Source organism: Mytilus edulis, chromosome 11, assembly GCF_963676685.1.
Source record: "Mytilus edulis chromosome 11, xbMytEdul2.2, whole genome shotgun sequence".
Classification (NCBI taxonomy): Eukaryota; Metazoa; Mollusca; class Bivalvia; order Mytilida; family Mytilidae; genus Mytilus; species Mytilus edulis.
The window spans coordinates 50961183-51105361 of NC_092354.1; the positions used below are offsets into that span (position 1 = coordinate 50961183).

A 144179-nucleotide genomic window follows, 5' to 3' on the forward strand; every position below is an offset into this window, starting at 1 on the left:
ATTGATGTTGTAATGTTTATGCCCTTTGGGGCCCATAATTGGAAAATAAAAATATCTTATAGACCTCTTTTCTTCTTCTGATATACTGTTACAGCTTCATTGCTTGAAGATTACGAACTGTTGCATGCGCGGAGTATATGATTAAAAAATATGAACAAAAATATATCTTTAAATTTGTCGAATACTTGGTGATATTTACATGTAAGAAAACAACAAGTGATTAAAAAAAAAAATGTTCATAATTTATTTTGTTTTTTTGGGGAAAAATCTCCCATTCAAAGTGAAAAAATGCCCCTATATACAGTCCGGTTTACATTTAGACCATTATTAGATTGGAAGAGTTCATCATGATGTTCTCTCAATTATAACTTGAAATGGCTAAGTTAACAGAGCTCCAAATCTGTCATTCCATGCTGAGTGAGGGGAAGGGTTTGTATACTACTTTAATCGGGATGATGTTTTTTTTTTTTTTTTTTTATTTCCCTACACATTTAATACAGGGACATATAAATATTATACATGTCTCTGTTTAATACTAGGGGGAAAATGATTTGTTTTATTGTTCTTATAAATAAAATCTACACACAAAGTGTATTACATATATATATATATATATATATTTGTAATTGTTTAATAAATTAACTAAATATCCACGAACAAAAAGAATGTTGAATGAAAAATCGGGAACTAGATAACAGTGGCGGATCCGGGGGAGTCCGGGGGTTGGAATCCCCCCTTTTTTGGCCGATCAATGCATTTGAATGGGTCAGGGAGCATAAAGTTGGAACCCCCCTCAACTCTGAGTTGGGACCCCCCTTTTTTTAAATGGCTGGATCCGATACTGGATAATCATAATTCTGAAATAAATTGAATTATGAACACGTGACAATAAGAAAGACCATTCATAAAGTAATATCTGTTGAATCCGGGCGGTCGCTACAAAGTAGCAGTAGAATCAGAGCTTATCGAGATCGGGAGATACCCATAGGCACTTAAAAAATTGTCTCTGAAAAAACATCTTAATTGGTGTTTGCAAAAGTATGAATTATTCGAAATTTCTTGTCCCATGCAAAGATTAACTTGGCCGTATTTGGCACAACTCTTTTGGAATGTTGGATCCTCATGCACTGCGCTTCAGGGGCCGTGTCAATGAAAGTATCCTAAAATATGTCCTTAGATAGGTCTTAGAACATTATTTAGGATGGTCTTAGGAGGTGTCGGAGACATATGTCTTAGGATGTAAAACAAAGCTTTCTTAGAAAATTGGGTCCTTACTACGATGGTGCTATCCTAACACATTTATTTAATTGAAAAAATTATGTAGGGAATTCAATGACATATACATTATTGTTTTTCACTATATGTGTAAAGGAAGAAAGGATGACTCCTTTATGGAAAACAATCTATGCAAAATAAAAGTTTTAACTTAATACTAGTCGATAAATTATTATACACGATAAAAAATATATCTATGAATTGCATACGACAACAAAACTAAATAGTCTCACAACTTTGTTAAATGAGATATTCGTGATAGAATTTAATGTTTGTCGGTGGGTCCACTCGATTTCATTACATGTAATGAATAAGGATTATGTAAAAGGAAGTAATTTTTCCCCCATTTAAATTAACATTGCATCGTTTGGTTAGGTGCCAAACATGTAACTCATGATGAGAGTATTTTCTAAGCAAAAAGGACAGCCCCATTTATGCTATATAAATGTATTCATGAGCGTAACGATATGACATCGTCAAACATACTTTTTGGAGATTTTGATATCCATTTCATATAGAATTGTGTTCAGAAAAGCAATGTTAGTTTATAGTAAAGCATTTCACCAAATGACTTGTCCGCAATATCTCAATGTATTTAAGAATTGAATGCTCTTTTTTGTAAATTTATTGGGGCGTAAAAGCGTTGACCGAAGTACATTTTGTATGAAGCGCGGAAGCGCTTCATACTTAAAATGTGCGCACGGTCAACGCTTTTACAACCCTATAAAGTTACAAAATAAGCATTCAATACTTATAATTACATTTTTACCTATAGGATCATGAAAACACGCCTTTTATCAAGTTTGTATTTCATTTACCTGTGCACTTTATTGTGGGACCTCGTGTCATCATGAATGAGAAGTTTTATTGAGTGATACAACTGCTTAAGGAATAACACATGATGTGCCGTTAGCCAATTAGAATAACGTATTGTAATGAAACATACATCTATTGTAATTATTTAGATATGTACATCAAATAAGTTCTAGCACACCCACACAAATGTCTTGTAGTATGCTTATTATTCCAAAAACTCAAACTAAATACTATGAACGCTTTTTTTTATATATCTAGCTGGAAGTAATTCAAATATCAAATTTGTCTACAAATTGAAAATAATGTAACACAATTGAATCTTTAACAAATATTGAATTTTTTTTATAACATTATACTAGTTTAGTATTGTCTTGTCTTAGTATTAATGAATGTGTGCCATATTTGTTGTTTTTATTTCGTTTTAGGACATCGTAACTTTTCGGACTATCCTAAGACACCTATTTATATATCCTAACTTTAGGACCAAATTTAGGATATAATTTATTTTAGGACACCTTCGTTAACCTGACTTAAGACTAAGACGTACGTACGTGTCAACAGACCATACTAAGACATGTCCTCGTCCTAGGACAGCTTCGTTGACACGGCCCCCGCTTTATATGTATTTGTTTAGCTTTTTAACTATTTTGATCTGAACGTCACGATGTAGAAGAAATGCGCGTCTGGCGTATCAAATTATAAACCTGGAATCTTTGATAACTAATATAGATATATCAAATAAGTTCAGAGAATGCAAAGATATTTCTTAATTAGAAAACAAAATTCGATATTTGATATAACAGCAAATTCCAATCAAAAGAATAACAGCCAATCTGCTTCTCAATCATGCAGTCGAATATTTAATGGCACACCCCTGCCTTGTTATTCATTCCAAATTCTAAATAGTACTGCCGTGTATATTATGTACAGAATATCATTTTGTGTTCTGATTGTTTAATGCATGTAACGTAAATTCCTTGGGATATGGGCGATCGCAACCGACTCATAACACCACACCATGCCTTCCGTGACCAACCTATCGTCCCAAACCGTGATTTGGAAATTCGTTAAATCGTACCCATATCATGATACCGTGACAATTTACGGGAAAAAAGATTAATAAGATTTTTTGAAATACAAACAATTAAAGCCTTTTCATCAAATTGATTATCCGTTCACTATTGTCAATCTGGTGTGCATTCTTCAAGAGGCAGCTGTCTAAAAAGCGCAACCTGTCGATGTAAAATAACAAATTCAGCAATATTTATTCGTCATTCTTAAAGCTGACAGATATCACAATATGTCGATTCATACGACCATAATGTTAATTTCGTGTATTTTGATAATATTTGGATTTATATTTGTATATTCTGCTCCAATTGACGGTAATGGAACGGCGGTTATTGGAACGGATGGGCAAATCGTTCCGGATATAACCGAAACAAGTGACCCAATGGACGGAACGGCTCCATTCGACGACGTGCTTGGTAAACATTTTTTGGATGATGGTGCCGTTGTAGATGAAAATGTAAAAGACCTGTTAGGAGATATAGCCACCGAGGAAGCAAATGATACCGTACCATTCCTCAATGCCAAAAATTTAACTAATGCCTTGGTGGCTGAAGCAAGAAAATTTAACTTTTCTATGAATATTTTCAACCCAACTGCTCCCGGTTATAATGCAAGTGTTGCTTTGAAACTGATAGATGTCCTCACAGAAGGCATACGTAAGTGTTTAACTGAGTGTCTACACGTTTTCAAATGCAGTATAGTAGGAATTAAATGTCAGTTTATATTTTTTTAATGATTTTTTAATGAATCACATATCTACAAATAGTTTAATGTGATTTGTCCACTCAAATATTTTTATTGCTTTACACCAATAGAACTACTCTCGTTGTCTACGTATGCACCGATACACATGAATTCCATGAAAGTTAAAATTGAAAGAAAACAATACAAATGCTTTGGTTGAGAATAATAAGGATCTCAGCCATTTTATTAAGGTACTACACTGGGTTTGTACATAAAAATAACGGGGTAACATGTATAGATCAGGATGGTATATCAACCTAATCCAACACACAATCCTACGATCATTGATCTTCTAAATATCATTCGTGGTTGTTGGAAAAGAAAAGCACAGTCAGTTTAAAAGTAACGACTCTGGTTGACCCAGCCAAGAATCGTACATGCGAGTTGAACTCTCGCAACTTTATCGATTAACACTCAAACATCAGACTACCAACCTTGATACGGTTCCAAACGTTAACGGTTAATGCATACGACCATATAATATAGAAGGAGATTGATATCTACTCTTTCAGGGGTGCACCCTCTCAACTCAATTAATCTGCACCAGGCAGTAAAAACCATGTCCAACAAGTTAATCTGTTGAGCTGTGTGGGGTGTATACGTACGCAAAAACCTTCACATTCAATGAGGAAATTACATTGTTCATGTATGTCAATCAAATAATAGAAGAGTGCAACACCATTTGCACATAAAAAGTACCCCTGTAATAACCCTATGAGATGTCTGTTCGTTTTGAGAGGTAAAACATTCCTTTTTATGTCCAACACTTCATTTATGAAAAGGACATCTACATATTAGTAGATACATTATAATTACGTAATGATTTTCGATTGCCCCCTTTATATTTTTTTTCCTTTTATCCAATTGATCCTCATATAAAGCAATTAGCACCTTTCGATTACTGAGATATATGTTGATATTTTACAAATTATACAGGAGTTCTGGCCTGTGAAGAACATAAAATAGAAGAGGTTGGATGTCCCGAGAAAGACGAAGAGAACGGCTGTCATTACCAGATATTCACTCCATTGGATGGTTATGGCGGACTTGCCTGTCGTACTCAGTGCATTGCAATGTCTTGTAAAGATGTGGTATGACAAAATTTACTTTTTCTCCTTTATCAAGTCCATACTCTTCTCTTGATTTTTATATTTGATTCCTGTTTGGATTAACACTTACACAATTCATTTTCAACAATAGGTGCCATACGTGTATTGATATAATATTTAGCAGATACAAAATGTTCCTAATTAGTCGGGTTGTATATCATTCATGAATAATGTTATTTTTTTATTTGTTTATGTAATTTTCTCTATTCTTTATATTTATTCACTCTATTATTGTCTATTCTTTATTTCCTTTTTATCTTGACTTTTTCCTATATCTTTTTTTTTTGGCCAATTTTCTTTAGTATTTGATCCATTATTCTCAATTATACTATAGCTTTGTTTGTTTCATATGTACCAAAAACTCTTTTAAAAATACGCACCAAGTACTATTTTTTTTAAATGTTGTTCTGTCAACGTATATTAATTTTGTTCCTACTAACAGGAGCTCCTCGTGAAATTTTATAATAAACAATGTCATTATATCTGTTCCCACCAGAACAAATTTCCAATACCATTTATTCCGTTATGAACATCTACAGTAATATGTATTCCATGCAGTGGAAATAATATTACAATATATGTATTCCATTTGGAACATATCATAAGAAGGAACATCTACTTCGTGAAAGTTTAAAGTGATTGGTTCACTTTGGTTTCTAATCTCCCAATAATATATCTTCTCAATTTTCTAAACTCCAAAAAATAAATTTAAATTTTCGCCATTTTAGCCAAAGGATGAGGAGGAAGAGCTGGAAGCTGAGGCAGATGGGACAGCAATCCAGGAAAACACTGTAGGTGAAACCGAGGCCGAGAAAAACCTTATTAATACCATTAATACAATGAAGTTAGAACACACAGAGCCTATAATGCTAGCGATGGCGTATCTCAAAGATCATATGAAAATGGATGGCAATGAAACAGTCGTGGACAAGTCAGTTGGTCTAGTAGAAACTGAATTGGAGGATGCAATTGACTCTTGAATTTCTTAGTCGATCGTCCAAATGTCTATGATAAAGTTGATTAAATAAACTTTGAATTGTGTTGAGTTTTTGTATTAAAAATAATTTTGTTTTAACTTTTTCGTCTTCTTAACAATTAGGAGATGTCAGTTGAGAAAACCACCTCACACACAAATATCGTGAAATCTATAGAGATCGAACATGCAGTCTCCGTAACCCTTTTTGGTTATTGAAAATATCAGTTGATGATTCATACGTTTATTGGGTTTTTTTCTGTTATGATAAAAAAAAAAAAAAGGTGGTATGATTACCAAAGAGACAACTTTTCACGAGAGACCAAATGACAGAAATCACCAACTACAGGTCCCCGTACGAATTTCAACAATGACCAAAGCCCATACCACATAGTCATCTATTAAAGGCCCCGAAATGACAAATGTAATCAATTCAAACGAGAAAACTAACATTCTAATTAATGTACAAAACAAAATGAACGAACAACAAATATAAAACTCAGTAGCAGACGACAACCACTGTATGATGGGCTTCTGACTTTGGACATGCACATGCATATATGCACAGAGTTTTGCTGGTTACAACCCTCCACTAACCTGGGACAGTGGTGGAACAGTACAAAATATAAGAACCAACTATAAAATTCAGTTGAAAAGATAGTACATTCTTTAGCACAGTAGTATCATTAGGTCAATTCTTATGGCAAACAACTAGGTCAATTCTTATAGCATAGTATTCGGTCCAATCTTATAACAAATAACTAGGTACACTACCTTAGGGCCATTTTTATAGCATAGCATTAGGTTTTTATAGCTGAACACTAGGCACTTTATTGTAAAACACCAGGTCTATTCTTAAAGAGTATAGCATTTGGTTCATTAGTATAGAATAGCATTAGGTCTATTCGTATAACAAACAACTAGATTCTTTATAGTTATAAACTAGCTCCATTCTTATAGCATAGCGTTATGTCCATTCGTATAGCAGAACGCGCAATTAATTTGTATAGCATAGGATTAGGTCCATTTTGATATCAGAACTTTACATGTAGATACATTATTATACATGAAGCAATGCACTAGGTCATTTCTTACAGCATGCCATTAGGGATATTCTTAAAATCCGAATACTATGTATATATATGTACATTATTATAGTTATAGAGGGAACTAAAAACAGCAAAAACAACATTTTATAAAAGACCAAAAGAGTGAAAAAAAATATATTTTGACAAAACGCATTTGACTAACAGGTCGAACAACTGCTGTTCTTAAACGGTGCTGACTGCCATTGACGATTGCGCCAAATAAATTGATCACATGTTTTAAAAAAACTGATCTCTATATAATTGAATACAAAGAAGAAAACAATAAACTTGCGGCAAAAATGGTAAACCACAACATGTGGTGCTAACTTTTTTACACCATATCCAGATTTCGACAATTAATGTCTCTTCAGTGATGTCAGGGATCGAAAAGTATTTGGAAGGCCATTTAATTTACCTCAATTTAGGATATACTCTTAGTTTTAAAGAGTCAAAATAGGATGAACGGATTATATAAACCGGAGGGAAAATATAATACACGCACAAACGAAATAAATATAAACAAGCCGTCTAAATTGAAAACCGCAATTCTTATACGTGTGCATGTAACAAATTTCGTTGTAGAAGGGTCTTGATACAGCATAACAGCATTTTCCAAAAGACCAAAAGAGTGAAAACATATATTTTGACAAAACGCAAACAAGTCGATAAAACTGATGTTCTTAAACCCTGCATGCTCACTGCCATTGACGATTGCTAAATAAATGGATCACAAGGTTTAACAAAATAGTTTTTGTATTAACCATTTCTTGTTTTAATGTTATCTTTACTATAAATTGAATATCTAGAACTGAATAGGGTGACATGTTGTCGCTGCACTCCTTTGTATGTATGTACTTCGAGATTCCGCCAGTATAGACGCACCCCTTGATTGACTGCAAGGGTACAGCGGATCCATGTACACTCCCTAAGGATTAATGGAGATGTGTCCTTTACAATATTAACCCACCACCAGAACAATCCCCATCCCAACACCGCCCAAGGGAGCATGTAGGACACCGGGAAGTCTGTTATTATGGTGGAGGAAGCCGAAGTACTCGGAGAGAACCACCGGGCTTCTTGGCGGGAACAGACAACCCGAAGAGATTTCAGAAGATTGATCTCCAGGTCAAGCTTGGAACAACTTTGACCTACCGAGGCCCCCGAAGTATCCAAGCTAGTTTAAACTCTGGATACCAGAGATGTGTGTGGGACGGGGTGAAAATCACCCTTCTGATGTACTGACATTTTTAGCATCCCGAGTGAGGATCGAAATCGGGACCTTCAGCACTGTAGCCATCTGTCTTAACCACTAGACTACGAACTCACATAAAAATTTTAAATATACATATGTCATAATTACATTGGCCTGAGGGTAACTTGACAATTAGAGGATCAAAGGATTTAATTAAGACAATCTAAGGCAGGTATCCCTATATTTTATTACTTTGTTGGTTTTATAAATAAAACGACGTTTTTTTTGTTAGCTTGATTTGAAGAAAAATACTTTTTCACCCTATCATATATAAGAATTGTTTTTAGAAAATGACACTTGCTCAGCTGAATCTAAGGATATTGCAAACTTTATTTCCACATCTGTACCTAGTGCTCAAATGTATATAATCCTAACCTGGAACAGTTGCGTAACAGCAAAAACATAGCAAACTGTATGTGTATATGCGAAGCTTTGGGAGGACTTAATAAGTATAAATCCGATTGTGTTCAGTGTGTATCTAGACAATATAACGTCATCCACATTCACAGCAACACTTGTGTCATGTTATACGGAATATGATCTAAATAATGATGTGCAGCGTTTTTTTAAAGCAGTTAACTTACCTACAGAAATATTATCATTTACTTTAAAGTGACATTCAACTGATTCAATCACTCTAATAAATACGTGACATTCGCACGAAACTTTATTCATTACCCCTTTCAAAACTTAATTCTCTGTTCAATTTATGGTTGGAATCCACTGTTACAAACCCTCATTCAAACCAATACAAACTTCAAGCTATAATTTCGGATATTGCAAGTCACAGACTTTTCAAGCCAGTTCGCATTGGAAAAGATGAAAGTGAGAAAAGATCTTTTCTAAATCTTTCCTTTGCCAACAAAGGTCTCGATGGCGTCAACCTAGGCAATATCCTTCATCATAAATTAGTTCAATCGAAAATACCTCCTTATTTCAAAGACCATTCTGTACCAATAATTTCTTATACCTATACCAAACCTATTGCAACTAAAATTTTCAATTACAAACGCGTTTTGCAGAATCTCGATATTGACGACTTCAAGTCTAAACCTCCTGATTGCACTTGTGCTAGTTCCCATTTCACATATAATCCTGCTGGCCACGTTATTACCGGTGACCTTAACATTGTTAATAACACTTCTCTACGAAATGTGTTATCGAAAGGTCCGAAATATCGTGAGCCTAAATCCATCAATTGGAAATACAACTTTAAAATTTTGATGGACTCAGTCGAGGATTATGCCAGGCAATGGGCTAAACGTGAAAAGGAAGACGTAGACACTCTATCCGAATGGATTAAGGCAGTGAGGTCGTTAATACAAATCAGAATTAAGAAACTGAATGGGTCCATCAATGCCCATGCTACGTCAATCTTTAAAGACCCAAATGTTGCTAAACACTTATCCGACCTCCATGATAAATATGTTGTTGTCCCCGCAGACAAAGCCCCAAATAACATCGTTTTTGTCTGTAAAAGTCACTACATTAATTGCTTGATAAACGAATTAGGTAAAGACAATTCACTTGGAAACTCAACATATACCCTCACGACACTTACCAAAGAGGAAATCCTGGATAATCATAGGTCTGTTCTTTGTTCCTTTGGTATTTCAACCAAAGATGAAGAACTGGATCTTCCATCACTGTATTGGATACCTAAACTACATAAGTGTCCTTACAAACAACGGTATATTGCTGGGTCCTCCAAGTGCTCCACGAAACCTCTTTCTAAATTATTAACATCTATTTTATCAGCAATCAAAGACGGGCTTCAAAGTTATTGTGAAACTGCCTATTCTAGAGGTGGCGTGAATCAGATGTGGATACTTAAAAATTCCAAAGATCTTTTAGAGTACATACAATCTAACTCTCTTTCATCTTGTAACAGTATTAAAACATTTGACTTTTCTACTCTTTACACAAGTATTCCACATTCCAAACTAAAAGACAAATTGAAAGAGTTGGTATTACTTTGCTTCATAAAAAAGAATGGCCAACGTAGATACAAGTATCTTGTCTTAGGGAGGGATAAATCATACTTTGTAAAGAATCACTCTGATTCAAACAAAAAATTCTCTGAAACCGATATTATCAAGATGCTTGATTTCTTGATTGACAACATATTTGTAACGTTCGGAGGACGTGTTTTTCAACAGACTGTCGGCATCCAAATGGGAAAAAACTGTGCCCCTCTACTTGCCGACTTGTTTCTTTATTATTATGAGGCTGACTACATGCAGGAACTTCTTAGGAAGAAAGATAAGAAGTTAGCAATATCCTTTAACTCTACTTTCCGCTATATAGATGACGTTCTTTCACTAAACAATTCAAAATTTGGTGACTATGTGGAACGCATCTATCCCATCGAATTGGAGATAAAGGATACTACAGATACAATTAAGTCGGCTTCATATCTTGACTTACATCTAGAAATTGACAATGAGGGTCGGTTGAAAACAAAACTTTACGACAAAAGAGATGATTTCAGCTTTCCAATTGTGAACTTTCCATTTCTAAGTAGCAACATTCCAGCAGCACCTGCATACGGGGTATATATCTCCCAATTGATACGATATTCCCGTGCTTGCATTTCCTATCATGATTTTCTTGATAGAGGGTTACTGCTCACAAGGAAGCTATTAAACCAAGAGTTCCAAATGGTGAAGTTGAAATCATCCCTTCGTAAATTTTACGGACGCCATCACGAGTTGGTTGACCGTTATGGAATAACCGTTTCACAAATGATATCGGATATGTTCCTTACGTCGTAACTACAATCCCCTTCCCTTTCATGAATGTTACCTACCGAATTAGACTATTTACCGGATTTGTAATCACATAAGCAACACGACGGGTGCCACATGTGGAGCAGGATCTGCTTACCCTTCCGGAGCACCTGAGATCACCCCTAGTTTTTGGTGGGGTTCGTGTTGTTTATTCTTTAGTTTTCTATGTTGTGTCATGTGTACTATTGTTTTTCTGTTTATCTTTTTCATTTTTAGCCATGGCGTTGTCAGTTTGTTTTAGATTTATGAGTAGATTGTCCCTTTGGTATCTTTCGTCCCTCTTTTAAATCATTCAATCACTATAATGTCTTGATCAATATGTAAATATTATTATTGTACAAACATTGTTTAATACATGCAAAATCTTCGATAAGAAGAAAATAAAGTTCATATATATTCCAACTTTTACATTGTTTTTTGATAGGGTACTCCAGATACTAAATCTACCTGCAGTTATCCATATTATATTATAACCTATAACCTTGACATGAAAAATGTGAAACAATTCAAACGTGAAAACAAAATGCCTTCCCTACTTAATAGAGATATAAAAACAAACATGGTAGACATGAACCAACAGTTCAACCTCTGAAATACAGGCTCCTCACTAGGACCTGAGGCATATGTTTTTTAACTTAATTTAACATAATATTGAAATAAATTTTTATGGTTAACTTTGTTTCTTAGATACAATAAGCATGATCAGCAATAATTCAACTATATTTAATGCATAGATTAATTGTAAGGTGAATAGGTTTGTCTGGCAGGGTTCATCTGACCTTGACCTAATTTTCATGGTTTGATGGCCAATGTTGCAGTTTCCTGATAAGTTTATTTCATAGAAACTTATAAACAATAAGTCAACTTTATTTGGTGTATGGAATGATTGTAAGCCGGAGTACATGTATTTCTGGTTTGGTTTATCTGACCTTGACCTCTTTTCTTTGATCAAGTAAAGTTTATTTGATGCTTGCAGTAAAACTTTCTATCTATGCCAATCAACATACAATCATTATTTTGTCAGTAAAGAATGCGAGAAATTTCAGCCTGTGCACTCTTGTTCTCATTATTGAAGGTCGTTCATTTGACTTCATTTGAACTTTGGGAAATTTGTCTTATTGGCAATCAATATTCTACATCTCAATAATTAAAGAACTTCATTCTATATATGTGGAAGGGTGAAATTTAAATGGTTTGTATGTATATAGTTTCAGAATTGTACTTTGATCTATATGATGTTATGTTTTTCTGTATAATAAAATATCCATTGGAACATATTTATTGGATTTGTTTACTTATTTACAGAATAGAATCTTATGTCAATAATAAAAGAATAAAGCATGCTGTTTTGTTTATCTTTATATGCTAATTAAGGTGATGACCTGAGTTCTGGGTATGTGAACCCTTTAAATGCCTATTCATAGTACTGATGGTTAGTATTGGTCACTTTGTCTACTCTCATTGGTCAGTTAAATCACATGTATATGTGTGGATGGAAATCTCTTTGTTCTTTGAAAGTATTCTTTTGGTTTTACTCAGTATGAAGGCAGACATTTTGAACTATATACACTAATTCATATTCTGATGTCCATTTGAGTAATTATATTTAGCCACTTTGTTACTTTGTCATCATATTATTCATTAAGGTATTTATGGTTACTCACATATATTTAATTGTCATTTAATTAATAATTCTAGTGTATTTGAAATGAGTGATTGATTGACTGACGGATAATACAGCTAAATTGAGTAAATGGTTAAAAACTTTAAAAAGTATTAAAAACGTTTACGAGTTAATATTTAAAACCATAAGATATTAATATAAACTATCTGAGTAGTATTTTTCATTAAACTAGTAAATATAAACTAAAAGTAAAGTTTCATGTACAAAATGTGTATTAGTGTAATTGTGCATTTTTGTGGCACACTAGTTATATTCCTTATTTTATATTCAGGAGTTACTATCATGATGATGTATTGTTGATTCCATCCCATGAGGGGATATTGTGTTTGACCTTCGTATCTAAGTGTGAGGTAAGCATTGAGTTGGGTTTTATATGTTTTGCTATCAATGCTTATTATTTTATTTGTTTATGCTTATTTTTAATTGCTTTGCTTTTGCTTAACATTAGCTATTTAGTTTGTTTCGTGTAGAATCTAGTTTTGCATGTAATTATATTTTTAAGACATTATAATAATTGAATAGTTTGTAAATCAATAAGCGACTTAATTCAATCCACCATTTTCTACATTAGAAAATGCCTGTACCAAGCAGGGGCGGATCCAGCCATTTTAAAAAGGGGGGGTTCCCAACCCAGAGTAAAGGGGGGGTTCCAGCTATATGCTCCCATTCAAATGCATTGATCGGCCAAAAAAAAGGGGGGTTCCAACCCCCCGGAACCCCCCTCTGGATCCGCGCCTGCCAAGTCAGGAATATGACAGTTGTTATCCATTCGTTTGATGTGTTTGGACTTTTGATTTTGCCTTTTGATTTTGGATTTTCCTTTATGAATTTTCCTCGGAGTTCAGTATTTTTGTGTTTTTACTTTTTAGATTACATTGATATTTTGTTAGAATAACAAAATAAGAGAAAGATGAAGAAATTGTATTATTTATTTTAATTGGAAATTCATTGAGTTCATATTGTTCTCATGTTATTATTCCTGAACCATTGGTTATAATTTTATATTTTATTACAGGGTCTTTTGGTCTTTTGTTTACAACCTTTTTCGTTAACATAATAAAACAGAATCCAAAACCTGAGGAGTGTTTTATTTGTGTTTTAAAGCCAAGAAAACCACTCGACTAATATAATCTGTCAGCTGAATTTTTCACTTATTATGAGTAATAGGATAACTATATTTGGTATATAGTATCTTTATTCATCTAATCTTGACTGCATTCCATAGATCAGCGATTGCAGTTAACTTTTCTCAAGTGTCCAAAAAGGCCCTTATGGTTATTTAAAGTTAACACCTGATATATTAAAAAAAGACACAACAAACTTCAGTGAATACACATTTATTACAAGCCCTTAGGGCACATGATTACCTAGGGTTACACCAGTAAACAATCTGCTGTACACAGTTCTATAAATATTCATGACAAAAAACATGCATACATAAAAATAAAAATACCCATAATTCCAACTTCAAAGATGACTCTGAGTCATCAAATGTTTATGATTAGGCACAATTCACTGTGTGCATGACAAAATAAAGCAACTGACAATGACATAATATACCTGACATAAATGACCTGATTTACTGAAAATTTGTTAGACTTAAAGGGGTAGACCTTGATTCAGGGAGATAACTCTTTAAATCAGTGATGCGATTGTAAAAGTAAAGTTTCATCAATGCATTTAAAGCACTTTCCTGAAACAGATTAGAAATAATCTGTGTAACCTAGAAGCTTAGAATATATTTATTAAAATGCTTGACACAAAGGTGTTGATGAAATTAAAGAGTTATTTCTCTTAACCTAGGTCTACCTCCTTAATCAATGAAAATGTTTTCACAACTTTTCGACTTTTTGAAACACCAGAGTTTTTTTACAGTCCTGAAAACACATTAACTGTTGATCGTCATCTTTAATGGATAACAATGGTATACATACTCTTATATAGAAATAAGGATTTGTATAGTGAGCTCAATAAAATTTGTTACATGGATTTGGATGGGGTTAACTGTATAGAGAATGGATTTAGATTAGAGAAACCCAAAAAAGATGAATAATGGAGGAAAAGAAATAAAGCAAAAAAAATGATTAGATGCTGCAATGAAAATAGAGAAAAGTAGGCCAAAAGATAAAGATTGGAGGAAATACCAAAAATATAAAGCATAGAGAAAATGAGATACTTAAATTTAAAGAATAGAGGAAAATGACAAAAAAATAAGGATTACAGAAATGAAAATCATCCAATACAGACTGACCTCATCCAATACAGACAGACCTCATCCAATACAGACCCTTTTTTGGATGAAATTTTAATGAAAGCAACTCAAGCACCAACCATTCATCATTTGTGGGGTTGGGCATTTTCAAAAATAAATTATTCAGTATCTAAATTATTTTGAGATAAAAATAAAATACTTTCAGAAAGGAAGTTAAATTTTATTGAAAATAAGTAAGTAAACAAAATAGCAGGGCCTACTGGCCAATGGCCTCTTAAATTTGGTGTGGGACACTAAAATTTCTGTTTTCTTGTACAGGACTATATATATTGCCTATCAAAATTTCAGCTGTGGGTTACCATGCCAAAATTTTAACTCCAATCCAGTAGTCCTGTTATATGAGCCTTCATTGGTCCATATCATTTGCATTTTTTTTTTTTTTTTTAAATTGATATTTTCATTTTCTATCAAAGCTGAACCATCATTATAAGACTAAAGTCGAGGACACAAGAGGGTCAGAATAAAGAATAATAAAAAAATAATGAATATAGATAAATAAGGAAATTTATAAAGAAAAGAGAATAAAAGATTGCATCAGTATTAGGAATAACTGCTGAAAATAAAGAAATTAGCTAATACAAAACTGATAAGAGAAATAAAGGATGTAAATAAAAAAATAATTACAGAAAATTTTAGTTGTTAAATCATTTTCTTGATAATTTAACAGAATAAGCTTTATTTTTTTAATTTTTAAAGATAAAGAGAAATGCTAAAAAAATTCAGAAGTTAAGATACCCCATCCATACCCTCATGCAAATTAATAAATGACTATGGATGTTATGTGATGACAGTTGCTGACATTGAGGTGAGCCTAACATTAATTACCACTTTGTGTGCATCATTTAATTATTGGGAAATATTAAAAATACTTAAGACATTTTTGAAAGGTAAGCCTCTTGAACCTGCAAAGCACATGGTAAATATAAAAATTCAAAAATTATTAGGAATTTTCTCAACTATTTGAGTTTTGATCCTTAAAAATAAGATAGATGTTTTCTGAACATGTTTTGAAATGAATGGATGAACACATGCTTCAATGATAGCCAATATGTGAATAAAAGAAAGATTTGAAAAAAAATACTAGCCAATATGTGAATAAAAGAAAGATTTGAAAACAAATTTCTAGCCAATATGTGAATAAAAAGAAAGATTTGAAATACAAATTACTCATGTCACAGAAAAAAATATTGTATTAGCTAAATTACTCATGGCACAGAAAAAAATAAAAGAAAGGTTAAAAAAAAATATATTTACGACTAAAACAAAGATTTGAAGAAAAAAAAATACTCATGTCACATAAAGAAAGAATAATTTGAAAAAAAAGTATTACTCAATTCACATAAAGAATAAAAGAAATATTTAAAAAAGAGAATTACTCATGTCACATAAAAAAAGAAAGATTTGAAAAAAACAGAACTACTGATGTCACATAAATACACTATATATCAATACATGAAATAAGTACAACCTAAAATAAAATATGCCATCATTAGTCATAAGAATAAAGAAAGAAAAATCTATATAAAACAAATGATAAAGGTAGTTAACTCTTCCTATTACAAAGGGAGGTAACTGTCCCAATTAAAAAGGTAGTTAACTCTTCCTATTACAAAGGGAGCTAACTGTCCCAATTACAAAGGGAGTAAACTCTTACTATTACAAAGGGAGCTAACTATTAAAATCAATTTATATGACCATGTTTACAAATATCTTGATGAGATGAGGCAGCACTTGACAAGGTAGTCTCCGTTGATATTCTCCCTGAGACGAAGAGGTTACCATGACACAGAGGTAGTTGACTGGAGGTAACTATGGTTACCAAATTTCGAAAGTCAATTTTGACATACAATTATTTTAAATTTTCTAAATGTTAAATTTAAATAAATTAATATGAAGCAATGCAGCTGATTTTCACACATAATAAATAAATTGTTTAATTTACATTAAGTTGTTGGTAGAAGAATCCTTAAAATTCTTGAGGCTAGTGATATAAGGCAGACTTTTTGTTGTTGTGACATTTCATATGAGATTAAGTGAAATTTAGCCTGGATTAGATTCAGACGAAGGGCACAACCTTCATCCCCTCCCCGAAAAATTAAAACAAAAATGATTTGTTGTGGGTCAAAATATGGTCATTTAACTTTTTAGTTCCTAGGAATGCCCCCTAAGATCAAATCCTGAATCCACGCCTGTTGGCTGAGGTTTGATAATAGTTTAGGAAAGATATATGATAAGGTGGCACAAAAATTCATAAGCATGCCTTTCTCTAATATTTAGTATCCATAAATTACTACTGTTTATAATCGTCATGGGACTGCTTACAATTTGAAAATTAGACGTTAGTGAAAGAAACAATTTGTGAATCTTTCTCTTTGCATTTTTGTGAATGATTTAAATATTAACTGAGTGAAAACAAATTGGTTATATCTTTATGTCTTATGTATTCAGAACTTTTTTTTTTATTTATTAAGTCACTGACAGATATTTTTTTCTTAAATTATGTGTTGCTTTAATTTAATAAGAATGCAGATTGTTATGTACATCATCAAAATAAGAACATATTTTCTTGAAATACCTGAAACTCAGATAATTATAAAACTATAATTTTAATACAAGATTTTTTGTGAGGGGATTTTTTTTCTTCAAATTTTGATCTCAAAATATCTGTAAATTTGACTATGTACTAAGATTAAAATCAGGGACAAGAAAACATGACTATATTCCTCTTCATTTAATATCATTTAAACATTTCAAGGTCATTGGGTCAGCTCCTATTTTATAGTTTGACTAATGTGATATTTCAAGGTCAAAGGATCAGCTTTAATTTAGCTAAACTGAAGTGAAGTTTCAAGGTCATTTAGTCAGCTTTTATCTAGTTTAATTTATCTGCAAGGTCAAAGGATCAGCTGAAATTATTTGATACATAAAGTCAAAAGGTGAGCATATATATTCGATATTTCAAGTTAAAAGGTGAAAACTCTGTTAGTTTTATGGATCTGAAATTTCAAGGTCAGAGTGTAAACTTGATTAGTGTTATAAAATAGATATATTCATGTCAAGGGTCAGCTTTTGTTAATTTTAAATGACCAGATCTTCATTTTGTGATTCATGGAACATAAAAGGGGCAATTAATATACAGTGCAATTTGCAGAGGCAATTTAAAGTCAGGTTTTTTAAAAGTGGAATTCTTAATGGTATTAAATAATTCAATCTTAGCAGTATAAAGAATGATGGTAATTTACTACCATGGTAACAAGCACACATGTGCTATATTGCAGAGGGTGGGAAAATTTAGATCAAACCAATCAAAATGTTGTATTAAGAAGGAGAAAATGTATTAAAAAACTTTAATGTCCATAAAATGACTATTTTTATGAAACTACAGCTAAAAATTGTTCAATGATGATAAAATGGAAAATGTAAATAGAATTTAACAAAATATACAGCATTTGTAAACATGAAATAAATCAGACTGAATAAAATCAAACATTCTAGCATTCCGTTTTCTGATATGTCGTGAGACATATAAATAAACAATAGCTAGTAAGAGGTATGATATTTATCAGACTTCAAATAAATTATACACCTAATGAAATCAATGACAAAAAATATATGCAACCAAATTAATTGATTTTGATAAAAACAAGGCCAAATATTTTACTGAGATATTGGAAACATGTACTTGGTGATTAATACTTTAATTTGAGGTTTTCAGCTACACCAAATAAGTTTCCATGTTAAATTAACAACAACCTGTACTTTTTTTAAAATCAAATTATAAAATCTAAAAACTAAGTTGACAAATATTTCATAAACAATACAGAAAAGAACAAAAAAACAAGTCAACTATTACAAACGAAAAATCTCCCCCCAAAATATGCATGTGTGAGAAAAAGATTGAAAAGTTTGAATCATCAGCAGATATACTTAATGTATATCTGAAAATACATACATTAAGCTCAAATACTTAAATATCTTCCTGAAATACATATAAAGTTTGATTAACATTAAATTTCTGATCAAAAGTATGAAATGTGAGACTGCAAGCTGAAACATTGCATCATCTAAGTTTTATGTGTTTGCCTGAAATTTGGTTTTTGTTAAGCTGCCATCTCAAATCTACCTCATACAAATGTGGAATATTGACACAATGTATTCAATGAAGGTAGTAAACGGGTATCTAGTGCCAAATGTCTGCAAGTTTCTATTTTAAGTGTGGGGCTATCTATTCCATTACAATGAAAATTGGAGGGGTAGAAATGGAAGTTTTATTTTTTTAGACAGGAGTTGTAGGTCATTTTTAGCAAAATTACTCCTAAAAAGTATGTTGGGTTGAAAAGTGTTTTTTTTATTCCTTCCTTCCACCCCTCATCTATTTCAATGGGATAGCCCACACATGCTTTTGTGCAACAATAGAAATCTCCCTTTCAAGCCAATTCATTCATAGTTGTGTCTCTATTCTTATTTAAATTTCATATGTGCACATACCTCCCTTTTACAACCCTCTTCAATATACAACATAGGTTAGGCTGATTGTTTCCAAACTTGCATCATAAAGGGAGATAACTCTCATCATTAAGGGAGGTAACTTGTATCAAAAGGGGAGATAACAGGACTATATTTCTAATCATTTACGATATTTCCTGACAAAAGTAAATACTTGTGATTTCATAGAAAAATGAAAATTTCTGTCATTATAATAAAATAAATATATATCTGAAAGAAATAAGTTTCCTGTGGTAAATGACCCGACCATAAATCTAATTCAAAATGTGGATTTATGTGAAACTAACATGGAAAATTGCAAGTGACCTTCATTTGAGAGATATTCAAATACCTGAGAGAAAATATGTTTGACAATTTCAATTATAGCAGTGCAATTATATAAGTTATAGGGTGCCAAATGCAAGTTCAAACATCTGCATATATATCAAATCTGTTATGACATTGAACAAAGAATTAAATTCTACATGAAATACACAATTTCTTTAAAGTTTGCCGTAGGCAGATTGACCCTTAGAATTGAATAATCATTAAATAATTATCTTAATATATCAACAACATTATTATGATGTTCTAGGAACCAACCAACCGTAACCTTACACTCAGCAAATAGAAAAATGCAAAATTTACATAGCTCACAAAAATCAACAAAAACACAAAACATATATATTATCTAGTCTAGTCAAAATAAAGACATAAATATTAACAATTCTTCCCTGTGTAGTAACAGTAGTTGCTTAGCAACTATAAACAACAGATCTATGTCTTAATGTAATCAAAAACAGTTGTTAAGCATCCACTGCTAACAGATCTGATATTTCCATGGTTACACTTGACCCTGACCTTTGAGGTAGAGTAGAACATACGTCAGAGCAGTCCGTAACTGAGGTTGTAGCTTGTAACATTTTAGAGATTAAATCTCCACTGTCTTCAAGGTCATGGTTGCCATGACTACCCGCGATTTGTCCTGGAGGAGCACCATTAGCCTGAGAATTCTCACTTGATGTAAGCACTTTTGAGGTAGCGTTATCAATATCATTTGAATTTCCTGATGATTTTCGGTCCTCATACTTATAGCCTCTTTCTGAGTTTTTGTGAGGTAACATTGGGACATTCCCGTCCGACTGGCTATGAGTAATGTAAGAATCTTGGTGAGAATTATCGGACACCTGCTGTGAACTTTTGGATGCTATCAGAGCTGTGCGTTCGCCTACCTTCAAAATACAAAAAGTTATGAACCTGGTGATTTCACTCCAATATGTGACCATATTTTGGCCAAGTTTACAAAGAGCAAAGAATCTGACATAAAAACCATAATTGATAGAAAGATACTGCTTGCCTTGATGGCATATCTATTATTTCGATGATGGTAAAAAATTATACTTTCAAGGATATTTGATTTTGTTGCAACACCAAACTTTACCTATAAGACTATCAAAAAATGTATACATCATTGAGCATCAATTGTTGGTTCACTTTGATGACAGGTGCTAAACATGGAGCAGGATCTGCTTACCCTTCAGGAGCACATTAGATCACCCCCAGTATTTAGTGGGGTTTCGTTTGGCTCCTGAGATCACCCCCAGTATTTAGTGGGGTTTGTTTTGCTCCTGAGATCACCCCCAGTATTTAGTGGGGTTTGTTTTGCTCCTGAGATCACCCCCAGTATTTAGTGGGGTTTATTTTGCTCCTGAGATCACCCCCAGTATTTAGTGGGGTTTGTTTTGCTCCTGAGATCACCCCCAGTATTTAGTGGGGTTTGTTTTGCTCCTGAGATCACCCCCAGTATTTAGTGGGGTTTGTTTTGCTCCTGAGATCACCCCCAGTATTTAGTGGGGTTTGTTTTGCTCCTGAGATCACCCCCAGTATTTAGTGGGGTTTGTTTTGCTCCTGAGATCACCCCAGTATTTAGTGGGGTTTGTTTTGCTCCTGAGATCACCCCCAGTATTAAGTGGGGTTTGTTTTGCTCCTGAGATCACCCCCAGTATTTAGTGGGGTTTGTTTTGCTCCTGAGATCACCCCCAGTATTTAGTGGGGTTTGTTTTGCTCCTGAGATCACCCCCAGTATTTAGTGGGGTTTGTTTTGCTCCTGAGATCACCCCCAGTATTTAGTGGGGTTTGTTTTGCTCCTGAGATCACCCCCAGTATTTAGTGGGGTTTGTTTTGCTCCTGAGATCACCCCAGTATTTAGTGGGGTTTGTTTTGCTCCTGAGATCACCCCCAGTATTAAGTGGGGTTTGTTTTGCTCCTGAGATCACCCCCAGTATTTAGTGGGGTTTGTTTTGCTCCTGAGATCACCCCCAGTATTTAGTGGGGTTTGTTTTGCTCCTGAGATCACCCCCAGTATTTAGTGGGGTTTGTTTTGCTCCTGAGATCACCCCCAGTATTTAGTGGGGTTTGTTTTGCTCCTGAGATCACCCCCAGTATTAAGTGGGGTTTGTTTTGCTCCTGAGATCACCCCCAGTATTAAGTGGGGTTTGTTTTGCTCCTGAGATCACCCCCAGTATTTAGTGGGGTTTGTTTTGCTCCTGAGATCACCCCCAGTATTTAGTGGGGTTTGTTTTGCTCCTGAGATCACCCCCAGTATTTAGTGGGGTTTGTTTTGCTCCTGAGATCACCCCCAGTATTTAGTGGGGTTTGTTTTGCTCAGTCTATCTATGTTGTTATGTGTACTGGTGTTTGTCTTTTTCTTTTTAGCCATGGCGTTGTCAGTTTATTTTTTGACTTATGAGTTTGAATGTCCCTTTGGTATCCTTTACCTCTCTTATTATAAACAATCTTTCTCTCCAAATGACCGTAGATCTCCCTCTAATAACCTTCTGACGTCAAGCAACAATCACTTTTTATTTGTGACCTCAAATACTTTGAATTATGATGTCAAAGTTTAAGGGAACCTGTGAGATTTTATGTAATGATGGACAACTTTGCATACGGGTGTAAATATGTCTATTGACCACTCACCTGTCCATTTATAGGACTAGCAACGTAAGCTCTGATTTTACCATTAGGTGCTTTCCCATTACAAAGATAAATCACTCGTCCATTACCTGGGAATCTAACAGTATCATCAGGTCCCTAAAAATATAATGTTAATTCAGAAATTATTGTGTGCATTGAATACTGTGAAAGTACTTTTATTCGTGTGGAACTAATTTTTGTGGTTTTTCGTGGATGACTTTATCCACAAATTTAAGTGTCCAAAGAAATATCAGAACTGTTATTCAAATTAAAACATGAAAAGATACCCATGTAGGTTTTACTACCGATAAGATCTAGAGAATACATTGAAGATTGGCAAATCTCAAGACTACTATAATTGTAGTCTCAGGGCAAATGCACTATGAATTACAACTGCAGGCAGGATTATACCCATTTAATCTTTAAAAACCTAACTGTACAACTTTTGATCTTTTAATTCTCATAATAAATATTCTTATTATTGATAATGACAGTCAGATTTCTGGTGATGGTATGCTATGATAAAGTATTCATTTTATATCCTCATAATTCTGGCACGGAAAATAACAGTTTCATGCTGAGCTGGCTATTGATTAGAATTAATTTTACAATTCCATGTACATTTAAAGCATTTGTTTTTGAAACTGTCTTCTTTAAGTGCAATGTTAATGGATTAATTAACACCTTTAATGGTAAATTATTCGTTGATCACTTGATCTCGGTTAATTAGTGTCTACGATTATTACGGGTGCAACAATTAAAATGTTTTCTTCGCAATAGCCTTCAATCTAGCCAATTTAAAATCTGTGTTTCTAATTGCTCCAATTCTTCGCTCTATTTATTTTTATTTTTTTAGAAAACTTAAATCCACAAAATTAAAAACCCTGCAAAAATGCAACTTTTGCTCAAACCACGAAAATTGATTCCCACGAATTAAAATACTTTCAAAGTATTGCAATAATTGACTAATGGACAAAAATGAAAGATTAATAATTTAATCTCACTGACTTATAGATAACTCTCTCATCACAGTAGAGTTAGATGGGAATTTATCGGTATAAACTTTTGCCTTCTCTGCTCAAGCTGGAAAATAAATCTTGTGAAGACAACCAAAGATAATCTATAAAAATAGGCATTTACCAACCTTAGTATCAGAGAGTGCATTTTCTTGTATCATTGGCAGTCGTGAATCCTCATCAACCATGTGATAGGGTGATCTCCCATTATGGTTGCTAAGATAATGCCCAACATTTCTATCGCCAAGGCTACCATTGACTCCTTGTTGTGTCATGTACATTCTAGCATAATGCCTGTAATTAAAAAATGCAAAAGGTCAGCAAGAAAAATATGATAAAACCTTAGACACATTAAAAAGGAGTAAGTTGAGAGGAACAACACTATTGTGCTCCCTCACAACCCCCCCAAACCACCCCACATCAAAAGACAAGAAAACCAAGAAAAAAGAGCCTCTTTCACATAATAATAGATAAAATTATACAATATCATAAATGAAGTCAGAATTTCTGGAAGGTTAAATTGGGCTAAAGACAAAATTGGTAATAATTGTTTTGGCAGAATCAATGGACACTTGTCTTTAATATAAGACTGTTGACAGTTAGTGTTTGTTGTTCATGTATGTTCTTGAGGAGCCATCAAATTGACATTTGCATGTAAGTCGATTGATAGTAAATTTTTACAAGAAAACATCTTCAAAATTCTCAAAACACTCATGACTTTTAGTCAATATTTTCCCACACAAGTAGATATAGATTTACCTACCTTTGTCTAACAATGACAACAACAATACGGATGACAATACTACTGAGTCCTATGGAACAGCCTATAATAATACCAAGTCTCTGGTTGTAATATACAGAGTTACCTACCTTTGTCTAACAATGACAACAACAATACGGATGACAATACTACTGAGTCCTATGGAACAGCCTATAATAATACCAAGTCTCTGGTTGTAATATACAGAGTTACCTACCTTTGTCTAACAATGACGACTACAATACAGATGACAATACTACTGAGTCCTATGGAACAGCCTATAATAATACCAAGTCTCTGGTTGTAATATACAGAGTTACCTACCTTTGTCTAACAATGACAACAACAATACAGATGACAATACTACTGAGTCCTATGGAACAGCCTATAATAATACCAAGTCTCTGGTCCTTCAAGATACCACCATCATCTGTAAATTACAAACAAAATAACATCTATGAGAGCATTCCATCAATTTTCCTGCCTACTGTGAAACAAGCCAAATCTGAATTAATTTTTGATTTGTGAAAATATTGCAAATATGAACTGAAACTGTTTATTTTTTAGGATACTTAATGTATGTACAAGTCTTATGATGAGAAAATCACCTCAGTGGTCTTGTGGTTGCATGTTTGCCTCCAGAATCCCAGCCTTAAGTCTACCGGTAACCAAAGATTTTAAAATTGATATTTCTCAACTTCTCACGCTCAGACGGTACAGTCAGAGTCTTTTGAGTAAGGTGACATGTCTTCCTGCCAATCATTTCCTTACGATCTAACAAGTTAAAAATATGGCTCAGTATGTCCATCTTAGGCATCTAGTACAAAGCTTGTAAATTAATGATATATGTGGTAACCAGAATAAGAGAACAAACCTTCATCTTTCTTTGTGGTGATTAGGCCGCCTTGTTCACACTTGAAAGTACAAATCCAGGCTTTAAGCTCTACTGTCCTTGATGGGTGACTTTCACCTTTGTTGGTACAAGCTCTCACTTTGAAGTAGTAGTTGACTTCCTTACTGATCCCATTAATAGTGGCTTTAGTCATTGTTCCTGTTTAAATATAGTCAAATTTTAAATGGAAATTTGCATATGGCTTATCCCATTAATAGTGGATTTAGTCGTTATTCCTGTTTAAAGGACCTTTATAGCTTGCTGTCTGGGTGTTCGGTGTGAGCCAAGGCTCTGTGTTGAAGGCCGTTCCTTGACTTTTATAAATTGTTACTAGGATGAAGAGTTGTCTCATTGGCACTCATACCACATCTTCCTACATGTATTTGCATATATGGCTACACAAAAATATAAAAAAAAGTTTGAAAAAGGCAAATGACCTCCACTCTTAGATAAGTGAATGATGGTTTGACAAAGTTATTGTTGTCTAAAGGGACTTTAATCATTTTTTTTACAAATTAGGCCATTAGTTTTCTCGTTTGAATTGTTTTACATTGTCATGTCAGGGCCTTTAATAGATGACTATGCGGTATGGGCTTTGCTCATTGTTGAAGGCCGTACGGTGACCTGTAGTTGTTAATGTCTGTGTCATTTTGGTCTCTTGTGGACAGTTGTCTCATTGGCAATCATACCACATCTTCTTTTTTATATTTAAACCCAGATTATATCTAAATGTTAACTGCAGTAATAAAAAATTAAAGTCTATTTTAAAAGTAAAATACAGTAAAAATTAAATATTGTGCTAAAGTTAAAAGAAGTCATCTGTTTACAGAATTCCATGAAGGTTTTCCAAATTTTTCATCTGATACATCTTTTTTATGCATACCATTTTTCTCAAGAGACTGCCACAAGTTTTCTGGGTCCTCTTTCTGGTGGTTATACTGTATGACATAAGAGGTTATTACACCATTCTGTTTAGTCGGAGGTTCCCAATGTAGATTGACCTTGTCTTCATCGATACGCTCTATGTACAATTTCTCAGGCGGAGAGGGCACTACAAGAAACAAAATTAAGTGTACAAGATATTAAAACAGACAAAAGTATAGCATAAAATAATAAAGTTAGACAGTGAAAATAAATATTTGACCTTTATGAAGTTCGAGTCTTCCACCAAGTCCAAGGTTAAAAGTTTCATTTTCTTTTTTTATTATTGATTTTTTTCATTTCAAACCTTTTTTTTTCAAATTTCCATGGACAATTTGATGACTGATATAAATCTGGCCTTAAATGTGTGTAATAAAATTAGCATGATAATATATTGACATATTTTACTAGATTAATGCTTTGCTGATTTCCATTTTCTTTCTTAAGTCTAAGACCTTCACATCTTGTAATGGAAAACTAAAAAACAAGAATGTGTCCCCAGTACACGAATGCCCCACTCGTACTATCATTTTATATGTTCAGTGGACCGTGAAATTGGGGTAAACCCTCTAATTTGGCATTAAAATTAAAAGGATCATATCATAGGGAACATGTATACTAAGTTTGAAGTCGATTGGACTTCAACTTTATCAAAAACTACCTTGACCAAAAACTTTAACCTGAAGCGGGACAGACGAACGGACGGACGAACGAACGGAGGGACGGACGAACAAACGGAAGAACGGACGCACAGACCAGAAAACATAATGCCCCTCTACTATCGTAGGTGGGGCATAAAAACAAGTATGTGTCCCCAGTACACGAATGCCCCACTCGTACTATCATTTTCTATGTTCAATGGACCGTGAAATTGGGGTAAAAACTCTAATTTGGCATTAAAATTAGAAAGATCATATCATAGGAAACATGTGTACAAAGTTTAAAGTCGATTGGACTTTAACCTCATCAAAAACTACCTTGACCAAAAACTTTAACCTGAAGGGGGACAGACGGATGAACGAACGGACGCACAGACCAGAAAACATAATGCCCCTCTACTATCGTAGGTGGGGCATAGAAATATGGCTATGCTGAAACCTTCTAGACAAGTACAATGTATGTGTCCATATTTCATGTATGCCTCACATGATTTAACATTTTCTATGTTGAGTGGAGTGTGGAATTGATGGTCAAAACTCTTAGTTTTTGTTCGCATTAATATTAGACAGATCACATCATAGGGAACATGTGTACTAGGTTTCAAGTTGATTGGACTTCAACTTCATCAAAAACTACCTTGACCAAAACTTTTAACCTGAAGAAGCAGGACAGACAGATGAATGGAAGGATGGATGTATGAAAGATATACTGACGAATAAACAAACACATTTTCCAAAAAACATAATGCCCCAAGGTGGGGCATAAAAAAATATGGGTATGCTTAAACCAGCAGAAAAACATCTGAATTAGAACATCCTATTGCTGTTAACTATACATACCATCTTCCAGAGTTCTAACATCAACAGGATCGCTGAAGATTCCATGGTCATGTGTTGTATGGGACCTCACTCTGATACTGTAGTAAGTATACGGTTCAAGATTCTTCAGTTCATACTCTAATGCATCACTGTAATTAAAAAAAAAGCTTAAGTATGAGGTTCAAGATTTTTCAGTTCATACTCTAATGCATCACTGTAATTAAAAAAAAAGCTTAAGTATGAGGTTCAAGATTCTTCAGTTCATACTCTAATGCATCACTGTAATTAAAAAAAAAGCTTAAGTATGAGGTTCAAGATTTTTCAGTTCATACTCTAATGCATCACTGTAATTAAAAAAAAAAGCTTAAGTATGAGGTTCAAAATTTTTCAGTTCATACTCTAATGCATATCTGTAATATTTTTTTTTATAAATATAAGTTCAAAATTTTTCAGTTCATACTCTAATGCATCACAGTAATTAATCAAAGAGCAGATAGATTGCACTAAGGGATATAATTGCCATTGTTTTCATTGACACATGTATACATGTAGCTGGAAAATATTATTTTCAAAAATAATTCAACTGCACATGTAAAATGTAATTTAAGTTATCTGAATAGTTACAAAATAGCCAATCCCAGATACAAGTGTATGAAAAATGTACTTAATGTGTTTTATTTTTGTACTATCAATTCCAAGTTTACTTTCCACAGCTGTCACTAAGACTCAGAGTGAGAGAAGGTAATTCACTTCGTATCTTATCACCTATTTACCAACGTTAATTCTAGGAGGAACCCCATTCCTAACTCTTTGAATATTTAATTTCCTTTGGGTCAGTGGTCATGACTCCTTTCTGTACACATTCCTCGGTTTAAATTGCGATTGTTTTTAATATAATAAGACGTTTATTGACAGAGCAAGTTAATTTTTCTCGACATGTATTGTTGATTCAGAATTGATGAAAGTTACTTCTGGAAGGGAGACAACTCGAAACAATAATATGGAAGACTCCATTTCGTCGAAGGGGTGTTGTAGTTACACCTTTACGATGTGGACTACAATTATTTTAATTTAAATGATGTATATGATTTACAAGAGTGCACACACTGAAATGTCTCGCCTTCTTTACTAATCATTGATATTATGTTGATAGTCCTAAGTATAAAGCTTTATTACAACTGTCACGTAAACTTAACATAAACCAAGATAGCTAAACAAAGACCAATGAACCATGAAAATGAGGTCAAGGTCAGATGAACCATGCCAGGCAGACATGTACAGCTAACAAAGCTTCCATAAAACAAATATAGTTGACCTATTACTTATAGTTTAAGAAAAATAGACCAAAACACAAAAACTTACCACTGTGCAATGAACAGTGCAATTGAGGTCATGGTCAAATAAAACCTGCGGGACTGACATATAGATCATAATATATTTCCATACACCAAATATAGTTGACCTTTGGCATATAATATTAGATAAAAAGACCAAAACTTAAAAACTTAACTTTGACCACTGAACCATGAAAATGAGGTCAAGGTCAGATGACATCTGCCCTGCTAGACACGTACACCTTACAATCATTCCATACAACAAATATAGTAGACCTATTGCATAAAGTATGAGAAAAACAGACCAAAACACAAAAACTTAACTATAACCACTGAACCATGAAAATGAGGTCACGGTCAAATGACACCTGCCAGTTGGACATGTACACCTTCCATACACCAAATATACTAGCCCTATTGCTTATAGTATCTGAGATATGGACTTGACCACCAAAACTTAACTTTGTTCACTGATCCATGAAATGATGTCGAGGTCAAGTGAAAACTGTCTGACGGGCATGAGGACCTTGCAAGGTACGCACATACCAAATATAGTTATCCTATTACTTATAATAAGAGAGAATTCAACATTACAAAAATTCTGAACTTTTTTTTCAAGTGGTCACTAAACCATGAAAATGAGGTCAAGGACATTGGACATGTGACTGACGGAAATTCGTAACATGAGGCATCTATATACAAAGTATGAAGCATCCAGGTCTTTCACCTTCTAAAATATAAACCTTTTAATAAGTTAGCTAACGTGCCGTTGCTGTAGCCGCCGCCAGATCACTATCCCTATGTCCAGCTTTCTGCAACAAAAGTTGCAGGCTCGACAAAAATTATGCAACAACAATTACCCTCAATAGCAGACAGACATAGAAAGGATCTTCAAAAATTAATCAATTGAGTGGGGAATCAAGAGCAACCATTCAATCTAATACCTCTTGAAGTCAAGAAAACTATACGCCTGCACATAATTACCTTAACAAACCTTGGAGCAAGAACGTATATTAAATGTTAATTAAACGACCTAGATGGTTCTCAATTTCTTTATGGAAGTACAATATCAAATATCAGTTTATAACGGTGACATATAAGAAAAACTCCACTTCAGTTCTTATATGACAGAAATAGATTTATCGGAATTCAGAGAACTCTCGCATTTTTATCAAAACTGGGGATTTCCCTCTGACGTGTTTCTAAATTTATAAAAACACTAAATATAAATACTGCTTAATTCTGATTTTCTATGTTGTTAAAAACACGCATATAAGTCAAGGGAAATATCAATCATGAAGATTATGAAAAGAACATTATAGGAAAGTTGTTTAAGTTCAATCCCTTTGTTTGTTTTTACCTTTTAAAGCAAGACAATCATAAGAATCTGAGATGTTCCTTAATGTTTAGAATAAAACGGTTGACGTGAGGGCATGTGAAACAGGACGACAGACATCATATGTTATCCCTAGTTTTTGGTACAGTACAAACAATATAAGGAAAATTAATTTCAAATTGATTCTTTTTTTGATACGATGGTTTACCGATCCAAGCTGATATACTACAAATATTACCTCCTAGCATACATAATCTTCTGTGAATTATCCCTACGATGGAACTGAACGGTGTAAAACTTGATGTCATACTGACGTCCAGGTCTCTTCCATCGTACCATTATTTCACTGGAAGACATAATTCTAGCAATAATCTGCAGCGGAGGTGGTGGAAGTGGAGTTTCATTGGGTGGAACCGTCTGGAAAATCTCCTCCACCGTAGCCAGTGCATTGCTAGAACCATCCACTACAAACATCAGCTCGTAGAACTTCTCACTTTCTGAAAGACGGAAAATTGATAATACATTAAAATTATGTTCAGTAACTATTTTACATACATACCATTAATCTTTTGATGGGGGTGGGGGAATGACATAGATACTGTCATCTTACTAATTTTCATGGCTTTCTATTACTTTAGGGGTCCCGACTCTTATAGAGCATTTCTAAACTATCCCAAACCTAGAATCTTACCCTAACCCATACCTTACCATAACACTAGCCCTAACTATAAAACATAACTCTAGCCTAACACATCTTCTAACCTAACCATTACCATGAATGAATCCTACCCCTAAAGTATCTAATTATAGAGAGCCTCCAAGTAAAAGAAGCAGCACATTTTCTAGAGTTGAAAAATAACACAAACAAACAATATTTTTGAGTTGGAGTTATTTCCCTTTGATCGACAACTGGTGTTTCTATTTCTATGACTACCCAAATTAATTTAAGTGGAACCAGCAAGATTTATAAGAGATCAGTACTAGAGTTAAATCATACAAAGCTTTAACTAATTCAAATAGTTCAGAAAACATTATTGAAGTTTTGTAAAGTCTAGTGGTCAGCATAAGAAGTAAAATATGAAGTTGAAGTTTTCTAAAGTCTAGTGGTCCGTAGAAGTTAAATTAAGTTGGGCTTATGAAGGAATTGCTGCAACACGACATTACAGATGAATAACTATGTTTTCCAATTATAAGAACCAATAATCAATATTCTATGGCAAACCCTAATCATCTTGACAAAAAAAATCAACTACCCAATACCATTAGGTATTAATCATTGTCTTACAGTTTCACTCAAGGGGTCCAAATGAAAGAACTAACAAGCACATATGAATCACTATGAAGCCTTTCCTTTATCAAATGTAGGTATAATACATATAAACATCTGTGTTTGCTGATAACAAGCATTGCATGTACATTTCATAACATTTGGGTGATACAAACTTAAGTAAGAGAATGGAAACTAGTTTTTGGACATAACGCTGATGGCATTAAGGATGTACTTAGGTGAGGTTAGGTAAAAAATAAGAAATTAAGAAATTAAAATTGATGCTTTAAGCTGTTAGAGCATGAATTGGGATAAATATTGATATGTCATGGACTTTCTTTTCGAGATATTTGAGATTTAAAATATGGCGGGAAAAGGCTGACTCAGACTTTTAACTAATATTTGCATTGGTATTATTTGGGTCTCAAAACAAAAGAAAGAAAATCAAGAATCTTCTAAAATTTTGTTAAATGACCTTTCATGAGCTATTAAGTCTTATATGAAAAAATAAATGGGTGTTATGGGGCAAAATATTTTACATTGTATTGTATGAAAAAATACCAAGGAGTCCGAACATTTGATACAAATTCCAAAAACCTCACCTAAGTACATCCTTAAAGCTAAATTCTAAAGCAAAAAGCAAATAAAAGCTTTTTTGTTCAGTGAGTAACTCATTGTTACATTATCATTCATGTGAAGAATAGTATCTCATACTCAAATATCATTCATTTACAGTCGATTGCATTGAGTGTGTAGGAAAAGGTTATATCTTTGGTTTAGCTTGCTTGCTGGCTGAACTGTGGTTAGGTTAGGTATACTACCCTCCTTTCAAAGTAGCCTAGTCCTACAGACAAATTGATTGGTTATTGGTTGGACTAGTCTACTCGTAAAGGGGGGTAATTTACCTAACCTAATAATGACTTCACAGTTCAGCTGGCAAGAAGGCTTACCAAAGATATTATTTTTACCTACAAACTCAATGCAAACAGCTGTAAAACTATCTATAAATGAACCCTCCAGTAGTCTGAAGTGACTCTATCTACAGTGAAACCTGTTTAAACCGAACCTCTTTGGGACTTAAGATCTTGTTCAGTTTTGGCCTATTCGGTTTTGTCAGGTTCATAACACACCTAATTTGATAAGACATGGGTTACAAAATGTTTGGTTTATACAGGTTTTTGGTTTATACAGGTTTTCTGTTTATACAAGATTCGGTTTAGTCAGGTTTCACTGTATAATGTACAGTAATTACCTCATGTCTATCACCATGCAAAGCACACACACACAAAGCTTATAAAGCAGCACCTGAAAGCAGACTATGTGTTATAGGATAATGGCTCAAGCTAAAAAAAAATAAGCCACATATAAATTATAAATATGCCATGTATTGTACCTACAAAATATGGGTATAAACTCTTCAGGTACAGTGGATTCATTATTACTTGTGGGATACCAATTTTTGTGGCTTTTGTCGGTATACACCTTATCACAATAGACAATATCTGATGCCACAATGGAAAAGTAATCGTTGTATGGTGTCAAAAGTTCAAGCAGCGCAGATTCTCTGGTCAACTGGGGCAGATTTCCAAATAGTGATAAGGTGAACCACAAATTCAAATGTTCATCAATAGCAATTTTTTTTATGCTTATAAAGTTATATGCAGAAATTGACAAAACAAAGAAATCAAATATGCACCAAAAAAGTATTTTGTTAATCCATTTAAATTGGTAAAATGTAAAGTAAGTGAATCCACCGTATTTGATATTGAAAGAAATAGTTATAATTATAAGTAAAGCTAACCATAAAAAAAACTCAGCTTCAGAAATATAAAAAATAATATTTAATTTAAATAATAAAGTTTTACAGAAATAATATATGGATTAGTTAATTGGTTACACCCTTTGAAAATCTTAATCTGAATGTGTCACTAATATTAAAGCTTAGCAAATAGCAGCAACAACTATTGCCGAAGGAGGAGGAAGATTACAGAGGCTCAAGAAGGGTACATACTGAAGTTATAATATTTGCTAAGTTTGATTATTAACTTGCATTCAAAAACACATAAAAATGATTTCAAAGTCTTTCATCCTTAATCTATAAACTGAAATTTCTGACACTTAAATAGTTGAACAAACTTGACACCGAATATGGTGCACCCTTTTGGAGCCTCAAAATTATGTGAAGTCATCCAAAATATAAAGAATCATTTAATTAATGTCTTATATAAAAAAAAATTTAAACGAGTTCAAGCAGAAAAAGAAAAGCATGCATAGAAATATAATTTATAAACATATTTTCTAGTGTTGCACCATAAATTAAACATAATTAAGTAGAAGGCTGTGATGTGAATATGACCATAAATGCCAACCGTCAGTAAAAAAAAAGTTGAAAAAACCTATTAATAGTCATACATGTACTATTACCAAATTTGATAAACCAATGATTTCCTTTCATTCATTTCAATTAGATCCTTGATTGATGATCAAATGAGGCCAATTCATTAGAGGGGGAGGAGAGGACAGCAAATGAGACCAATTCATTAAAGAGGGGGGTAGGAGAGGAGAGCAAATGAGGCCAATTCATTAAAGAGGAGTAGGAGAGGATAACAAATGAGGCCAATTCATTAAAGAGGGGTAGGAGAGGATAGCAAATGAGGCCAATTCATTAAAGAGGGGGTAGGAGAGGATAGCAAATGAGGCCAATTCATTAGAGGGGGGGAGGAGAGGATAGCAAATGAGGCCAATTCATTAGAGGGGTAGGAGAGGATAGCAAATGAGGCCAATTCATTAAAGAGGGGTAGGAGAGGATAGCAAATGAGGCCAATTCATTAAAGAGGGGACAGGAGAGGATAGCAAATGAGGCCAATTCATTAAAGAGGGGACAGGAGAGGATAGCAAATGAGGCCAATTCATTAAAGAGGGGGGAAGGAGAGGATAGCAAATGAGGCCAATTCATTAAAGAGGGGGGAAGGAGAGGATAGCAAATGAGGCCAATTCATTAAAGAGGGGGAAGGAGAGGATAGCAAATGAGGCCAATTCATTAAAGAGGGGGGAAGGAGAGGATAGCAAATGAGGCCAATTCATAAAAGAGGGGGGAAGGAGAGGATAGCAAATGAGGCCAATTCATTAAAGAGGGGTAGGAGAGGATAGCAAATGAGGCCAATTCATTAAAGAGGGGGGTAGGAGAGGATAGCAAATGAGGCCAATTCATTAGAGGGGGGAGGAGAGGATAGCAAATGAGGCCAATTCATTAGAGGGGTAGGAGAGGATAGCAAATGAGGCCAATTCATTAGAGGGGTAGGAGAGGATAGCAAATGAGGCCAATTCATTAAAGAGGGGTAGGAGAGGATAGCAAATGAGGCCAATTCATTAAAGAGGGGACAGGAGAGGATAGCAAATGAGGCCAATTCATTAAAGAGGGGTAGGAGAGGATAGCAAATGAGGCCAATTCATTAGAGGGGTAGGAGAGGATAGCAAATGAGGCCAATTCATTAAAGAGGGGTAGGAGAGGATAGCAAATGAGGCCAATTCATTAGAGGGGTAGGAGAGGATAGCAAATGAGGCCAATTCATTAAAGAGGGGTAGGAGAGGATAGCAAATGAGGCCAATTCATTAAAGAGGGGTAGGAGAGGATAGCAAATGAGGCCAATTCATTAAAGAGGGGACAGGAGAGGATAGCAAATGAGGCCAATTCATTAAAGAGGGGTAGGAGAGGATAGAAAATGAGGCCAATTCATTAAAGAGGGGTAGGAGAGGATAGAAAATGAGGCCAGTTCATTAAAGAGGGGGTAGGAGAGGATAGCAAATGAGGCCAATTCATTAAAGAGGGGACAGGAGAGGGTGTCTTTGTCTATTTTCAATTGAACAATAAATCAAAAGATCTGTTTCTTCCTTAGAGAGCAGGGTTAGAACTAGCCATTTTTAAAAGGGGGAGGGGTCTCAACCCCTTATAAAAAGTTTTCTTTTCAAAAAAAAAAAAATCCCGGATCCCGAAATCCTGAGCTTAAAAACACCTGATCCCGGAGTCCCGATAAAGGTCCTATCCCCCCTCCCTAATGGTATGAGAAAATTCTTACCAAGACCACACATGACATAATTTGTCCTTTTAATATCATGTATTTCAAAAATTTGAGCAGCATCTATGTTTTGTATCTTCTTGCTGAGGTAGATCTTATAACCAATGACTGCCTGGTTGTCTGTTATGTTCCATTTAACATCAACACACGTCAGGTTCAACTGAGAAACCTGAATTTGAACTTTCACTGAAAAAAAAACAAACATAACTAATGTTATGATAATTATTTTTTTTATTTTTTTTGTGTTTTAACACCACTTATAAGCCCCGCATTTAAACTATTTCAGGCAGTCAGTTTTTATTGGTGGAGGAAGCCGGAGTGCCTGGAGAAAACCACTGACCTTCCATAAAAAAACTGACAATCCTAGTCAATTAGATTGGAGTCAAGTACACCTTTATAATAATTATGTTTATATCATAAGAAGATGACAAATATTGATAAGGAGGTCAAATAAAATAAAATTTCAATTATTATACTGATTGAAAATATCTATCCAAAAAACACTTGCTCATGCAATTTTTAATGTTATTCGATCTCTTATTTGAACCATTGCATCAGTTATCTAGCATGAGTCTAGCATGAGTCCATACATATAATACTAATTGAAGGCGATTTAGTGGGTATTCAATTAGTACAAATTTTCTATTGACATATGTGCCGATTTTGGCAAAACAATGAATTTCAAATATCCAAGAAAATGAATGAATCAACAGCATTTTGATGCCTAGAATGTCATACCTACCTTGTGGTTTTTCATTATGTTTTGGTGTTCTATGTATCAGCCAGGGCCACTGAGCATCTAACAGCTTTGGAAATCCCACTGCAGTACCTGCTAGTACTCTTACTTTATATTCTGTGTCTGCTTGGAGTTCTTAAAGAGAAAAAACAAATATTATGCATAAAATCTTCATTAGTGAGAGAAAATTAATTTGCATAAAATCTTCATTAGTGAGAAAAAATATATCCTGCATAAAATCTTCATTAGTGAGAGAAAATATATTCTTCATAAAATCTTCATTAGTGAGAGAAAATATATTCTGCATAAAATCTTCTTTAGTGAGAGAAAATATATTCTGCATAAAATCTTCTTTAATGAAAGAAAATTATTCAAAAATCTTCATTAGTGAGAGAAAATATATTCTGCATAAAATCTTCATTTGTGAGAGAAAATATATTCTGCATAAAATCTTCTTTAGTGAGAGAAAATATATTCTGCATAAAATCTTCTGTAATGAAAGAAAATTATTCTGCATAAAATCTTCTTTTGTGAGAGAAAATATATTCTGCATAAAATCTTCATTTGTGAGAGAAAATATATTCTGCATAAAATCTTCATTTGTGAGAGAAAATATATTCTGCATAAAATCTTCATTTGTGAGAGAAACTATATTCTGCATAAAATCTTCATTAGTGAGAGAAAATATATTCTGCATAAAATCTTCATTAGTGAGAGAAAATATATTCTGCATAAAATCTTTATTAGTGAGAGAAAATATATTCTGCATAAAATCTTCATTAGTGAGAGAAAATATATTCTGCATAAAATCTTCTTTAATGAAAGAAAATATATTCTGCATAAAATCTTCATTAGTGAGAGAAAATTAATTTGCATAAAATCTTTATTAGTGAGAGAAAATTAATTTGCATAAAATCTTTATTAGTGAGAGAAAATTAATTTGCATAAAATCTTCATTAGTGAGAGAAAATATATTCTGCATAAAATCTTTATTAGTGAGAGAAAATTAATCTGCATAAAATCTTCATTAGTGAGAGAAAATTAATCTGCATAAAATCTTCATTAGTGAGAGAAAATATATTCTGCATAAAATCTTTATTAGTGAGAGAAAATATATTCTGCATAAAATCTTCATTAGTGAGAGAAAATATATTCTGCATAAAATCTTTATTAGTGAGAGAAAATTAATCTGCATAAAATCTTCATTAGTGAGAGAAAATTAATTTGCATAAAATCTTCATTAGTGAGAGAAAATATATTTTGCATAAAATCTTTATTAGTGAGAGAAAATATATTCTGCATAAAATCTTCATTTGTGAGAGAAAATATATTCTGCATAAAATCTTCATTAGTGAGAGAAAATATATTCTGCATAAAATCTTCATTTGTGAGAGAAAATATATTCTGCATAAAATCTTCATTTGTGAGATAAAATATATTCTGCATAAAATCTTCATTAGTGAGAGAAAATATATTCTGCATAAAATCTTCTTTAGTGAGAGAAAAATATTCTGCATAAAATCTTCATAAGTGATTCTTAGTTAAAGTTCAATTACTAAAATTACTCAAATAAGAAAAGCAACATCCCTCTAAAATGGTGATAAAGGGACTGCTTCAATATTAACACTTGATATAATATTTTTACCTTTGAAAGTGTAACTCTGGTTAGCAGCAGACACATTCTCCATGATTTCATGACCACCATTAGACACAAAAATCTGGTACCCTGTGATAACACCATTACATTTCTCAGGAGGAACTGGATCCCATTCTACATCTATACTGTATGGTGATGAACTAGAAAGTCTCAGATTTGGAGCTGCATCAGGCACTGAATAAGAAGATAATTATTAATTGTAAAAGATCAATCGAGATATTTCATGGCTGTATGCTGCAAAACTTGAAAAATAAAACTTTTGCTGTGTCAGAAACTAAAGGACTATGGATAATGTCATTCATTGTTCATCTTACTTTGCTGAACATTATTGCTGTTTACAGTTTATCTCTATCTATAAAAATATTCAAGATATTAACAACAGCAAAATTTCCTTAAAATAACCAATCCAGGGGCAGCAACCCAACAACAGGTTGTCCAATTCATCTGAAAATTTTGGAGCAGATAGATCTTGACCTGATGAACAATTTTACCACATGTCAGATTTGCTCTAAATGCTTTTGTTTTTCAGTTATAAGCCAAAAACTGCATTTTACCCTAGCTATGTTCTATTTTTAGCCATGGCAGCCATCCTGGTTGGTTGGCCGGTTCACCGGACACATTTTTTAAACTAGATACCCCAAAAATGATTGTGGACAAGTTTGGTTTAATTTGGCACAGTAGTTTCAGAGGAGAAGATTTTTGTAAAAGTTAACAGACGACGACGGATGACGGACGCAAAGTGATGAGAAAAGCTCACATGGGCCAGGTGAGCCAAAAATGAAATAAAAAAATGGGGTCACCGTTCATTGAAGCTCACAAGCTTCCTCTGAAAGAAGCATACATTTTTGTTGAAGTCCTTTTTATCTGTTGAACTAATAGGAGAAAGAGAGGTAATATCGAAAAAAAAACAACTAAATTACATAAATCGCTTAAATTTTACAATTATTTAGCTTAAAAAAAAATATAGGTCACTGATGAGTTAAAAAAGATATTTCAATTTTAATGCCAAAAATATCATAAAGTAATAACTATTAGAGTAATAAATAAAATTTATAATGAAAAAATAAATGTTCAATTTTATGTTGAAATTTTTTTACCCACGAGCCTCCATAATCCAAAATGAAAATAATATTACGGCATTGGTTGCATTTCCATTGTGCACAATGTTTTTATCCAATCATAATGTTTTGGTGTATGCATTTGATAATATTATCCAGAATCCAAAAGATTCTAAAACGGCGAATTAATTCATACATTTAATTAATTTACAGTTTCAGAATAAATGTAATTGAAACTATTTTCAGAATCTGAAAAGGGAAGCTACTCATACTGCATTTAATTTTACTATATTTCATGTTAAAATGCCATATTTTCAATTGGCCTTATACATATTTTCGATTGGTGTTGATTTACTCTATCACATGGCTATAATAAAATTCATTTGTAAAAGACAATACTGATAGGACATTCAGTATTATAAATTAAATAACACACAGCTGAGAGGGTGATAGAGTGATTAGTGCCACGGTTGACAATGTTTTCTCAAGGTAACAATCTGCTCTATTACCTTCTCAGCTATGTGTTATTTATATTCTATTCATACCTGATTCTAATGTTTTAACAGTCACTGTATCTGACTGGGCTCCAGCGCCATTTCTACTGTAGGCTCGTATGTAAAATTTGTAATCTGTATGAGGCTTTAGATCATGTATGCATTCATTTTTCTTCAATGTAACTGCCTTCTGTGTTACTGGAAAAAATATGATATTATCAATTATGGAAGTAATTACATAAATAAAACACAGATTTTCTTGAGAAATTGTGACTGTAAACCAAATTTTTTGGGGGGTTTTAGTCCTTTTTTGCCATTTCTGAGAATGTTTGTTTTTTCATAAAAGGAAATATCTTAATTTGATAAATAAATTGGTCTCATTGGGGTCTTAGCGTGATGCGGGCTTGCTGATTTTTTGTAAGTGTGACATGTGAAAGTCATACCTGTCAACCTGTGACAATGAAAATGCAGGTCATGACTTGCATTGAAGAATCAAATCTCAGGTCATAACGCGTACAAACTTTTTCGAGTTGAATTTTAGTATTTCTGGTACATTTTCTTATAATGTATATCAAAGATACCAAAAAATCAATGCATGTTAACTTGGTTAAGTCATTTTAAATCTTATTTATTATTATTTCATTGCACTTTTTAAGATTTTTATAAATTTGTGTAACAGTCTTATGTTCTTTACTTTTTGTGATCATTAAATATTAGAATTTAGTTTTCAAACGTAATTTTAAAATGTTTGAGATTACTGGCAATGTATCCTTAAAACATTCCATCATCAAATATATATATGGAAGTGTTTAACGACCTTGACTGGCTTTTCAGCCCTCGCACGGTCGGCTCGGTGCCCGAAGACGATTGGTGAGCATTTAAATATTTTGTGCCGTGGGTCAGGAACGGGTAGCAAAGGACGCCGAATGGAGGCCGCCATCTTGGTTTTGGTGAGTTGATTTTACTTTTTGACTATTTTTGTTGTTTTCTTTACTTCACAACGGCTGCTTTCAGGGCCAGTTTGGTCAGCTTGGCAGCCCGCTAGCCTCGATGATGGAGTACTGGTAGATGAATCGTGGACGTAGTTCTAAGATGACAGGAAGCGTTATCAGGACCAAAGCCCTGAGGCAGTGAAATGTAGGTCGTATCACCCAACAGCCTAGGATACAGCCCTCGGACGTTAATCGGCATGACACTCCCCATAATAGACAATGGTTTTGGAGGCATGTTAACGCGGGTACGCCTACTACTACGTCTCTCTGTACGGCATGGATTGGTTTCTGTCATCTTAGTAGTATGTCGTTGACCATCCAGCAATAAACCCTCATCGAAGATAGCGGGTAAAGGAGAGCTGACCCAGCACGTCCGTTCAGCTGTAAGGACTGAGACGTGACTGATCTGATGAGTGATGAATGATCATCAAATTGAGAAGGAAATTAGACTATGATAAAATATAGTAATACAGTTAAAGAAAGTATAAATGTAAAAAATAATTTTCAACTTTAAAAAAAAAATTTGTATAAAGGTATAAAAATAATGAAAAGTTATTTTTCAATATGTATTTGAAATTTATATTTTTATGATTTAATCTTTTTCACCCATAAAACGTAAATATAAGGAATAATTTTGAATGGTGACAAATAAGGGGAAGTAACTCTTAGTTGAACTATGTTTGTAAAACAACAGGGCAATTTATTTACATCCTAAAGCTAAGGTAATTGGTGTTAATTAATAGTGTGTTTGACACCAAAGCTGTCAAGTGAAGCCATGCACTTAATGGGTCACTTAATTTGACAGTTTACATAGCTAGATGCTAATTACGAATTTGCCGTTATTTCAAAGGAATATTACTTGTGAAATCAATCTCAAGGCTAAGAAATACGGGTGAAATCGGGTCATTTTCGGAATGCCTGGGTTATTTCAATGACCCGGCGGGTGTCCCGGGTGATCCCTCAGAATTGTGAAAATCTCGGGTCACACCCGTAGAATACGGGTCAGTTGACAGGTATGGAAAGTAAAATAAATTATTGTGCTGTGAAAAATGGAAATGAAGTCTAATCGGGACATGTGAAATTACAAAAAAATGAGAATTGCTTACGTAAATAGTGTAAGTGGGATATGGGAATCTGACAAAACAGTAAGCGGGATTCGGGATCAGAACCCCCAAACAAATTACAATATTCATTTTTTATCTTTGGGGCAAGTAGTAAAAAAAAATTGCTTGCAGAAGTTAGTTGGTTCACAGTACTTATTCATATGAAGCTCTTTATTGAAGATGATCTAACATATTCAAGGCTATTTATATTCACGTTATGTCCCTTTACATAGGTACCCCTCATATCCCTTTACTTACCATCCTTCAGCTCTCCATAGTGAACAGTATAAGCTAGAACAGGGCAGCAGTCTGGATACTCTGATGGTGACCACTGTATACACACTTCTGTACTGGTGACACTTGTTACGGTCACATTTCCAGGAGGTTTGGGTGCATTTTCTTGAAAAACAAAAATTATAAAGGCTTTAGCTTTTTTTTCTTAAAATAAAAAGGTAATACAATTTTAGTAAACAAGGGTTGTATTGGTTTCGTGGTCCACTGATTTACAAGCAAATTTGGATTCATTGTTCTTTTCAAACGCTCAAATAAATTAGCTGCGAATATATCTCGATCTTATTCTGTAATATAACATAACAAAATATATTTTCATTATAGAGTTATTCCCCTTTACCAAATTCTTTAAGTTCAATAATTTAATCTTATTGGTCTACACATTGCCCGATTCATTTCATAAAATTACATATCATGATTTTAATGACAATAGACATCAAATAGGCTAGAATGAGTATGACATAGACGGACCACCAACATTTTAATGTTTGACTCAAGATTATCAAGTCCTCGTCCTTTTTCTTACTTTTATCCCCCCTCCCCAACAATTCAAGTCTTCATTGCCATTATACCATATATTCATAGCATGTGACACAACACAACAAAATATAAATAAACAATAACAATAAGATCATTAATCATGTTAATATACATAATACAAGTAAATATTTCAAGAGTCTTACGTCGTCAGACTGTTTTAAAAAAAAAGGATCACAGCTTATTTACCCAAAAGGGTAATCTTGAAGGAGAAAAAAATTAAAAAATGCAATCTTAATTAAATCTATAAGATTTTCATCATATAAATATTGTAAAATACCAGCTGCTCTACAAGCTCTAAGTGCTCACTCCACAAAATCTACCTACTGTGACTTGCCACAGATATTTTACATTTATCAATATCAAGAAAACCTGCCAATGAGTACAAATAAGTTCACAAACCTTTAAGTATAAATTGTATTCTAACTATTATAGATACTTGTTAAGGCGCCTCCAGGTGTGGGAGTTTCTCGCTGCATTGAAGACCTATTAGGACCTTCTGCTGTTGTCTGTTCTATGGTCGGGTTGTTGTCTCTTTGACACATTTCCCATTTCCATTCTCAATTTTATTTTTATTGTAATTGGCATATCTACACGGACATTGTTTTTGATATTTTACATTATCAACATGCAGTAAACTCGCAATCAGTACAAATAAGTTCACAAACCTTTAAGAGTAGTTTGTAATCTCGCAATTGCCATATCTACACCGACATCGTTTTTTTAATGTTTTACAATATCGATATGCAGTAAACTCAGGGGCGGATCCAGTCATTTTAAAAAGGGGGTTCCCAACCCAGGACAAAGGGGGTGGGGGCAACTATAAGTCTCCATTCAAATGCATTGATCGTCCAAAAAAGGGGGGTTCCAACCCCCGGAACCCTCCCCCTGGATCTGCCACTGAAACTAGCTATCAGTACAAATGAGTTCACAAACCTTTAAGAATGATTTGCAGTCTTGCAATTGCAATATCTACACCGACATAGTTTTTTAGTACATGCACTTGCTATCAGTACACAAAAGTTCACCAACCTTTAAGAATGATTTGCAGTCTTGCAACTGCCATGTCTACACCGACATTGTTTTTATGTTTACATGAACTTGCTATCAGTACAAAAAAGTTCACAAACCTTGAAGAATGATTTGCAGTCTTGCAATTGCCATGTCTACACCGACATCGTTTTTATGTTAACATGCACTTGCTATCAGTACACAAAAGTTCACAAACCTTTAAGAATGATTTGCAGTCTTGCAATTGCCATGTCTACACCGACATCGTTTTTGGCAATACACTGATAGTATCCTGAATCACTGGTACTACTATCTATCAACAACTCATTGTCTGGGTTTATCTATAAAAATACATCAAAAAAACTTTTACAAAATATATCATAAAATTTTACTTCTTATACTAATAAATTGTGCAATGTTTAAGAAATAACTCATGGCTCCAATGGTGAAATGTAACTTATTTTAAGACCAGATAGAGATTTTTAGCATTATGCTGCTACCACTAATTCTATCAATTCTAACACAAAAAAATCGATGCTTTTTTCCCTCCCAATGCTATATATAAGACAAGTTTAAATGTGCCAAAATTTAAAAAACTAGAGGCTCTAAAGAGCCTGTGTCGCTCATCTTGGTGAATGTGAATATTTAAAAAAGGACACGTGACAAAATTGTGTTTTGCTGATGGTGATGTGTTTGTAGATCTTACTTTACTAAACATTCTTGCTGCTTACAATTATCTCTATCTATAATTAACTTGGCCCAGTAGTTTCAGGGGAAAATGTTAGTGGAAATTTACAAATTTTATGAAAATTGTTAAAAATAGACTATAAAGGGCAATAACTCCTAAGGGGGTCAATTGACCATTTTTGTCACGTTGACTTATTTTTAGGTCTTACTTTGCTGTACATTATTGCTGTTTACAGTTTATCTCTAACTATTATATAGTATTCATGATAAAAAAAAAAAACGGCAAAATTTCCTTAAAATTACCAATTCAGGGGCAGCAACCTAACAATCGGCTATCTTATTGATCTGAAAATTCTAGGGCAGACAGATCTTCACCTGATAAACAATTTTACTTCCTGTCAAATTTGCTCTAAATGCTTTGGTTTTTGAGTTATAAGCCAAAAACTGCATTTTACCCCTATGTTCTATTTTTAGCCATGGTGGCCATCTTGGTTGGTTGGCCAGGTCACTAGACACATTTTTTAAACTAGATACCCCAATGATGATTGTGGCCAAGTTTGGTTTAATTTGGCCCAGTAGTTTCAGAGGAGAAGATTTTTCTAAAAGATTACTAAGATTTACGAAAAATGGTTAAAAATTGACTATAAAGGGCAATTACTCCTAAAGGGGTCAACTGACCATTTTGGTCATATTGACTTATTTGTAAATCTTACTTTGCTGAACATTATTGTGGTAGACTGTATTTTATAGGTTTTACAGTAATTGTGTATATTTTTATATTTAGTTTATTGTGTTGTATTCTGTAATTTTCTACTGGTTTGGGTAGTTTTGGTTTCACTGTAGTTTACTTCAAAGGTTTTCTTTTTATGCTTCAGTGGACCGCACACTTTCTTTATTTCTATTGGTCATTATATTTTGGTGCTATATTTCTTTTGTTCTTTTATGCTGGTGATCACTTTTCTATATACTGGTGGACATATTGATATGTGCTTGATATAATTCTAAGTTTGGACTTTCTTAGTTTTCTATATTCTGTATTCAGGTATATTTTAAGTAATCCTGGGATGATGTGAATTAATTTCCATATAGATAAATCAGGAGGCCTTTGCACCTCATGCGAGGGTATTTTTTTATATATTTGTTACTATCCTGAAGTTAGTCCAGAAATAAAAGGAACCACCTTCAACAAACGTATTGTGTTTTAATAAGCCCTAGAAAGTGCTACTACATTATTGATGTTTACAGTTTATCTCTATCTATAATAATATTCAAGATAATTACCAAAAACAGCAAAATTTCCTTAAAATTACCAATTCAGGGGCAGCAACCCAACAACGGGTTGTCCGATTCATCTCAATATTTCAGGGCAGATAGATGTTGACCTGATAAACAATTTTACCACATGTCAGATTTGCTCTAAATGCTTTGGTTTTTGAGTTATAAGCCAAAAACTGTATTTTACCCCTATGTTCTATTTTTAGCCATGGTGGCCATCTTGGTTGGTTGGCCAGGTCACCAGACACATTTTTCAAACTAGATACCCCAATGATGATTGTGACCAAGTTTGGTTTAATTTGACCCAGTAGTTTCAGAGGAGAAGATTTTTGTAAAAGTAAACGACGACGAACGACGCTGCCGGACGCCAAGTAAAATAAAGTGTACAAATACTTAATATATTTTACTTTACAAGATTTAATTGAAAATCATAGCCCTAAACTCTCACATAAATGTCAATTTTTTTCTCAAGTGTCATTCCCAATACAAGTGACATTTAAAATTAATTGTAATGACAAGGATGTGTAATTAATTTTATACAAAAAAAAAATTTGATTACAAAACAAAAGTAGAGTGTCATATTAGAATAATTGATACATGTAATAAATTTAATCATCTTAGCACATGTTCATTTGCATTTTGTAATACATTTCACAATATTAGTTATAAGTTTAAAAATCGTTTTCCATGATACATGAATTAACCTTCCCTTGAAAGGGATATTCCTCAATGGTCTAGGTAGGGCTATTCCAGAATTAAATGTAAGTAGAAAAGGGGGGATGGCATTGGATGACATATTTTCCCCCTAGACTGAAATACACCTCAACTCTATTTGTACTGTAAATTTTTTACGTCATAAAGAAAATATCTGACGCCACAGAAGAAAAGTGATTGATGTTTGACGTAAAAAATTCAAGCGGGACAGATGCTTCGATCAAGCGGGACAGATCTCCAAATAGCAATATGGTGTATCCATAACAATTCTAATTAAAAAATTAAATGTGTTTTCTGTGGAACCTTGTTTATAACCCCAACTTATCACTTTTTATTAACATTGGGTGAATTCAAACCTGCCTAACAATTTTTCTGGAACAGCCCTTACTAAAGAAACAAACAATAAGATCAATATGAAAGCTCAGAAAACAATATCAAACCTGCATATTTTCTAGAGATTCAATCTTTTGTCCATTTTTGTACCATGTGACTTTTGGTGTAGGAGTTCCTCCCACGGTACACTTCAAACGAAACCTCCTAGCTACAGGGTACCCCTCGCTAACTGGAGCTTCGATTATGAATGGAGGCACTGAAAATATAATATTAAATTAATAGTTTAAATATGATAGATTTTTCAATATTACAAGATAATATTTCGGGCTAGATTTGGACTTTAGTATAGACACCAATTGGTGAACTTGACCATATGTTGACCTCTTGATGTCTTTAATGATGTTGTCATGTCATTTTGAGAATTTGTGTCAGATGTTTGGACTCCTTAGGTTTTTCTCTTCGATACATGGTAAAATATTTTCCTTGTTATCAGCCACTTTATTTTTTAAAGAAGACTAAAGGGGATAAATCAGTTAAGCGTTTGTAAAAGTCAAGTTCATCAATGTTTTTTAAGCATTTACCTGAAACAGATTAAAAATAATCTATGTAACCTAGAAGCTTAGAATATGTTTTTGAAAATGGTTGACACAAACGTACTGATGATTTGAATTTGAATTGTCTCACATTGTCATTTCGGGGCCTTTTAAAGCTGATATGCGGTATGGGCTTTGCTCATTGTTGAAGGCCGTACATGTGTACATGTGACCTATAGTTGTTAATTTCTGTGTCATATTGGTCTCTTGTGGACAGTTGTCTCATTGGCAATCATACCACATCTTTTTTATATTCAATAGCTCATAAAAGATCATTTACCAAAATGTAAGCAGATTCAGGATATTTGTCTGGAAGATTTGAGACCCAAATAATGCCAATGCTAAAAATTATACAAAAGTCTTAGTATTAAACCTTTTCACACCTTTAAAAAAAAAACTTAAAAAGAAGTTTTATAACTTATTAATATTTCAAGCTTATTTTGTTCTAACTAAATCCTTTCTGATTTAGTGTTCAGCTGGGTACATCCTTAAGGTGGTACCCAACACTTTAACTAAAATTAATTTGGCTCGTTTAATTTTCTTAAAATTTTGACAAAGTATTTACTTTGACCCTTTGACAAAAATGTAAAAATTTTAGAAAATTTGAACCAACCGTTTTATCAGAAAAATTACACTGGTTATATATATAGCAGTTTGACAAATACCAATTTTGATCATTGAGAAGCTTAATATTCCTTTTACAACACAATGTAATTAAAACGTTTAGCTAACTTTACAGAGTTATCTCCCTGTAGTGTTGAGTACCACCTTAAGTAGTTATTTTTTTTTTTATGTTATGTTGCTCTCTTACTGATGTATACCTTAAAACTAAATTCCACGTCTAGATACTGGCAAATTCGCTTACACCAAGTTATATCAATAAATGCTAAGACATTTTTTGTCTAATTCCAATTTGTTATGCAATATTGGCAAAACAAAACGTATTGACATCTCATGGGAGATTTATAAAACATAGATCTCATCTACTGTCACGATTAATTTGCATGAATTAGGAAACTAAGGTTAAAATCTGACATACAAATGCAGTCCATTAATATCGAAAGAAAAAAAATCCAATTCTAAAATTTCGTAGATTTCTTATCCTGTCCAATAGATTTTGACAGCTGTGTTAAAGATGTCTGTCTCAAAGTGACCTTATTGACTTGTGCTTCAAATACAAGTTCACTGAACTATACTTTACTTTTTTTATCGATTTTCAATTTATCAATGTTTTGAGTTAGCTCATGTTGATTTAAATCAATAAATTAAGTTTAAGTTATAAATTCAAATGTTTGGATATTTTTGTATTTTGACTATCTGATTCTTTTCAGTGTTCACTTTTTTTTTTGTCACTCTTCCATTTTCGAGGTTATTATTTTAGCCTTCAGTGTATTATAATTAAGTCTAATATATAAAAAACAAGGAATTATGATCCTGTGATATCAAAGGGGTGTTTTAAAATTTATTGGGTGGGGTTGGGAGGCACTCAAATTAATCAAAAATAGCTAAGGCTCCATGTTGATAACCATGCTTTATCCTTTTAAACTTTACAAATTGTGACTTGGATAGAGAGTTGTCTCATTGGCACTCATACCACATCTTCTTATATCTATGTTTGCATTTTCCTTAAAATCTTAGGCAAAATGACAATTTTTGTTTTATAAAAGACTTATTTAAAACAGTTAATCTTATTAACTTCATTTTTTTGTAGCCTTTCATACTGGAAAATATATGGGAACTCAATTAGGAAAATATATGGGAACTCAATTAGGAAAATATATGGGAACTCAATTAGGAAAATGTGCAATAAATATGGTGTTAATGACAGCCCTTTTATAAATGTTCTGTTAAATTATTCAACAGATTATAAACATTTTGTGATCCTGGAATTATTTTTGTGCAGTATGAATGCATTGATTACTTTCAAGACATTATTCATGTCACGAACCAGAATAGAAATCAATTAGCTTATCCAATTATAGTTCAGTACACTTAAAGTAAAAGTCAATAAGGTCAATGTGAAATAGACAACCAAGACATAAATTGACAATATCTGTTGATGAAAATAAAATGCATAAAGTAAAAAAAAAAGTCATATTTTAAGTTGTTGATGGCAGCACAATGCATGTACAAATACACACCAAATTTTAAAACTAAATTGTCCTTTTTTAAACATTCTGGTAAGATACATATTTATTTTATTTTATTTTCAATGTTTTTACATTAAAAATGTCCATACCTCTGACTTTTCACAAATATTTCATGCAAATTCATGATGAAAACAAATAAACACTTAATACAATATGAAGTTTCTACAAGGTTTTTTTTTGTCCAGTGACAAATATTTCTGGCATGGTCAGGACCCAAACAAACAAATATCAATACAAAAGGTAGATAGTGCAAGATAGTTATTTAATTGTCTAGTGGCTGATATTTCATGCAGGTTCTGGAAGTGATTTAATGAATACTTTATACAACATGTAAGTTTTGCAAGTTATGGTTGACCAAAATATAGGGTCACAAATTCGATCTGCCACTGAAATACTTACCTTTGACATTAAGTTTGGTCTCAGCTACTGCATCCGGGAATCCAGGTGACGAAGCCACACATTTGTATGTCCCAGCGTCAATCTTGCCAACTTTTATAAACTTTAAGTTACTCCTGCCATTAATCTCCTTAAAGTTATCATCTAGTGTTGGATTTCCATCTATAAATAAAACAACACTTAAAATAAAACTAAATTCTTACTGTGGATACATATATTGATGATTTATAGATTGATGGATGTTTGGTGTTGAGTACCACAACTCTTGGCTTTGTTGTGGCAGCCAGTTTTTAATGTTGGAGGAAACTAGTGTACTCACAGAGGGACCACATACCTTTGCCAGGAATACTGACAATATCCTCATCATTTAAGATAGGAGTTAAACCCACCATGCAGCAACACTCAGGGTTCAGACCCCCACTCTATATTGATTGGTTCTTTCGTTTCTTGGCTATTATTACATTTGAGACAAGACTACACAATAAAAGGTAGGCCAAGCTGTAGAAGGGCAGGAAATTTGGACTGCCATTGGGAATAACAGCATATTGATAAGAGGGCTAAAATTTTGCCAAATCTAGCAGGCCTCTTATTTTGGACCCCAATAGCTGTTAATGCAAGGTTTCTTCAACATGAAAATGTCATCGACATTCTCTTTATCCATTTGCATATACATGTTTAAAATTTCTTGGTATTCAAATTTTTATGTACTGTTAGAATTAGCTGGGGAAACAACACATTTAAATAATTTGCAAATGAAAGTTTTTAGTAACTTTGATTGCAGCAAATGGTATCTTGATATCATATACATGTATATTATAATCCTTGATAAACAAGATTTTACACCACTGCCAATGGTTAGGGGAGGGTTGGAGCCTTTAAGCTACTTTAATAACACACCACATTCTCTGTAGGTTCCAGTCCAAAGTCAGTGGTTGTCGTTTGTTGATATACATATATCTTATTACTTTTTTGTTCCATTATTTTGTACATAAATCAGGCCATTCATTTTTGTTGTTTGAATTGTTAAACATTTGTCATTTTGGGGTCTTTTATAGCTAACTATGTTGTAAGGGTTTTTTTCATTGTTGTTAAAGAGAATTCACCGACCTTTCATCCATGTGACCACAGGTGATGGATTTCCGTCAGCCAGGCATTCTAATGTAACTGAGTGTTTTATGGTGGCATTTACTTCTTTAGAAATAGCCACAATCTTAGGGGGTCGTCTTTCTGTATCTGAAAGAAAGAAAGTTTAAAATTTAATATGTGTGAAATACTTGCAACTGGACATTGAGCAGGCAACAATTTTAAAATCATTCAACAAGCTTGGTGTTCATGAAAACAACTAATATTGTAAATTTGGAAATGTTACAAAGGTCTTTATTTTCAGTAAATGCATCTATAAAGATAAAATGGTGAAATTTTCCCTCATAGAAATTTGACCTTGAAGAAAGGTATACTTAGGCTCAGGCAAGGACAAGCATCATAAGGAAAACTGGAAAAAATATATTGCAAAACAGGTTTTCACAATGAAATTGCAGAACTAAATCTGTAAAAATAAAAAAAAATTGTGTCTGTGAGTCTCTATAACAAACTAAGAGCCCAAATTAGCTAAAAATGAATCATTCGCGATATCACTGAGTAAAATTGTGACAATGCTAAAGTGCAGATTATAATTAACCCTTACAGAGTACACACAACCGATAAAAAAAAAGTCAGACCATAAAACCAATACTGACAATGCTTAATGATTCTTCACTGTTTTGTCAAATGAAACCATATAATTTAACTAATATGAGATATTTAAAAACAAAAGTATATTTTGCCATAAAACCATTACCGACAATGCTTGCTGCTTCTGACTGTTTTGTCAAATGAAATTACCATATATTTTTATGAACATGAGATATTTAAAACAAAAGCATCTTTTCAGTTTTGCCTTTTATAAAACACTGCTTTACATAAAGGATAATCTGTCATTTTGTATTGATTAGGTGTCTTATAAAACATATCTACTTGAGACATTATATATAATTAGCTTTAAAAATTCCCAGGAATCTAAACTTTGGACTTTTAGAAATAACAATCCTTGTCACTTATTATTTAGTCCAATTCTGTTAATTCGTTTTTTTTTATTGGTTAAAATTTAGGTAGTTGGAGAAAAGTTATCTATTTCTTAGTACTTAATTTCTTGGTTCTATCATTGTTCTTAGCAAAGAAACTAAATATATGTACATTTTGTATTTCGTCTTGTATCTTAATTCATGGCTCCTCTTTATCCCCTGAACCCTGTGTCTTAATTGCCAGCAATGGCTGCTATAAGTGTATAAGTGTGAAGTTGATTGCCAAATATGTCTATTATCAGTATACTTAGTAATATAGGAAAACAAGAATCATGGCTGCCCCACTCGCAATATCAATTTCTATGTTCAGTGGACCGTAAAATTGGGGTAAAACTCTAATATGTCAATACAATTAGAAGATCATATCATATAGAACATGTCTACTATTAGTTTCAAATTGATTGGACCTCAACTTCATCAAAAACTACCTTTTACCTAAAGTGGTACAGAGGGATGAACAGACGGATGAACTAGCACAGACCGAAAACATCAATGTGACATAAAGAGCATACTTTTTTAGACACGTTTTCTGATTTAAACTACTGTGGATTCATTTACTTTCGTGGGTACCAATTTTCGTGGTTTGAGGAAAACTTGCATATTCGTGGATATTTAATTTCGTGGTTTTGACAAAGTATGTATATATTCCTTTAGAAAATTTGCAATTCGTTGAATATTTAAATTCGTGGTTTCCCGGTACTCACTAAATCCACAAAAATTGGTATCCAACGAATAATAATGAATCCACAGTAGGTTTGATAATTTTAGTCATTGATGTGTAACTTTCTTTAACCAGACTGAACCAATATGATGAAGCATTAGAACAGAATAGAGGATGTCTGACTTTCAATTCCTCAACAAATTGTTCAAGGCTTAATAATCACAAGAAAAGGAGCATGTCAGGCAAGCAAATGAAATGAATTAATAAAGAATATAGAAATTAAATTAAAGTATTTTAAATCTAATTTTTACAATGTGCTAACCAAAGCTTTTCAAAGGGATCTAGATCATTGCTCTTAACTTGTGTAAACTATATGCTCTGATCTGGTGTAACAGATAAAGAATATAGAAATTAAATTAAAGTACATGTAATCTAAATCTAATATTTACAATGTGCTAACCAAAGCTTTTCAAAGGGATCTAGATCATTGCTCTTAACTTGTGTAAACTATATGCTCTGATTAGGACTCTCGGTCATAAAATTTTACTCAGTACTCCGAGTACAAAATAAGTGCTCGAAACATAAAATCCAGTATTTTGATTGGTTGATTCTTGAGTCTGAGTATAGCTAAGGTACAAAAATCATGCTCAAAAGTTTTATGACCGTGAGGCCTGGTGTAACAGATAAAGAATTTGCTCCTAGAGTACCAAAAAAGACATCAAACTTTTTCCATTGATATCTATAACATTATGGCTAGACAATTTTCCAATAAAAATATGAATTTCATTGATACTCGATCCCTCTTTAAAACCTCTTGGAGCCAAAATGATCATCTAATTATCATATTAATGCACCAAGTTAATAGCAACACATGATTAACTCCTTCTTATAACCTTTTCCTATACTTAATTAATCAAATATGATTTCTTTTTTGTTTGTTCATTGTTCATATTGCTTCGGTGCATATAAGGTATTAAACAAGAATGTGTCCCAAGTACACGGATGCCCCATCCACACTATCATTTTATATGTTCAGTGAACCATGAAAATGGGGTAAGAACTCTAATTTGGCAATAAAATTAGAAAGATCATATCATAGGGAACATGTATACGAAGTTTCAAGTTCAACTTCATCAAAACTACCTTGACCAAAATCTTTAACCTGAAGCGGGACAGACGGACGAATGGATGGACGGACACACAGACGAACCAACTGACGCACAGATGAACCAACTGACGCACAGACCAGAAAACACAATGCCCATAAATGGGACATAAAAATGGCCTAATCCAGGGTCTGAGTATTTCTTTTAATCTGTCAGTGTTTTCTCCTTGATGCAGACAATTAAGAAATTCAAAAATGACCAAAACCACAACAAGTTCAATGAAGTATACATCTATACTATGTTACATTTCAATCCTCTTTAAACAAAAACAGATGTGAAATATGAGTTTTGTAGATACCGTTTTTTTCAATTATAACAACCTGAGAGTGGTCAAAGTGATGCCACCCAAATTTGTTCTTGATCTATGTTCTTGATACTGTGCAATTGAAGATTTCTTGCTATTGCGCAATACTGTGCAATTGAAAATTTCTTGCTACTGCACAATACTTAATATAATAATTTTGGACCGGATTTGGACCAACTTGAAAACTGGGCCCATAATCAAAAATCTAAGTACATGTTCAGATTCAGCATATCAAAGAAACCTAAGAATTCAATTTTTGTTAAAATCAAGCTAAGTTTAATTTTGGACACTTTGGATCTTATTTATATGTAGACCAATTTGAAAACAGGACCAACAAGAGGCTGTCACAACGACAGCAAACCGGATTTATTAACATTTATTTGTGTCCTGGCAATATCACAAGAACCATTACTGATGAATGGTGAAAGTGAAAATCGTCAATATCAAATTTGACCTCCATTTTGTCATCAGTATCAACATATTAAAATTTGAAAAGCTTAGATTGAATGGTTCATGAGTAAATGCAACAACCTGAATGGAAACACCATTTTATGATCTTTCAAGAACCATAACTCCTGAACGGTAAAAGTCAAAATCGTCATTATTGAACTTGACCTCTATTTTGTCATCAGTAACAACATATTAAAATTTCAAAAGCTTTGGTTGAATGGTTCATGAGAAAATGCACGGACACGACGGGAAAAACCATTTTCCATCTTTCAAGAACCATAACTCCTGAACGGTAAAAGTCAAAATCGTCATTATTGAACTTGACCTCCATTTTGTCATCAGTAACAGCATATTAAAATTTCGGAAGCTTTGGTAGAACAGTTCATGCATAAATGCACGGACACGACTGGAAACTCCATTTTTCAATCTTTCAAGAACCATAACTCCTGAACGATAAAAGTCAAATTCGTCATTATTGAACTTGACCTCCATTCTTTCATTAGTAACAACATATTAAAATTTGGGAAGCTTTGGTAGAACAGTTCATGCATAAATGCACGGACAACTCCATTTTTCAATCTTTCAAGAACCATAACTCCTGAACGGTAAAAGTCAAAATCGTCATTATTGAACTTGACCTTCATTTAGTTGTCAGTAACAACATATTAAAATTTTAAAAGCTTTGGTTGAACGGTTCATGAGTTAATGCACGGACAACATTTGATTGCCGCCCGCCCGCCCGCCCGCCCGACTGCCCGCCCGCCCACCCGCCCGGCCGCCCGCCGTACATCCCCAAATCAATAACCGACATTTTTGTCACAAAAATCCGGTTAAAAATTAAGAATCTGAATACACAGTTAGATTTGGCATATCAAAGAACCTCAATACTTCATTCTTTGATGAAATCAAACAAAGTTTAATTTTGGACCCTTTTGGCCCCTAATTCGTTGGGACAAAAACTCCCAAACCTTCCTTTTGAGGTAAAAAAAACCTTGTGTTAAAATTTCATAGATTTCTATTTACTTATACTAAAGTTATTGTGCAAAAACCAAGAAAATTGCTTATTTGGGCCCTTTTTGGCCCCCAATTCCTAAACTGTTGGGACCAAATCACCCCAAAATCAATCCCAACCTTCCTTTTATGGTCATAAACCTTGTGTTTAAATTTCATAGATTTCCATTTACTTTTACTAATAGTGCAAAAACCATAAGTCTTCGGACGACGACGAAGGCCCCAACGTGATACCAATATACGACCAAAATTTTTTCAATTTTTGCAGTCGTATAAAAAATTACAAAAAATCATGAATAAATCTAACTTAAAAAATAACCTAAAATCATGAATAAATCTAACTTAAGTATCAGTTTAATATGTTTTACAATCAATTTTATCATACACATCTTCTTTGTTATCATTGAATTTTAATGAATTATACAGCTAGGTGTTATACAAGTGTTACATTTCAAACCGATTGAAATACAAGATAACTAATTATCAAGCTTAAAATAGGTTGATTCTGTTGACATCGGCACAACTTTACAAACATAAATTGCTCAAAACACGACTTTTATTTGAAATTTGACGTTTTTATGTAAGCTTCTGTATTACTGATAATGATACTGTCATGTATTTTAATCTCTGTTCCAATTTTACACCAGAAGCGACTCTTAGCAGTTTTATATTTTTAAAATCTATTTCTATGTGTATTCTTAATTATATCATGATCTAGATTCTGAGGACTCATTGAACACAGTGTTGAAATGTGTGCCAATAAAACCTGTACTGATGCAGATACTGTTAAAAGTCTTTTTTAACAAAAATATTCCCAGTTTAATATTTAAAAGGACAAACACTTTCTTGCAAAGCATCTGTAAAGCAGATTTAAGGACTAAAAGATGATACACAATTGTGAATTGTGACTCAGATTCACAGATATGACATAAGTACATGTCTTGCCATAGTAAACATGGTAAAGTCCCAAGAAAAAACATTGGGATGAAGTGAAATAGTAGCTAAGGTTAAAGTTTTTGGTATAGTTTTTAAAGAAGTTGGAAGTCCAATTTATGGACATATTCCTCTGCTCAGTACTCTATCAAGCTATTTAATATAATGGACAAACGCATCATAGATATAGGAAGATGTGGTGTGAGTGCCAATGAGACAACTCTCCATCCAAATAACAATTTTAAAAAAAGTAAACCATTATAGGTCAATGTACTGCCTTCAACACAGAGCCTTGGCTCACACCGAACAACAAGCTATAAAGGGCCCCAAAATTACTAGTGTAAAACCATTCAAACAGGAAAACCAACGGTCTAATCTATATAAAAAAACGTATAAATTACATAAACAACGACAACTACTGTACATCAGATTCCTGACTTAGGACAGGTGCAAACATTTGCAGCGGGATTAAACGTTTTAATGGATCCAAACCTTCTCCCTTTTTCTGAAACAATAGCATAACATCACAACATAGAAAAACAAACGATAAAACTCAATTGGCAGGCTTAACTCAATCAAAAAACATAAATTAATACACTATGAACGAATAAATTTGATCGGCGATATCGGAATGCAAATACACAGTTAATAAATATTAGAGACAAACATTCAACGCCAAAAACCAAACAAACAAGTCCAAACAAAGCCACGGCAAGACACCACTGCGAAATATTTAACCCTTCGAAAATATTCACTTTAGAAAAAAAAAAACGGTTTTAATAATACAGGTAAATCTTGAAGTTTATACAAATGTAGTAAGAAGAAGTGAAAATTTGAAGATATTCCAAATAATCAAAGCTGGTATATAGACAAGATCCAAATAAATATAAAATAACAAAAAAGCATTATAAACAGTATCAACAGGTCGAATTAACAAGAAAATATGATTTGAGAGTACTCGCAGTTACTGACAGCTAGTTAAAAGCCAAAAACAGTTAATAATAAAAAATCATGCATCAGAGGCATCATGCCTAAATAACATATTATGTTATTTTTAGCATTGAAACCTTTAAAGTACATTAGAAACAAAACTTCTCCACTTTCAAGGTTAATTTTACGGCAAGAGATACTTATTTCAAACGATGAACAAACGCATCATGCCTAAATAACGTGTTTTCTTATTTGTAAAGCATTCAAACCTTTGAAGTACAAGAAACAATTTTTCTCCACTTTCGTAGTTAATTTTAGGACATGATATAGGAGTGCCTTGTGAATAGGTGCGTCAGCTGACCTCTCACATTCTAGACAAATTATCCTTATAAGTTCTGAGGAATTACAGATATATTAAGATCTTCATAATGGCTATTGATTATGTCTGTCTGAGAAAACACAGCCTTGACTAAGATCATCGACATAGATTCATGTACCCTAGTGTCAAGCGATGAAGTAAATACTGCCTAATGATTCCTTGTGCAAGCAAAATATTGGGATAAAATTGAATAAAATCAAGATTGAGGAATAACAATAAAATTATTTTAGAATTACAAATTAATTTGAAATATGTGTCCACACAACACTTTCACAACTTTGCCTAATCCAGTTATCACTGACACATTTCAATATTAAGCAAAAAAACTAAATCTTGGTTTAAAACTCTAATAAGGCACATATTTTTTAAAAGTTCAAATCATAAATAGCATGTGTTTTAATTTTCAGGTGGATATAACCAACCACAACTTTTGAAAATAAGTTACCATTTCTAATCAAAAACATCAACATCAGTGCTGTTTACATTTACCTGTTATAACTTTAAGTCCTGCCTGGACATGGGTGTGCTGCCTACCTTTTATAACTTAAGTCCTGGCTTGACATGGCTGTGCTGCCTCCCTGTTATAACCTTGAATCCTACCTGGACATGACACTGCTGCCTACCTGTTATAACCTTGAGTCCTGCCTGGACACGACTGTGCTGCCTACCTATTATAACTGTGAGTCCTGCCTGTTCATAACAGCTACATACCTGTTATAACCTTGGGTCCTACCTGGACACGACTGTGCTACCTACCTGTTATAACCTAGAGTCCTGCCTGGATACAACTGTGCTACCTACCTGTTATAACCATGAGTTCTATCTGGATACGACTGTGCTACCTACCTGTTATAACCATGAGTCCTGTCTGGACACGACTGTGATACCTACCTGTTATAAGCTTGAGATCTGCTTGGACACAACTGTGCTACTTACCTGTTATAACCTTGAGTCCTGCCTGGACACAACTGTGCTACCTACCTGTTATAACCTCGAGTCCTACCTGGACACGAATTTGCTTCCTACCGGTTATAACCTTGAGTCCTGCCTGGACACGACAGTGCTACCTACCTCTTATAACCTTGAGTCCTGCCTTGACACAAATGTGCTACCTACCTGTTATAACCATGAGTTCTACCTGGACAGGAATGTGCTACCTACCTGTTATAACAATGAGTCCTGCCTGGACACGACTGTGCTGCCTACCTGTTATAACCTTGAGTCCTGCCTGGACACGACTGTGCTACCTACCTGTTATAACCTTGAGTCCTGTCTGGACACGACTGTGCTGCCTACCTGTTATAACCATGAGTCCTGTCTGGACACGACTGTGCTGCCTACCTGTTATAACCTTGAGTCCTGCCTGGACATGACTGTGCTGCCTACCTGTTATAACCTTGAGTCCTGTCTGGACACGACTGTGCTGCCTACCTGTTATAACCATGAGTCCTGTCTGGACACGACTGTGCTACCTACCTGTTATAACCTTGAGTCCTGCCTGGACACGACTGTGCTACCTACCTGTTATAACCTTGTGTCCTGCCTGGACATGACTGTGCTGCCTACCTGTTATAACCTTGAGTCCTGCCTGGACACGACTGTGCTGCCTACCTGTTATAACCATGAGTCCTGTCTGGACACGACTGTGCTGCCTACCTGTTATAACCATGAGTCCTGTCTGGACACGACTGTGCTACCTACCTGTTATAACCTTGAGTCCTGCCTGGACACGACTGTGCTGCCTACCTGTTATAACCATGAGTCCTGTCTGGACATGACTGTGCTACCTACCTGTTATAACCTTGAGTCCTGCCTGGACATGACTGTGCTGCCTACCTGTTATAACCTTGAGTCCTGCCTGGACATGACTGTGCTGCCTACCTGTTATAACCTTGAGTCCTGTCTGGACACGACTGTGCTGCCTACCTGTTATAACCATGAGTCCTGTCTGGACATGACTGTGCTGCCTACCTGTTATAACCTTGAGTCCTGCCTGGACATGACTGTGCTGCCTACCTGTTATAACCATGAGTCCTGTCTGGACACGACTGTGCTGCCTACCTGTTATAACCTTGAGTCCTGCCTGGACACGACTGTGCTACCTACCTGTTATAACCTTGAGTCCTGCCTGGACACGACTGTGCTGCCTACCTGTTATAACCATGAGTCCTGTCTGGACATGACTGTGCTACCTACCTGTTATAACCTTGAGTCCTGCCTGGACATGACTGTGCTGCCTACCTGTTATAACCTTGAGTCCTGCCTGGACATGACTGTGCTGCCTACCTGTTATAACCTTGAGTCCTGTCTGGACACGACTGTGCTGCCTACCTGTTATAACCATGAGTCCTGTCTGGACATGACTGTGCTACCTACCTGTTATAACCTTGAGTCCTGCCTGGACATGACTGTGCTGCCTACCTGTTATAACCATGAGTCCTGTCTGGACATGACTGTGCTACCTACCTGTTATAACCTTGAGTCCTGCCTGGACATGACTGTGCTACCTACCTGTTATAACCTTGAGTCCTGCCTGGACACGACTGTGCTGCCTACCTGTTATAACCATGAGTCCTGTCTGGACATGACTGTGCTGCCTACCTGTTATAACCTTGAGTCCTGCCTGGACACGACTGTGCTGCCTACCTGTTATAACCTTGAGTCCTGTCTGGACATGACTGTGCTACCTACCTGTTATAACCTTGAGTCCTGCCTGGACACGACTGTGCTACCTACCTGTTATAACCTTGAGTCCTGCCTGGACACGACTGTGCTACCTACCTGTTATAACCTTGAGTCCTGCCTGGACACGACTGTGCTACCTACCTGTTATAACCTTGAGTCCTGCCTGGACACGACTGTGCTACCTACCTGTTATAACCTTGAGTCCTGCCTGGACACGACTGTGCTGCCATATCAAATCAATAGTGACTGGTACATTGTTGACTTTGTTAAAACTTTGGTATACTGAGCAGTGGAAGGAACCCGCATCAGACTCTGATATATTGTGTATCTGTAATATTCCTGAGTATAGGGTTATATACCTGAAACATATCAGTAATCATTACAACTCCTGATTGGTTAGTAGATTGTTGGTCTTTAACACCACTTTCAGTACTATTGGACATATTCTTATGGTATTGTTTATTTGTGGTGGAAGCTTAGTGTTTATAGAGAACCACCAACTTTGGCAGAAAACTGACAAACCTAGTCAATTAAGATTGGAGTTGAATACATCAGTGTTACGAGGGCTTTGAACTAACAATGAATAGGTTGACATGTCTTCCCCTGAACTGTTACACGAGCAACACAAGAGGTGCCACATGTGGAGCAGGATCTGCTTTAATAACCCTTCCAGGGCACCTGAGATCACCCCCAGTTTTTGGTTGGGTTTGTTTAGCTTAGTCTTTAGTCTTCTATTTTGTGTCTTGTGTACTACATGTATAATTTATCTGTTTTCCTTTTTATTTTTTTAGCCATTACCCGTTGTTAGTTTATTTTTCGATCTATGAGTTTGACTGTCCCTCTGGTATCTTTCGCCCCTCTTTTTACTGTGTTGTTGAGGGTTAAGTTTTGAACTACCTTGACTTCCCATGAGGGTCTTGCCTAGGTCTGTAAATTTGGGAATTAGCATGTAGAAAACAATGCTAAGCAGATTGCAAGGTCTAGTACAAACCATTGGTTTTCTCATTTGAATTATTTTATAATTTGTTGGTGGGGCTTTATTTGTATAGCTTGCTTTGTGGTATGGGTTTGGCTCTGTGTATCACATTATCAGGTAGATGTTAGATTTTAGTCTATGTTGAAGTGGTTCGTTTATAACTTTGAGATATAAACAGCAGTAAAAGTAAAAGTTCCTCTACTTTAATATATGTCAAGTGTATGTATGATTTTAATTGTGTCATAAAAAAATTAAGCCATATTGCATCTGTTTTCTTTTTCTTCATGTACCTATGTAGAACTAGCACACATTTTCAATTTAAGATCTTTAAATAAGTATGGGTGTTTTTCTTTTATCGGTTGCAGTCATTATCTAGAGACCTTTTTAGCCCTATAGAACTTAAAATACACTAATTTGCAAGGCATAAGTATCATTTTACTTTGAAGTATGTTTCCACTAGTGAGAATTTAATATATATACAAATCACACCCAATTTTTTATGGAATTTTTTTTTATGGTAAAATCATTCATATAACAAACATGTTTTATTTATAAATGTCATAATTATGTTATTATTATGACTTTTTGTTGCCCTGTAATTTTTTAGATCAATATCTATATTTCATAATAAAAAAAAAATCTTCAAATTTTTTGTTAAGTATATAAAATACTAACTTATTACCGGTAGTCAATTCTGTCACAAGATTCTGGCCATACATGGGAAGGGGTCTCATTTGGGAAGGGGTTCTGTTCCCAGATCCCACTTATTGTTTTGTCTTGCAGATTCCTCTTATCTTTTTATCATTAGTAATTTCAAGTGTCTCTACCTCCTCCTGCGCTCCCCTCCCCCTTTTTTATGCTTACCCCTAATGAGGCCCACATGGGAGTAGGAAAAAGTGGTCTCTTTTTACAGGCAGTCTTTGAATACAGCTAGATTCACACATATGTAACCAAAATGTCACAAATCTTTGAAGATGTAGCTTTTAATTACACCATATTTGTCTCATTTGCAATTACATGTACACCAAGCGCCCTATTGTATTTGTGATGCACAATAACAAATAAAATTACATAATTCTTTATGTAAAAGAAATGAACATATTTTTTTAATTTGTTTGTAAATTCCTTTCATTCCTTACAAGTTTTCTCAATATAGCTAAATTTTAGTGACACATGTTTCAAATAAAATAAATGTATATATTTTGATAAATTTTGAACATTTGAAGTTTGTGTTTTTTTTAAAGAAATTTTAATGAATTGTTGCACAAACTTAATAATGAACAGTGGTAATAAAAACTAATTTATTTCTACATGAAAAAAATTCATAGGTAAACATCAATAAGACAATGGACAAAAAAGTGAACGACATCTGGTGGCACTTTTTTCCAGCAGTTCCTTTGATCATTAAGTTACTTTATTGCTTGAAATCGATGCCTTTAATACTAAAATAGTTGGATACCAATTTTTGTTGATTTCTTGATTACTCAAGAACAATGAAATTACAAGTTTTGTATAGGAATTTCTGCTGACTTTGGAAAACCTTGAATAATAGTTTGTTTGCAATTCTATTACAAATTTGCCCCTTTATTGTCTAAGGATACTGCATAATAACTTAAATAAAATTTTAAGTACAAAGGTCAGTGGCGGATCCAGGGGGGGGGGGGTTTCTGGGGGTGCGCACCCCCCCTTTATTTTTGCCGATCAATGCATTTGTATCGGGACATATGTTTTGCACCCCCCCTTTGCCCTGGGTGCCCTGGGTTAGCACCCCCCCTTTCGAAAATCCCTGCATCCGCCCCTGAAGGTAATTTGCCTATAGTGGCTGAGGAGTTAAACATTTATGGCTTCAATATAACTTATTGAAGGGATAATTGTTTGACAGTATGAAAAATGCCTTGAATAACAAAAAGTGGCAAACCAATTCTATTTGACCGTTTGAGGCTGAGAGCAGTCGGACTTTTTATGAAAGTTTCGGTCATGACTGGAATATATGACTGTTTTGGAAGCCTTGAGTTAAAGCCCTGTACATGGCAGATTCTTTTAACTCCAACCTTTATGGAGAAAGATTGCCCAGTTTATCTGACAAAGGTCATGGTGCTTTCCAAGTACACTGTCCTCTCCTCCCTATACAAACTGACCTCTAAGAGTAATAAAAGCAGCATTAAACACCAACTACCAATCAATAATCTAGCCAAAGATAATCTGAATTTTTAAGGGTATAAAGTGAGATTTTCCATAAAAATGTTGGTGTGTTCTTTGATTTTTTTGGTCATTAAGATTTTGAAGATGCTAATTCAAAGAATACAATAATAACTAATGTAAAATGTATAATATATAACTATGTTTTGAATTAAAGATTGGACCATAATTTACTAGAGATGACAGAATAATTTCATTTAATCTTGAAGCAAAAGTTGCAGTCCAAATATTAAGTAGAATCTGATGTAATATTGTCCATTCAATTAACAAGGGTCTACATGGATGCTCTTCTTTTTTCTAATACTTAAATTTTCAGGCCATTTATATAAAAAAAAAATTGGTCCATTATTCTCTATTCTATTATTTTGGCATCCTCATGATCCTGTTATTGAACTATCCTATACTGTAAATTTAAATATAGCAACTATATGTAAGTGAGTATATTGTAATCATAAGACTTTGCATTCTTATATCATATACATATTGCAATGTCAGGAAAATATATATATATATATATCTGTATGCAGATTTTGCTGACATTGCAATAATTAATCTCACATTTTTGTCCATTTTAAAAATCACAATAATAAATTTTAAGCAATAATTTCTGAATTTACAGTATTTCTTAAGCCCTTTGTTCTGTACATTTGGCTTATAAAAAAAGCCCATAATTCTCTATTCTTTACTGAACTCTGTTGAAAATTAAAAAAAAGAAAGTCCCTAGTCAAATGGCAAAATCAAAAGCTCAAGCACATCAAACAAATTGTCATTTTCTTGACTTGGTACAGGCATTTTCCATCCAGACCCTCACAAGTCAGTGCATTTCACATTAAATGGATCCATGATTTATATATAGGACAGGGTAATTTACAAAATGAATTGTATTTGTAATTAGGTCTTTAGTATCAAGACATTTCACAATTTGTAAATTACTTTAAAATTGACAAATCAAATACAAAAGGCAAGTTCATTTAGATGCATGTGTCAAGATGTTATTTACTGATCCGCCATTTAATAAAAAGGGAGGCGTGTCAGTTGTCCAAAAAACTAGCATAAACCTCACACAACCACTATTTTGAGTCAATTATGGGCCTATCCAAGGTCAGGAACCATACCAGAAGCTGTCTTAAGTAATACCGTAATTTTTTTTTGATAGGCGGAGAACTGGGTGTTAATGGAAAAGCTTCAACTGTTTGTGTTAAATTATTCACGTCTTTTATGAACGAGAGCTTAGACTTCTGTTAATGGTTGAAATCTGTTTGCTTCTCCTCTAGATGTCTCAATTGCTTGATTTTAATTGTCATTGAGTTGTTATCTCCTTGATGTATACTCAAGATCTCTTTTAAGGGCATCAATGGCCAAGTGGTCTAAATAGTTGACAAAGAAAATATGTACTTCAATCATTGAACATGTATAATGTGTGGTTTATGTATACTAATGTTCTTTGATCTCATTGGTATGTATACATAAACCATTGTACTTGAACTTTTGTGGATTTTGTTGATATATTATTTTGTGGTTTAGTTGACAAAGAAGATATGCACTTCATTGAACATTTATATGTGTGGTTTATGTATACCAAAGAGATCAAAGAACATTCAGGCTTCTGACATCCAATTAGTTATGAATCCACAGTAACCAAACTTAAAACTTAAACATGTTTAACCCTATCACATTCTGTATGTATGTGACTGTCCCAGGTCAGGAGCCTGTAATTCAGTGGTTGTTGTTTGTTGATGTGTTAATTTTGTTTTTGTTCATTTTTTATACATAAATAGGCCTTAAGTTAATACTCATTTGAATTGTTTTACATTTGTCATTTTGGTGCCTTTTATAGCTGACTATGCAGTATGGACTTTGCTCATTGTAGAAGGCTGTACGGTGACCTATAGTTGTTAATTTCTGTGTCATTTAGTCTCCTGTGGAGACTTGTCTCATTGGCAATCATACCACATCTTTTCTTTTTCATATTTGCTGTGCTTTCCAATTTTGGCTGTATATTTTGAAATACCATCTTTAATACTAGTTCTTAAAAGGCTGCCAAGATTTTCAGAAAGCATTTTCTTATATAATCTCCAGGCAGTTTCTAGATCAATAAATCAAAGACTTTATATTATGAAAGTAAACACTATATTCATTGCAACTTTCCTTTTAACATTGTGACAGACAGAAACATTGTATCTATACAACATCTCAAATACAATTATATCCTTATGGTATTTCATCGATTTGTTAAGATAAGATGTTCTTAAAATTCTCCTGTAGAAATAGTTTGTTGGTGCGAATATATTTTATCACCATTTTAGAATATATTCCTAATTCTGGCTGTGTGTGGGTGTCATAATGGCTATTTTTAGGTCAATAAATTGACATTTCATGGAAACTGTAGTGTTTCACTCCTTGGATATTATTGTCTATAATCCGTGTCATACAAGGCATTTTTTTAGATATACATGTAGCAACTTTATATCAAATATAAATCACTTGAAGATTTTAAAATTATGAAATAGAAAGTTAAAACCGTACAAGATTTTTTAAAGGCTCCACAATAATAAAGCTAGGGCAAAGTATGAAACTGCTTTAAAAGCTAATGTTTAATTGCCAATTTATTGAACATTGCGTGTTAATAGCAGTGCAAACAAAGCCATACACATTCTAGAAAACTATCCTAACGATTTAGTTTTAACAGGGAGGAGAGTTACTAAGGGTGCCACGGGTTCAAGTTCTTTTTAAAGACAAATTTAACCCCTATACTTTCAGATATGTTTTATGATGATATTATTCAGATATGAACATAACCCCAATACTAACCCCAATACCCATATAGGTCGACTAAAACCATTGCAGTTTTAAAAATGTTCCTTGATAATTTTGTATTTTTCAGTTATTCAAAATTGTTGTACTATTTCAGTACAACATTTCACAGTTCTTAGTACTGGATTTGTACTTCAAGTTGACAGTTACATTTTTTTACTTTTGCTGTGGTTGTACATTATAGGTATAAACCTTTTTTTGCTTTTACTTTTGCTGTGGTTGTACATTATAGGTATAAACCTTTTTTTGCTTTTACTTTTGCTGTGGTTGTACATTATAGGTATAAACCTTTTTTTGCTTTTACTTTTGCTGTGGTTGTACATTATACTGGTATAAACCTGTTTTTGCTAGAAGTTAAATAGTTAAAAACTATAATAACAGTGTCAATAAAATATCTGTTCAAATTATGGCATACAAAAGAGTACTTCATATCCATTGTATATTCATGGTACATGAACAATCATTTGAAAGGACTATATACATTACTACTAAATTTTTACATGTACGTTCGTTTTTACAATACAATGCACAATTTTATAGAACTAATTAGTTACATGTGAAAGGTGAACAACACCAAAAATTTCTGTTAAATATCTTATTTTGAAAGAATTTGATTTTTATGAGCTAGAAGATGAATACAATCCTACAGATAAAAATAGATCCAGACTGATAGAAAAGTTTCCAAGTAGTATCATGACACTACTTTACAGTAAGAGTAAGTAAGTAAGTAATTTATTACCTGCCCTGTAATTCTTACAGAAAGAGTAAGTAAGTAAGTAATTCGTTTATTACCTAAGTAAGTAAGTAATTCGTTTATTACCTGCCCTGTAATTCTTACAGAAAGAGTAAGTAAGTAAGTAATTCGTTTATTACCTGCCCTGTAATTCTTACAGTGAGAGTAAGTAAGTAAGTAATTTGTTTATTACCTGCCCTATAATTCTTACCTGTTATTATGAGGTAGAGGTGAACTGTTTTTTTCCCAGACATAAAGTGGAGGAGGTATTCCATCAATCTGACATTTAAATCTGGCCACGCCCCCTAATTTAACTTCCTGGTCAGCTGGCTCAATACTGAAGGACTTAGAAATCCCTAAAAATAAAGGAAATAATCACTGGTGAGTGGTCAGCTGGCTCAATACTGAACAATTTTGAATTTAAATTCCTAAAATAAAAAAATATAATTTTATTTCAGTTAGTTATAAATTAGATTACATTATAAATAAACAGCTGTGCCACGAGCGCATGAAATACCCTTCATATTCAGTGTGAAGTTTTATGCAATAATCATAAATATTTTCTGACCTACGGCGCAACATGTGACATTACCCCCTTTTCTTTTTAACAAAAACAAAATATTGAATCAACACCAAAAAGTATACAGATTTTTACATTAATATAACTAAGAAGTGTGTAAAGTTTTAAGCAAAAATCATAAATTGTTTTTGAAATACAGTGCAACAATTGTGACCTCCCCCTTTGTTTTACAAAAAAACTCAATAGCTCTGAAATAAAATTTTGAATCAAAGTATCATAAATCGTTTTTGAGATACTGTGCGACATTTGAAAAAAAAAACACTCCTGTTTTAGTTATAAAGTCCCGTAAATCAAAAAGTTTAAATCTCATTTACACCAAAACATATACAGATCATTTGACCATGATAAGAAACAAATATTACAAGTTTCATGGAATTTGACTTTGTGGTTCTCAAGTTATGGTGCAACATGTAGACGCCAGACAGACAGACACAGGACATTTGTAAACCATAATACGTCCCGTCAAAATTTTGAAGGGCATTTAAAAAGTAACCATTTCAACCTGTCCATAGTAGCCATTGGTCAATACTTTGAGATGTCCTTAAGAGTGGACATACCATTTTGTTTTCTTTTTTAATATTACTTTGGATTTTTTATACATTTCCTCTGAGAAAAAGAAAAAGTCAATAGTTTTACAGAATCTTATGTGAAATTTGGATGGACATGGTGGGCAGATTGAAATATTGTAATATGTCCTTTTTTGTTTTGTTTTTTGTTGGTTTTTTTTTTTTTGCTGTCTCCAGGACATTATATAACATCTTCCTTTTATTCATAAACATTTTGGGCAATGAATAAACATGCCATTGTGTCACAGATCAATATACCAATAAGAATTTACTATAAAGATTATCATTAACAACAAACTTAGTATTTTGTTTTCAGAATCAATTGCATTTTTGTGTATTGCAAAGAAATTACCCATACTACTTTCTACTGTAAAGTGGTGAATAAATCATGATCTTTTATCAATATACGAACATGAATTTACAATAAAGTTAATTATTAACATTAACCTCTGCAATTTTTTTCAGGATTAAATTCATTTTTGTGTACAAGCAATGAAATTATCCATAATACTTTCTAGTGTAAAGTGGTGAATTAATCATGATCTTGAGAACACCAATTTTAGACATTGATCTGAAGTCTAAAACGTAAAATTGGTGTGAAGACCTAATTGGATTGAAAAAAATTCTGCTTGAGTAGGTTTTAGTCAATAGATCAATGTTTTGTGAAGTGGTTTATGATTAATTTCTAAAAAAATCAAATTAAAGCTGGAATTTTGTGTCTTCCCATATTAAAATGTTTGTATAAGCTGCCTTCAATAGTAGCAGTTCCATATATCACATAGTTCACAGCCTCTTTTGGGTACTGGTTTATAGGGTTTCTCATGCCTTCCTTTAACCAGTCCCAAAAAGAGGCTGTCACAATTGTCAAAGAAATCTAAGACCACCATATACAATAGATAGATTGACAATTTTTATTTTCTATATGTGTTTTTGCTAGATGTATTTCTATTTGTATCCATCTGATGTGTTAATTGAGCAATGAACTTCATGGATTTTTATTGTGCGTTCTTTTTTTGTAGTTCCATCACTGTCCAGTGTTAGGGGAAGGATTTGGATCCCTACATTCTGTATGTGCCTGCACCAAGAAGTCAGGAGCCTGTAATTCAGTGGTTGCCGTTACATATTTGTTTTTTGTTATTTTTTTATACATTAATTAGGTCGTTAATTTTCTCATTTGAATTGTTTTACATTTGACATTTCAGGTGTTTTTTTTTATAGCTGACTATGGGGTACAGGCTTTACTTATTGTTAAAGGCCATACAGTGACCTATGTTTTTTATAGCTGACTATGGGGTACAGGCTTTACTTATTGTTAAAGGCCATACAGTGACCTATGTTTTTTATAGCTGACTATGGGGTACAGGCTTTACTTATTGTTAAAGGCCATACAGTGACCTAAGTTTGTTAACTATACTGTGTCATTGGGTGTAGCTTTTGTGAAGAGTTGTTTTATTGGCAATAAAATCACATTTTCTTTTTAATATTCAACAAAGAGTTAAACCCATACTTCATAATATTATTAAAGGCCCCGAAAAGACAAATGCAAAACAATTCAAACCAATAAAACAAACACCTGATGTTTGTACAAAATAATGAACGAAAAAAACAATACAACAAACAGCAACAAACAACACTGAAGGCATTGAAGGAGGGTCAGGAATCCTAGCTAATCCAAGCATATATTAATGATAGAGGGGGGATAGGAGGGGTCCTGATATAGAAATCCCGGACTTAAAAAACGAAATCCCGAGGTCCCGAATTTAAATAAAGTAAATCCCGACGTCCCGAAATCAGAAAAAAAGGATTCACGGATCCCGAAAGGGTCAATCCAGAAATCCCGAGCTTAAAAACACCCGATCCCGGAGTCCTGATAAAGGTCCTATCCCCCCTCATGATACAAGGCTCTAGCTGCCTTTTGAAAATTCATCTTACAGAAAATTTCAAAATGAAGGTGGACGTGCACAAACACAGACCAAAAATGAAATAAACAATTGTCAAAATTATTCATATCAAATCTTATAACTGAACAACACCACTTAAAGTTGACATCAGAATAATGCGGGGAACTTTCTTCATAAATCAACACAAATAAAATTTAATATCATTTAACCAAGTTTTATGTTCAAGTATTACATCAAAGAGAAGGGTGTTTCATAAATTTTATGCAACACTTTAAAATAAATATGATTGTGTAACTTTCACACACGCTTCAACAATCGGAAATCTTCACTGACGAAATCAAACGGTACTCAATCAAGATAAAGCTCATAATTACAATCTCAAGTAATTCGTCTTTTAAATGTATCCTTCATTTGAAGCGAACTTATGTAAATTCTTATAATTTCTTTAAAAAAAAATAGGCCATTAATTTAATTCCAGTATCTTAATTAAGATGCAAATTTAGAGTCGACATGATATAAATATTGAACAATTTGAACACTGGAAAAGGCAGAAATCTTCACTGATAAAATCAAATGGTTTTCAATCAAGATAAATCGTACAATTTTAACAGTCTGCTGCAAATTGTCTTAAAAATGTGTATCCTACATTTGAACAGAACTAAATGCAAATCAATAGAATTTTAAGAAAAAAAAGTTAGCCATTAATTTAATTACATTGTAGTTTCAAAATTTTTATTTAGATTCAAATTTACAGTTGACATAATAACATAAATATTAACAAATTGGAGTAGTGAAGAAAACAGAAATCCTCACTGACGAAATCAAAGAGTACTTAATCAAGATGAATCCTGCAAATTTAACAGTCTGTTGCAAATTTCTTTCAAATATGTATCCTACATTTTAACTGAACTTACAAAAAATGTATGCAAATCAACAGAATTTCAAGAAAGAAATAAAACAATAAATTTATTTCCGCCATTTAAATCCTGATAATAATTTACAGTTCACATAATAAATGTTTTGATTTCTGAACATAATCAGATCATAAGAAAGTTTGTAACAAGTTACATAAATGCTGTACTTTTATTAGGTACATTTATCTGTTTTGAAAAAAAAAAGAACATTTTCATAAAGTAATGTTACAACATCCATTTGCAAGTTTCCTCAAGGCCTTTGTTCTTTTAACATAACAACAAGCATTAAAATCCATTAAAAATGTATGCATCTAACTGTTATGTCCCATTATATACAGCAGATTGAAATTATTAATGTTCAACTACGTTTCATTGCACTAAAACTTTCTTAAATTTGGCCGGTACTACTAGAAGGTATGGGTTTTTCTCATTGTTGAAGGCAGTATGGTTGCCTATGATTACATCCACTTCATTTGAACTTCATTCAGTGGATCTATTTTCGCTTGCTTGTCCTCCTCATTATTCCTATCACAAAATACCAAAACATGTCGGCCATTTACAGAATTTGGGGGGGTCAAAACCTTTGAACCAAATTTTAAGAATTCTGCCCCTTAAATCACCAATTTATAATTTTGAGCTAGCTTTAAGTATTACTGCATAAAAGTTGGGCAAATAAACATATGAGTTGGGTCAGATAGAAATTAACCTTATGCAAATGATTATCAATATGAATACGTCTATTAACCTATTTCTGGTTGACAAAATCTCTATGCAATTAGGTTAGCAAAATCTTTATGCAATTAGGTTAGCAAAATCTCTATGCAATTAGGTTAGCAAAATCTCTATGCAATTAGGTTAGCAAAATCTCTATGCAATTAGGTTAGAAAAATCTCTAATCAAAATCTGTAAATGTCAGGAAAATAATATAATAAAAGATTTTAACCCTATAAAATATCCTAAAAGTCATCTTTTATTTGGAATTTGAATGTTCCAAAATCAATCAAAGTATAAGTACATCTACATGTAAATATGTGTAGGCCCATAGTCAGGAATCCAGGGGGGGGGGGGGGGGGGTTATTTGGACTCATGAACTCGACTTTAACAGTCACAATTTGAACAGAACGTTGACTTTAACAGTGCTTATTTGGTTTCAGGGGGGGTTTGAACCCCCCTGGCTACGGGTATGATGTGCATTTATATAAGGTTGATTTCGATCTGAAGCAGCTAATATAATATTAACACTTACTTGCAACTTGAAGATGGACCTGTCTTGCAATAACAGTACCATACTTGTTCTTTATAAAACACTCGTAAAATCCATTATGATTTCTGTTCTTAGAATTACGATTTTTCTTTACTTGTGTGAAATATAGGGAGCCATTTTCTCTGACTTGTACCCGTCTGTCGATGACAACAGGCTGGCCATCCTTAAACCATGTGATGGTGACCGGACCAGCGTCCGGTGAGGATGAGGCAGAACAGTTCAGCAGCAGTGGACTATTCTTTTGAGCAATAACAACTGATGGTGCTGGATGGATGGTGATGCCAGGATCAAGTTCTACATTTCCTGAAAAAAACCACCATAAAATTGAGAATGGAATTTTTATTTTGTGTTTTAACGCCACTTTAGGCTTTTTGGTGGTGGCCAGTTTTTATAGGTGGAGGAAGCCGGAGTGCCTGGAGAAAACCACCGACCTTCGAGAGGAAAACAGACAATCCTAACTTAAGTCATTTAAGATTGGAGTCCAGTGCACACGCACAAGCGGGGTTCGAACTCACAAACTCAGTGTTGACTGGATTGTGATTACAGTAGTAACTACTTAGACCACTCTGCCACCTAGGCCCCCCTAATTGAGAATGGAAATGGAGAATGCGTCAAAGAGACATTTATTTTACAGTAACAATCTGATCAAAGACCAGAAAACAGCCCAAGGCCAACAATGGAAATTTACTAAATTCTGAAACATATACGTAAATTCAGAAATTATTGCAATCACAGTTTTTATTATTGTGAAAAATGCAACAGGTTCTATAATCACAATAATTTAAACTCGCTTTTTGATTATTTTTGTATAAACTATAAACAGGGTTTTCTCAATATAAAGCGAAAATTTAAATCACGTTTATAGTCTACAATGACAAAATCACAATAATAAATGCACTCAATAATTTCTGAATTTAAAGTAATTATCTTGAACATCTTGAAGTATATCTGAACAAATTTAATGCTCCTGATGGTCATAAGCTGTAACACAGCTACTTTTGCATGTGGACTTTTTCAGAACTATACATAACTTTAAAGTACTGAAAATAAAAAAATAAATAATGTAATACTATTTTTTAGTACTAAGAATGTATGGTTCTAATTTTCCTTATCATAATTTCACAGTACATTATGTAATGAATTTGAACTGCAACTTGTAAGTAACAGTTTATTACTTTAAACATGTAATACATTTAAGGAGCAAAAACTATTAGTACAAGTTCAGTGCATTTACAATCATTGCGCTCTTATTAAGTAAAATATTTCCTATCAAATTAAAGTAATTGTACTTTTATATTTTATAGTACATTATTTTGAACTATTGAAACTTGAATTTCAATTTGTAGTCAAAATCTCAAGTACTGTAAAATTATGGTACTAAATTATAAATCTAACGAAGTGCTTATGAATAGAGAATAAGTATAAGTACTAGAAAAGTACATCTCCAAAAATAGCAGTGTAATTTAGACAAGACCTGGCCATGGTCAAGTTCAATATCGGAGCGGATACGTATCTGCAAACAATATTTATGTAACAACTAGTCTAAAGCTACACGTTCAACAGTCAAAATCTACATAGCAATACGCAGCTGCTATGATATTGAACGCAGCCCTGATTTTCACAAAAAAATGTACCACTAAAATTGATCTTGAACAACTTCAGGTTACACTTAAAATCAGTTTTAGATGCAAGATATTTTCAGAAATCTAGCCACTCCCCAGGGGTAAAAATAAGAGATCTACGCATTATAATTTAAACTTTCAAGCCCAGCAGCAACTAGTAACTATACAGAGTGTCCAAATTAAGTCTTTTTCCATATATTCACCAAAACTAAAATGTATTAAAGTAAGTCAATTTGAGAACAAAGTATTACTTGAATCTGGAAATTGATAAAAAAAAAAAGATTGATGAAAACTTAACAAACTTTATATCTAAGGGCTAGGTGTGCATGGCTAAGGTTCAATCTACTTTCACTAATATTTCAGTATGAATTAACTTAAACCTACTTTAAATTATGTGAACATGAAGGCTAGTATATTAACCCTCCTAAATTGTGTTCAGTTTTCATTATAAGCAGGGGCGGATCCAGCCATTTATAAAAGGGGGGTTCCTAACCCAGGATAAAAGGGGAGGGGTTCAACTATTTATCTTCATTCAAATGCATTGATTCATTATCACTGAACTAGATATAGGAAGATGTGGTGTGAGTGCCAATGAGTCAACTCTCCATACAAATAACAATTTAAAAAGTAAACCATTATAGGTTAAAGTACGGCCTTCAACACGGAGCCTTGGCTCACACCGAACAACAAGGGCCCCAAAATTACTAGTGTAAAACCATTCAAACGGGAAAACCAACGGTCTAATCTATATAAACAAAAGGAGAAACGAGAAACACGTATATATTACATAAACAAACGACAACTACTGTACATCAGATTCCTGACTTAGGACAGGTGCAAACATTTGCAGCGGGATTAAACGTTTTAATGGATCCAAACCTTCTCCCTTTTTCTGAAACAATAGCATAACATCACAACAAAGAAAAACATACGATAAAATATGTATATATTTGTTTAGGGGCCAGCTGAAGGACGCCTCCGGGTGCGGGGATTTCTCGCTACATTGAAGACCTATTGGTGACCTTCTGCTGTTGTGGTTTTTTTTTTTCTATGGTCGGGTTGTAACATTTGTCTCTTTGACACATTCCCCATTTCCATTCTCAATTTTATTGTCAGAAAAAAGGGAGGGATTCGAACCCCAGAACCCTCCAACTGGATCCGCCACTGATCAGTTACATTTGTACCTTTGCTTATCAATTTTCCAGAATTCAAAATTGTCCTAGAATCAAATATTTCCTTGTTTTAACCCCTAGACAAGTTGGACATGTTACAACTTAATTCTATCCCTAGATACCATCCTACATGACTGCTTAGGTTGACTTTGCTTTTTTGATTTTATTATATTAGCCTCAGTTCTTAGCATTGATTAATATTTAATTGCTTTAGCGCTTAAAGTAACTGAAGGTTATAAATCCATGAAATCTATTGTAAAATGGCTGTCCATTTTTCAATGTTATAGTATAATTTTTTGATTACTGGTAAAACAATTGTTTGCTGATCAAATGAAAAAATATTTTTCTTTATTATATATTATTTCTTAAAATATGTTTTGTTTCAAAAAATGCATAAACACAGGCTATTTTGTGGTGGCCAGTTTTTATTGGTAGAGAAAGTGGCCAGAGTGTCTGGAGAAAAAACCACCAACCTTTGATAAGAAAACGGACAATCCTTGTCAATTAAGATTGGAGTCAACGTGCACCAGCACGAGCGGGTTTGAACTCACAACCTCAGTGCACTCACTGCAAAGGTTGACAGGCTAGTGATTACAGTAGTAAATACTTAAGACACTCAGCCACCGAGGCCCTCTGACACAATGAAAGATGTCACAAACCACCAATATCCAGCACCTCATCAAAAAAATAAATGTACAAACACTAGTAGACAGGCAAAATTTCATATTTCATATTTGTTTAAAAATCAAATAAAAATAGTTTTAAACTACATGCACCTAGAGTTGAAGACCCTCTTACATAAAGTCTCTAAGTGCAGGGATTTGATTAATTATGATTATTTATAAATATTTACGATATGTACACATCTCATTCAAAATTTAATAATAATGCATGTCCCTCATTCATTATCAACCTTGCATTTAAAGATTTAAATTAAAAGCTTCAAGAAAAAAAAGAAAAAACTTCAAACATACACATTATAACTAATGACAGTATAATCAATCATATCGTAATGATCAAATATTTGAGCAATAAACAATTAAATGCCATTTTAACAATTCAAAGAACTATTTACATGTATATTAGTTAGGAGATTAAAGGCTATTGAGCATAACATACCTCATGACAACTTTGTTTCCTCGTCAAATTTTAGTGCATGTGTTCTCATTTAATTTAAAGAACAATACATCTGCTTTAATGTATGTAATATTTTTTTCCAATAAAATCTAAAAATGGAGAATGTGTCCAACATTTGGTTCAGGCAAACTTAAGTTTAAGAGAATGGAAACAAAAAATTACACATTTTTTTTTATTCATTGAAGGGACATAACTCTAGAACAGCAAAAGTAACAAAATCAGATAAATTTAATGTTTTGTGGTGATAATCATAATGTGTATTAGTTTTGTAACATGTGGTTGAGGAATACTAAAGTTAAAGAAAAGAAACTAATTTTGGATTTTACGTACAGAAGGACCCGAGTTAGGGTAACACTTAAATTGCCAACTAACAGACAGAAGGCACTGACCGAAAAACATAATGACCCTTAATATATTTACATCATGTCTATAGCATTTTCTGAAATAACAATGAGGATAGAAATGCCCTTAAACGTCAGATGTCGAATGGTCATTTTCTGATCTACTAATTAAGTGTCAAAATGAGTCAAATTTTATCATGATTTGTCAGGTTTCAAATAATTATAGGTTACCGTAATTTTTGGGAAAAAAATCACTTAATTTGTCAAAATAAGTTATACATTTTATTTGCATTAACCCCCTAGGCAAGATTTTCTTACTGTTATTTGTTATAAAAGTACCCACCATCATTACGACCCTTCACCATTGTTGACACTATCAACCACAACTCTTTTTTAAAGTTTTAAAATTCAAAGATTTTAATAATAAATGCACACAGAAACAACTAAATATACAGTACTTTTAATTATTACCCGGCTATAATTTGCTTTGGCCAGTGAGAACTGTCGTAAGTTATTACTTGTCCAATATCAAGACCACAATTGTTTTGTACTAAAAAGACAAACCTTAATTTACAAATACTTCCATTCAATCCTTGTATAGAAATGACTGTTTTCAATATAACGTCTAACTTTGGACTTACAAAGGAAATCAATTAATTATTGAAAATAACTTTTCATTTTTTTAAACGCCAAAAAAAATGACAAATTGATCTTCAACATCTTTCTAATTTTGTTCTATTTTTCCATTTAGTCATGGGAAAAACATGAAGATTTGACATCATATAGGAATGACAAATGAAATGATCAAGGTTAAAATAGTAAGTCTGTATGAACCAAAAGGATATATATTCATTGACAAAAGAAATGAGGCTTATTTAGCTTCAATGTCAGACTCAGGCAGCCATTCAACAATGATAGAATCTCAGGAAAAAATAATGTATGTTTCAAATTCAAGGTTCAAATAGCAGGCATAATGTACGAGACAACAGAATATATTATGTATGAATTTTTTTTAGGATTTAAAGCTTCATGCAATGTCAGAGGCAGCCATTCAACAAGCACAGAATCACAGAAAATAAACAAACATTTATAACAGATTATTTGAGAACAATTTAGGTCGTTCCAAAATCAAGGTTGGAAAATAGCAAGTATGCATGATTGACCAAAAAATGTTTACTGTATTACCGTTAAATTTTAATGTCAGCGGTAGCCATTCAACAAGTACAGATTCTCAGAAAAAATACCAATGGTAGCAGTTTAATTAGAGAACAATTTATATTATGTTACTGTTTTCAAAAAATCATGCAGATACACATAAGGGTGCAACCATTTTGTTTTTTACATTGAATCTAAAAAATAAATGCATAGCTTAAACTCTCACTTAATGTTACAATACTACTAAAATCAAATTGGATTTAAACAGTAAAATTCAAAATTCATCCAATGCCTATGAACTTACAATGGCAAAATGTATTGAAAATGCACTCACAAGGGAGATAACTGAAAATTTTACAGAGAAAAAAATAACTGGGACGGATTATAATCTGATTATCTTTTGGATAATAAATTTGTTTCTTCAAAAATATATCTTTGACAGAAAAATCTAGCAAAAATCGGTCTCTCTGGTATTCTGAAAGTAAAAAAAGTTATTTGGGACTAGATAAATGATTCACAGACTCTGCAAACATTTTGAACACTTTGCTATGACATCAATACATTTGAAGTATTGCCCCACTATTCAATGAATACAATACATGTATGGGAGGTTCGGTACTTATATATCTAGAGAAAGAAAAAAAAAGGAGATCAGGTATGATTGTCAGACCAGACAACTGTTCCACCAAAGACCTTTGTTACGGACAAAGATGTAAACAACTGAAAGGTCTCTGTATGAGCAAAACCTAATAGACCACTTTCGAGTTATGGTCCTTCGCTGGAAAAACTTGTCAACTGTGTGTACATTACTGAATTCATTTACCAGATAGAGGGGATTGCCTGTATACCTGCACTATCAAAGTTCATGCTTGTCATAATCCAGGATAAAGTTTGTTCCAAAGGTACTTAATCACAATTCCTTAATGACAGCATGATTTATTATCAATTATAAGAATTGGATTCGCCAAATTATTAGCCAAATATAGCATCATACTTTTCAACCACTTGCTCAACATGGGAAGGGAGTAAGTCCATCAATAATCTTGATGCCCCTTAACACACAAATGATGTTCACATAAAGCCAAAATTATGACAGAAATGCAAGGAACTCGAAAGTGGTATATTTTTCCATATAGTATGAGGGATACAAATTAAACATGTGAAAAAATTGTAGGGAAAACCAATGACATGATTTAAGCTAAATAAAACCAAACAAAAAACACAATATGACAGGCATCATAATGTCCCAAGTCAGGAGCCTCTTAGCCTTAGTAAGTCTTGTATGATTTTTCATTGTAGTTTTTTTTGTGTATAATTCGGAGTTTAGTATGACGTCCATTATCACTGTAAAAGTATACATATTTTTTAAGGGGCCAGCTGAAGGACGCCTACAGGTGCGGGAGTTTCTCCCTACATTGAGGACCCATTGGTGGCCTTCGGCTGTTGTCTGCTCTATGGTCGGGTTGTTGTTGCTTTGACACATTCCCCCTTTCCTTTCTCAATTTCATCATGTGTTCTTTTTCATGTGCAAGATAAATATCAATATGCATATAAGGTTTACATAAATTATAGTAAGAAAAATGCACAAAGGATTTAATTTATGAAATTAATTAGAAAACTTTTAGTCACCTGAGGATTTTTGTGACCTAAAAATCTTTTTTTTTTTAAAGTTAAATAATACTAAGAATAAATTAAGTCTATAAATTGTGCGTTTGACACCTGTTCCCTGGTGTTACACTGACTTAATAACCTGTTGATTACAGGTAAAAACTTAAATGTCACCAGTAGAGAATTGTTATCTTAAGTGCATTTAAGTTGATCTACATGCTATAAATTATCAAATCTTAGCCCATTAACAAACTACGCATACACATTGACTCTCTACATAAGATTTTAAAAAGATCTTTTATGCATGCCCTTCAAGGTATAATGTGACATATATTTGCCAGAGCCATTAATCATTTTTGTTTAGCGTTCTTAATTCAAGACATTTAAAAAAACGTAATTAATCAAATTTAAGTTTAGACCAATTTTGAAACTTAAGATACAAATATAATACCAGCCAAATTAAAAGCATTTTAGGGGAGGAAGAAGGCAATATATAAATAACACATACATTGTAGCTGTCAGAGAGGGTGATAGAGCAGTTTGGTACCACGATAAAACATTGTCAACTGTGGGGCGAAGCCCCTCAGCCATGGGATAGAGTAAATTGTCCCCCTCGTATAAGCCAATCAAAATCTGGCATTTTTATGTGTAGTATGATCAAATCAAATAAAATACATGTATCTGAATGGTCGTCTGAGTCCTTCTTTCTGTATTCTGTAATATTTTAGTCCATTTCCCTACTCCTTTGCTATGGATTATTGTATTTAAAATATTAACTTTTCTTTATATTTTAGCAACACTTAATTGCTTCCTAATTATTTCTTACTTATTTCCATATTTTTTCTTTATTTTTTTACCCTATATTCTGCACCAAGTCCATTTTACTTATTATTCTCTTTTCTGTAGTTCTCATTCACATCCTCATACATGTACATGCCCTTGAACGACTAACATATTGACATATTAATTTATAAGGTAAATTTTACATGTATATATACATATAAAAAAGATGTGGTATGAATGCCAATGAGACAATTCTCAACAAAAGACCAAAATGACACATAAATTAACAACTTTAGGTAACCGTAAGGCCTTCGACAATGAGCATTAAGTCCATACAGTATACTCAACTAAAAAAAAGGCCCGGAAATAACAATGTACATTTAACTTTCTGGTCAAATTTTAATTCAAGTCAAATCTAATTCTTTCAGATGTATAACTTATGGGTTACATAAGCACAAATATGCTTCTTTACTGAATAATAGATCCACAAATTTAATTTTGAATAGATATTGAATCATAGAAAAAAAAGGTTTGATTCAACCGACAACCAAACTACCGAAGAATCTGCAATGAGGAGAAGCCTTGAATTGTAACCATGCATAATTTTACATTCGTTACATAAGATGTTTTGGGTTTGTTTCCCCCCCCCCTTTTTTTTAAAACAATTTGGCAATTCAATCAATGCTTACTAAGTATGTTGTAAGAAATGGCTTTTTATATTTTACTTTCTCATTTTTTAAAGAACTTTTAACTTTTATCCGTCAATACGTTTTCTGTAAAATATATAATGTGACCATTTTTGTTTATTTAAATTAATAAAGTTATGTTGAAACCCAAAGTGGCAATATAAATTATAAACAATAATATTATTGTTTTTCTTTAAAGTCTCCAGGAAATCCTGTAAGATTAAAACAACTTTGTTTACAAAATGGGTTCAAATTAAGTACTCAGTACAATTCAGATACAGAAAGTGTAATGACCTTTGTAAGTCAAAACAAAATTGCAGAGACGGAAGGCAAATTTAAATAAGATATATATGTACAACCCTTTAAGGTGTAAAATGACACATATTTACATGGTAATTTGTAACATATATTTTTAAATGATTCACATATTTCTAACTTAAGTAACTGACTAAAGACAAGATCAGAACAAAGTCAAATTTTTCTAGATTTTCTTTATCTAAAATGCATTTTTTTCAAAATGTCTAATAAAAATGAAGACTTTTTAAGTGCCATGCAGATCCCTTGATTACTAGGCACTGCACAGAAAAAAATTGAAATTGAATTATTATGTTAATTACATAAATATACTCACTTTTTCACTAAGCCAGAAGGGTTATGATCAGGGAGAGGACTTGGTTTTGTAACATATATGTATGTTTATTGAGGTGACACCACCTTATCTTTTCTACTTCAGGGTTATGATCTGAGGAGTCTCCCCAGAACTGGATTGTAACCATTGGATAGAACAGATTTTGTTATCAATGCAGTTCCTGCAACAGTTAACTAAATAAATTTTGGGCAACATTAAAGTTTAGTTTTTTGTGTATAATTCGGAGTTTAGTATGACATCCATTATCACTGAACATTATACATATTTGTTTAGGGGCCTGGGGTGCCTCCGGGTGCAGGAATGTCTCGCTTCATTGAAGACCCATTGGTGGCCTTCGGCTGTTGCTGCTCTATGGTCGGGTTGTTGTCGCTTGACACATTCCCCATTTCCTTTCTAAATTTTATTTAGTCTATTATAACTGGACATTTGGACATTTTAAATTCAAACCTGTGTAAAAGATAAAGGGGATTGATTTTGTGGTATTCCCCCAGAAAATCAAATAGTTGTCCTTCAACCAAATCTATATAAAAATAATGTTTAAATCTCCCCCATGACTACCCTCTTACAGATAATCTCCTAGGCTATCTCCAAGCTTTTAATTTTAGTATGTCAAGAAGTCCACAATTTTAAAAAGTTTTAAAAGGTCAAAATGTTGACATTATGTTTTACTAGCCATAGTTAAGTTCAAAAGAGTTCCTATGCAGTTTTGATAAACAATAATTTAAACTGATCTCATGACATGACCTTTTCGACCTTCAAACCTTTTATCATGAAGACCTTTTCGACCTTCAAACCTTTTATCATGATATAAAGTTTCACAAGATGCAAAAAATATATTGATCTCTCATAGTGGTTGCAGATAAGAAATTGCTCTGTTTTACCTGAGAACAGGTTAGACCTAGGGGAGGTTATCCAAGGTCACAATCACCTGGTTTTTATGATTCACATTAAAAGACTACACAGTCATTTTAAAATTAAGTTGTCAGTAGAAATTACCTTCAAAGTTCATTGTATTTGTTAAAGGTGCAGAGAAAATGCTGGTACCATGCCCAAGTTTATTACCCTGTGATGTGGTTTGATCCAAATTACATATGACAGAGTCTGAATTATGATGGGGAAACAAAGGAAAGTTTTATCTACAAAGTCTTAAAGTCAACACCCATATGACATTACTACAAAAACTTTAGTTTTTATATGAATAACCAGCTGCATGATTTTTTTCTGCATTTAGTGTGTAAACAATATTTTATTCAGAAACAGATAAATAAATTATATGTACATGTACATAAATATAATACAGGGATTGGAAAACAAGTGACAAGTCACTTATACAAATTCCTCTCCTTTTGAACGGCAAAATCAATTCCGATGGACAGAAAATGTGCAATCATATAATGTAAGATCATAGACAAAGAAATTAAATGGAATGGAAATGAACACATAATGCAGATAGTATTTTTTAATATTGGGTGACATGTTGTTGGGCCAACAATAATTATTATGTGAACCTCTTTTAGTTTTCAATATATAGTCTTGAACAATAAGAAAGTTCATCAAAGATGCATAATGGCCCTGCTTGCATATAAGGTTACAAAGGGGTATCACTCTGGAAAGTCAAAGTGATGCCACCCACATTCTAACTTAATCTGAATTTTGTGGTACTGATAAATAATGTGTATAAGTTTCATAACATGTGGCAAATTAAAGTTAAAGAACAGAAACTTATTTTGAGAAGACTAAGTTGGGATGTACATATGGAAGGACGAACATACATACAGATGGACAGACAATGATATTACTCTTAAAGGGGGTCTCATTGGGGGGTTCTGATCCCAGATCCCGCTTACTGTTTTGTCAAGATTCCGTATCCCGCTTACACTATGTACGTAATCAGTTCTCATTTTTTTTCATTTTCCAGGTCCCGCAAGACCTCATTTCCCGTTTTCACGTCACAATAATTTTACTTTCATGTGTTACGTACGCTTACAAGAAATCGGCAATCCCTTGTCACGCTTAGACCCCAATGAGACCCACTCTTAATGCTCTGTCTGTCTTGGCTGGCGCATAAAAAGAAAAAGTTCTGGACTCTGCAGTATGTGCTTTAAGCCAAATAAACAAATTCTTCAAGGACATTTTACCAAAAAAGGGGAGAGTTTAAGGGAGGCTGACTAACCAAAACTACCTTGACTTTAAAGGTGACTAATAACGCTGAATACTTTTTTAAAGGTAGAGTTAACCAGAAATACTTTTTTAATGGTACTTATCCAGAAATACATCTATAATTAATGGTACTTATCCAGAAATACTTCTTAAATTACGGGTACTTCATCTGAAATACTTCTTCAAGGATAACCATGCATACAGTAAGTGTAGCGTTTATCGCACATTATGAAGTCTAGTAATACAACCAACTAGTTACATTGACAGAAATAAGTTGACAAAGAAAAGTCATTTTTGAAAGGACTGCTTGTACCTAAGATAAAAAATAAAGTAGAGGTTGGATTGGTATTCAAGTAGAGTTAATAATGACAGACTGTCACACTGGGAGGAAAGACTGTAGCTGTCCACATTGTCTGATATAGTGACAGACTTTTCCACTTGGTCGACAGACTGTTTTAGTGTTGTAGTGCCAGACCTGTAAGCTGCTGCAATCTTTTATATTTGCATATACAATTATTAGTTATGGAACACCTCCTCAACAGATATTATTCTAGCGGGGAGATTAAATTAAAAATCATAAATTACCTGGAGGTCACGTGACTTCCGAATTACTATACTTATATTGCTAATAAATGAATCTTTGTCCAATTACTTTTTTCATGAATGGTGTTCAAATAACCCACTGGTCAGATGAGCAATATAAAGCTTAGAGGGATGAATTTTCAAGGCTTATTAATACATCTCAAGATTGCATAATTTGTTAATTATCGGTGAATCCCTAGGTTTTTTATACAGCTGTATGTCATTAAAATGCCTCGTTCACACGTACCTTTAATTCGAATTGAATTCTAATCGAAATTGAATTCGCTAATCGCGTTCACTCACTCTTCTTTTCTAATTTGAATTGGCTAATTCGCATTAGAAATACGTTTTTGTTAATCCGAATTAAAAGTAAACATCGTTAGGACAGTAAAGCGAATTTGACGTGTATTCCAATTCGAATTAGAATTGACGTTAGGATGTTAAACGTTTTGAATGCGATTTAAACTAATTTGAATTAGTTAATGCGAATCGAATTCGAATTACTTGTGAACTCAGCATAAATATGCATTGTTTTGGATGTATATGATTGGATGAAATCTTTCTAAACTGAAAAAAATCTTTATTTCTTCCTGGTTTAGTTTAGGAACACCATGGGAACACATACTGCTGTTACATATCATCATAATCATCGAAAAATTTGTTTCATTATATAACTTATAAAAAATTGGAAAATGTGGCAATTGACATTTATTTATCTTATTTCATCTAATTTTCCCCTCAATTATTGTTTTTTGTGTTTACATTTATGCATTGATCAGCAATATAAAACTTAAAACAATAAATTAATAGTGTCACAATAAATGCCGATTTGACATAATTGTTTGATTAAACTTGCATAGATTTTCAGAATGGTAATGGAACCGTCATGTCATACAAAAAATGCACATTCAACTTTATAAAAAAAAGCCCACCATGTTTACACTTGTTTGATGAAACATGCACAGATTTTCATGGTTAATTTGGTTTTTAGACGGGCAGATAAAGAGATATTATCTTAATTTTTATATCCTTTTAGAAATTTTCTGTCTATGGCAGCTAGATCTTCCCAGCTTCTGAAAATTACGTCAGTCTATTAATTGCCTGAATAACTTTTAAGTATTTGAAGGGGTATCTTACATTCATCTTAGGGTAAACTTTTAAGAAATAATATTAATATGATTTAAATTGCTTCTTACACATGTAAGATAATTCTTGGCCCTAACAAAAGAGAGTTATTTTCTCAGGGTAGATTGGCAGCTATTTTCATTAAAAGGATGAAAGGGGTGGCTCAAATGTTTACCTTCAGAATTATTAGGCCCATCTGCAATTTTTTTTAGATTCACTTCCAAAAGTGCCTACAGAAACTTTAAACAGGTGTTTGGGGGGAAACTAAAGGCCAGGTAGGTTAATTAATCCTACAACAATTGTGACAATTTAGTCTCTTTACATTGATGTTTTATTATGTATAATGTACTTAGAAATCAGCTATTTCCAGATATACAGCCATTTTGAAGCATAACAAGAGGCTGGTACTTGAATCGAAGGTTAATTCTACAATTTAGCTTAACACTTTTCTATCGATACATTGATTTTTTACTTAGAAATAAGCTAATTCCAGCTGAGGATTACAAATGAATCCATGAACCAGGAAGTGAATCGGAGGCCCACTGACAGGGATAGATTCTAAGGATAGGCATGTTATAATTATAGAGCTTGACATATATATATTTCTCTAATTCTTCATCAATTTATCCCTTTCAGCACCCATTGTATAAAAAAAATTAACCAATGTGCATGATGTGTGGTTGGTTTGATATCAGTTCTTCATTGGTTTTAATTGGCTTTAAAATTCTTTACGTAAAATATTCATTTGCTTTCTTTATATATAAGGGAGCTACCATTTGATTTTTATGGGGGGGCTCAGGATGAAATTTGAAAAAAATAGGCAGGACAGGAGTTTTGAGTAAAAAAAAAGACAGGATGAGACACTTTGCAAAAAAAAAGGCAGGATGACAATTTAAGTAAAAAAAGTCAGGATAAACTAATAAAAAAAAAAAGGCAGGACCGAATAGAGTGAAAAATAAAAAGGCAGGACAGAGATTACAACTAAAAAAAAAGGCAGGACAAAATTTTTCATCCTAGCCCCCCCATAAAAATCAAATGGTAGCTCCCTAAAGAAATCCTCACTCTATTTTTTATATAATGTACAGTTGTTTGATGTGTTTTAAAGTGTCTCATAAGTATATATATTCTAAGGCTAGATTTTGATCTCTGTTTGTTAATTATGAATTGTTGTATATATATTGTATGATCAAATATGTGACACTATAATAAAATAAGTATTTATTTATTATTTATATTTATAATATAGGGTATGTCTGAACTTCTCTACCCCCTGACTATATACAGATGTGTATACATGTAGCTACAAGTACAATGTACATATATTGTATGTTTTATTTTTATCATCGTTCCAATTCTAAGATTTTATTTTGACTGTATGACAAAAGTTGCCTCCTCATACAAGATATTAAGGAGGCTCTCTGGTACAAAAATTTCAGCAAAAAATGAAACATTTGTTTTTTCATAGCAAATTATATTTATTTCACTATTAGTTATTACTTCATGATATGATACAACCAGATGCTCCGCAGGGCGTAGCTTTATACGACCGCAGAGGTTGAACCCTGAACGGTTAGGGCAAGTATGGACACAACATTCAAGCTGGATTCAGCTCTAAATTTGGATTGTGATTAAAAAGTTGACACAGCATAGGTTTCTGACACAGAATGAATGTGTTCTAATGAACTTAAAATTTTTGTTTCTCTTAGAGCAATTCACTATGCTGTTGAATATTAATCCTCTCAAAAAAATGTTTGAAGAAATTTTCTTTTTTATTTATGAAATTTCAAATGAGAAAAATTGAACCCAATTTTTTTAATCACATCCCCCTTTCCCTTATTCCAAAACTAATCTCAATTAAAATTTCTAATGGAGTTTGCAACAATAACTACTCATTTAAATACATCATAAAATATTAAGATGTAAAAAAACTGCTTGTTATCACTGAATGGTAAAGATTATTTTAATTTATAAGTTGGTAGTAAAAAGTGAATATACATTGTATATTGTATATAACAAAGATTTAAGTTGATTCTGGACAAAGAAAGATAACTCCAATTAAAAAAAAATCTTGCTATTGCACAATATTTTGCAATTAGATATTTCTTGCTTACTATTCTGGACAAAGAAAGATAACTCTAATTAAAAAAAAAATTGATATTTCACAATATTGTGCAATTAGATATTTCTTGCCATTGCGCAATACTGTGCAATTGAAAAGACTTGCTATTGCACAATACTTAATATAATAATTTTAGATCCTGATTTGGACCAACTTGAAAACTGGGCCCATAATAAAAAATCTAAGTACATTTTTGGATTCACAGCATATCAAAGAACTTCAAGATTTCAATTTTTGTTAAAATCAGACTAAGTTTAATTTTGGACCCTTTGGACTTTAGTGTAGACCAATTTGAAAACAGGACCAAAAATGAAGAATCTACATACACAGTTAGATTTGGTATATCAAAGAACCCCATTTATTCAATTTTTGATGAAATCAAACAAAGTTTAATTTTGGACCCCGATTTGGACCAACTTGAAAACTGGGCCAATAATCAAGAATCTAAGTACATTTTTAGATTCAGCATATCAAAGAACCTAACTGATTCATTTTTTGTCAAAATCAAACTAAGTTTAATTTTGGACCCTTTGGACCTTAATGTAGACCAATTTGAAAACGGGACCAAAAGTTAAGAATCTACATACACAGTCATGACAGTTAGATTCAGCATATTAAAGAACCCCAATTATTCAATTTTGATGAAATCAAACAAAAGTTTAATTTTTGACCCTTTGGGCCCCTTATTATGTTGGGACCAAAACTCCCAAAATCAAACCCAACCTTTCTTTTATGGTCATAAACCTTGTGTTTAAATTTCATAGATTTCTATTTACTTATACTAACGTTATGGTGCGAAAACCAAGAAAAATGCTTATTTGGGTCCCTTTTTGGCCCCTAATTCCTAAACTGTTGGGACCTAAACGCCCAAAATCAATACCAACCTTCCTTTTGTAGTCATTAACATTGTGTTTAAATTTCATTGATTTCTATTTACTTAAACTAATGTTATTGTGCGAAAACCAAGAATAATGCTTATTTGGGCCCCTTTTTGGCCCCTAATTCCTAAACTGTTGAGACCAAAACTCCCAAAATCAATCCCAACCGTTCTTTTGTGGTCATAAACCTTGTGTCAAAATTTCATAGATTTCTATTAACTTAAACTAAAGTTATAGTGCGAAAACCAAGAAAATGCTTATTTGGGCCCTTTTTGGCCCCTAATTCCTAAAATGTTGGGACCAAAACTCCCAAAATCAATACCAACCTTCCTTTTGTGGTCATAAACCTTGTGTTAAAATTTCATAGATTTCCATTCACTTTTACTAAAGTTAGAGTGCGAAAACTAAAAGTATTCGGACGCCGGACGCCGACGACGACGACGACGACGCCGACGCCAACGTGATAGCAATATACGACGAAAATTTTTTCAAAATTTGCGGTCGTATAAAAATTAACCCAAAAAAACATTTGGTTTGACCCCAGATGACTTTTAAAATTTTTATATCATTAAAAAAGCTCCAAATTATCTCCCTTTGCCTTTGGTGTTAAAATACTAATGTTTGGCATTAAAATTGAAATATCTTTTTTAAACTCATCGGTGACCTATATTTTTTATTACTGTTTTCAAATAAGCTATATATAAACTAAGTAATTATAAAATTTAAGCGATTTCTGTAATTAGGTTCTTTTTTTTTATTTCAATATTACCTCTTTTTCTCCTATTAGTTCAACAGAAAAAAGTACCTTTATACAAAAATGTATGCTTCTTTCGAAGGCAGATTGTGAGCGTAAATGATCGGTAACCCCTCTTTTTTATTTTATTTTTCTATTAGGTATTAGATAAAGTTCATTTATAGAAAAAATTAGAGAAATCTTATATTAAATAAAAAAAAATGATTTAGACCTGCAAGCCCCTTTAAGTTATGAAATGATCAGTAAACCCCTCTTTTTTATTTTATTTTTCTATTTGGTATTAGATAAAGTTAATAATTCATTTATAGAAAAAATTAGAGAAATCTTATATTAAATTAAAACCAGGTGCTCCGCAGGGCGCAGCTTTATACGACCGCAGAGGTCGAACCCTGAACAGTTGGGGCAAGTATGGACAAAACATTCAAGCATGATACAGCTCTGAATTTGGATTGTGATAAAATTTTTGACATTACATGGTTTTTTTTACACAAAACAAATGCCAAGATTTTACAAATCAATTAAAGATTTCTTCTTCAAACTTTTTAAATCTAAAATTAAATAGTTGACACAGCATAGGTTTCTGACACAGAATGAATGTGGTCTAATGAACTTAAAAGTTTTTTTTTGCCTTTGAGCAAATCACTATGCTGTTGAATATTAATCCTCTCAAAAAAATGTTTGAAGAAATTTTCTTTTTATTTATGAAATCTGAAATGAGAAAAATTTAACCCCCCCCCCTTTTCTTTTCACATCCCCGTTTCCCTTTTTCAAAACTGATATCAATTCAAATTTCTAATGGAGTTTGCAACAATAACTACTCATTTAAATACATCATAAAATATTAAGATGTAAAAAAACTGCTTGTTATCACTGAATGGTAAAGATTATTTAAATTTATCAGTTGGTAGTAAAAAGTGTATATACATTGTATATTGTATATAACAAAGATTTAAGTTGATTCTGGACAAAGAAAGATAACTCCAATTAAATGCACAATAGGATATTTCTTGCTTACTATTCTGGACAAAGAAAGATAACTCTAATTAAAAAAAAATTTGCTATTTCACAATATTGTGCAATTAGATATTTCTTGCCATTGCACAATACTGTGCAATTGAAAAGACTTGCTATTGCACAATACTTAATATAATAATTTTAGATCCTGATTTGGACCAACTTGAAAACTGGGCCCATAATCAAAAATCTAAGTACATGTTTAGATTCAGCATATCAAAGAGGCCCAAGAATTCAATTTTTGTTAAAATCAAACTTAGTTTAATTTTGGACCCTTTGGACTTTAATGTAGAATTTGAAATTTGAGAACAGGACCAAAAATGAAGAATCTACATACACAGTTAGATTTGGCATATCAAAGAACCCCAAGGATTCAATTTTTGATGAAATCAAACAAAGTTTAATTTTGGACCCTTTGGACCTTAATGTAGACCAATTTGAAAACTGGACCAAAAAACTTCAATAATCAAGAATCTAAGTACATTTTTAGATTCAACATATCAAAGAACCCAACCGATTCATTTTTTGTCAAAATCGAACTAAGTTTAATTTTGGACCCTTTGGACCTTAATGTAGACCAATTTGAAAACGGGACCAAAAGTTGAGAATCTACATATACAGTTTAAGATTCGGCATATCAAAGAACCCCAATTATTCAATTTTGATGAAATCAAACAAAGTTTAATTTTGGACCCTTTGGGCCCCTTTTTCCTAAACTGTTGGGACCAAAACTCCCAAAATCAATACCAACCTTCCTTTTATGGTCATAAGCCTTGTGTTTAAATTTCATAGATTTGTATTTACTTATACTAACATTATAGTGCGAAAACCAAGAAAAATGCTTATTTGGGTCCCTTTTTGGCCCCTAATTCCTAAACTGTTGGGTCCTAAACTCCCAAAATCAATACCAACCTTCCTTTTGTGGTCATAAACATTGTGTTTAAATTTCATAGATTTCTATTTACTTAACCTAAGGTTATTGTGCAAAAACCAAGAAAAATGCTTATTTGGGCCCTTTATTGGCCCCTTATTCCTAAACTATTGAAACCAAATCTCCCAAAATCAATCCCAATCTTTCTTTTGTGGTCATAAACCTTGTGTCAAAATTTCATAGATTTCTATTAACTTAAACTAAAGTTATGGTGCGAAAACCAAGAAAATGCTTATTTGGGCCCTTTTTGGCCCCTTATTCCTAAAATGTTGGGACCAAAACTCCCAAAATCAATACCAACCTTCCTTTTATGGTCATAAACCTTGTGTTAAAATTTCATAGATTTCTATTCACTTTTACTAAAGTTAGAGTGCGAAAACTAAAAGTATTCGGACGCCGGACGACGACGACGACGCCGACGCCAACGTGATAGCAATATACGACGAAAATTTTTTCAAAATTTGCGGTCGTATAAAAAATGATTTAGACCCTTAAGTTATAAAATTGCCATGATAACGTTTTGAATTTTTGTAATTTTTCTACAGGCTGTTCAATGTCAATATATCACATCAATGGAGAGAAATTAATTAGGCTCAAATAATTATGAATTGCTGACAGATGGAGAATTACTGGATGAATAAAATATGGCACAACATTTTTGAAGTTACCACATGCGTAAAACATCTGACTCTAAGTCTTCAGGATAAATTTTGTAGCCACAATCCGCACTGCCAGTATCGTTTTATTTTTGTAAAATTTTGAGAAATTCTATTGAAGGAATTCTTATAGGGCCACTTCTGCTATTTAACAAGCCTCACCTAGGAGGCTAGATTATCTTTATTTCCTCCTTATATGAAGATTGCTGACTAAAACATTACTATTATTATTGTGTATTTTGTATGATGATATATTTGTATTGATGATGAATAAATATGTTTAAACTAAAACATTACTTAAAATAGAAAACTGAAACAAAGAATTCAGCATTTTTGTAAAGGGGCATAACTCTACAACGGTAAAATCAACCCCACCAAAATTCAACCTTGATTTGTGTTTTGAGGCAATAAGCATTATGTATTTAGTTTCATGACATTTGTTTGAGGCTAACTAAATGTTACAGAATAGGAATCAATTTTGGGACTTGCAGACAAGGGTAAAACTTAATGCCCCCTCTTGCTTGTGTGGGGACAAAAAAAAATAAGGTTTTTCCTGGTTAAATCAAGCATGTCAGGTGTAGGACTTAAAGAACAGTTGTACAAGAATTATCCCCTACTTCAGAGGAACTTTTGATGAATATCTAAAAAATTCCCTATTATTTCTTTTCAAAATATTTTCATTAAATCAATAGTTTTATTATCATAGTTATAGTACCTCAAACTAATCTATTCAAATAGTTATATGGAGAATTTCACACTTGAAGGATGACAATTAAGTCATAAAAATTCATATTGTGATTTTTATATCCATCATAAAAATAATAAATTTGTCTCCAAATATGTTAAAATCTAAATGAATTAAACCCATAGATTATGATTTTATGCATTCAATTCGTCATCCATAATTCATTTACATGCATTTTTAATTTGGTAATCTGTTCAGGCTATAAAAATATATTTAATTGTTTTCAGCCAAAGACCTGACTTGAAAAAATTATTTCTAGGTACAGCTTCATACATGTACAGGTACAATGTAGTATTTAATTTTATTTTTCCAATTAAATATTGACTGCATACATTGATTACTGTCATTTCAGAAATTTTTGTGTATTATTTTTGTGAATGCACACAAATGTGATTGCTAAGATATTGCAATTTAGGTAAATCTTTATATAGATCTTTATAAACCAGATAGCAGAACATAAATTTTTGTTATTGCACCTAACACCCAATTGCATTTTTCACCATAGTAAAAACCTCTCAATAATTTCTGAATTTACGTTATAATTAGCAGAATGGGAGTTTTTGCTAATGCGATAATCACTCAATTGCACCAATATAATTTGAATTAATAAAAACTTGCAATAATTCCTGAATTTATAGTAAAGGGAAATGTTTTGAACTTTAAAACTGCCTATACAAAAGTGTCCATATCAAAATGTGTCAAGGAAGGCATGAAAATTAAGGTTATATATGGAGACAGGAAACAGAACTATATTATTTTGGCCTCAGGAGGTTTACATCACTGATTTCCCTGGCTTCTAATTCTATCTTTTTTTTTACTTGTGCCTGGGATACAAAACTATCAGTCACTTACATACATTTATAATACAATTGTGCAACACAAATAAAGGGATAAATAATTAACCTAGCTAAGAGAAACCATTACGTAACAGGATGTATTTAAGCAACCCATTCCTGGAATTAAACTTTCTAATCTGTTATGAAAATGGACTTGTGACAGCTTATTAAATACCCAAGAGTAATCAGTATAGGTTTAAAAGGAGCAAGCTGATAAATACAGTGTAACCTGTCTAATCCGACACCTGAGTATTCCAAAATCCTGCTTTATATAACCAACACATTTTTCTGGTCCAAAAATATACCTATCCTTGCAGAAAAAAAAACGAGTATTTTGACACCCTGCTTAATCCAACATTTTTTCGGGTCCCCAAGTGTGTCGGATAACAGTCAGGTTACACTGTATATAAATTCCAGCTTTTCTAGCAAGAAGGAAACAATTAGACAATCTAAAAGTGCTTGTATTGTGAAGTTACAATGAATGTTACTCTAAATAAGATAGTTTTGTTATATATTTTATTGTTAACTTTGATTCAAAATACATCCAAGGTTACATAATTGAAAATCTTGAACAGAAAGTACAAATTTCAGTCTAAATTTTAGATCTAAGACTTTGGATACAGGGAAATATATTGAACCAAAAGCACAAATTTTCTGTGAAATTTTGGGTCAAAGACATGAGGAAACAGAAAAATCTTGAACAAAAGCACAAATTTCCAGGACACTCTGGGTCAAAAACTGCCCTAAATGTAACCAAATTTATTCGTTTAATAGATTCCAGGAAATTATGTATAAATATTGATTTTGTTAACAGCTGTTTATTGTTAAACACAAATTTTTGAGAAAAAAGTACTTTGATGTAGCATGTGTTTTTACTTCCTTGTCAACAATACAAGAATAAAGGGTACAAATATATCAATCTCCTCTCACCAATAACAAAGGCCAATTTAGGGGGCCCAAGAGGCCTAGTCCCCCTTACAGGAGGCCAATTTAGGGGGCTCACAAGGCCTAAGTCCCCCTTGAAAGAGGCCAATTTAGGGGCCAATTAGGCCTAGTCCTCCTTATAAACCTTTTAATCATGATTATACAATGCATTCTACTCTGAAGGTTGTCTTGTTGGGGGTAGTAATGGGGGTATTTCATGACGAATAACAGTAAAAAGTCTTGCCAAATGACCTTAATGGTAATATTTTGTGCATGACGATAACATGTACACTTTCTTTAAGGGCCTAAACTAATAAATTGTTTGTTTCCCCAATCCCAACCCTGCCAAGCCAGTTGTGGGTAGGTACATGCAGGTAGGGAAATATTTTATTTTTCTAAAAATTGAATATTATCAGATGATCTCAGGCAAGCCTGAAAATCCAAAATGAATAAAAAAATATTTGACCTAGTATTGGACAATAAAATTTTATGAGTACTGTACCATTTTTGTAGGGTCGATCAGGATTGGGGAACCAACAATATTTTATTTTAGGCCTAGATGATAAAAAAATCAACTGATTTTTACTCAACACATTAATTTTTTTCCAAAAATGACACTAATGTAAATTGATTATCATAAGTGGTTATGACACCTATGACCAATTACGATAATGATATTTTGATGAATCACGGTAAAATGTTAACCAATTTGACGCTAACATTACCCAAATATGACCGTTTGACGCCTGATTGTAAAGGGCATTACTACGTCCCTCTTGTTGGGTTCCCCCTTTTTTCATAATCCTGAAAACACACCTGATGTATGTTGGTCTTTCTTGCATGTCTATTTGAAGAGGGGACCTTTTTTCGGGATGTCTGCATGAGGATCAGGTGTTTTTAAGCTAGGGATTTCAGATAACCTAAATAAGTGACTTTGAGGATACCATCATACAACTTCCAGATATCCACTTACGACTTTGAAGCTATCAACATTTAAACTTTCAGAATAGTGTTCTTAAATACTCAAAAGACTTTGATGCTACCTAAATATAAAGACTTTAAAACTTTTGGCTCTTCAGAAATGGCACACCTGCAGATAATAACCAGTCAAGAACTTATAATGAAGCTACCAACATTAGAACTTAAGAGTCTCAAATCACTTCAATAGACCACAAATAGTCAAAAAAAATAAAATAAGGACCTAAAGAGCTACGGTTCTGCAGCTTACCAAAATAAGACTTTAAAAGTTTGTAACATAAGTAACTACCCCAGTACATCCTCAGATAATAACCAATCAAGGTTTAATTAGATATCGGCCCTCACAAAACTCCCAAATTTCCTGCAAATGTACATCTTTCAACACAAGCCTAAAGAACACCACAACTGCAACAAAAACTTATCTTTTAATTTGTTCTTCAACCATGGCCACTTTACAACATGTTTCACTTAATACATCATATATGCTAATAAAAAAAGCGTTGGCAAAAATTAGTTAACCAATTTTCCCATACAAGAGGAATCAGCTATAGAGAGATTGACATTCTGAATTCATGAAATAATAAAGCATTCTTGACTGAATCCCCCAAAAAATAATCATTTTCTTCCCATTGGTCTTGATAAACGTTATTCCAAAATTCCAACAAAATATGGACCATATCATCATGATCATGAAACTCAAAAAAATTAAGGGTTAAGACCAACTTCTTGAAAAAGGTCTATCTGGACCTCATAGAAGAACAAGTTAATATCTACTCATTAATGTTAATGTACTTGTCTGTCATTATTAAATCATTGATAGGTTCCAGCGCCCCTTTTCACTTAAAATCTAACGCTTAAAATTGATAAATTGATTGAAGTTATGCCTAAATGTTCACATATAACTTACAAGTATTTTACTCATACGATTTTTTGTGAAAAGATGGAGTCACATGCTTTACGTTGAAAAACATACATACATTTGAATTATATGCATGACAGATGAACAATCTACAAGGCAATTATAAAAAAGACTTAAGAAGAGAAAAGGACTATTTATTTGGATTTGACAAGATAATTTAGGCTAATGTATTGATTGCGTCAGGTTACACCACAATCTTGTAAGCACTATAATTTTATCTTTTAATTTAAAAGGACAGGATATAAAAAAGAGAAAGGCACACGAAGGTTGAGTCATTGAAAACATCAGCTCAATTAATGTAGAAAACGGTGAGCTGAAGAATCAAGTAACAGCGGTATTGAGGGGTATTATTACGGGGGTACTTAAAAAGTTTCAAAACAAGATACATTGATGATCTATAGGTTATCCAGACAGGGTTATCTTTTCAGAATGTTAAGACATTCTAACCATGTCTATTAACAGTTTTGCCACAACCTCTGAAATACAGGGTTAGGAGGTACATTTTTTGGAGGTTTAAAAGTTTTCATAACGAGATACAACAACAATCTTCAGGTTATCTTTTCAGAATTTTAAGACATTTTAAAACGGGTCTATCACGTCTTTTAACAGTTTTTGCCTCAACCCCTGAAATTAGGGGAGGGGGGACTTAAAAGATTTCAAAACAAGATACAATCTAGATTCACATGTTATCTTAAAGAATTATGAGACATTCAAAACACTGTTTTTAAACAGACTATGCCACTACCAATTGGGGGATGCATGGGGCCTCTGTGGCTGAGTGTTCTAAGTACTTACTACTGTAATCACTCAGTAGCCAGTCAACCCTATCAGTGGTTGTGATTTGAAATCCTGCTTGTGCGAGTGCACTTGACTCTGATTAATTGACTGAGGATTGTCAGTTTTTCTTATCAAAGGTTGGTGGTTGACTCCAGGCACTTTGGCTTCCTCCACCAATAAAAACTGGTCAACACGAAATAGCCCGAAAGCGGTGCTAAAAAGAAGCGTTAAAACACCATAATTCAAATCAACCAAATGAGGGATACCTGTTCTAAATGATCTTAACTACATGTGCATTTTTATGTATCAGATTTTATTATCATTTTCATAGAAGCTGCTCTACATTGTATATGATTTCTTTTTTTTCTTAATGTCCAGTGGCAAATAGTTCATTCATTTTTAGGATGATGGTGAGTCCTTATTATACATGTTATAGCATGATAGACAAAAGAATCCAATCCAGAATTATTTTATAAAGAGCCTGCTTATTAATATACCCAGTACATTTGTACATGTGCAGTATTTGAAGACATACTGTCAAGCAGACCACAGTGAAAAAATCTTTTGGACGATTTAATACTTAAAAGTTAATTTTATTTAGAGTCAGGCATGATACTGTATACAATTCAACATACATTGTATTATACTATATCGTGTAAAAAATAGATTTTTTAATTTCTTTTGCATTCAAAAGGGAGCATATGCCCGCTCTACGCCCAATTTGATCCAAGAATGGAATGAAAGAAATTTACATAATAGCCGATTGGATCAGGAAATGTTTGCATTATAACATCATGTTATATTGTTATCTGATTATACAGTCCATTTCTACTGGAGTTAATCAAGGTGCAATCTTTCAACACATTTACATTTATACATGTTGACTTCATACATGTAAATCAAATATGACCTACATATTAATAAAGAGTTCAAAACTTCCCATATATATCATGTATATATAGCAATTTGATGTGAAAAGAGTGACTCAAAACATATCCTTAAATGAAAATGTAGATCGCAATTGTATTTACATGTATCTATAGACCTACAAATAAATAAAGAGTTCAAAACCCCCCATATACATATAGCAATATGATGTTAAAACACTGTGACTCAATATATCCTTAAATGAAAATGTAGATCGCAATTGTATGTACATGTATCTATAGACCCACAATTTTATAAATAAAGATCGAGTTCAAAACCTGAGTCCCATATATAAAACACTGTGACTCAATCCTTAAATGAACATGTAGATTTCTATTATATATGTACATGTATCTATAGACCTACATACATAACATATAAATAAAGAGTTCAAAACCCCCCATATACATGTATATAGCAATATGATGTTAAAACACTGTGATTCAATCCTTCAATGAACATGTAAATTTCTATTATATATGTACATGTATCTATAGACCTACATACATAACATATAAATAAAGAGTTCAAAACCCCAGGCCCCCATATACATGTATATAGCAATATGATGTTAAAACACTGTGATTCAATCCTTCAATGAAAATGTAAATTATTATTGTATGCACATTGTATCTACATTGCTACAAACAATTGTAAACCCCCACCATTTTTTGCCCACAGACATTCATTAATAAATATTTCCAAGGACAGTGATTCAGTGAATGTAAATACATGTAAAAATCAAATATTATCATAGTTGTTTGAAATCTGACTTTCGTAACAAACAAAAACCATATGGAACAGTCGGTGATTTTGTTTGTTTTCATTGTAAATAATGGGCTGCTTTTCTTTGAGAGGAACCCACATGCATGTACAATGTATATTGTTTTAATATATCAAAATTAAGATACTAAAACATGACATAATGAATGAATAAAGTTTTGACTTTGCAGTAATTTTCCAAAATATCATTTTCAACAACACTTCTGCAAAAAGCTGAGATAGCAAAATTAAGCGTTAATTATTTTCAGTGTCCAATATTCTCTGTCTTTGAAAAAAAAAAAGAAGTGAAAAACAAAACATCACAACAGCTAATGCCATGGGTGTCTAAATTTTTCAAACTTCTTAAAAATAAAAACACAAATGTTTTAATGGAAAATATTTGTGTTTCTGCTATTTACCCCACCTGTACCTTCATTTTAGTGCCTCGTAACCCTTAAGAATTTTAGCAGCCAGTGGCTCTTGAAAGTCATGTACACATTTCAGTATATCTTACGATCAATTTCAATCAGAAGATTTTTAGTTAAAAAGAGTAGCTGGGCTGGTGGGCCTGTCACGTTCAGTTTGAAGACTTAATTAAATTAAAATTTGTTATACAAATTGAAAACTGTAATATATTTTTTATGTTACATAAGGCAGGTTATACAAGTTAAAAAATACTTTTTGAAATTAAATTTCATAAGGTTAATTTTTGATATACATGTAGAAACTAATATACATGTATAAAGTAAACAACTGACTCAAGGCACTCCTATAGATGACATGTAAACTTACAAATTTTCACCTTATATTTTTCATAAACATTATATAAAACTTTAGCTGCTCTATTAATTTCTCCACTGACTTATCTAAAGTATCATATTTTAGGCCTCAAAAAGTGAATATATACATTACAATATGTTAGAGAATCTAGGATATTCAATTTTCACACAAGAAATATGATGATTTTTTTTATATTTTGATCATACAAAATATATAATAATATCTACACTGCTATAGAAGGATCCTATCGACGTGGCAATTCTACACGTAATTACCCAGAATTTTCAAAAAATCATTACGGGACCACAAAAAATACAAATTTGATGATATTGGGGTGAAAATTTGGTGGTCCATGGTCGTTTATCAAGATTCCTTCAAAACATTATTCACCATCATCAAGTTTTATATTTTTGCTAACTTATTTTTGCAAAGTAAATTAAATGACAGAATTAGCCAGTGGCGGATACAGAAATTTTCATAAGTGGGGGCCCAATCCCTGCCTAAGAGGGGGCCAGCTACGGTCATGCTTCAGTGAATTCCTATATAATCAACCAAATTTTTCCTAAAAAAGGTGGCACAGGTCCCCTGGGTCCCCCTCTAAATCTGCCTCTGTTGATATAACACAATAAAATACCATGAATTTGTTCATTGACAATTAAAATGCAAATCTGGTTGAAGTATCTACAAAAAAATGTATCAGTACCAGCATTTCAAGAGGAGTTCGGTAAGCAGATTTATGAAATCCAAACATTATTTGTCACTTATAATTTGAAAATGTTGCAAAGACCATTTTTTGCTAAGGTCCGAGTCCCCAATAAATAAAACAGGAGGTGCACGATGTCATTGAGTATGTAAGACTCAAAAGATTCTGTAAAAGTTTGCTAATTAATTGTTGCATTTGACTTGTAATGTCCAGTGGCAAATGTTTCATGCATGTCAGAACAAGAATAAATTAAGAAGAAGTTCTGTACACTAAATGCAGATATATGTAACAACAAAGGTATGTACCTTTTCTGCATTAAAAGGTTTAATTTTCGATCAAAGCTAGCTGGAGCCTGAAGAAAAAATACAAAAAAAAAATAAATAAATAAACATGATCTATGATTAGCAAGGACACTCTACCTGTTACTAATAACGACAGAAAATTGCCCCCCCCCCCCAATTTCTAATTTCCCCCAAAAAAATACAGAATTGCATTATTTCAAAGTCCTCTACAATTTAAATAACAGGTGTATAACCTATGGTAAATAGTTTGTTAATTCAAAAGCGAGATTGACCATTTACATGTATCAGGTATTGTCTTTAAAACACTTGCAACTGCTTACTAATTAAAGAGATCATAAAGTTGAACCTAATATTGTGTAACTTCCAATAATCAAGACAAGCTTCCGTTTGAGCAGTCAAATAAATCAAGTTTTGATTCTTATACATGGTATAGGGATCAAGGATGATCAACCCAGCAGGAACCAACGGAAATGCACAAGTTGTAAAATCTTCATTTTATAGTTAATAAAAATAATAAACTTTAATAATCATAACAAAATTTACATTTTTATGCTTAAAATAGATAAGTGTTTTGAAAAATTACCTAACAGTCAGAGAAGCAAATGAAAATGCCCAAGGATTTATAAGAATCCTTGAAATATCAAACTTTATCAGATGTAAATTTTGATTTATTAAAAATAAAATACACCTCACTTATGATCTACATTTATTTTATGTTATATTTTTATTGAACAGACTGATGTGCAAAGTATAAGTTTTGCAGAAGATAATTTTTAACTATTTATAGTAAACTTTAACTTGGTAATGGTGAACCAACACCTGAAGTGGTTATCGTGCGGTTGGGTAATAGCGGGTGGATACCACTCGGTATTCACAGTTGTCTTTCACTATAAAAGCAAATAAACGACAATAAAGACAACAACACCCATCAATTGTCATCATGCGGTAATTGATGGGTGTTGTTGTCTTTATTGTCGTTTATTTATAGTAAAATGAGGGTATAGAAAAATATTGAGTTTTTTTTTCCTTAAAGGTGTATAGATTTTAAATGATCTTAAATGGAAATGCAATAAATTTTGAAAAGAACTGATATTTTATCATTTTATACTTTATAAAGTTAAATCTTTGAATATTGTGTAATGAAGTTTACTTTGCGAATTTATGAATAAAAAACGATTCTATCCCACAGTGGATATTGTAATTACATAGCCTTTTATAGCTGACTATGCGGTATGGGCTTTGCTCATTGTTGAACATGTTGAAGGCTGTACGGTGACCTATAGTTGTTAATGTCTGTGTCATTTTGGTCTTTTGTGGATAGTTGTCTCATTGGCAATCATACCACATCTTCTTTTTTATATGTTTATCTCCAATAACAATAATTCCATCATATAGACAGCCTGCATATATTTAGGACTTACATTAGTACTATAAAGTTAATTAGCGAATTAATTCAAGAAATTAAAAAACTGAATATGTATGCAATTATTCTAATTTTTTCTCAAATGATCACAATGAAAACATTTTATTTTATAGGAAAAAATGTATTAGTAACAAAAGAGCAAGGATTTAATTTTATTGAAAGAAAAAATTTGAAAATAACAAATCAATTGAACAATTAAAATATAATGTATTCATAAGAAATATTTTCAAAAAAATGAAAATAAAGAAAAACAGATGATTTATTTGGTCTGTAATTTGAAGTCTTAAATCTATGGTTGAGACCCCATAAACACATTTGTTATTCAAAAAATGACATGCTAAGGTGCACATTGTTTAAGTTCAGAAAATAACAAAGAAACAATATGTTACACATTGTGCACTTATGCAATTAAATTTTACTCAATGTGTTGATTTTGTATAAATGTACAAATGTAAAAGTAATACATTGAAATCCATCATCTTCAAATACTCGGGTCAATTTGAGGTCAAATATCTCTGACAACAAGGAGCTCCAATACACAATTTCTTGTTTATTTCATCAAAATAATAAATATCGGTGTGAAATCTTCTTTTCTATTTGATCTGTTTTCATTGATAATTCAACTGCACTACAATGTTACAACTGTCAACAATATCTGACCCTTTCATCTTGTGATAATCCACAAAAAACAAATGTTATGTAAGAAGTAGGTCACGATTGTGCATACAAACTTATTGAAAAGCACGCCGCCATTTTGTGCAGCAATTCTAAAAGGTCACTCCTCTTGAACACAAGATTATTAACATTATTCAAGCGTTAGATAAAAAATAACAAAGTACTTACCTTGAACAAATATAAATAAATATACTACCGCAAATAATCCAGCGGCAAATGAGAAAAACATGGCAAAACTGTCCAAATCATGAGGACCTGCATAAAAAATACGGTTTAGGTGTTCGCCCCGGGTGAAACCTTTCAACTCTAGCGAGCTGTGATACGGTGCAATACTTTACATAATCAAGTTCCTGAATGGAAAATAGGTTAAGTATTGATGCACGGTGCAGATTTTATCAGTAATTGTCGCAAAATGACTATTTCTTGATGTTACTAACAGTTTTTTATTTGTGACACAGGTTTTAAGCGAAAAGTTATTGTACTATCGTATAATGTTATGTGCTACATTACATAATTTATGCACTACAAAGTAGAAGTTTTGCAGAAGATAATTTTTAACTATTTATAGTAAAATGAGGGTCTAGAAAAATATCGAATTTTTTTTCCTTAAAGGTGTATAGATTTTAAATGATCTTAAATGGAAATGCAATAAATTTTGAAAAGAACTGATATTTTATCATTTTATACTTTATAAAATTAAATCTTTGAATATTATGTAATGAAGTTTACTTTGCGAATTTATGAATGAAAACGATTCTATCCCACAGCGGATAGTGTAATTACATAATAATAATTATTACTAGTCGAAAATTTCCTTTTATATCTGAAATAGATATGGTGTACATTCTAAAGTATTGAACGTTTGAGGTCATGGAGCACTGAGAAACTAGATGCTTTCTGTGTGCACACTGCTTCTTTTTAATATATCGGATTTTTTTTATTATGGAAAATGGAAATGGGGAATGTGTAAATGAGACCTAATGAGACAGCAACTCGACCAAATAACAAAAAATACCGAACACCCGAAAGAAAATTATCAAATGTTAAAATCAAATGCTCAAAGTTGAAACCATATATTCTATCTATGTTCAAACACACCAAGTCGAACTTCTGGACTAAAAACCGAAAGAAATCTTGAATATAATTTTTTTTTTAATGACGTGATGAACATATATATGCCCTCAGATTTATAAGAAAAAGTGCACATAAAAATTATCTTAAAAACAAATTCATGAGCATTTCTGACAAATCCAAGACATAGATATAAAATTTTATCGAGTATACATTTATGAATGAGATAGGGGTCACAGAGGCGGATTTAGCGTGGGGGGGGGGGACACGGGGCTCGCCCCCCTTTTGAGAAACAAATTTGGTTGATTATGTATATAGGGAATCACTGAAGCGTGACGGGAGCGGGCCCCCTCTTAGGCAGCCAGTGGCCCCCCTCTTAGGCAGCCAGTGGGCCCCCACTTATGAAAATGTCTAGATCCGCCACTGATTGATTCCGTCCCGTTAAGCTGGGGTCACACATTCACGATTTGTCATTGACTACCGTCCTTGACAGGACCATTCCCGATTAAAATTTGTCAAAAGTCTGATCAAGTTCCTGTGAATCGTGGATGGAAATTCAAATTTTAATTAAAATTTGTAAAACAAATAATTTAATCACGACACCAATCAGATATTGTTCAGGAAGCGTCGATATTCAACCGTTCCCAATTTGTATATTTCGCCTAGTAAAATTCGACCGAGTCTGTCACGACTGCGTCCCGATTCTACCGAATGTAATCAGACATATATCAGACAGTGACCAGACACTGAACCGACGCTGACGGAAGTTATCTGTTCGAAAACTATCGGTATATTCGGGATGATCAGGTACTGTCGGAACGTAATCCTATCACGGTCCGCTCTATCGCATTGAAACGGCTTTGTCTGGTCTCAGTCGTATAATATCGTATTCTGTAATTATCGGGACTCTGACGTGACGAATTTCGTATTAATAACGGGACTGTTCCGGAACTGTTTCGGCAAAAACGATACGCAATCGAAAAGATCTGGATGCAATCTGGACTCAATCGGCAGAAAAACAGCAATGAAAAATTTCTCCATATCATTCCAGTTCCACATGACACCGTCCAGAATACACAGAAAATTGTTAGGAATTTGATTCGATACAGCAGAATCTGTCACGACATAGCCACGATTGTAATCCGACTAGACTAAATCGGCTAAGTTTCCCCTAATGTAACGGGACGCAGCCAACTGACGGGGTGCTTCGCCGAACTATTCGGACCCTTTCCGACCCGTAGGAATCTATTACGAACTTAAACGACTGCGTTCAGATAATGATAGGACATTCCAGATAATAGAGGATAGTAATCCGATTTTTTTCACTTTTCGTGTCATATCGCTGTCTGATCTCAAACGGGAGCAATAATCGGCAATGTGTGAACCCCGCATTAATGACTTCTACATAGTCCCCGATTCTATAAACGATATGACTGTTTATTGCTAAAAGGCAGCATGCTATAGCTACCAAACTAACAACAGCAGTGTGTCGTGAACATTTGTATTTACCCGAAACCGGACACTAAACAGCACTTAACCTCTCTATCGTGACGGCCAATTGGGTCCATGCTGAAAAATCCAGTGAAAAATCCCGAATCCAAGTGTGAATCTTACAAAATGTATTTCCAATGTGGCGGATGTCATAAACATCCATTGTCTCAATAATCCAGTATACAGTACCAGAAGATCGGAGACGGCTAAAGCAACGACATATATGGTACATACAGACTTTTTGGGGTTCTTTCTACGCAATACTAGTATAATTGAGTGAATATTTCCAGTAGTTCCGAACAAACATAGAATAATCAAAAGATTCGGTCGTGGCCATTTTTTTTCAAATGCCTCATTCTTGTTATGAGCTGGATGACATACTCGATAGTACTGTGTGACTATTGAGACTATTGAAACAATGTATTTTTGATGACCAAACGACTTTTACATTAATTTTGCAATTTATGGTAAAATTGTAATAATAAAGGTGTGTTTGAACTTGATTGGACCTTATCATTATCGACAATACAGTAAAATGGCGCAACTATTTGCATTCAACTGTTGAATAGCCAAAAAATCAACATAATAATATTTTACCTAAAATGGTGATGAAAGCAACAATCATTATTCGATTAACTCATCAATTCATTGACAATAAATACTACTCGTTATAAATTTCCAAAACCCTTTTATTTAGAAATATTCTAATTGGAAGATATCATGAGAGGAGTATAGATTATGAATGACAGTTTATTACAATTTCGACAGAATGACAACTTTATTGAGACAACTATCCACCAAATTAAACGGCTCAAATGAAGGGGATGTCATCAATTATAGGCGACCGAACGACCTTCAACGATGAACAAAAACCAAATACCGTATAGTCGACAAGAAAAGGGCCAACATGATAAATATGAAACAATTAAATAGTGAAAACTGAATGCCAAAGTTATATCAATTTTTTTTTTCGATTAACAAATATGACAGACACGATATCTACTAGTCCTATGGTATAAGATTTCGGAGGTTCATATCATCTACATTGAACTTTTTTTTCGTTTTTTTTTTCTATCAATGGGTTCCTCAGAAGTCTTGTATTATAGGACTACGATATCTACTGAACTTCAGCCTCCTGAAATATATACCCGTTTAAACTTTAATTCAAAGTAAAATCACCAACATTTATTGATGTAATTAATGTTCCTATCCGTTTTGCTGTTCACTTCGCTTAAAAACCCAATGACTTAAAATACTCTTTCTTTTAAAAACACTGGAAAAACATGGCAATAAATATCGAGAGGCAAGACTGTTTATGAAGGTCGTTTATGGTTATTCTTTACAACATTTGAACAAATCAGTAAAGACTATCTGGGACAATTTGAAAATTTCAAGGTTTCTCTTTTATAAAATTTATACATTGACTTAGTTTATCCATCTTTTTCTCTGGTGACTTTAGTGGTGTAGTTATTACTTAAACATCGTCCATTTTATAAACCTAATAAAAAAAAACTCTTTTCGTCCGTCTATCCATCCCATGACATTTCCGTCGTATTTCCTCACAAATTACATGTCAGAGTTGGCTGAAATTTTGTATCAAGCTACATGTGAGCCGCGTTTTTACATCCATCGCATATCAAATCACGTTTATCAATACCTATAGTGGGGTATCATTATTAAACAAAAGCTAAAAGTAAACCTTGTGCCTTTTAAAAGAAAGAAAAATGCAGATTAATGAAGCAACACATAATTGTTCATTTTTTTATATGAGAAACAACAAAATATGTAATTTCTTTATCTTAAATTATTAATCAATATATATATGGAAGTTTTTAACGACCTTGACTGGCTATACAGCCCTCAAGAATTTATTCAGAAGACTATAAATAACGAGTTGTCATTTCCTTATCATCATTGCAACAAACTGTGAATATCCCATCGCCGAGTCCCATTTCTTCTTATATCCTGTCATGTCGAATTTCAGTTGTAAGCGATACTACACAGTTGTCTTATATCAGAGCTACAGAAACAGCAGTTCTCCATACTTTCTCCATAAAACTGCCCACATGCGCCACAAATTGTAGCATGCCTAACTAAATCAAGCATTGGTATTTCTAGAAGGTCACATGGATTACAAATGTGATGTGGCATTGAAAAGTGGAAAACTGCAAACAAAATTAAAATGTACATCTGTATAACGTAAAACAAACGACGACCTTGAGTCTTGTGACCTTGAGTCTTGTCACTTACTAATTTTAGGATGACAGAAAAATTATGGTGTGAAATTTATAGTCGATTATGACGGTTTGTCCGATGACATATATCCGTTATAAGTACATTTAACATTACAAAAACGTCTGTTACACCTTTTTTTCACCCATCTTTAAACGAGATACTTTCATTTGTTAAATTGATTTAACGGATATCAAGGTTTGAATCTTCTGCGTTTTATTTATCATAATGCATCAAATATTAAAAACTTTAAGGAAAAACCAAAGAATTTGTAGTTTTTAATGTATTTTATACCGTAAATATACCAATCCTTCTTTCTCCCTATTTATTAAGCCTGTTTTCATTGGAACAGAAGGCTACATCCTCGATCATTTGATATGGTGAGCTGTCAGTCCCCGAAGGCCTCACTTGGTCGATACTTGTGATGGTAGACTGTTATTAGATCCGACACGATCACTTTACCTTTTTTGCATGACCCCCTAAGGGGTTCATCATGCTTATATATTGGCGAGTTATGGGCCACTCGATATCACTCGGCCGGAAGTCAGAATAAAATTCTCGGGACGTCTCGAAAGTTTTCGGTAATTTATACAGGTCTTAACAGGTTTTGATATGGTCCTTTGATGGCCCTTGACGACGCAATTATATTTGTTTTAAAACTACCACTGTACACTGTATGTATCTGGGTCAATTATAACGTGGTATTGTCTGTTGTCTCGATAACATGTAAACTAATTATGTTTGAAGATTTAACCACGGGATACTGTGTATTTCATCATAGACTTACGGGAGAGAGGATTCTGGTTTAAATATTAACTAGAACACACCCGCGAAATCGCGGCCATTCAGAGCGTAGTTTAAAGTATGTAAAGTGTTGTTGGAAGAATTTTGTAAAATATTGAATGACTGGAGAATTTCAGCAAAAGTATCATAAGTCATATATAGGTTATTTGGGACAGGAAAATGCTTTTTTTTTTTTTAATCCCTCCTCCTTTATTTCCAAAATTCCCAATTTTTGGTTTTCTATCAATTTCAATATGAACATAGTTTTCATTTAGTATGTTATGAACATTTAAGTAAGGAGCCTAGCTGTAATTCAGTGGTTTTCGTTCGTTTATGTGTTCATATTTGTTTTTCGTTCACTTTTTGTACATAAATAAGGCCGCACGTTTTCTGGTTTGAATTGTTTTACATTGTCAGTTCGGGGCCTTTTGAAGCTGAGTATGCGGTATGGGCTTTGCTCGTTGTTGAAGGTCGTACGGTGACCTGTAGTTGTTAATTTCTGTGTCATATTTGGTCTCTTGTGGAGAGTTGTCTCAACATTGCAATCATACCACATCTTCTTTTTTTTGTAATCAATGAATTTTGGAAAAGATTTAATGACTGGAGAATTTCAGAAAAGGTATCAAAAGTTCACATGAATATTTTTAGCGCTTATCTGTATCAAGGAATTGTATATTTAAATATACAATTCCTTGTCTGTATATTATGAACATTCATTACTATATAAATATAGTGTATTTACTTTCAATTCTAAGTTTACTAATCGATCCATGGTGGTCATTGATATAGTATACAGACCCTCTCTATTTAATAAACTCTGTGACCGCCGTGGATAGTAAACTTGAAAATGATAGCAGATAGAATTCTGAAAATACACTTTATTCTTTGTATATGTATGTTAAAAATATACAGAAAACGCAAACCGGAAGTCTAATCTGACTTAAAATTTTGTCCAATGACGGGACAATATCCGGATGCCTTTTTTCTCGTTTTTCTCCCAAAAGAACTCAATCTGAATAATCATATGAATGGATGACAAATGCGACTATGCACTGTACCTATAGGACACAGAGGCGTGTTGATTAATTTATTGTGGAAAGGAGAGAAGCGACACCAAAAATGAGGTCTTCTCGTTTAATAGTATAGATAGATATTAGATCGGAAACAGAAAGATAATATGCTTATCAAAAGTATTTAGTTCAATCGGAATCAAAGATAAATATACAAATTATATACTGTATTTATGTTTCTAAAGAAACTAACAATGATTGAAATCAGAATATTTTCACAGTTGCAATTACGAAATGAAGGGGTCCTACTAAAATGCGCCCGGGAGCGCCCGGGTGAAGAAAAAGCGCCCGGGGAAAAGAACAAGCGCCCGGAGAAGAAAATATAGCGACCGGGGAACAGAAAAAGCGCCCGGGGGAAATATATTTATATTTTATTGGCATGAGACACCTTTTTTAAGTTATGAAAATTGATTTTTTGTTAATTTTAGACAAGAAATTTGCCAATTCAGATAACATATACGTTTGTAATAAAGCACAAAAACAAGTATGAATATTTCAATTTTAACAATAATATATGAATTCTATTTCAAAAGACTGATAATAATGGATCACAGTTTATGCGGAAGATTTATAACATGTAAGACATCAAAAGACATGTTTTTCAAAAACGATATGTACCGTAGTTAAAACAAGGGGGTAAAAAGCAGAAGTTTGGTTTAAATTTTAAGTCTAAGCATTAAAACCCTGATAACCATAGCCATTGAAACAGTTTTAGTTTTATAAAAAGATATAATAAATCTATCTCAGCATCTGTATAAAAAAAGTGTTCACCGGCATGCCGTTGCGAAAATATTAGACGTCAGGCACTGATTATTTTTAGTAACAAAATATACATTTTGATCGAGGACAATGTCTTTCATGATTCTTCTATATACTCTTATTTATATTTATTTACTTACTTTAATATACAATTTTGAAATCTAAAATGTAAAAGTACAACAACACTTTAGATGTAGCATCGTACATATCCACAAAACAAGCAATGATTAGTTATTTTTCATTTCCCGGGCGCTCCCGAGCGCTTTTTAGTAGGACCGAAATGAAGTATTTTATACATGACGAGATACTCTGCTTTGGTATTTTTGAATATTTATTTGTAAAGGAAACATAAAAATTAAATCTAAATAAATTCTTACATCCTACAAAAAAAATGTTTATAAACAATAATCATTATATTTCTACATTAATTATTTCATACCATTTTAGTATTTAGGTTTTATGAGTATTTATTATTTTTTTTTGTATTGTAATATATCCATAAAATTTTCAACGGTCGTGAATAAAATACTTGTGTGTTTTCAATTCATAAAGCATGATTTTAAATCCTTGCAGCTCACAACAACCGTAAAAATAGTTTACAATAATCACAACAAAATTTAGTTACAACCATAATGTTGATTATTTTATACTGTTTAAGTATGGATTTAAAAGTCTTTGCATATATTTTGTATAGATATATATTCACATAGTGGAATGTTAGAATTTAAAAATTTAAATACTTGACGTTCGTGTTCATTGATATTAATATATATTCAAAAGAATTTGAAAAAAATTTCTAACAGGAACGTTAGTTTATTATAAAATTTTAATTCAATTTTTGTTTGTATGTTTTAATAGTTCAACCTTATAGCATCTACATATTTGTACTATGGTACGGTTCTGAAAATTGTATTCATTGTGTTGACCAACTATCCTTCACGTCTAGATTCATTCACATTATAGATCACATTTCAAAAGCACACTATCGGTTTGCGTTCTCAAAAATTCCGGATAAAATGTTAATGAATCCGGAGTCAGAACATTTAATGTAGGCCGTTTGACATTCGAATTCAACTATTAGATTAAGATATGTGATGACGCAAATGCGTATTTTTTTCCTTAGTATCAGTGAGATGCTTTCTATTTACTATTTTGTGCGCTAAAAGATTATTTGCATGCAATACTATTAAATTCACTCGTGAAAGCTTATTTTCGTTTTCGTTATCTAAATTCAGGACACGGCAGAAAGAGCTTTACATGTGACTTTCAAGCACGGCCATCATGACTAACGGTATTCTGACCTGAGTTGTTTCTCTTTTGTTTCTTTTTTGAGTTACTGTCCTATCATAAACTTTGACCTTTACAAAAAGCTAAGGATTGTCTACCCAAGGAATAGATTCCTTAACTTTGTAATATATTTAGCCTTTTAACTTTTTTCATTCGATCGTCACTGATGTTTTTTGTAGACTTAATTCGTGTCTGGCATACATCATTTTAATTCTGGTATCTTTTTATATCTACATACCTTTTTATGTAAATTGGTTATTTTGAAAGTGTGTACAGGTATTCATAAACTTCTGAATTAAGTAATTCTTCGGCAAAACTAAGTTTCCCTGTAGAATGTTTGAATTGATTTAAGTAAAATCAGGAAATCCTTAAAATTTGAGATGTTTTATGAGACCAAAATAAGTCTCTTCATAAGACTTCAATTGCATGTCAAAGGTTTCGCCGCATACAATATCTGCCATGAGTAAAGACAGCTTCAAATACGAGTTGAGAATATAAAGTCATTCATGTAGGAAACAAAATATAAAGATATGATAGATAAAATAAATTCATTCACAATTCCAGATTATAAAGCAAACTGAGTGCATAAATTTATATTGCGATAGGTTTGTGAATTTGCATAAGTCATCCGGTTAGTAGAAATTAGGATTTGCCAAAGGGTTAAAATCTGAAAAATTATGTACATTCCAAAGTAATAAATAAAATAGTCGAGCTTTAAAATAACTATTCAAATAGAAGCTGTAAATATATACTTTCAACTGGCTTCTTCGATGCGTTTTGTTATTTGATTTTGCCATGTGATTATGGACTTTCCCAATTGATCTTCCTCTAAGTTCAGTATTTTTGTGATTTTACTTTCTTCTATTCACAGTCAATTATTTCAATTAAGAAGCAAACACAAATTCAGCAACGATCTTTTGATGACCCGGCGGTCAGCGGTCTTATGTTCATGTATTGCTTTTCTTTTTTTAAAGAAAGCAACTTGTTTTCTTAATGCATCGTGCGATAATGCATGCATGCATGTTAGCACGAGATCACTGGGGCGATTCAAAACGTTACGAAATACTGTTGAAGTAACGTGTGTTATATATGAAGTTTGAAGTTGTTACCTTCGACTTTACTTTTAGTACATGTATATGTATTTTAAAAAAGGGAGACGTGGTATGATAGCCAATGCAACAAATAGCCACCAGAGACCAAATGTAAACAATGACAGTTTACCGCAGAGCCTTCAACAATGAGCATACTCTATAATAAACTACAAAATGGGAAACTATTCAAATGAGAAAACCAACGGCCATGATTAATGAGAAAACAAAACACGATAATAAATGACAGGCACCAACCAACGACAAGCACTGAATATCGAGCTCTTGACTCGAGACAGACACACTGATAATAGTCGAAGTCTAACTTGCGGCAGTAGTGTAACGCACTATAAGAACAAACTTCAAATTGGTTAAAAATTTTACCATTCAGATCGGCATGAATCACAAAACAATCAACAAACTAACCGGCCAAAAGACACATAGTATACCGATCTCAGAGTGATCGCAGTTATTTATTACTATTTCAAAGCCAATCAAATTTAAAATTATCATATTTTCCAGACTTAATAACAAACAGTACACATACAATGGATTAAGGGTAAAGACTTCACAAACAGTCTAAGAGAAATCAAGGTTTGTACCGATAAATACAATATTCAAGAAACTTACAACAGTGTTCAACGGTCTTAAATTCATTACCTTTACATGTAAAAAGATTTATTGAAAGGATTGATAAGTATACATAGATTGGGGTATCGAGTATGGTTAAATGGTATAAAAACAATACCGCAAACATTATGATATGGTATGCCGTTTCTTAGAAGAATTTTACAGGTACAGTCAAACTTCCAAACCATTTTTTATTTACAAATTCATCAAAGAATTGAGTAAAAGCTTTTGGATGATATTTCTAACTAGGAATCCCTTGATTTGGTAACTTAACAGTTGCGCGTGTATTTATACGTAACAGTTAATTACGTATTCTTTCTTTGCGATAAAACTTTCAAGAATTTGATTTTTGCTCTCTCAATAATACTTATGTATTTAAACCAAATAATAACACAGCCTGAGTAAATTTTTTATCTTATTTCAGTTCCAGACATATCATTACATTTTAACCTGAGATGGCAAACTAGAGGTTTTAAAAAGTCCTGAATAACTGGTAAGTATTTTGTTTTATTTGGCAAGCTTTAAATTGTTTATTTATGGTATTTATGCAATTGAAATTACAGTAGGTATGTTAAAAATATACTGATATGAAAACTATTGCTATAGTCTTGATATTAAATGAAAATGCTTGGTTACTGATCTTTTCGACTCCATATTTCGAGTTAAACCTTGGGGCAACTGTTCCTCATGTAACACTGCAAACTATAATAAATTATTTTGATATGTCGTTATTTAATGACGCCATATTATGTGTGATGTCACAATGTTTCTTTTAAAACCTCCTGTCGATTTCTCACTGATAAAAGATTTTCACTGAAATACATGTAAAAAACATTTTTTCTCAAATAGAATTATGTGAAAGAACAAGTTTTGAAAATTTGCACTTCATTGCACTCTTATTATATGATACAAATGACTTTTACAGTAGTTTATAGTGGTTTCTACAGTATAAAATACCAGGTTTCCATTGGCAAGAAAAATTAAGTATTTTGGTGTTTATTTATGAAATCTTCATTTTTGCATAATTTCTCTGTCAAAATGCACTTTTAGGCACCAGAAAATTTAATGAATGCTTTAACAGGGTCTGTGTATTGTAATTTAAGGTTACCTTCAGATGTTTTGTCCGTCTTTTGACTAGTGAAGGTATACTGGAAGAAATTAATTATGCATACACATTGTATTCAAAATAAATTAATATAGCGATAAAAGTGTCATTGCCTTATAGTGCTGAAACAACTTTAATTTTTTTTCAGAAATGGACAAAAATACACAGATTTATTTAGAATGTCATACCGATGAAGATCACGTAAAAATATTTGGAAAAATCAGATCTATGGATTTCAATATGGGACAACATCCCTAATGCGCCTCGAAATGAGGAACTGTATGAAAGCTGATTTGGAGGGTTGGTTTTGTTGTGCCATATGAAAGGAGATAGATTCACCATTCTTGTCATCCACCCACCTCGGAGTGCCTACAAGGGCGATGCTGTGTTTCCGTGGCGAACCGGGATCAAGTGCTAATGCTGAAAACGAGCTCCAAATATAATGTAGCTGGTCCTCAAAATCAGCACCTAAGATCCACTGCGGAAAGCACCAGATGTTCCAAGAATAGTATACTCAAGCAGAGCGTATACATCAAGCGAAAAAGAAAGCGTACCACTTGATTGACCCATGAGCCATCGCCTTCTTCAGTTATCCGAAATATAAATAGCTTAATTTGAAACACAATATATTGAAAATTTATACAAGAAAGCTTATTGTTGATGATTAACTGAAGGGCTCGACATGACTAGCCGATTGATCGAACCGGGTCCATCCGACCTCCCGTTTAGATGATATCGGAGCCAAAGCAGCTTATTGAACTATAGTCTCGTCCGTCCGGGTATTTTCTGACCGTAAGGAGTCTGGCTATAGCCCTCATCCACAAAGATCTCGTCAACCACCTTCACGGGTAGCAACCCACGGCAAACGGGTTGGATAGCCTATTTTATTCAAAACATCGTGCATCTCACGATGTTCGGATCACTTTAGTCTGGACCCTTCGTCCTGTCCAGCATGGGTAACCCTACCAGGAGACGAAGCTCCAGCTGGTATAGCTCTTTGGGTCACTGAGACACGCAAGCCCCCCGACCACGGCAAGGATAGCGATCCACCGATAGCTATAAAGGAATGAAGAGTTAATGTCCCTTGTACCATATCTTGGAATAAAACCGAATTGCGCATCGGTAAAGACATTCATTTCCTTGCATCATTTCATCAGTCTAGTACCTACAAATCACGGATGTAAATAACTTTCTAACGTGAGAAACAAGTGACATACCTCTAAAGTTATCCGTATTTTTCACTGAACCTTTCTTATATAGTGGATCTAATACACTATTAACCCATATTTCTGGAAGCCGTCCTATACATAAAACAACATTAAAAAGATTAGCAATGACAAAAGGACAGATTTTCATTGTTTAATAAATTCGTTTAAAATATTGTTATATCATGGTGTTTTTACTTTTTACAATTAAATAAATAAATTTTGTGTTTTTACTGTCTTCTGATTGGTTAAAATTATTAGTTTTTTATTTTCAATGTTGTCAATTTTGATGGCGACACGCCCACTTTGACGTTGTGTATTCATACGCTAACATGTGTGTACGTTGTTATTGTTAATATAAATAATATAGAAAGTTCTTTGAGCCTTAGTTTTGATAGAAATTTATTTATAATGAATGGCAATAATTTATTTTGATTTTATTGAACCATAAAACTAATTTTTGACTCTTCAGATTTTACATAATCCGCTTCGCGGATATTCAATGTGAAGAGTCAAAAATTAGTTTTATGGTTCAATAAATTCAAAATAAATAATAGCCATTCATTAAGTATATCTATTTCCTGTGCAGTAAATATGCGATTTTTATTGTGAACAAACCACATCATATATATTTGTCATCATTAACTTGTCTATCTATTTCGAAACAAAGTTCGTGAAACTTGTGACAAAGTAATCTTTTTTTTGCAAAATTTTCTATAAATCAAGTTCACGCTTGGTTTTTGTAACACATATTTTTAATGTCTTAAACATTTGATTTGAAAAATTGAAGTACATGTATATATTTTCAACACTTCTACATTATATTAAACCATTATAATGCTTTTTTTATATGCCCCTAGTTTTATAACCCTTTTTCATGAATACCAGTTTCCCCCCTGCGAAAAAATAGGCATGATCTCATCCCCTCCAAACAAAAAATAATAATTTGGAATATTTGTCTTTCTTCCCCCACGGAAAAAAGAGGCGAAAGATGCGAAAAAAAGAGAGGTGAAAGATAAATCAAAAGTTTATTCCAATTTATAAGTCGAAAAATAAACTAACAACGCCATGGCTAATAAAAAGAAGACCAAAAGACCAACAATAGTACACCAAAAATATAACTAGTAATTATATATGACTTAAGACTGAGGAACAAAGACCCTACCAAAAAAGGTCTCCGGTGATCACAAGTGATCTGGAAGGGTAAGGAGATCCTGCTCCACATGTCGCGTTGCTCATGTTGGTACTAACCCAGTAATAAGTATATATCGACAATTCACAATCGTGAAAATGGGACGGAATTGTAATTATGATATTTAGAAAGAATAAATCCGCTATCATATGTGAAACGGATATTCCATAACGATCATCAAACTCGTGATGGCGTCCATAAAATTTACGAAGGGATAATTCCAACTTCACAATTTTTCACTCTTGGTTTATTAGCTTCATTGTGAGCAGCAACCCTCTATCAGGGAAATCATGATAGGAAATACAAGCCTGGAAATATCGCATCGACTCCTGTTGGAATGTTGCTACATAGAAATAGAAATTTCACAATTGTGAAGCTGACATTTTTGTTTTCAACCGACCCTCATTGTCAATTTCTAGATGTAAGGCAAGATAGGATGCATACTTAACTTATCTGTTGTATCCTTTATTTCAAATTCAATTCGATAGATGCGTCCAACTTAGTCACAAAACTTTGAAATATTTTTTGTGAGAGAACATCATCTATATATCGGAAAGTAATGATAATGATATTGTTTACTTTCTTTCCCTTCTCCATAAGAAGTACCTGTGTGAAGTCAGTCTAGTTAGGGACTTTCTATACTTCTTTATATAGTCCCCGTTAACTCAGTCTGATTAGGGACTTTCTATACTTCTTTATATAGTCCCCGTTAACTCAGTCTGATTAGGGACTTTCTATACTTCTTTATATAGTCCCCGTTAACTCAGTCTGATTAGGGACTTTCGATACTTCTTTATATAGTCCCTCGTCTGATATATGATTAAGGAAGAGAGTCACTGTTGGTTGCCATGGCAAAAAATGGCGAATGTTTGTTGAAAAACATGTCCTCGAAACGTAACAAATAAATTGTCAATCAACAAATCAAACATCAATTTCAGAGAACTTTTGTTTGAATCAGAGTGATTTTTTTTTTACAAAGTCCGATTCCTTGTATCTACGATCAACTTGGCCGATATGGTTTATGAAACATCGCATGACTAACTCTTTCAATTTGTCTTTAAGCTTGAAATGGGTGGCATACAGCTGCCATCGAAATGACCAGTTGCCCAGATAATTATTTCGGCAAATTAATATATTATCACGATAAGTCGACATATTATCTCGATATGTCGACTTTATTATATCAACAAGTCGATATTATGGAAGCATTAAATCGACTTGTCTAGTTAGTTAACACAACATGTCGACATACTTATCGCGACAAGTCGACAAAAGATATCTTGGCAACTCGTCTTGAGGTCGAGATGAATGCCCGTAACTACCCTTGTCTTGTTGAGTTGTCGAATTAATTATCACAACAAGTCAGCTTTATTTTCTTGACAAGTCGACATGCAACGGGGTCGATCGAAACGAGATAGGTTAAAATGTAGAATTTTCATTTTGCATCCAATTTCGATGGAATTTTTATTATTGAGTACTTCTTGACAAGATTTTTCGGTAGTATTCAACGGATTTCACAAAGCTCTTACGGTTTGCAAGATAAAAGGGGACCAATTGGGGTCAAACCCCCGAAAAATATCTTTTTTATTTTAAGTCCGATTTTGATAGGTTTTTTTTCCATTGAATTCTTTAAACCAAGAGTGGACACACTGAATGTCTCGCCTGTTCTAATGTTTATAATATAATTTATATTGAAGTATAAAAAAGAAGTTTATACCACAGGCATTACATTTAACTAAAAATATAACATTTGAATGACCAATGTACATGAGATCCAGGTGAGATAATCCCAGTAGGTCATACAATCATTCCATACAACAAATCTAGTTAACCTATTGCTAAAAGCATCTACGAAATTAATCTCATAAACAATTATCTTGACCAATGAACCATGAAAATTAGGTCAAGGTCAACTGACACCTGCTAAACAGACATTCCCAATTTCCATTCTCAATTTAATTATTATGTATGTGCGTACCTTGCAAGGTCCTCATGCCCGTCAGACAGTTTTCACTTGACTCGACCTTATTTCATGGGTCAGTAAACAATGTTAAGTTTTGGTGGTCAAGTCCATATCTCAGATAATATAAGCAATATGTCTACTATATTTGGTGTATGGAAGGATTGTAAGGTGTACCTGTTCAACTGGCAGGTGTCATCTGACATTGACTTTATTTTCATGGTTCAGTGGTCAAAGTTAAGTTTTTGAGTTTTGGTATTTTTTTTAATACTATATGCAATAGGTCAACCGTTATTTAGTGTAGGGAAATATTTTATGATGTCAGGGGTCTCACAGGTTTTACTTGACCTTGACCCAATTTTTACTGATTTATTGCTCAGTGTAAAGATTTTGTGTTTTAGTCTGTTTTTCGTAAACTATAAGCAATAGGTCAACTATATTTGTTGTATGGAAGGATTGTAAGCTGTAAATATCTGACTGGCATGGTTCATCTGCCCTTGACCTCATTTTCATGGTTCATTGTCAATGATTAGTTATTTTGGTAAGTCTGTTTCTTAGAAACTATAAGCAATAGGGTAACTATATTTAGTGTATTGATGATTGCAAGTTGTACATGTATTTCTCGTTTGGTTTATATGACCTTGACCTCATTTTCTTGGATCATGTTAAGTGTAAGTAGTTGTTTATATTTAGGACTATCAACATAATATCAATGGTTAGTAAAGAAGGCGAGACATTGCAGCGTGTGCACTCTTGTTCATACTTCAAAAGGTTTGGTCCAAATTTGAATTTTAGCTGTAATACGTTTGATAAATGATAAAGTATTGAAAAGTGATAAATTGATTAGAATTTGCCATGTAATTTTGTCGAATATTTCTGTGCTGTAGTTATCTTTACACTACACTTCCACACTATCTTACCAAACAAAAGTTTTCCTATTTAATTAAATGGTCGTTTCGTAAATCTGAATGCAAATATATTTGCTGCAACTCATCAACCATTATCTTGATGATATTTTTTCGTTAAATAATCAAGAATTTTCTCAATATACTGTAAGGAACTTACTTTAAATAAATCAAATTTAAATTTCAATAAAATAACTGTCCTTTCCTAGATTTAGATATTTCGGTTTTAAACGGGAAACTCCACACTAAAATTTACGACAAAATGGTCGATTTTTCGTTCCCTATTGTTAATTTTCCATTTTTAGATGATGATGTTCCTTTGGCACCATCTTATGGTGTTTATATTTCACAGCTCGTTCGCTATGCCCGTGTCTGTTGTGACGTTTTCGATTTTAACGAACGTAATCTATGTATTACTGGTAAATCCTTAAACCGGGGATATCGTTACCATAAATTAATTAAAACATTTACTAAATGTTTCGATAGATATAAAGATTTGGTTTTGAAGTTAGGTTGTACCTGTAGAAAACTTATTTCAAACGGGATAGCACATCCTCATTTTTACTGAAATGTTGTTAACCGTGCCCGGAACTTTAGAAATGAGCCTGGTAAACTTAACGCTTCTTTAAATAAACTTAGTCTAAAAGGTTACCAATTCAACACTGTAATAAGATCATTGAATGTTGCTTATTTTGGTATACATATTGATTTTGTTATCAGTAGATTAAAAGCAAACTAAATATTACTAGTATGTTATATACATATACACATTCATGGATCAACAATCTGTCGATACCTGTATCTTGGCATTGTACAAGGTCATGTTTTTCTCTGACTGTTTATGACGTCTTTACACTAAATCCATTTTGTGTCAAGTTAGAGCTATAACAACACATTTTTTTTTAAAGATTTGTTGTTGTTAAAAAAAACCCATAAAAATGCAAACTGTATACATGTAATCTGCAGACTTTATTGAATTATATTAATGAATAAAAACACTTTTTTTGTGAATATTGTCATCATCACAATACAATTAACGGTAATGTCTACAATATTGATTAATCATATCGTGCACTGGACATGAATGGTTTGTTTATGTGTATTATCTTTGTATTTCGTTCATTTTTTATATATAAATAAGGCCGTTAGTTTTCTCGTTTGAATTGTTTTACATTGTCATTTCGGGGCCTTTTATAGCTGACTATGCGGTATGGATTTTTCTCATCTGGTGCAAGAAAATTGGTACCGTCATAGTGTATACGATGTGAACGATGTAAACACAAAGGTAAAGACTTGGTTCAAAACATATAACTATACGATGTTGACGATTTAAAAACGATATTGTCAACATCACGATGTATACAATGTTAACGATGTAAACAGAAAGGTATGGACTCTATATTCAACATAAACAAGATGTTGACACGATATTGTCAACATCACGATGTATACGATGTCAACGATGTGAACAGAAAGTTATAGAGTCGATATACAACATAAACACGATGTTGACACGACATTGTTAACATCACGAATATAATGGACAATGTCTTTAACAATGTCGTGTCAACATCGTGTTTATGTTGTATATCGACTCTATAACTTTCTGTTCACATCGTTGACATCGTATACATCGTGATGTTGACAATATCGTGTCAACATCTTGTTTACGTTGAATATAGAGTCAATACCTTTCTGTATACGTGATGTTGACAATATCGTTTTTACATCGTCAACATCGTATAGTTATATGTTTTGAACCAAGTCTTTATATTACCTTTGTGTTTACATCGTTCACATCGTATACATTGTGATGTTGACAATATCGTGCCAACATCGTGTTTACATTGTATACAGAGTCCATACCTTTCTGTTTACATCGATCACATCGTATACATCACAATGTTAACAACATCGTCTCAACGTCGTGTTTATGTTGTATATCGACTCTGTAACTTTCTGCTTACATCGTTAACATCGTTTACATCGGACAATATTGGTTTTATCTTGTTTACATCGTCAACATCGTATAAATAATGTGTACTAAGTCTATACCATTCACATCGTATACATTGTGATGTTGACAATATTCACAAAAAAGTTTTTTATTCATTAATATGATTCAATAAAGTCTGCAGATTACATGTATACAGTTGCATTTTGATGGTTTTTTTTAACAACAACAAATCTTTAAAAAATGTGTTGTTATAGCTCTAACTTGACACAAAATATTTATAATATTGTTTATATGGCAATGTTAGCAATGTAAACACAACATCTTATCAAGAGGGGGTCGGAGGGGTCCTGATCCTGAAATTCCGGGCTTAAAAACATGAAATCCCAGGGTCCCGAATTAAAAAAAAAAATCCAGACATTCCGAAAAAAGAAAAAAGAAATCCCGGATCCCGAAAGAGTCAATCCCGAAATCTCGAGCTTAAAAACCCCCGATTCTGACGTCACGAAAAAGGTCCTGCCTCCTTTTAACATTGTATACATCACGATGTCAACGATGTAAACATTCTAAAAGAGTTCAAACAATGTTGACACAACATCGTGTCAAAATTGCAGATATCGCGATGTTAACTATATATAAGAGTTCAAACAATGTAAACGATGTTGACAAAACATCGTGTTAACATTGTATACATCGCGATGTTAACGATGTCAACGATGTAAACAATATATAAGGGTTCAAACAATGTACACAATGTTGAAACAATATTGTTTTAACATTGTAGATATCGCGATGTCTACAATATTGATTAATCATCGTGCACTGGACATGAAGGGTTTGTTTATGTGTATTATCTTTGTATTTCGTTCATTTTTTACATATAAATAAGGCCGTTAGTTTTCTCGTTTGAATTGTTTTACATTGTCATTTCGGGGCCTTTTATAGCTGACTATGCGGTATTTTCGTACGGTGACCTATAGTTGTTAATTTCTGTGTCATTTTGGTCTCTTGTGAAGAGTTGTCTCATACCATATCTTTTTTTTTTTTTTTTATATCGTATGGAAGTTTTGTTGTTAGTCAGATCAGTGGTCGTTTTACATCAATTACGTGCTGTTAATCGCCCTTTCAATTTCGATGATAGATTTTTTTCTACTCTCTACTCTACACGTCCACCAAGTCTGATGACACATGGTTAATTTGTTTGCCTAAATATAAATTGAACTAGATTTCAGTAAAAGAGACTACTCTGAAATCGGTACCTTGTGTGTTTGTTTGTCTTTTGTGCTTCGTGTCAATTATATGAGTTAAGTCCTTTTCAAATTAAAAGGCTGCAACAACCAAGGGGAAGAAAGATCGCAACGCCATTGTAAAAACAAAGAAAGTAAATACCCGCACAGACAATGAAGTCGCCAGAACACCGACGAAATAGCAACACGAACTTTACAAAAACAGGAGGTATGCAAAGGTGCCACTTGTTTGTCATGACGTGGGCTGTTATAGCTTGCTAAATTGAATGAGAGTTGGGAATTGTTTGAGTCGGAAAGTGACCTATATATAAAAAAAGATGTGGTAGGATTGCCAATGAGACACAATTATCTCTTCACAACAGACCATATGACACAGAAATTAACAACTATAGATCACCGTACGACCTTCAACAATGAGCTAAGCCCATACAGCGTAGCTATACAAAGCCCTGTGATTTTCATAGTTGTTTATATATCAATTCAACCACACGGCATCTCCTTTTTTATTGATTAATTGTTATCTCTTTGTGTTTTTATGTTTGCACTTTTAAAGTTCACATCCTTGCTATAAAGTTTGTGATGAATATTTGTCTCATTTTCAACCTCATCTTTTTAATTTTATAGCTTAATGCAAACTTCTTGCACTGAATTGAAACAGAATTTTGTTATCTGTTGAACCATGTACCTTAGTTGCAAACCCGTTTCATTGACACACTTGATATTACTAAGCTGGTGTTACCTAGAGGAGGCATAACAATCAAGTAGCAGCAGTTTCAACACGAAATACAAAACCCACTATTTTGTCGGGGCAGAAATCTTTTACTGAATTTGAAGGTGAGGGAAAAATTGTGGTGAAATATACCAAAGGGACATTTAAATGCATTAGTCGTAAATGAATTGACAATGCCATGTGGATGACACTAACTGATAAAGGCAAACCAACGTATTTTTACAGCTTGTTCTTATGTTTAAATTTACTGTTTTACCTCTGTGTCAATTTTGTGGTGATTGAGTGCACATACACATAGCTCTTGATTAAACTCGCTACCTTATCCATGTGCATGTTCACAGACAGAATAATGTAATACATTGGTTGACTTTGGTTGCTGTCTTTTAGTTTTTTGTTTCAAGCATGAATCAGGATATTTATTCTCTATTTGCTTTGTTTCACTTTTTTACATGACATGAACTTTTATAACATACTAAATGGTATTGAATTTGATCATGTTGTGAGTCCTATAGTTGTTTACATCTCACTGTCAATCACATTTGTTCATGGCCGCAACTAACCTCTTTTGCAAAACACTCGCCGTGAAAACAATTTCATATGATGACAAGCTTTTGTGTAAACTTTTTCTAAATTTCTAACGAGACCTTTGATGGCCCTGTTGCTTCCCTTGTCGTTATGACGTGGACTTTTCTTCAGCTTACTAAATGGTATGTGCTCATTGTTTGAGTCTATGTTTGATTGATTGATTGATTGATTGTTGGTTGCTTTACGCCGCATTAACACAAAAAGGCTATATCGCGGCGAGAGCTATGTTTGTACAGTATCTATAATTGCGTACGTCTCAATTGCAACCACACTACATCTCTTTATTTTGTATTGATTAATTGTTATTCACTTTTATGTTATTTCTTTGTGTTTTTGTGTTTTTGTTACACTTTTAAAGTTCACATCCTTGTTTGATGGATATTTGTCCCATTCACAACCGCATCTCTTATATGTATATATGTAGATGTGAACTTCGTGCACTGAAGGTAATAGGAATTTTGTTATTTGTTTCTTGTTGTTTTGATTTAATTTTTTTTATTGATAAGATATTTCTATTTTTAGAGGAAGTGCTTTTCAACAGATTATCAATTTTCATGTGGAAGATACAGTGTCCTCATTTTGTCGACCTAATCTATCATTCTTATATGGGAGGATTTAAACAAGAACTTATAAATAAAACGGAATTGAAATGAATTATAATTTGAACGTTCCATCAAATTGAAAATGTATTTTCGTTTAGAAATTGAAAGTTAAGTGACTATGTTTACAACATATTTCCCTTGAACTTTTTAAGAGAGAATAACATTTTATATGTTTGAAACGTCTGAAAATGCTTTTCTGGATTTTTTTTCTTCAAAACCCAGAAACATTCAGGCCATTGGTTTATTAGCACTTGAATACATAAGAAGATATATTATCAAAAGGAACATTAAAGTAATAGTAAAACTCCATCAAATTTCAACTTTGCCTGAAGGAGTTGGAACCTTAGTGTAATAATAATTTCTTAATTTATCAACGTAGAATTTATTACAAAGATAAGATATAAATAAACCAAGTCAGTACGGAAGCACTGACTAGTTAGCTGCTGGTACTCTAGATATGTGGAGGATTAACAGTCAATGAGCAACATTATCGATAGATATAACCATCACATGCTTTTGTCGGGACTTAGGTGCTCTATTTGTTAGTAGTTATCAAAAGTACCAGGATTATAATTTTATACGCCAGACGCGCGTTTCGCCTACATAAGACTCATCAGTGACGCTCAGATCCAAATAGTTAAAAAGCCAAACAAATACAAAGTTGAAGAGCATTAAGGACCCAAAATTCCAAAAAGTTGTGCCAAGTACGGCTAAGGTAATCTACTCCTGGGGTAAGAAAATCCTTAGTATTATTACATTATTGTTAAAAAGACGAAGGATTAAAAAAAATGGCAAAAAAATACCATGAGGACACTTAAATACGTTAGTCGTAAATAAACTGACAATGCAATGGCTAATAACATAAAACAAACATATTAACAACAGTACATAAAACAAAACATAGAACACTACATTTACCCTTCCGGAGCACCTGAGATCACCCCTAGTTTTTGGTGGGGTTCGTGTTGTTTATTCTTTAGTTTTCTATGTTGTGTCATGTGTACTATTGTTTTTCTGTTTGTCTTTTTCATTTTTAGCCATGGCGTTGTCAGTTTGTTTTAGATTTATGAGTTTGACTGTCCCTTTGGTATCTTTCGTCCCTCTTTTTTAAAGACTGAACAACACAAACGCTACAAAAAACTGTGGTGATCTAAAGTGCGCCGAAAGGGTAAGCAGATCCTACTCTACAATCAAGATAAATGTTACAATGGATTGATACAGTTAAGGCTGAATCATATCTTGACTCACATTTAGAAATTTTATAGTTAGTCTTTACTTATTGAATATCTTATCGGAAAATAATTTAATGCATGTGTTCTAACTATTCAAACTGTTTATTTTATTTTCGAATTGTTTAGTTAATTATTGACTAATCGAAAAGTCAAATAACAAAACAAGACTAAGGAAAACTCAAAACAGTAAAACTTATGTGAACTTGATGAACCTAGTTATCCAATTGTAATGACTGTTTCATTAACTGAGAAAACGTTTCTTAAAACTGCATTTACAATTGAAGCACGATATAAGTAGAGGGATGAATCCTTATTCGTGAAGTTTGAAAGTGTTACTTCTTTTTATTCATATGAATGATGAGAAAAATTCAGGTAAGTGCAAACAATACTTACTAATTTTTTTTTACATATAAAGAGTAATACTTTGTCCATACGAAGTCATCGCAAATACAAGATAGAAAAGGTTAGCTATTTTGAAACTATATTGAGTGTTGCCTCGATTGTTTACTGTACTTGGCCTTCATGCGTGGTTTGAGATAGTATACTAACATCCTATAACAGTTTTATTGTCCAGGTAAAATTGGAACCCAAAAACGTATAATTAGAATTAAAGGAAAAAAAAACACAAACAGACTTACATTTGGTGATTGAAACTTCTTTCAAAACAAAAAATTACCCCCATCAAATTGATTTTGGTTTAAAGCAAGTACATATCGGTAAAGGTTCACAAAGGGAATAACAACAACAACTGTGGTGTCTTAGGTGGTTGATCTAGGATAGACAAATTTGTGCAAACGATTCTACAGAGACAAACGTAAGCCAACGATCGTACAACCTTGATTTAATATATATTGTAGTGCACAGAATGTGCCCATTTGAGTGACAATCAATTCATACTTTTGAAAACCAGAACATCGACCGCAAATAACATGTTATCTAAGATAAATTCTAGGATTCTTTTAACTTTACATAGGAAATTCTTAGAAAGAAAGAAAAAAAGTAAGCTATATCCGATAACTTTACTATCCGCTATATAGATCATGTTCTCTCACTAAATGATTTAAAATTTGGTGACCTTGCTGATCGCATCTATCCCATTAAACTAGAGATAAAGGATACACTAGATACAGTTAAGTCTACCACATATCATGACTAACATCTAATATTTGACAATGAGGATCGGTTGAAATCAAAACTTTACGACAAAAGAGATTATTTCAGCTTCCCAATTTTTGAACTTTTCATTTCTATGTAGCAACATTGCAACAGTGCCTGCATACGGATTTTATATATATATATATATTCCAATTGATACAATATTCCCGGGCTTATATTTCCTATAATTGATAGAGGGTTGCTGTTCACAAGGAAGCTATTAAACTAAGAGTTCCAAATGGTGAAGTTGAAATTCCTTTGTAAATTTTACGGACGTCATCACGAATTGGTTTGCCGTTATGGCATATCCGTTTCACGCATGATATAGGATATATTTCATATGTCGTAACTACAATCCCGGGTCAATTTACCGGGTGTGTTTGTAATAACAGTTCTGAAGAAGCTTTTCTCTTTTATAAACAATATAATTACTTGTGTTTGTACTCCTGGCTTGTAACTAATGTAACCTCTTTCACTTGTTTTGTACATATTGTAAATATTGTTTTTTGTATTTGTTATCTCTGTACCGATGTAATGCAATGGTTTTTGGGGAATACAGATATATAGAATAATATGAGCAACACGACGGGTGCCACATGTGGAGCAGGAAATGCTAACCATTCTGGAGCACCTCAGAACACCACTCAGTTTCGTTTTGCTTCGACGTAGTTTTTATGTTGTGTTTTGTGTATCGATTGGTCTTTTTACTTTGTAGCTATGGCGCTGTCATTCTATTTTCGATCTATTAGTTTTAATATCCCTCTGGTATCTTTCGCCCCTCTTTTATTACATTTTCTTTTTAGAACTCAAAATTTCAGAATACCTGCTATCTTAATCATTAAGGGTTATTTGCTGAGGTCAGGCTTGGGGCAAATTACATTGCAGTTTAATGTATTATTTTCCAATTACTTTGACAAAACCATGCATTAAATTGCCATTACAATTACATGCATTTCTCAAAGTAATGCATTACATTACAATCACGTTTACAAAGAAATGCATTGAATACACATTACATTTTGTAAATTGTGTTATGAAGTGAACAGAAAAATCAAACATTTTGAGCAAGAAGAAGCAAGAGACACGTAAAAAGTCTGCTCAATACGACTTTAACATTTAAACATCATAATGGTTTCAAAAGATTTCATCCTTCATGCACATTAAGGATTTCGAAAGGCTTCATCCATCAAGCATATTCTATCAGACTTGAACTTTCAAATGATATTTCCTACTACCCGACTGATTTACAACACCTATCAAAGTTGGTTGCTCTTCTATCTCTGACAATGACAATGGTTAATTATCTGTTATTTAAGAATTGAATGCTTCTTTTCGCAACTTCATTGGGGTGTAAAATCGTTGACCGAAGTACATTTTGTATGAAGCGCGGAAGCGCTTCATTCTAAAAATGTGCGCACGGTCAACGCTTTTACAACCCTATGAAGTTACAAACAGAAGCAATCAATACTTATAATTACATTTTTACCTATTAACCAAAAAACACGAATTTTATAATGTTGTTTAATTGATTCACCTGTGCACTTTATTGTGGGACCACGTGTTATCATGAAAGGTAAGTTTTATTGAGTAATGCAATTGCTTAAGAAATAACACGTTAAGTGCAGTTAGCCAATCAGAATAATGTATTATAAAGAAACATACATCTAATGTAATTATTGAATTATGATAAGGTATTCATGGATCTTTTGACAACAATGGAACACGTAAACATGCAGTTATGCTTTTCAAATTTCAGTCTTTTTATAAAGGAAACTATATGAAATAAAATGATTAAAAAAAGAACTAAATCTGATATACAGTGTTGTGTAAAGTGTGAACATAAATAGAAAATGGAAAATTAATAATCAAATCATTATGTTCTTAGTTGTTCAAAAAATATTAATTTCTGTTTTAGTAAAAGTCATATGATACAACTTAAAATCAATGGTAATCCAATTCTTGAATCAATGTATTCATAAATCATTAACTTAGTCTTTTGAGCATGGTTTTATCACTTTTTACGTATCCATATAGTATTATTGTAAAAAAAATAATATTTCACTTGGTCAGGGTTGCTTTGAAAATATAATAGCTAATTAATGGTCTTGCTTTCAAACTGAACTTTACCGATTGTCATTTTTGTAAACAATCAACAATCACGCATAAATATTCAGGTAATCACGTGCGTACCCTGTACAATAAGATACAGTTTAGCGATGTTTACATTTGTAGACTCTCTCTGCCAATTTGGTTTTCCCTTTCGCACTTGCGTATTGTGATCTTCTGATTGGTACGACAGATGTCACGATGAGGTTACTGCATACGACAAGCATGTGTCGGCGAATTGTTGGCTGAAAGAGAACGACTAAAAAAAAAGGAAATTTCTTCTGAATGTGAAAAAAAAATGAAAAAAATTCTTCAGAAAAAGGTTTATGTATATTAGTTTTATAATGAAAACTATTCATTTGGTAATACAAACATCTATGCATCTTTTCTGTTTGTTTAAAGTTTAATATGACTTTAAATCTCCATAAATCTGTTAAAGATATGCAGTATTTGAAAAAAGTAATTCATGGAATGCACGAAATTAAAAATTGTTTTGCCAAAGTAATGCATTAAATAGCAATTACATGTGATGCATAGATTGCTGCATTACACATTACATGCAAATATGTAATTCATAACCATACATTACAATTACAAATTTGCATTACTCCATGCCTGCTTGTATTATGAGGCAACAGTAGTGAATATAGAGAACTAAATGTTGGACGCATTGCCGACAATGATATGTTTAGCAATTCAATTATCCTCCGTAAATGGCGTTTTTAATCAACTAATTATGGAAAATCTGCTGTTGACTAATTGGAGCTCGATATCTATAAGTGATTTTTACCCAATTTAAATATATTGTCCCATGGCTTTTTTTGGTGATTTTATTTACGATACCTTACGATTTCGCAGAAAATTTTCCCTAATTATAGTCAACATAAAAAACATTTCCGGCCCTTCATCATATACATTTGAGGACAAACATAAGGCATGTGCTTGCATGACACATTATTCATAATGATTTTCATAATGCTTTCCAGAGGAAAAATATATAAATGATGTAATTACAGATATCCAGCTATTTTTATCTCTATGTCATGTTTCCTTCACAAATGGCTGCACCCATGTAATTTCATAAGCAAAAATAATCAGCAAGTCAAAATCATTAAAAAGGTAAACGGGGCTGAAATAGTTGAAACATTTGATGTGTAAATGACTGTGTTCGTCAGTGAATTCAGTGAAAACATTTTCCAAATCAATTTCTTATTACTGAATTGTTTAAATTTCAAACTTGCAGTCAATACTACTGTATTTCAGACTACATTTAAACATTGTTAAAGTAATGCTTCAGTGCCCACTACATTTCTTTAACAAACAAACAAAAAAGGACCCAACGATACTGAAGCAACATAAAAAAAAAAAACTTGACAGACAATGCTTTACTTTTTTAGTTAAGAAGATAATTGTGCGGTATGGTATAAAATACAAGGATACAAGGATACTAGCGTCCTCATTTCAACATCAGTAGCTTATATTATCGGCAATTCGTACATATTTCTTTTGATTGTTATTGCTTATATTTTGAAGATAAAGGACCGGACGTAACAAACAAACAAAAAAGGACCCAACGATACTGAAGCAACACAAAAAAAAAAACTTGACAGACAATGCTTTACTTTTTTAGTTAAGAAGATAATTGTGCGGTATGGTATAAAATACAAGGATACAAGGATACTAGCGTCCTCATTTCAACATCAGTAGCTTATATTATCGGCAATTCGTACATATTTCTTTTGATTGTTATTGCTTATATTTTGAAGATAAAGGACCGGACGTGACACTAGTACTCGAAACAGTTAGGCAATGTCGTCATGTAACAATACAGCAACGTCGCTTGTTCAAATACATCCATGTCTGTTTATCAATGAAACGCACGTGACTTCAATTCAATTCAACCAAACGTGTTGTACGCGTAAAAGAAGCATTACGAACTATATCATATTACTTCATATTCTCAACAATAAAAAAATACAGTTATATCAAATTGCCCATGAACAGAATAATGGCATTTTATTTGTTGATACTGACTTTATCAGCTCGAATGTAATTGTTTCCTAGCGGGTTCACTTGATATTCGTGCTGATAACGTCAGTATAAACAACAATACGTGTCATTTTTCTATATATATCGTTATAGGGAGATATAGGGTTTCCAAGTGTTCTACTACTGTCAGTAGAATGCGATGATCTTTTTACAGATTGCACATTGAATATGAAAAGAAAGATAACTCTTTATTGACATCAAATGAGCAATCATTTCAAGTGCATGACAATACAATGCAAATTGGTTTGTTGGCGACATGGATAATCGTTGTTTGGCATCCTTGATCGATAATCTAGTTTTCTGTTTATACATGTATAACTGAAATGTCACGTTATGGACATCTATCAAATAGCAATAATCAATAGTTTTGATTTTCCGAAATATCTCAAACATGATACAGAAAAAAACCTACATATTTTCAAACATTTAAAGACTATACCAAAATCGATTTTGGAGATAATCTAGAACAGAAAAAAACTTTTATTAAATTAGAAAAATATTTCATTGTCATGAACTATATACATATCAACGTTTTATGGAACTTTATTCAAACAATATGTTCGAAAGCGAAAAGTAAATGTACGACAGCTATAGATATCATAATGTTTTTTAAAATCTTAAATTGACAAACATCTCCTGTATTAACTTTTAAACCCCTTAAATAAAAGTCAATTCGCTGATTTTGATATCGAATTATTACATGTACTAGGATGCGACTCTGTCAATTAAGTCATGCAGATGCGTTTGTTACATCGGTTTTTGTATGGAAGGATACATTACGTGAGTAAGGGTTATCAAGTAAAAAGACACTCCTATTAATTTAGGACAATATAGTAATAATAAAAAAAAAATGCAACATTGACACAAAATTGTTTGATAATCCAAAACTTTTTGATTTTTTTGCTAAATGCAGTCATATTATGAAACAAACTCTATTGTACAATTCTGAGTACCATAAACATAATTGTAAATATATTATTGTTAAGATAGCTAAATAGGTTATTTGCTTGTGATAACATTTTTACTTTGTTGAGTCATTTAATCGTTACAGTTTAGATATAAAACACATCAGTTAAAGTCCAGCCACACTAATTCATCATTAAGGTAAGTCATTCTTTTCATGAATATATAATTAACGTCTGAAAATAAAGTTGCTAGCTTACATATTCTCGAAATTTAAAATATTGTTATAAATATAAAAACTTACATTGATCACAGTAGGGGGTGTTGGTTAAAAAGTAGGCAAAATAGATGCACATTATAGTCAGAATAATGATAATATTACGAATACAGCTGGAATATGGGTTAATATAGTCTACGTTGACACGGCAATATTACTTTCTTCAGTTAGTTAGCTTTGCAACGTACGCAGACCTGTTTTTGTTGCAAATTTGATCAACAATTCACTTTGATCTTGTCGCATTAGTTTATTTGTAGTAATTTTGTATTGATAAAGAAAATATCTATTGCAATTGAATATTCAAATATTGACGAGATCTTGATTAGGAAGGCGCATATATGTTGTTTATATGATAATTGATAAAGTTTAATGTTATTATAACTTAAAAAATAAATAAAGATTCACTTAGTGTAAACAGCAGTTGTTATAATTATATTTAATAATGATGTTATGCATCGGATGTATTGTGAATACATGTTTACTTAGGCGGTATTGTAAGTGTGGTACCCTAATCAGGATGAAAAGCAATAATTAACCTGTCTTGAACCTTGCTGCAGTTAATATTGTCTGTTCTAGCTGATTGCAGCGTTTCGAAACTTGATTCCTCTCCATCTATTTTTTTGCCATTTGATTACTGACTTTCCGTTTTAAATTTTCCTGTGAGTTCAGTATATTTCCTATTTGTTTAAGGAAAATACTGATTGAAATTGCCAGTTTCGAATGATTGGGTGATCTTTTGTATCTCTGATAGATATACCGTGCTGTATTAAAGGCACACTGCCGTCTACTATTCGCTTTTATATTTTCTAGCCTACATTGCGAGGGTTTTATAGACAGTCAAGGTAATTAAAAATTCCCAAAAGATTATGTTTCCTTTTTGATCTGTTTGGTAATAAACATGATCACTTGGCATAACTCTCAGAAAAGAAGTTGTCATAATGCAATTAAGCAAACTCTTGAGGTATTACACTTTATATAAATGGGTTTGTACTTTTATGAACAGTATGCAAGTGCTACATGTAGAGAAGGATATGTCTATCTTTCCGTAGCACCTGATATCTACCTAGGTTGTTGTTGCCCACAATTTAGTTTTATATGTCATATTTTTGTAAACTGTGGTTCATATTTTGGTCTTTTTCTCTTTTTTTATGCCATTGCGTTGTCAGTTTATTATTGACTTATTAGATTAAATGTGCATGTGGCATCTTTCGACATATTTCAATACACCCGTGTTTTAATAACAGTAAATGAATGATGGTAAAAATAAACTTTTGAAATTATTTATTCCAGACAAATAAGAAGACAACGCTATTTTACATACATTATGTTACTTTTTAAGGAAGCATTCAAAGATGAAAACCTAAGAACTAAAATATGAAAGAGGTTTGAGCAACTTAATAGCGCTACTCAATGTTCACTTGAAAAAGGACAAATGACTAAATTGATGCTGACCAATAGGCAGTAGATATGTGAGATTGAGAAGTTGGTTCGAAAAGAGTTGTAAGAAAATTCTTTGGGTAGTGGGGAAAAAAACTTGATTTAAATTGTGAACGATATGTACTTAACAAGTTTCAAGTAATTCAAACGAATCTTACTATGCTGATGTTAAACGCTTGCAATAAATTATTGCGTTATACGGAAATCATCTAAAGAACATTTTCAGATTCCAAACACAAAATAGTATGGATTAACTGATTAAGGTAGTACCTAACACTACAGGGAGATAACTCTTTAAAAATCAGCTAAACGTTTTAATTACGTTGCGTTGTTAAGGGAATATAAGGCTTCTCAATGATCAAAAGTATTGTCTATCAAACTGCTATCTAACCAGAGTAATTTTTCTGATTAAATGGTTGGTTCAAATTTCTTGTAACTTTTATATTTTTGTCAAAGGGTCAAAGTAAGTACTTTGTCAAAATTTTATGAATATTAAACGAGCCAAATTAATTTTGGTCAAGGTGTTGGTTACCACCTTAAATAAAAGTATGGGGACATAAATAATAAAGAAATAATTCCTACACGTCATGTTCTATTCTCATTTAACATTGGTAGGCATTACATTTATCGATATTGTACATTGGTGAAATAAAATGCCTTAAAAAAATCACAAAACTACTGAACTCCGAGGAAACCTTGCTGCAGTGAATATTTTCTGTTCTAGCTGATTGCAGCGTTTCGAAACTTGATTCCTCTCCATCTATTTTTTTTTTTGCCATTTGATTACTGACTTTCCGTTTTAAATTTTCCTGGGAGTTCAGTATGTTTCCTATTTGTTTTGGAAAATACTGATTGAAATTGCTAGTTTCGAATGATGGTGTGATCTTTTGTATCTCTGTATTAAAGGCACACTGCCGTCTACTATTCGCTTTTATAAGTTCTAGCCTGCCTTGCGTGGGTTTTATAGACAGTCAAGGTCATTAAAAATTCCCAAAAGATTATGTTCCCTTTTTGATCTGTTTGGTAATAAACATGATCACTTCGAAAAACTAAGGATTTTCTTATTCCAGGCATAGATTTCCTTAGCCGTATTTGGCACAACTTTTTGGGATTGTGGATCCTCAATGCTCTTCAACTTTGTAATTGTTTGGCTTTATAAATATTTTGATATGAGCGTCACTGATGAGTCTTATGTAGACGAAACGCGCGTCTGGCGTACTATATTATAATCCTGGTACCCTTGATAACTATTGGCATAACTCTCAGAAAAGAAGTTGTCATAATGCAATTTATCAAACTCTTGAAATTCATATGTATTACACTTTATATAACTGGGTTTGTACTTATATGTACAGTATGCAAGTGCTACATGTAGAGAAGGATATGTCTATTCTTCCGTAGCACCTGATATATATCCCGGTTGATGCCCAGAACTTATTTTTCATATGTTATATTTTGTATACTGTTGTTTATATTTTAGTCTTTTTCTCATTAGATTAAATGTTCATGTGGCATCTTTAGCCATATTTCAATCTACTCGTGTTTTAATAACAACAGTAAATGAATGAAGGTAAAAGTAAACTTTTGAAATTATATAATCAAGTGAAAAAGAAGACATCGCTATTTTCCGTATAGTATCTTATTTTTTAGGACGCATCTAAAGATGGAAACTTAAGAACTAAAATATGAAAGAGGTATGGGCAACTTTTTATATGTATTTGATTATGCCAGGGAAAGGTAAACGACATTAGAATTTGAATGTTATAATTTATCTTTAAACACTGGTTTTCGAAATTTGTAAGTTTTGTTTTATAGATTGATACTACTACTTGACAAGTTAATAGCGCTACTCAATGTTAACTTGAAAAAGGGCAAATGAGTACATTGATGATGACCAAAAATAGACAGAAGATATGTAAGATTGAGAAGTTGGTTCGAATAGAGTTGTAAGAAAATTCTTTTGGGGAGTGAGAATAAAATTTTTAATTTAAATGGTAAACGATATTTACCTAGCAAGTTTCAAGTATTACAAATGAATCTTACTATGCTGATGTTAAACGCTTGCAATAAATTATTGCTTTATACGGAAATCATCTTTAGAACATTTTCAGATTCCAAACACAAAATAGTATGGATTAACTAATTAAGGTGGTACCTAACACTACAGGGAGATAACTCTTTAAAAATCAGCTAAACGTTTTAATTACGTTGTGTTGTTAAGGGAATATTAAGCTTCTCAATGATCAAGAGGATTGTCTGTCAAACTGCTATCTAACCAGTGTAATTTTTCTGATTAAATGGTTAGTTCAAATTTCTTGTAATTTTTATATTTTAGTCAAAGGGTCAAAATAAGTACTTTGTCAAAATTTTATGAATATTAAACGAGCCAAATTAATTTTAGTCAAGGTGTTGGTTACTACCTTAAATAAAAGTATGGGGACATAAATAATAAAGAAATAATTCCTACACGTCATGTTCTATTCTCATTTAACATTGGTAGGCATTACATTTGTCGATATTGTACATTGGTGAAATAAAATGCCTTAAAAAAATGAGCATAAAACATGACATGAAGGCATTATGTCGATTCGAATAGGACATATACAATATTCAATAGGTCGAAGCTTGGGAAAAAGTGAAATCAACAAAAATACTGAACTCCGAGGAAAATTTGAAACGGATAGTCCCTAATCATATGTCAAAAATAAAAGATAAAACACATCAAACGAATGGACAACAACTATTATAATCCTGACATGGTACAATGTAGAAAAAAAGTGGATTGAACCTGGTTTATTTAGCGCTAAGCCTCTCACTTGTATGACAGTCGCATCAAATTCCATAAATACCTTAAAAATGTTAGGTTGTTCACGTTTCTACCCATGGAGTCAGTACATTACATGTTCATATATAATGAAAATTGTTTAAGCTGCTTAAATGTATATATTTTATACGATATGAATGAAAATAACATTAATATAAACATTAAGTATGTGCGCATGTATCAAACATATTTTGTGCTAATTAGAACACGGCCTTGTTTACAAAGCGCAATAATGATGTCATTTTATTAGAATACATAGTTTACCACAACGAAAAAAAAACAAAAAAACTACGTTATATAATATTAACACTTATACAAAGTTGATTAATAAATAAAATATAATGCAATAATATCTTTTCAGCGATACAATGCTTATTAGAAAAATTATGTTTTCCGTCTTATTATAAAGAAGCTGTGTTAGAAGTGTCGTAGTAATGAATAAGAAAGAAACGTTTTACCCTGGAAAAATAGATGGAAAAAGAAATGACAAGTTATGCAGTAGTGAATTGCAAGGTATATTTGAATTAGATAGTGGAATTCCAAGTTTGACACTTTTCCAAGTAATACTTTAAGCAGATAGATTTGTTTTGTTTTAAATTTGAAGATTTAAATGTTTTAAAGAATCACTGTTTTAACAAGCTCAGTTGTCAGCACTCTGACATGAATTATCATTGATATCGTTACATTTATAAATTAACTGTTTACAAAATTTTGAATTTTTGAAATACTAAGGCTTTTCTTCCTCAGGCATATATTACCTTGGCTGTATTTGGCAACACTTTTAGGAATTTTGGATCTCAATGCTCTTCAACTTCGTACTTTATTTGGCTTTTTATAACATTTTTTGGATTCGAGCGTCACTGATGAGTCTTTTGTAGAAGAAACGCGCGTCTGGCGTATATAAGAAATTTAGTCCTGGTATCTATGATTAGTTTATTTAAAACTGATTTGTGAACGCTAAAAAAAATAGATTCGACTCATTGTTTTAAAATGCTTGCAAACCGAGTAGTCCGGTCGATTATAACTTTCAATCATTACTATATAGAAGTGTAACTGCAAATCTGACCTTTCAAAAAAACATAAGCATTTTTTTTCTGACCAATACCATAACTGATAACTATAATGAAATATTATTTTTCTTTAAATCCTCATTTTATTTTAAACGTCTTAATCATATCATTAGCTTTATAAAGGGCTTAATTGACCTAATGTTGCGTTGAAATAATTTCCTACTTTTTTGGTCGATGTTAGTAACGCTGAAGTGGAATTGTCTACCTAACAAAATAAGCAAGATAGAGTGTTAAACAGCAAAGTTATATGCGATTCCGATTCTTCATATCATTTGTAGATTATCGATCATTATTTGAATCGGACAATGAAAGCACAGCGGAAAGTAGTTCAAGTGACAGCCAAGATGAGGAAAATGGAAATGATAAATGGGATTTAAATGACACCATTCGTGAGAGCTTTGGTAAATTATCTATAAATCTTTGCAACATGACAAACATGGAGGAGTTCATATCACTTTGAAGCTATATGTTTGCTTTTAACTTTATGGTCCAACAATTTGATACACTACGTTTTTTCAATCGTATTTGACTTTCCAAATTTATCGTCATACTCGTACATAATAACAACTATGGCAAAAACACGTTGGTTTCATTGAAATAAATAAATGCATTTTTATACAGTTTTTTTTCGCTGCTAGGGCACTAATTTTATATATATAACACCAATAAAAGAATTAAAGACGTCGAACATCAAATTGGTGCAGGTACTTCTTTAATCGATGACAATTACTTTTAATCTTTTTCTCAATTGTATAAAAATATTTACCACAAATAAATATAAAAAAAATCTTTTTATATATATTTCAATCATGTTAGCGCCAACAAGCTCTGTGGTTACGAATAGATGTACGAATTGCGGAAACAACATGCATCAGCAGCAAACATTTTGTGAAAAATGTGGCAACACGTCCAAAGTTGTAAATGTCGGTGGAATTAATACAACATCTGAATCGAAATTTGTTAGCCATGAAACCATATTCGGTACAGACTTAAGAGGAACAAATATTGGAAGTAGGACAGGTAAAACAAGTTCCCTCTTGTTGAATTATTCGACAATATTTTGTTTTGTTGTGCATAATTATTTGTCGTATTTTAAAACTATTTCTATGATTATCAAATGTATTTTGTATTATACATTACGCGAGAAAACCGTCTAATATCGTATAAAATATTGTTTTTATTTTATAATCATAATGTCTGAAAAACTGAATCAATGCATGTTTATAATTAATTCAGTTCCCTATGCACTTCTTTACATTTATTACGAACCCATAATGTTTTAATTGACAAAAGAATTTTATTCACTGATTGCTGAACACAAATATTGCCTGATCGTGACATTGATAAAGAACAAAGAATCATTGACACGTGAAAAATAATTGAGTTGATAGAGAACTGTTTCATGCGTTTCCATTTATTTATCAAACATTTGCATAACAGTTTTCAAGTTACTTGATATATTATATGTTCAATTAACCGTATAGAAATTCAAACCAGAATTCAAAGTTTTGGTGAAATTACATATTCTAGAGGTCACGTGAATCAGCTTGGATACTAAAATAATACCAAAGATCTCTTAAAGTACATACTATCAATGACTCTTTCCTTTTGCAATTAAAAGATTTGGGTTTCTACTCTTCACACAAGTATTTCAAAACTACATGACAAATTGAAGAGTTTTGGTTCTGCTTTGTTTCACAAAAAAGGAATGGCCAACGTAAATACAAATATATTGACCTTTTGAGGTATAAATCCTAAGATGTAGAGGGTTGCCGCTCACAAGGAAGCTCTTAACCCGAGCCAAGAGTTCCAAAAAGTGAAGTTGGTATCATCCATTCGTATCGTAACTACAATCACGTACCCTTTTCCCATGTGTTGATCTACCGAATTAGACTATTTACCGGGTCTGTGAAAACACGACGAGCACGACTGGTGCCACATGTGGAGCAGGATCGGCTTAATCCTCCAGAGTACTTGATATAACCCCCAGTGTTTGATGGGGTTCATGTTTCTCAGACTTTAGTTTTCCCTGTTGTGTTTGGTGTAAATAAAGGCAACAGTAGTATACCGCTGTTCAAAACTCGTACATCTATGGACAAAAACAAAATTGGGGTAACAAACTAATACTGAAGAAAACACATTAAATTTAAGAGGAGAACAACGACACAATATTAAAATGTAACATACACAGAAACGGACTAAGTATTAGACACAATCCGATGAGAATAACAAATAAAACATCAAAACCAAATACACGAATTTGGGATAGAAAAGTACCGTGACAAGTCTTATTGTAATGTGAAATCACACTCAAATATAAGAGAAAACAAACGACACAACGGAAACACAACGTTAAAATGTTACACATACAGAAACGAACTATAATATAACAACGGCCATTTTCCTGACTTGGTACAGCATGTTTTTAAAGATGAATAATACAGTGATTGATAAGATTGTATGTCTATTACTCTTTATTTTTTGCCGCTAATTTTCGACATATGAGTTTGAATGTCCCTCTGGTTTCTTTCGCCCCTCTTTTATTGACAATGTTAAGGTCACCAGTAATACCTTAGCAAAACGGATTATATATGATAAGGGAACTATTACAGGTGCAAACAGGAAATTTAGACTTGAAGCTGCAATATTTCGAAAAATTGGCCAAATCTTTATTTCAATAAATGTATTACACACAGAACAGAGCGGCGTGAATAGATGCATACAATGTTTATTCAATGAAGGGGGGGGGGGGGGGGGGTTGGGGGATGGGGCAATACCTTTTAGTGTTAACCTGTTCTGGCCCTTTTCAATGTGTTGTTAACTGTTATTAGAGATCAATTAAGCTGTTAACTATTTTCAACCAACTTTGATAACTGTTATCAGCGTTTTTGCAATTTTTGTTAACTGTTTTTGCCAAAATCGAGGTGTTGTTAACATGTTAACGGACCCCCATGGCCCCCCTTTCAATGTAAAAAAATAATAATATACAAGTATACATATGTTCGAAAACAATGAAAAATAGCCGTAATTATAACAAGCCGTAATTATAACAATACTTTAAGTGTGAAGTGTTTTTCCTGTAATGATTTTTAATTCATGCTATGTATTGTTGAATAATACAGTGATTGATAAATAATAAATAAAATGTTCAAATACGAATTAATACATTTTGATGCCGCGACCGTATTTAAAAGTCCAACAATAGCACTTATGTTTGTTTTTAGTGTCAAAGATCGCATTGTCTGAGATTAGATGCAGGAATTGTGAGCACATCGTAAACCAAGATCAAATATTTTGTGATAAATGTGGCTATCAGCTTAAAATGGAATGCGTCGGCAAAACGAACGGAAAACCATGCGCTAAGTTGATCAGTAGCGCAAGCAAATTCTGTGCAGACTGCGGGACAGCAAATCTTGAAAATAAGCAAGGTACAACAAAGTTCCCATAATTGAAACATTTATTGATACTGTTTTGATCAATCTAAAGAGACAAAATGAATATATTTTATATGAAGTTTCGATCTTCCAGTCCATACGATATTCAAGAGCTTGCATTTCCTATCATGATTTTCTGAATAGGTTGTTGCTGCTTACAAGGAAGTAAATGGTTCAAAGGGCCGTTTTGAAGTAATTTCACGGAATGGTTGGATGTTGGATAGCCAGTATAGAACATCTGTTTGACGACCAATATATCCTAGTGGATAACCACAATCTCGACCAATATTCATTGAATGTAACGTTCCCTGAGACTTATCATCAAGTTTGTACGGACATGAATAGTATAATAGTACGTGTATTATGCGGTACATGATCTGTTTTTCTTCCATTACCTCTGAGATCAAGTCTGGTGCATGGTGGGCTTCTTAGTTTTCTATTTTGTGTATTGTAGACGGTTTGTCGTTTGGTAGTTTTCGTTTTTTTAATTTTGTCATGCCATATGCATATTTGTATTTCAAATCTAGTATTATAAGGTTTAATTTCGAAGCTGGTAGCACCAAGCTTTATAAGTTTTTTAAAGACATACGTTTTAATAAACTCACTGGATATCACTTGTGTTAACATATAACAAGAATAACGATTATGATTTCGTTCCTTCTTTGTTCATTTACTTGTATGAAATTTCAGTCTCAAAAAGCGTGGTTGAGAATAGATGTACGAAATGTGGGCACAGACAACATCCACATCAAAAGTTTTGTGATAAGTGTGGCTACAAGTTTGGAGCTGAGTGCATCGGATAAATAAATGGAATACCATGTTCTAAATTTGTCAGTGTAGTAATATAATATTTCCTTCCAAAGGCTCAGCTAACTCTCATTTTATGTTACAGTTTTTGAAGACTGTTAGTACATGAGGGTACCAATTGTTGCAGTGAATCTTTACTATAATATGTTAACTGGTACAATTTTGATTGTAAATCTACACTTCATGAAATTCTTTAAACCGTTCGAAAAGTAAGGTTGTAATTTCCGTAAGTAAAGTTAAAGTGATAGTAATCAGTTATTTTGTAAATATGTTTCAGTGTCAACGAGCACATCGGTTAGAAATGGATGTAGAAGTTGTGGGCATGACATACATCAAGATCAAATGTTTTGTGAAAAGTGTGGGTATAAGCTTAAAACTGTATGCATCGGGACAAATAATGGAAAACCATGCTCTAAATCTATCAGTATTGAATCACAATTCTGTGAAAACTGCGAAATAGAAAACTATTCAGGTAAAACAAATTTCCTATAATTATAGTTTTTAGATACATGTAAGGAAAATCCACCTTTATTAGCTTACTCTTTTGTTACGTCAGTATATGTATTGGGCAATTAATATAGCGAAATTAATGAATTTGATGCTTTGCTTATATTGAAACAGAAATAAAGTCGACTATCAAAATTTGAATTTGTTTTCGCGCCGCGGGATTTAAATAGAGTCGAATAAGGGTTGGGTTTTCCTTTTGTCTGTCCACCTTCTGGTAACTTCAATTCTCTAAAGTGACAAAAAAAAGTATGCAGAAAAACCTTTATGACATTGTGAAAATGAATTTTTACAAGGAATCTATTATGTCTTATTCATTTGTTTTGTGTCTACAATAAACATAATATGATAATAAGTAATTTGATATATCAGACTCTTGACAAAAGCTGTATGCGTTTGCGAATTGAGTGGCAAACCATGGTACATATAAATCAGTTTTGAAATTAAACAAAGCATACGCTAGACGAACTGTTCTGTGAGGTATATAATTCAAACAATATATCGATGAACAAAACAAAAAAAATGCATGAAAGTTAAAGTTCACCAAAAATATTTGATTTGATTTAAAAGCGGATAGTTCGTTAAAAGTAGTCTCCAAACTTAAAAATGCGATGTAAGGAAATAAATCAGAATTAAAAAAAGGTCGCGTTTTATAGCATAAATGTCAACCGTTATAAACATGATATAACAAAAATTTCTTTGAACTTGAATCAGGCATTTACGTAAGTTAATGGCAAATTTGGTTTGAAATACTAAATTTTAGACTCGAAGTCTCATTTTCAAATATCAATCTGAAAATATCAGTCAGTTTCGTGTTTTATGCACAGACCTCTTCATATGTTGCATAAGTGACTGCAAGTGGTATAAAATGTAATGATTATATACAAAATATCTAACTTGAAGTAGGAAATCTTAAATACAATATCAGAAATAGTCCATTAGCCGAAGGTTTTAGATAAAGGGTTCATTTATAATTTGAAATCGGCTTTGAACTATCTTTCAGTAACTACAAGTACTGTGAAGTACGATTTTTGTTGTTTTTGTGATTTTGTTGTGCTGTGTGAAGATCCGATGAATTAAACTCTGGCTTACTGATTTCTACAGTTTGTTTTAATGATTTGTGTTACACCATTGTCCAAGATAAGGAGAGGGTTGATAACTCACATACATGTTGCCACCGTATTCTTAATGTACATAACCTGTAAATCAGTGGATGTCATTGTTTGCTGTATGTCATGCTTGTTTTCCGTTTACTATTGTTCATCCTCAATCAGGATGAATTTTGTTTGCCTATTGGAAATGTACACATTTGACCATGCCGGTACTTTTATTACTTTATGCGTTTTGATCTGTGTAGAAAAGTTAAACTATAATTGTTCTCAGCCCTGTCCATTGATCCCCGGTTGATAGTTGCCTTAAGCTTATAAATTGAAACGACCTCCCACACAAGTGCATCCTACTATAATGTAAAAATAAGAAAATATAGTATGATATTAGATGAGACTGCTCTCAACCAGATACATGTTAGAAACAACTATATGTCACTGTACGGCCTTCATGAATGTGAAAGACCCATAGCAATATAAAAAAGGCAAGCTAGGAAAAGATATAAGGAGGTTTGAAAAAAAGGGGGGAACTATTACAATGTTAACGGATAGCATCAAAGTTCAAAACTTTCCATGGTAGTGACATTTTTGCACATTTGTTAGAAAATAAATTTACCAAGTAGCACCTTCTCAAACCTGAGATAAATATAATTTTGATGACACTTTTAATTTGTGCTCAAAGCTGGTAAATATTAATTTGTAACACTGTCAAAATATCACTGATAAAAATTATGGACTAAACTTAACAAGTGTCGGTGATAATTATTATTTGAACCATACACCAATTCCCATGTGGTTTTCCATACGCATATTGACTTACGCATTACTGGCGTTATTTGGAACATAGATACATTAGCCTTTATAAGTAAATCATACATTTTTCAGTGACAAAGAAGTCTCCGATGAAAAGATGTAAGAGATGTGGACAGGACAAATATGAAACCCAGAAGTTTTGTGATAATTGTGGATACGAGATTGGAGGTGTTTGCCTTGGAAAAATAAATGGAAATCCTTGCACTAAATCCATCA

General features: G+C 32.9%; 3 protein-coding genes and 1 long non-coding RNA gene across 6 annotated transcripts in view; 3 read left to right on the forward strand and 1 right to left on the reverse strand.

Moving 5' to 3' along the window:
* Positions 1-3358: 3358 nt before the first annotated feature.
* LOC139495759 (uncharacterized) lies at positions 3359-6060 on the forward strand. Its single transcript, XM_071284138.1, has 3 exons — positions 3359-3818; positions 4843-4997; positions 5744-6060. Exons 1-3 carry the CDS (start codon positions 3392-3394, stop codon positions 5993-5995), a joined length of 834 nt encoding a protein of 277 aa, XP_071140239.1. The 5' UTR covers positions 3359-3391; the 3' UTR covers positions 5996-6060.
* An 11497-nt stretch (positions 6061-17557) lies between these two features.
* On the reverse strand, positions 17558-102833 carry LOC139495760 (protogenin-like). 3 transcript variants are annotated; one of them, XM_071284140.1, is made up of 21 exons: positions 102519-102833; positions 72210-72530; positions 67214-67358; positions 60467-60639; positions 50749-50874; positions 49645-49803; positions 46610-46758; positions 43711-43834; positions 41913-42053; positions 39611-39757; positions 37996-38181; positions 36357-36485; positions 35615-35800; positions 30510-30768; positions 27623-27750; positions 26086-26253; positions 25185-25361; positions 24635-24740; positions 23679-23844; positions 22538-22651; positions 17558-20786 (listed from the first exon to the last, which is right to left on the reverse strand). In XM_071284140.1, exons 1-21 carry the CDS (start codon positions 102577-102579, stop codon positions 20769-20771), a joined length of 3183 nt encoding a protein of 1060 aa, XP_071140241.1. In that variant the 5' UTR covers positions 102580-102833; the 3' UTR covers positions 17558-20768. The 3 variants fall into 3 exon arrangements, 2 of the variants coding, with proteins under 2 accessions (XP_071140241.1, XP_071140240.1); XM_071284139.1 differs by having other exon boundaries at positions 17558-20790; XR_011657454.1 differs by having other exon boundaries at positions 19340-20790; positions 24528-24740.
* A 9264-nt stretch (positions 102834-112097) lies between these two features.
* Positions 112098-115309, forward strand: LOC139495761 (uncharacterized). The gene is made up of 2 exons (XR_011657455.1): positions 112098-113254; positions 114015-115309. It is a non-coding gene; the product is annotated as an uncharacterized lncRNA (long non-coding RNA).
* Positions 115310-135027: 19718 nt separating this feature from the next.
* Positions 135028-144179, forward strand: part of LOC139494350 (uncharacterized) — an 11517-nt gene continuing 2365 nt past the window's right edge. The window contains exons 1-7 of the mRNA XM_071282517.1: positions 135028-135099; positions 136591-136742; positions 137578-137700; positions 138116-138319; positions 140524-140727; positions 141818-142012; positions 144036-144179. The exon at positions 144036-144179 is cut by the window's right edge and continues 57 nt beyond it. Of these exons, the coding sequence (XP_071138618.1) occupies positions 136664-136742; positions 137578-137700; positions 138116-138319; positions 140524-140727; positions 141818-142012; positions 144036-144179 (949 nt within the window). The 5' untranslated portion in view covers positions 135028-135099; positions 136591-136663. The remainder of the gene's footprint in view (positions 135100-136590; positions 136743-137577; positions 137701-138115; positions 138320-140523; positions 140728-141817; positions 142013-144035) is intronic.

Coding starts and splice junctions, on each gene's coding strand:
- LOC139495759 (XM_071284138.1), top strand. CDS start 3,392: ATGTCGATTCATACGACCATAATGTTAATTTCGTGTATTTTGATAATA. Junction 3,819..4,842: donor TGTCCTCACAGAAGGCATAC/GTAAGTGTTTAA, acceptor CAAATTATACAG/GAGTTCTGGCCTGTGAAGAA. Junction 4,998..5,743: donor CAATGTCTTGTAAAGATGTG/GTATGACAAAAT, acceptor TCGCCATTTTAG/CCAAAGGATGAGGAGGAAGA.
- LOC139495760 (XM_071284139.1), bottom strand. CDS start 102,579: ATGTTTTTCTCATTTGCCGCTGGATTATTTGCGGTAGTATATTTATTT. Junction 35,801..36,356: donor ACATAATGAAAAACCACAAG/GTAGGTATGACA, acceptor TTTTTTTTTCAG/TGAAAGTTCAAATTCAGGTT. Junction 24,741..25,184: donor CACCACAAAGAAAGATGAAG/GTTTGTTCTCTT, acceptor TGTAATTTACAG/ATGATGGTGGTATCTTGAAG.